Genomic DNA, 144,179 nt, shown 5'->3' with positions numbered 1-144,179 from the left:
CTTTGGTGTAGTCAATAAAGCAGAAGATGTTTTTCTGGAACTCTCTTGCTTTTTCAATGATCCAGTGGATGTTGGCAATCTGATCTCTGGTTCCATCACCTCCACTAGCTTTGTTCGTAGTGATGCTTTCTAAGGCCCACTTGTCTTCACATTCCAGGATGTCTGGCTCTAGGTGAGTGATCACACCATCATGATTTTCTGGGTCGTGAAGATCTTTTTTGTACAGTTCTTCTGTGTATTCCTGCCACCTCTTCTTAATATCTTCTGCTTCTGTTAGGTCCATACCATTTATGTCCTTTATCGAGCCCATCTTTGTATGAAATGTTCCCTTGGTATCTCTAATTTTCTTGAAGAGATCTCTAGTCTCCCATTCTATTGTTTTCCTCTATTTCTTTGCATTGATCACTGAGGAAGCCTTTCTTATCTCCTTGCTATTCTTTGGAACTCTGCATTCAAATGGGTATATCTTTCCTTCTGTCTAATAGTGCCAGTTAGTGAAATGGAAATCAAATGATCACTGAGGAAGCCTTTCTTATCTCCTTGCTATTCTTTGGAACTCTGCATTCAAATGGGTATATCTTTCCTTCTGTCTAATAGTGCTACAGTTAGTGAAATAGAAATCAAAATACAGAGTTTCATTTGAAAACTCTACTGAAGCTCCAAAGTGTTTTCTTCATCTATAAACCACACATTTGCAAAAGTTTTTCCCCTATTTCTATGTAGCTGTGTAAGCCATATCCACTGATTATGTTTATCTTTTTTTGTGAATACAAACCAAAAATGTTGGCATGCTCTGTTAATACTGTAAAAGTTTTCTTTCCTTTTAATTTTTTCCTAAAGTCCACAGCTAAACGTATTGAGCATATGAGAAACCTATGGAAACAGAAGAGGAAATTTAATAAACGGTTTTCAAGGCCTGCACCTGTTCCAGAACCTGGACTCCTAGTAAGTGCGCCATTGAAATTAACAGATCCTTAAATGCAAAACACATCATCATTTTTTTCATTTATATAACACTCTAAATTTTGTTTTTCCCCTTTCCTTTGAGAAATTGGTAACTGTAGTCTGGCTGCAGTTGAGCCTCCATGAGCTTTTTACATGTAGTACCAATTGTATGCCTAATAACCAGTCATAAATCCAATGACTTTCCTTCCACTGGAAAGTCCTTTAGATATTTGAAGAAAACTATTACCTCCCGTCTTAGGCAGATTTTTTAGGGTGAAAACCCCCAAAACTCCTCTAATCAAATTCTCATCTGTTATTTAAGTCTTCTTTGTAGTTGTCTCTTGAAGATAATGTGGTCTAATGGAAAGAGTGTGATCTTTGAAACCTTGATGTTCTGAATTCCTTTGCATGTATTATTAACTGCACAAAGTTATCCACTTAAATCTTCTTGATTATATTATTTGCAGAATAAGTCACAAAATCTCCTGCCAAATAGTTTTTCAATCTAGACTTGAGCACTTGTAACATCAGAAAACTCTACACCAACCACAGCTTATTCCATCTTTCTTCATACCTTTGATATACATTTGAAAGTTCTTCCAGGGACTTATCTGATGGTCCAGTGGTTAAGACATAGCCTTCCAACACAGGGGCTGCAGGTTCAATCCCTGGTCAGGGAGCTGAGATCCCACATGCCTCATGGCCAAAAATCCAGAACATAAACAGTAGAAGGAATATTGTAACAAGTTCAAGAAAGACTTTTAAAATGGTCCACATTTTTTAAAAAATCTTTTAAAAAATGAAAGTTCTTCCATGTAACACTTTATATTGCCTCCATGAGCTTTTTACATGTAGTACCAATTGTCTACCTAATCAGTTCAGTTCAGTCACTCAGTCGTGTCCGACTCTTTGCAACCCCATGAATCGCAGCACGCCAGGCCTCCCTGTCCATCACCAACTCCTGGAGTTCACTCAGACTCACATCCATCGAGTCAGTGATGCCATCCAGCCATCTCATCCTCTGTTGTCCCCTTCTTCTCCTGCTCCCAATCTCTCCCAGCATCAGAATCTTTTACAGTCGTGTCTGACTCTGTGTGACCCCATAGACGGCAGCCCACCAGGCTCCCCAGTCCCTGGGATTCTCCAGGCAAGAACACTGGAGTGGGTTGCCATTTCCTTCTGCAATGCACGAAAGTGAAAAGTGAAAGTGAAGTCGCTCAGTCATGTCCGACTCTTAGCGACCCCATGGATTGCAGCCTACCAGTCTCCTCCGTCTATGGGATTTTCCAGGCAAGAGTACTGGAGTGGGGTGCCATTGCCTTCCTTTCCCTCTTCCCTCTCCTGTCTCAAACTCCTGGCAATCACTGATATTTTTGCTATCTCTATAGTTTTGCCTTTTTCCAGAATGTCATATGGTTGGAATCATAGAGTATGCAGTCTTTCATACTGATTTCTTTTACTTAGTAATAGACACTTAAGTTTCCTTCATATCTTTTCATGATTTGATAAGTCATTTCTCTTTACCCATTGCATGGATCCATTCACCTACTGAAAAACATCGTGGGCACTTGCAGTTTTAGCAATCATCAATAAAATTGCTTTAAACATTCATGGGAAAATTTTTTTTACACATAAAAAATGTGTAAAATTTTTTTACATGAAATACCTAGAAACACAATTGCTGGATCATATGGTAAAACTGTGTTTAGCTTTGAGGGGAAAAAAAAAAAAAAAAAAAACTGGCAAAACTGTCTTCCAAGAGTCGGACACGACTGAGCAACTTCACTTTCACTTTTCACTTTCCTGCATTGGAGAAGGAAATGGCAACCCATTCCAGTGTTCTTGCCTGGAGAATCCCAGGGACTGGGGAGCCTGGTGGGCTGCCGTCTATGGGGTCGCAGAGTCAGACACGAGTGAAGCGACTTAGCAGCAGCAGCAGCAGCAATGAATAACAGTTCTCTGTTGCTCCTCACCGTTGCCCACATTTGATGTCATCAGTGTTTGCGGATTTTAGCCATGTAGATAGTTGTGTAGTGATATTTCATTATTTTAATTTGCAGTTCCATGGTGGGTCAGAATCCACCTGCAATGTGGGATACCTGGATTCAACCCCTGAGTTGGGAAGATCCCTTGGAGGAGGGCATGGCAAACCACTCCAGTATCCTTGTCTGGAGATCCTCCCCATGGACAGAGGAGCCTGGTGGGCTACAGTCCATGGGGTCAAAAAGAGTCAAACATGACTCAGCGACTCAGCATGTTGACAATCATTTTATATGTTTATCTGCCAACTGTATAACTTCTTTGATAAGGTGTCTATTCAGGCATTTTGCCCACTTTTTAATTGTTTATTTTTTATAGTTGTGTTTTGAGCCATTTGTGTATTTTGGATGCCAGCTTTTCATATGTATTTTGCAAATATTTTCTACCAATCTGTCCTTTGTGTTTTCATTTTTTTAGTAGTATTTTCCCAGAGCCGAAGTTTTTAATTTTAATGAACCTTATCAATTATTTCTTTCATGGATCATGCTTTTAGTGTATCTAAAAACTCATTGTGAAATCCAAGGTCTTATAGCATTTCTCCTGTGTTATTTTCTAGAATTTTTATAATTTTATACTTTACATTAGGTCTATGCTACATTTTGAGTTCCTTTCAATGAAAGGTATAAACTGACTTTTTTTTTTTTTTTTTTTTGCATGTGGCTGTCGTTCGGATTTTTACAGCACCATTTCCTGATGAAGCTATCCTATCTATATTGTATTGCCTTTGCTCCTTTGTCAAAGTCCTGTTGGCTATTTGTATCTGTGTGGGTCTATTTCTGGGCTATCTATTCTGTTCCATTAAATAGAGTATTTATCTGTTCTTTTGCCAATTCCACACTCTTGATTACTGTAGCTTTATAGTAAATCCGGGAGTTAGATTAGTAACATCAATAACATAAGTGTCAGCCTTCTAACTTTGTTCTTCTCCTTCAGTGTTGTGTCAGTAATCCTTGGTCTTTTTGTTTATTCATATAAAACTTAGAAACAGTTTATTAAAATCCACAAAGTAACTTGCTGTAATTTTGATTGTATTGTGCTAGATCTGTAGATCTCTTTGGGAAAAACTGACATCTTAATAATATTGAGTCTTTTTATAAATGAGCCTTGTTTATCAGATTTATTTAGGTCATCTTTGATAATTTTTTTTCATCAGAGTTCCTGATCTTAGCTGGAAAACATCTAGTTACTCATCATTAAATATGAGGTTAGCTGTAGGTGTTTTATAAATGTTCTTTCTTAAGTTTGAGACAATCCCTCTCTATTCCTACTTTGCTGGATTTTTTTTTTTTAAATCATAAAGGGGTGTTGGATTTTGTCAAATGCTCATTCTGCATCTAGTGATATGATCACATAATAGAAGATCAGGGAAAAATCTCTTTGCTTCCAGAGTGGAAGGGGGAACTGCCATTTTGAAATACTTAGGGCTCTTTGTTCTCCTAACAGGGCATACTCAAGGGAACTGATTTATCAGGATCTAATTTACCTTGTATCTAATTTAGCTTTTATCAAACTCTAGTTGACCTGGGGAAATGCCCAAATCCAGACCCTTCTACATAAGGTATGGAAAATACCCAACTAAAGTTCTGATCTTCACTCAGTGAACTATGAAGGCTTCCCTAAGAGGGCCTCCCTAAGACTCCCCACCAACCTGAGTTTTTTAACTTTCAAGCTAATCCATACTGAGCCACAGCAACTTGTCCGTTAAAATTTAAGTGTTCCTTCCAGTATGGTGTCAGCAGAGCAGTTCACCCTGGGACCTCAATTCTCTGATGGATCTAAGAAAAGTTGTTGATTTTCAGTGTGTTCAGCATTTTTCTGGTTATGAGAATGTGAGTGATGATTTCCAAACTCTGTACATGTCAGACTGGAAACTCCCACTTATTTTTCCTTGATCAAAACTGGCCACCCTTAGCTGCAAGAAAGTCTAAAGTGGCAAAAAAAGAGAAAAATTGAAGTTGATTTCTTTCTGCTCTAGAGAATTGAGGTTCTATTAGTGGGAAAAAGGACTTCTCAGGTGGCTCAGTGGTAAACAATCTGCTTGCCAATGAAGGAGATGCAGGTTCCATCCCTGTGTCAGGAAGATCCCCGGGAGAAGGCAACCCACTCCAGTATTCTTGCCTGGGAAAGCCATAGACAGAGGAGCTTGGCTTGGCTACAGTCCACAAGGTCGCAGAGTCAGACCAACTGAGCACAATTAGTGTGAAAGAAAATACCTTCATTTCCTTTTCAGGCTGATCCTCCTGAAACTCATCCTCTTCCTAGTTTTTCGAGTAAATGCATATTATGAATATAAATTCAGCCCATTAGCTTTGCTTTCCTTTGTATTTCCATAGTCATGGGAGTTTATGTATTGCCACATGGGATCCCAGGATATGCAACTTTATATAGTAACCCCACTGTCTTAAATATCTACTTAGCTCCTCTCTTGCTGATATACCTGTGTTTGTAATCCCATCTCCGTGGTCATGATCTCTCTGATATGCATTAAAATATGCTTGCACAGCATACCTTTGTTGTTATTCAGTCACTCAGTCGTGTCTCTGTGAGACCCCATGGACTGCAGTATGCCAGTCTTCCCTGTTATTCACTGTCTCCGGAGTTTGCTCAGATTCATGTCCATTGAGTGAGTGATGGCTACCTAACCATCTCATCCTCTGCCTCCCTCTTCTCCTTTGCCATCAGTCTTTCCTAGCATCAAGGTCTTTTCCCAGGAGTCATCTCTTCACATCTGCAGTTATTCCATAGCAAAGTTTAATGATGTGGGATGTGGGGGAGAAGGGAGCAATGATTCCTGAGACCACCTTGCTACAGGGCATGATTTCTGAGCCCTTTAACTCTTGATTCATTTTCATACAATTAGTTTGGTTAACCTTTCCATCCCTTTTCCAGTGCAGATGTCTCGTGCCATTGGTTTCCTCTTTTTGTGACTTGTCCTCAATTCCAAATCATTATGGCTTTCTGTTAAAAAATTCCCTTTTCTTTCTTGAGCTGCCAGATGTGTCTTATAGAAATGTCTGCAGAATGTTCTTTATCAATTATCCTACCAGCCAGAGAGCTTCCAGAGATAACTGATATCTCTCACAAATACAAATATAAAAAATAAAATGCATGATCCATGAAAAGCCTGAGTTCAATCTGGCACTTAGTATTCATTGTCCTTAATACAAAATTTCGGAAATTATCTTCAGAACATCCAGTTATTTTCTTTTGGCGGCAGTAGGCCATTATCAATGTTTCCTTTTTCCGCAAAAAGAACATGAGGGGGCTCAATGTTCCAAAGTATACACTAAAATTTTGTTTGGTTTAATTTCCAAACCACTGTGGACTGATCACTTTGTAACATACAATCAAAATGCTGTAGCAGTCTCCAATTTTTATAAATGAACACAAATGCTTATTCTCAATTTCTCTACTGATATTATTGCAAAATTGTAATGAATGGAAAACTAGCACCAAAACCTGACTGTACAGAATAATACTGCTTTGAAAAGTGAAAGTCACTCAGTCGTGTCCAATTCTTTGCAACCCCATGGATTGTCCATGGGATTCACCAGGCAAGAACACTAGACTGGGTAGCCTTTCCCTTCTCCAGGGGATCTTCCCAACCCAGGGATCAAACCCAGGTCTCCTGCATTGCAGGTGGATTCTTTACCAGCTAAGCCACAAGGGAGGCCCAAGAATCCTGGAGTGGGTAGCCTATCCCTTCTCCAGCAGATCTTCCTCACCCAGGAATTGAACTGGGGTCTCCTGCATTGCAGGTGGATTCTTTACCAACTGAGCATATCATTTTTCACTTTTTCTTCTCCTTTATCTTTTGCAAATTGTTGTCTTATAAGCAGAACCCCTACTAATACCATCTTCTCTTCTCTTTTTCTTTCTACTTAATCTTTGGCCTCAGAAAAAAGTATATCAACAGTATTTGTACAACTTAAATGATTTGAGATGAAAATAAAGGCCTGAGTCCATACATATAAGTGCTTTACGTAAACACGGATTGTGCCCAGTAGAACAGAAGATGCATGATGACACCAGAGGATCCAATTGGAAAATGTTCGAAAAAATTTTTTGTCTTTTTATCTCTGTAACAAAACTTATCTTCTAATTATATCATTAATTATAATATTCATACATATTAAAATTATCCTGAAGTATTAAGATTAAATTCCTGCTGATAATGATATACATAAGCTTTCCATTTCCACTTATTTGTCACTCTTATTCACTTCATTTTGGGACATTTCAAGACTTAAAACACTCAACAGGTAAATTAATATACTTTTTCAGTCAATCACAGACCATAAAACTTGGAAAGAAAAATCCTTGTTTAACATCTCTGTCACATCCATTATATTCAGAAATTCCTCTGCCCTCTCTCTAAATTGTTATTTTTGGTTTTTACAGTTTTTTTCTATTTATAGCATTTGTTGCTTGACTTATAGAAAAAAATGTTTATATCATATTTATCCAGATATGATTTATTTGGGGCTTCCCAGGTGTCACCAGTGATAAAGAACCTGCCTGCCAATGCAGGAGACTTAAGAGATGCAGGTTGGATCCCTGGGTCAGGAAGATCCCCTGGAGGAGGGCATGGCAATGCACTCCAGTGTTCTTGCCTAGAGAATTCCAGGGACAGAGGAGCCTGGTGGGCCACAGTCCATGGGGTCGCACAGAGTCGGGCATGACTGACACGACCTAGCACAGCACACATTGCATGTGATTTATTTGATAATAGTTTGCTATTATCATAACTCATATCTGGCTTCTATGTGACTGTTTTAATTTAGAATATTATTTCTAATTCTTTATACAATTATTTTTTGTAAGAAAGTCTTTTAAGACTTTTCCAAGAGAATTTATAGTTTGTATAAATCTTTGTTTTGTACGTTTTGACTGAATTTATTTTTCTCTGTGTATTTTAATCTCTTCTAGTGGACATAAAGTTGAAGTCTGTGTGGAAGAAATCATGCTGGACCACAGATTTCTAACATCAAGTGGCATTTTGTGATGTGATGTCATTCGAAAAAGTAAAGAGAGTGCTCTTCCAGTTCAGCAAAATAAACACAGTGCAAACATTTAACACCTAAGCTACAGGGTCTAGAATTTTATTAAATACGATATCTTACTACCACTTTGGTAATTTGAGAGTGCTTCTTTTCAACAAATAATAATATGCATATGCTTTTGTAAGTGATGTATTCATACTTACGTTTTTGCAACTGGATTTACAACTTATTTAGAGATTTAGCATTATGCTTTAATAATAGGGGAAAATACATTTCCTCTCCTGTATATTTATAATGACTTGTGTTTAAACAAGATGTTTAAAATCTTTAAATAAGTCCTAGTAGAGAGTTTTGTTTCGGTTTGTTTTTTATTGAAGTATGACGTATTGAAGTGTAGTTGACTAACTATTAGATTCAGGTGCACAATGTAGTGATTCAATATTTTTGAAGCTTATACTTCATTTAAAGATACTATAAAATATTGGCTGTTTTCCATGCGCTGTACATTATAACCCTGTATCTTATTTATTTTATACTTCATAGGTTGTACCTAGGAAAGAGTTTTAATATAACTAATGTCTGTATCATATATTGATATTGCAAATAAGCCATAGTGTAATTAAAATTTTCATTTAAGGTATTAGTAAAATTTGAATACTGAATTTTTACTTTTATGCAAGAAATAAATCATTACCATATCTGTCTGTAAAATGCTTACTTACTTATATAAGTAATTTCTAACATGAAAAAGGAATTATCACAATTATTTTCTGATAAAAGAATAACCAACTATAGAATGAACATGAATATTATATTCAATGACTGATATGTGGTTTCTTAAATAAAATTTAAAGTGAAATACAGGAAATTCTGCTTCTGGGCATAATGGAAGTACCAGAATTATGTTTCCATAGTAAACAACTAAAAAATAAGACAAAATTCTAAAAACAATGGTTTCAGAAAATAGACAAAAGTCAAAAACAGGTTGTGATCCCTAAGAGGAGAGAACCAAATTAACTCCATTTACTGCCTGAGGAGCATTCCAGAGCAGTCCTTTATGCAGGGAAGAGGATCATAAGCAGAACACAGGAGTTTTCCTGATTGAGAAACAGGGATAAGGATTCAGGCAGTCTGGAGTAACTGGAAACTGTAGGGCAGAAATCCAGGAAGTAAGAAACTGCTGAAAGTAATTGGCAGATCTGTATTATGACCTGCATTTAGTCTGTGTTAAATGCTAAGCTGCATGTGTATAGGGTGAACTCAACAAGGTCAGATTGTTTACTCTTTTTGTACCATCCATGTGCGATATCTAGTGTGCAGTCCATTACTAGGCATGCCAAGGAGTGAAAAATTATAAAACATTAAAAAGGAGGGAATCAACTTAATAGAGATGCCAAAATGAAAAAAGGATGGAATCAGAAGACTCAGTTTAATCATATATTATAAATATGTTGACTATGTTCAGCAGTTTAAAGAAAAATGTGAACACAGCAAGGAGAGGAATGGAAGACTAAAAAGATGGAACTTTTAACACTGAAAATATCTGAAATTTTAAAAATTCACTAAATGATATTAACAGTATATTAGATGTAAATAAAAGACATTGAAGATCATGCCAGTATTCTTGCCTGGAGAATCCATTGGACAGAGGAGCCTGATGGGCTATAGTCCTAGGGTTGCAAAGAGTCAGACACTACTGAGAGACTACGTATGAAAGACATTGAAATTGAAGATACAGCAGATAAAGCAACAGAAACAATTCAAACTAAAGCAACGAGAAAAAGACTGGGAAAATGATTAGATGCTCACTGATCTGTGAGACAATATCATGAGGTCTAAGACATGAATAACTAGAGATATGTGAGTGGGGAAGGATGGAAGCAAAAAAAAAAAAAATATGCCCAAAATGTCTCCAAATTTGATGAAAACTAACCCCACAGAGATCCAACCAGTCCATTCTGAAGGAGATCAGCCCTGGGATTTCTTTGGAAGGAATGATGATAAAGCTGAAACTCCAGTACTTTGGCCACCTCATGCGAAGAGTTGACTCATTGGAAAAGACTCTGATGCTGGGAGGGATTGGGGGCAGGAGGAGAAGGGGACGACAGAGGATGAGATGGCTGGATGGCATCACTGACTCGATGGACGTGAGTCTGAGTGAATTCCGGGAGTTGGTGATGGACAGGGAGGCCTGGTGTGCTGCAATTCATGGGGTTGCAAAGAGTCGGACACAACTGAGTGACTGAACTGAACTGAACTGAACCCGACAGATTCAAAAAGTGTAATGGACACCAAGCAAAATGAATTCCAAACCTTACCAAATTATCTCATAATCCAATTGCTGAAAAACATTGAAAAAAGAAAACAACAGGGACATGGAGCATATTAAATGCTGAGAAATAAGCATAACAAAATCACAAAGGTCATTATAAATCATGTAACCAAAATGACATCTTTAAAAAACTGATTTAAAACATTTTTTAAAAATCTTGTCAACCTTATGTGTTATTTGAAGCAAAATACAGTTGTTGTTTTTTTTATTTTTTCCCCAGAAAAGGAAAGCCCCCAAAATATCTATCACTAGCAGACTTGCAGGGCAAATTCTTTAAGTAGAAGAAAAATTGTCAGATTCTTGGACCTTCACAAACTGAATAGCTCTGGAAATGATACACATGAATGAATACAAAATCATTTAAACTTCTTTTAGTTTTTAAAAAATAATTGTTTTAAGAAAAAAATCAAGGTATTGTGGCAATAATAACATGCAGGATTAAAATGTATGACAATAAATAAGTTCCTTCTAGGAGGAAGTTGAATTTCTCCTTTACTTCTGAGTTTCATATCGTCTACCTGGTCAGTTACTCTAATCATAGTCATCTTTTTAAAATGCAAATTTCAGGAAGGTAATTCTTACTGAAAGAAAAAACAAAACAGGAAAAAATAACTTGGAACTTGACTTGTCAGGACAAATACAAATCTTGAGGTTTGTAAGACATTTAAGTGTCTTTTCTATAAATATTAGTAAAAGGATTAGTCATCTAAACAGGTGACCTTGATTTGTTCCATCCACCAGAAATTCAATTTGAATCCAAAGTCTTGTAACTGATGGGTTTTATATTATTGTAACTTATTCACGGCTAAAATTTTAGAGTGCAAACTATGAGGTGTGTGTTTGTGTCTGTGTGTTTGTATTGTAGAGGTGTGGCATTGCCAATATTAATTTGTAAAAGAGCTCTATTTAATTGGCTTAAAGGAAATTAAGCACATATAAATACTCATAAATACAAAGAAACTAATCCACATGAACTTCTGAATCACATGATCTAGAGTTAATAAATTAAATGAACTAGATTCCATTTTAATGGATGAAAAATTTCAGTTTGTCAGTGTAATTAATACAGACATCTCTTTAGGGTCATCAACATTAAGTATGATACTTTTGTTGTACCTAGGTTTACTCAAAATCAAATAAGACCATATTATTCCTGCTACAAAATTTGTCAGCAAGAAAAACAACTTGATATGAAAGTTTTAAATAAATAAAGTAAATGAGATAGTTTAAGTGAACTCTTTAGGAATAATTATGTTCTGAGTATATTTGTCTAAAATCGTTTCTCCAGATTTATTTGTAACTTGAAACTGCTTAGTTAAATTCAATGATGGGAATTCATTGAATATCCAGATCATTTCCAAATAAGAAACTACAACATTACTGAACAAAAGCTTCCTTTTACAGAGAAACTAAAAATATTCAGAATTATTAATAAATATATTTGGTGCCACACTGAGATATTTTCTTTACGGAACACCTGTTTTAGAAATTACAATTGATATTCACAAGTTTGCCTATCTACAAATTGCTAATGTACATGTTCATAATTGCTTACTTAGTTTTCATTAGAAACTAAGGTTTTTAAGGTTAAGAATTACAATTAAAATATCTAATTAAAACTACTAAAAATTAATAAGGAAAACATCTTTGTATGCAGGAAAAAGAAGGTATAAAGAATGGAAACGCATGGGAAAAGAAAGGATTTTTGTCCTAAAGCTGTTTATTTCTAAAAGGAAAAGAAAATAAGGGACAAATTAATATGGATATAGAAAGTTATCTTTAGACAATGCCTTAGAAAGGCATTCTATGTGTTGGTCAGGGCTGATAAAGAGTAGAATAAATTTAACTGAGTAAATGAATTTTAAGTTGAAAGATAAAATGGTACAAAACCTGAATTTGGCTTTCTCTCTATTAAGGAGACAAAGTTTTTGGAAAATATTGATCTTCTTTTGATAACTAATTGTAAAATTTCTTTACCTTCAACCAGTAATCTGTTATGACTTGCAACATTTGCTTCTTGAAATCTTTGTCACTTTGGTTAAGTGAATAAGTATTGTTCCACAGTGACATATGACCCTATAATATTTGATCAAATGTTTTGAAACATTTTTTATATTTTTGACAAACTCTCCAAATTTCAAATTCTAATCAAAGTTCTTTTGACCTCTTTTAACTTTGGGATGCTTCAGAGAGAACACCTGAAAAATCTGATGAAGAGAAATATTAAACAAATTAGGGTTACTTTGTACATGAAATTATATGTAAGCATTATCAAATGAGTCGTGATAAAACTTAGTTTATTTTGTAAGGGTAAATGTTATTAATATAGATATTCTGGAAATTATGGCCCTCCTAAACATCTAATATGTCTAAGTAAAATATTAACAGCCATAATTCTAGTAATCATACTGAATTTTGTAACTCACAGTAGTAACCAATTTTCTTTGTCAACTGCATTGTAATCAGCTCTTCAATCATGTCTTTCAAACTCTTTTGTCATTTATAGACGGTCACTGTTTTACTCTGATGCTCTTGCAATAAGCGCTTCATATTCAAAAGGATTCATAGAAAGGATTTTTTGACAAGTGCAGTTTTCTGATAACTTTTAGACTGGGTAAAAAAATTAAATAGTTTTACTTGGTGACTTCATAAAGCTGTGAACAGAAGATTAACATCAAGAACCCAGTATGCTGGCATCAAGTTTCCAACGATATGTCCATTTGGCTGTGATATTGTTAACCCATCTTAATTCATTAAAGTAGATGCTCAAGTGATTCTTATACCTATTAAATTTGAAAAGCATTCACTCTAAATATTTCTGAATATTTCAAATATTACTGCTACTCTTGGATGGAAAAATGCATCCAACGCACCAAACAATAATGGGCATCTCAACTAATGCTGCATTCAAGCGGCTAAATTCTAAAACATAGTGATAAATTTCATGTTCTGCCCTCTCAACTGGAGTAGTACTGAGAGGCACTTACAGAAATGCGTGCTGACATCAACTTGAAATCTTGGCTTTAAATTCTTGGAAGTCAGAGTCCCTTCTCACAAAAGAGATAACATAAACTATCCCGAGTCATGTCACTCATTTATACAGGGTCAGCCAACTGGAAGCTACAAAGAGTTTTGCAGGCTGTAGCCGAACTTTTCCATCCCTTTTCCGCGTGCTGCCCTCAGCAGGTGTTTCCTGAGTCCAAGGCCTGGTCCTAGCGGAGCCTCTGGAGGTATGGGTGGGGAGTTGCCTCAGGGGGGGCGGGGCTTAGCTGCAGGGGCGGGGTCGAGGCGGGGCCGGAGTGGAGCCCGGCAACAGTGGGGCGGAGCCGAGCCCAGGAGGAATGGTGGGGGTGGGCGGAGCCGCGGGGACGGGGCGTGAATGTGGGCGGTGTCGCGGGGCGGGATGGGGCGTTGCGGGAGAGGGGCGGGGCAGAGAGGAGCGGCGGGGCGGAGCGACCCGGTCACCAAGCCGCCCGGCGGGGGCGGAGCGAGCGCCGCAGACCTGGGACCCGCGTTTGATCGCGCAGTTCTCACGGCCTGGTTTAGGCGGACCGCGGAGCAGACCCCCGGCCGCGATCCCCATGGGGCTGTGTTTTCCCTGTCCCACCGAGGCCGCGCCTCCCTCGCCGGACCTGGTGAGTAAGGCTGCCTGCCCGCTTCCCCGCGTCAGCCCGCCGGCGCCGCGCGCACCTGTTCCCGGAGGGGCGCGCCGGGAGGCCGGAGCTTCGGCCACGAGACGGGCCGTTGGACGCGGCGGCGCGGGCCGGAGAGCCGCCGGTGGGGACCCAGCTAGCAGAGACGGGTGGCTGCGCCCCGAGGGACCTCGACGTCCTGCCTGCGGGATTTGGGGGCTGTCTCCGCGTCCGTCTCTCTCCCTCTGAAGGCGGCTCCGGTGTCTCTTTACCTTTCGCCGCCGGCAAAATCGGGAATTCGTAGGACGCAGGCGCACGCGGACGGTGCGCTGTGGGGACCACTCCTGGAGATGCGGTAGATGAAGTTAATATGTGAAAAGACATCCCTCTTTCTCCGTGAACTGAGGAGTTTCATCTTGTAGGAGATGTGCATTTTTATGTGTCTGTACCAGCTGTTTAAAGAAGGTGCTGAATAAAGTCTTGTCTATTTCTGCGTTTTATTAGATATTGTATTAGTGAATCTCTCTTTAGTATTTATCTACGTTCTATTTTAAAAAGCATTTTATGTAGTAGAGAATATACAATTTATAAGGTTGCCACGTTTAGCGAATAAAAATACAAGGCATCCTGAAATTAGAATTTTCAGTTTAACGAGAAATGCATCTTAAAAATATGTCGATTTGTCCCCATGCAATATTGGGGGCATACTTGTACTAGAAAGTAGTCGTTATTTATCTGGATAATTGCAGATGTATCTAGGTGGTTTGTGGTATAGTACATTTATACTTTTTGTAGCTTTCTATTTTTAACAGCCTTTTTACCTTAATAATCCTTACAGGGAATTGTTAACAGAAAACCTAAATTTTAGGTTTATTAATATTTAGCTAAAAATTCTTTGAAGGAAATGAATTGTTTAGGGAAGTACATTAACTCTTCAGCTATTTGATCTTAAGTGCTAAAAACGACCTGGAAGTTAATATGAGAAAATTCACCTTGTCTTCCTTGCTACTGTTGCTTTTAAATGTTCTTAATTTTCTTTATCTGGCTGTTGATAAAAAAAACTAATGTGCCAGCAGTTGTTAAGCCCTCCCTGTCACCCCCAGAGATAACCACATGGCAGAATACTTGAATGCCACTTTATCTTTGAGGCTTTTCTTCACCACTCTAAATAAAATAGATCCTCCACTCTACCATCAACCCATCCTTCCATTTTGACCATACTCTTTGTATTTCCCAGAAGCACTTCCTTCAGTCTAATAAATGTACATTTATTTGATTATATATGACTGTCCTCATTGGAATGTAAATTCTATGTGGGTGGAAATATTTCTCTGTATTATTTCACTGCTGTGTTCTCAGCACCGGGAATAGTTCCTAGGTATGATTGTTGCTCAGTAAGTATCCAAAGAATGAATAAGTGAATGAATGTTTTGTGGAAAATGAAATTATTAACACAGCTCCCAAGAGAATGCTGTTTACTGTCGTATATATTTAAATAACTTATAACTTGTGATTAATCTAGGTAGAAAAATAATATTCATGGTGTCTCAACATGGAACAGTACATCTCAAATATCCTTCAGTCCTTCTTGTCCTACACAATGAGATTCATTCTCTTCATTCATGAACTTTTTCTGAAAATACCAGGCTGCCTCAAACTCCTTTTTAATTGGCAGTATCAACCATGTATTTCCTTGCTTGTATTGTTCAATGTCATTTGTTTTATTATTGCCCTGACTAGTTTGTTAGCGCTTAAAAAAAAAAGCGCAAATAGATTATTTCACAGGCCAATCTGTGTATGTATGTATGAGATATAAAATGTGTATATATAGATATATGTCTCACCTTGTGCTTACTTAAAGGTACACTGATTGGGAAAATGAAATTCAGAAAGTTGAGTATTTTATAAATGTTATAAGTAATGGCATTCCTAGTGGGACAGTTGAGGCCAGTACTATTTTTATAAGCTATTATATTACTGGTAAGATAAAGTATAAAATATCAAGGATCATGTTTGGTTTTATTTAAAACCATATTTCTTACACATTTTTTCTAGGAAGAAAAAAGAGCAAAGCTTGCAGAGGCTGCGGAGAGAAGACAGAAGGAGGTAACAGTAAAATAAAATTCGACCTTAGATGGTTAAATTTGTGCTTTGTTCTCTGTAAATGTCTATTACTAGTAGTATTCTGTAATGAAAATGATATCTGATATCTTACAAATTTAAAGTAAACATTTTTCAGAATGATTTCTGTGTTTCAGTAAATTCATTTAATGCATTAATGTCATTTGTGTGTGTGCTCAGTCATGTCCACTTTTCTGTGATCCCACGGACTGTAGCCAGCCAGTCTCCTCTGTCCATGAGATTGTCTCCACAAGAATCCTAGAGTGGGTCGCCATGGCCTCCTCCAGGGATTTGTTATTTAATGTATGACAATTACCATACACGTGTCTTCCGTTATGTGAGATGCCCCTTTAATAACATTGTTCCTTGAGATGAACTGACTGAGCCTTGTAAAGCACTGACAGTTGTGAAGTAATTTTAGGGGCGAAATGTGTATGGTTGCAAAATACTCAGTGAAGAAATTGTAGTATGTTTTATGTAAAGCTGTTTTAGAAATAGTCTAATTCTTTGTTGCCAGAAAAATAGACCAACCCCTCCCCTGCCCCCACATCGAAAGAAAAACCTGAAAGGCAAAAAGCAAAAGACACCTTCCAGACACAGAAAACTAATTTTTGTTGTTTTTCTACAATTTTGTTGTTTATCAACAATTTTCCTGAAGGCTGCATCTCGGGGTATTCTGAATGTTCGGTCTGTGGAAGAAAAGAGAAAGAAAAAGGAAAAAATAGAAAAAGAAATGGCTACATCTGGACCCCCACCAGAAGGTGGACTTAGAGTAAGTGTTAAAATTTATTGAAGATTTGATTTACCTGGAATTTTTGAAAACTTGAGTAGTAATCCATTCAATAATTTCCTCCAGAAAATGATTATCAAAGAAATGTGAATTTAAAAGCATGAACAATATAGATTGGAAGAAGTGTCAGTTTATATGAACATTTCAACATTCATTGGAATAGATTTGTTTTCTTTTTCCCAAAATGAAAATAGATTTTTCTTGTTTATCTTAACCCTATATCTTAATACTTCATACGTACGTGTGTGTGTGTATATGTGTGCTCAGTCATGTCCAACTCTTTGCAACCCCACAGACTGTAGCCCACCAGGCTCCTCTGTCAATGGAATATTCCAGGCAAGAACACTGGAGTGGGTTGCCATTTCCTCCTCTAGGGGATCTTGCCAACCCAAGGACTGAACTTGCGTCTCTTGCATTGGCCGGTGGGTTCTTTGCCACCTGGAAAGCCTACTTACATAATTAATGACAATCTTAACTGTGTAGAAAACTTAAGCAATATGGAAGGGTACAAAGAAGAAAGTAAAAATCACCCAAATTCAGTATCATTTTGACATCATTTCTAATCTCATTTTATATGTCAATTTTATAAAATTGGATTGTACTATAACCTGCTTCAAACTCTTAGTTTTTTTCACTAAATGAAACACAAATTTCTGAATGACTTGAAGTCACATATAATGTTACAAAAATGGATATTTTTTTCTATAGTCAGAAGGTACTTCTTTCGCAGCCCACTCCAGTGTTCTTGCCTGGAGAATCCCAGGGACAGGGGAGCCTGGTGGGCTGCTGTCTATGGGGTCACACAGAGTCGGACACGACTGAAGCGACTTAGCAGCAGCAGCAGCAGCAACCTAACAAAGGGCTTCCCTGATAGCTCAGTTGGTAAAGAATCTGCCTGCAATGCAGAAGACCACAATTTGATTCCTGGGTCGGGAAGATCCCCTGGAGAAGGGATAGGGTACCCACTCCAGTACTTTTGGGCTTCCCTTGTGGCTCAGCTGGTAAAGAATCTACCTGCAATGTAGGAGACCTGGGTTCAATCCCTATGTTGAGAAGATCCCCAGAAGAAGGGAAAGGCTACCCACTCCAGTATTCTGACCTGGAGAATTCCATGGACTGTATTGTCCATGGGGTTGCAAAGAGTCAGACACTATGGAGCGACTTGCACTTTCAACCTAACAAATTTTACATCAGCTTTTGAACTCTTTGGGACGACCCAGAGGGATGGTATGGGGAGGGAGGAGGGAGGAGAGTTCAGTATGGGGAACACATGTATACCTGTGGCGGATTCATTTTGATATTTGGCAAAACTAATACAATTTTGTAAAGTTTAAAAATAAAATAAAATTAAAAAAAAATAAAAATAAAAAGCAAAAAAAAAAAAAAGAGAGAGAGAAAGGAGCTTCTGTAATTAAAGCTGAAGTTTTCATGCAATGAAGCCTATAGATTAAAAATAAGTTAGGTCTTAGATTTCTTCTGGTCCCTTCAGAAGTGCGCAAAATGAGAGACATTATCAGTATTAAATTCAGTACCTTTTTTTTCTTCGACCACCTGCATTGCTCATAGCATACAGTGAAGTTCAAAACTTTTGGCGGCTCAGAGCTTCCCTGGTGGCTCAGCTTAACAGCTGCAATCAGAATCAGCCTGCAATGAGGGAGACCTGGGTTCAATCCCTGGGTTGGGAAGGTCCCCTGGAGAAGGGAAAGGCTACCCACTCCACTATTCTGTCCTGGAGAATTCCATGGGTGGTATAGTCTGTGGGATCTCAGAGAGTTGAACACCACTGAGCAACTTTCACTTTCAGGGATAACAGAAGGGAAAATATGAGATAGACAGTAACTTTAATCCTCAAACCCTTTGGCCTGGGGCCATTTAAGGGCCGCTCTCAGATCCCTGGGTTGGGAAGATCCCCTGAAGAAGGAAATGGCAACCGACTTCAGTATTCTTGCGTGGAAAATCCCATGGACAGAGGAGCCTGGTAGGCTACAGTCCCCGGGGTTACAAAGAGTCGGACACAACTGAGCTACTTCTATCCTGTTCTCAGGCCTTGAGTGTCCTGTGGTATAGCCTGATTCTTCCTAACCTGACTCCATAGTATGAGGAAAACAGGACCCTCTCTGTCTTCACACGCTCCACATATTCATCTGCTGACTAACTGCCTCTTACAAGGACAGTTGGCATTGGTAATGCTTACTGTGTTCTGGAAAGGCAGCCTTATTTTATGAAGTCAGTGTGACGATGGCCTCAGGATACAGACTAGCATCAGTTCAGGACATACCAGCAGAGGCGTTCTGGCAGATGCCATTGGCTTATGGGGGACTTTCACAAAAGGCTGGACCTTGGATCTGACCTTGTACCAATCATGATCTCTGAGATGGCGCTTGGCCCTCAGGACTTTTAAACTCCGCAAGGAGTCTGATGTCAAACCAGATTGAGAATCACTGCTCTAGTGTTTGTAATACTAGTCCTAAAGGCTATTTTGTTGAAAATAGAGTGCCATGGTAAAAAACGTTTAAAAATACTGAATGAAGTAAAAGTGAAGAGTTGCTCAGTCGTGTCCAACTCTTTGCGACTCTTTACAGACTCTTTGGACTGTATAAAACATGGACTTTACAGCCTTTCCCTTCTCCAGGGGATCTTCCCAACCCAGGGATTGAACCCAGGTCTCCTACATTGCAGGCAGATTCTTTACCAGCTGAGCCACAAGGGAAGCCCCAAAACACTGAATATTATGTTATATATTGAATACCTTCCTTGGAGATTAAAAAAAGCACAATATTTAAATCCGTAAAAAGTCCTAAAATAAAGGGAAGTAAATTTACTTGAATTCATCTTTAATTTTTAAACTTTATTTAAATAAACATTTTTTAAAAGTATGTTACACCCAATAATGTTTCTTAATATACTTGGAACAGTAGAGACTGGTAAATACGTCTGGTATTATCCCAATGGCTTTTTCAGAACTTACTATTGCAAAATTTAATAAACTGGATTAAGCAGAATACCACGTGTAATAGTTTCTCAAGTTGAGACAGTCAAAGACTTTGTGTGTATTAGTCGCTCAGTTGTGTCCAACTCTTTGCAACCCCATGGACTCCTCTGCCCATAGGATTCTCAAGGCAAGAATACTGGAGTACAGGTTGCCATTTCCTTCTCCAGGCAAAGACTCTGCCAGACCATTATTTAATAATTTCTACCACTTCTTCACTCCCCTGCCTCAAACAAGAATTCCAGTTCCTTTATTTTTACTTTGTAGTTTCATTGTTTTTATTTTGTCTTGTGATGTTTTGTTTGACTGATTATCAGGTATTTGGAACCTAGCTGCTGCCCCTCGTTAACCTGTCCAGATATTTTCTTTCTTTCTCTGTGTACACCCTCTTATATTTTATTTCAGACTTTTGACTATAATATAAAATTTTACTAGTCACTGGCCCTCACAAAGATCATTTTACATTTGTATAGCCCAGATTCCTCTTTTACCTGTTTGTTCACTTTTTAAACAAAATTTACTTTCCTCTATATTTTTATCTTTTCTAGTGGACAGTTTCATAAAGCACAGCATGAATGGAAGAGTCTACTGCCAGTAACTAATATCTACAATCAAGTGGACATCCTCAATTTAATTTCTTCTCTTTGAATAAATGAAGATTCAGACTTTGTAATTTTAGTGCTCTCAAGTGCAGTGCTTTTTCAAAATTGAATACTGAAAATGCTTTTGATTGTGAGAGTTAGAAAATGGCCAGACCTTTCATTAAATTCTTATTTTCCCTGCCTTTGCTCTTCTGTAGATGGTGGGTGATTTGCCACTTTTTAGTAGTTAAAACATGGACCTAAATAGTGAATATATATTTGTATATTGCATGGAAAAATTCTGCATATGTCTCAGATATTTAAAGTTGCACTTGCATTTTCCCTCCTTTATGAAATGATCTAGCTCTTTATAAGTTGCTGCATAACCCTATATCTCATTATTTCATTATATGTGAAGACTTTAGCTTAAACTTGTGGACTTAGTGCCTTTTAAACTGATCATCAGGGAAAATCTTGAAAAATCATTTGAAGGGCTTATATGAAGGAACACTGTAAATTTTTATAACTTACTAAGAAATGAATATTTATTTCTAGAGAACATAAAATATCTCCTAATTTCTATTTCTGTAGCTTATAAAATTAACATACTCTCTTTATAATAAAGTTTTTTTTTTGCTTGCTGAATTTAAAATTATATATTAGTGATGCCATCAGAGGGCAGCGATGTACAATATACAGTATTGGATTCAACTCTATAAAGATTTTTGCAGTAATTGAATGAATTAAATTAAGAATGGATGGGTTATACTTAGTGTGAATGTGTTTGTCCAAATTTTATAGGTGTTTTTATTTTTTATTTATTAAAGAATGCTTATAAGATTTTTACAGATGTGAAATTGCCAAGGCCAGTATGAATGTATGAAAGAAGTATGTAAGTATTGTATTTAAAAAGGTCTACTTTAAACATAAAAATATTGCAGGGTAATTCTGTGTGATGCATTGCCATAAACTTTTTTAGATTTTTGTTCACTGGTAATATTTATTATAACAATTTTAGTTTTTTGAGTTTCTTGATATATAATAAGCTAAAACAGAAGAATTACTATATGTTTTAATTTGGTTGCTCTTTTGGATGACAAGGCCACGGTCTGAGCCCTAAATTACAATTTTCAGGTATTAAATGAAATAAGGATTGTAAATTAAAGAGACCAACTCACCTAACCTACAGAAAGGAAACTGAACTACTATCTCGCTCATCCCTCCCACAAATCTTGTGTTATATTGCAGTATATGATGTATTTTAAAGACTTTGAACTATAATATAGATCTCTTGACTCCTCAATTGGAAAACATCACTTTCTTTGATTATGGAATGAAATATTCTGTGACTGTCCAGGCAAGATATGTAGTTATAGACAGGTTCAATTTTCTTTATCCTTTAGAGAATTGGTGGTATGTTTGTTCAGAAAGGATAGTGAAGTCATTGGATTGTATTTTAGAAATAAAATTCTTGACTCTATGAACATGATTAATTTTTTTCAAGGCAGAAAGGAGAAAAGAACATTAATAGATGAATGGGTATGGAACCAGAATATACCATTCCTAGAATGTGTGCATCCTTCCTTCTGTTTTAATATAGAAAAGACAGTTTTATCAGTGTTAACAGCTTATAGTTGGGGTTAGTGTAGACAAAAGGCTTACATCTTGGGGATAATGCCCTATTTCTAATAGCAGTTTATATCCAAATACCATGCTTATTTACTGTTGAACCAAGAATGCTGTGCTGGCGAATTGCCTTCTAGTAACAGTGGATATGCCCTTCCAGTCAACCATGGCCTGCCTCCTTGGGTGTAATCGACTGTCCCCAGAACCACATGGGTTGCATGGCTTTTAAGGGGTGATACTCATGTTAGGAATAGTGTTAGGAAGGAGAAGGAAAAAGGGGAGACTGGATGCCTGATAGGAAACCAGTAAGTGACTACTTAAAAAAAAATGTACACACGCACACACATTCTCAAGGAATCTTCCTCAAAGTTATAAATCAGTTTCTGATGAAACCTTAGCTTAGAGCCAATTTCCCATAATTGATAATTTAAATAGGAAAGCATTATAATTCTCAATATGTCACCTAAACTCCCCAACCAAATTACTAAAATAAAACTAAACAGTAAAATGCTTATATGTATTGACTATCTATCACATTAAGTGCTTAAACCACTGCTTGTTGATTCTAATCATCAAACTGTTACTATGGCTGATAACAAAAAGTTGTGTATTACCACACAGCCCCTGTGTTGACGTGCTGCATGTTTTTTAAAACATCTGTATGTGATTTTTTTGTTTCACTGATTGTATTTGGAATGTAATTTTCCCACACATGGATTTGTTATCAATGCCGTATTGGCTTACAGGGTACAAATATACATTTTCCTATACAAAAAAACTGGCTTTGGCCATTTCTGTTGAACAAATTTTTTTATTTTTACTACATCTTAAATCATTTATAGGTTGGCATGTTTCTTTTCCTATACTCTAAAAAAGAAATGCTATTATTTGTCTCCTGTTTTTTAGAGAAATACTATAATAAACTTCATAGTGAGTCTGTGTATATACATATATGAATTGTAATCCCGACTTTGCACAGAGTGAAGCAACACCCCTGCAGCGAAGAGGTAGCATGGGTGAGATTTTTGTTCATCATTTTTTAATGCTACTGTCAGGCCATTTCTGCAAGCTATGGATCTATTATCCCACCTAAGCCAGGACAAACAGACTTTAAATTACAGAGGAAGTGATGCTTGGCAACAATATGGGCACAGTATGTTTGTAATGTGAATTCCAATATTTGTTTAGTATTTCCAATAGTATTCTGCTAGCAATATGCAAAGTCTTGTATGCAAAGTCTTGTGGCATTTAGATAAGGAGGAAAAAAGAGTTCCTGTTATATGAATAACTTTAGCATTTATAGAGGATTATGACCAAAAGCAATTTAATAACACCTTAAATGATATCTTATTTCTACATGGAAAGTAGTTATAGAATCTTCATAGAGTTTTATGAGAATAAAATATACTTACTATTTATAAAAGAGAGAAAAATGAGAAAAAAAAAGTTAAAAAAAAAAGCTTTCCTAGTCTTTTATTCTTGAACTTCACTCTGGCATGCAGAGTTTAATGGTTTCTCAGATTATTATTTTGTGATTTTGTTTTTTATTTTGTGTTAAGTAAAGATAGAAGATATATATGGCTGACACATATGTATAAACTTATCAGCAGCATTTTTAATAATGGAATATAGTATTTTCTAAAAAAGAGAGTAAATGTTCTAGCTATCATCTTTGGTACTTCAAAAGACTTGGCCATAAGCTATGAATTTTCCTTTTCTGCTCCAACAATTCAAGTTATTTTCACTGATAAGAATTGTGCTGTGCCCTTAGAAGAAAAGGTAACTTGTGTTGGTTTTAGATTTAAACACTATCTGCATAAACAGATCAGTAAGAGGTAAGTAAACATGCATGCCTATCCGAGTTGATATTTAAGGTGATTCCTTGGACATCTCCAAGCAAGCATCTCAAATTCCCAAGATAAGTGTATTTGCTTTAAGTTGATTGAGTAGTACAGTTTTCTCTGATTTTTTCAAAAGCCACTGACACAATCAATTTGCATTTATAGCAGACTTTGAAACCAATGTGTTTCAGATCAGATCAGATCAGATCAGTCACTCAGTCATGTCCGACTCTTTGCGACCCCATGAATCGCAGCACGCCAGGCCTCCCTGTCCATCACTAACTCCTGAGTTCACTGAGACTCTCATCCATCGAGTCAGTGATGCCATCCAGCCATCTCATCCTCTGTGGTCCCCTTCTTCTCCTGCCCCCAATCCCTCCCAGCATCAGAGTCTTTTCTAATGAGTCAACTCTTCACATGAGGTGGCCAAAGTACTGGAGTTTCAGCTTTAACATCATTCCTTCCAAAGAAATCTCAGGGCTGATCTCCTTCAGAATGGACTGGTTGGATCTCCTTGTTTAGTGGGGTAGCAAAATGCAAATCATTCTATGCTGTGCTGTGCTAAGTCACTTCGGTTGTGTCTGACTTTGCAACCCCATGGACTGTAGCCCACTGGGCTCCTCTGTCCATGGTGATTCTCCAGGCAGGAATACTGGAGTGGGTTGCCATGCCCTCCTCCAGGGGACCTTCCAAACCCAGGTATCGAGCCCAGGCCTCCCGCATTGCAGGCAGATTCTTTACTGTCAGCCACCAGGGAAGCCCAAGAATACTGGAGTGGGTAGCCTATTTCTTCTCCAGGGAATCTTCTTGACCCAGCGGACAAACCCGCATCTCCTACATTGCAGGCAGATTCTTTACCAGCTAAGCTACCAGCAAAGTCCAAATCATTATATAGAAAAAGTCAATTCTGTCTTTATAATACAAGTAATGAATAATCATGAGGCTTCCCAGGTGGCGCTAGTGGTAAAGAACTCGCTGCAATACAGGAATAATGAGAGGATGTTTGATCCCTGGGTAGGGAAGATTCCCCTGGAGGAGGGGCTGGCAAACCACTCCAGTATTCTTGCCTAGAGAATCCCATGGACAGAGGAGCCTGGCAGGCTACGGTCCATAGGGTTGTAAAGAGTCAGACAGGACTGAAGCAACTTAGCACACAAGAACAATGAGCCATCTGAATCTTCAAACACTGTAAATCATACAATATCATCACATAGGATAAAAATACTTAGGAAAAAGAAAACGAAAAGATCTGAAATAGAAAACTACAAACACTGCTGAGATTTTTTTTAAAAAAATATATGAATGGTGAGAGCATTGCATGTTCATGGATTGAATGGCAGTTCTGTCAAGATAGTCTCAAAGTGATCAATAAATGAAACACCCCAGCAAGCTCTTTCAGAGAAATTAATGAATCGATCTAAAACTCATGGAAAATGCAAGATTTAGGATAGTCAAGACAATTTTGATAAAAGGATCTAGTGATTTTCACTAAGAAGTCAATGAGTAAGGGCCATCTACATTTAGTCATTTCCTTCTGAATATAGTCTTATTTCTCCAGATTCTTTTTCAGTGCCATTCAGCTAGCAACTAGACCCCAATGTCAGTTGGGACTGTGTTCTTAGTTCACTTAAAAAGACCATTGTAGATGTGTAGACAGAATAATGCCACTTCCCCAGAAGATGGGACCCACCCTAATTCCTGGAATCTGGGTCTGTGTTACATAACACAGCAAAAGGTATTTTGTAGCTGTGATTCGGTTAACGATACTAAACGGGGAGAGGATACTGGACTATTCAGGTGGACCCAATCTAACCATGTCTGCGTGCTCAGTTGTGTCCAGGTCTCTGTGACCCCATGGACTGTAGCCCACCAGGCTCCTGTGTCTATGGCGTTCTCCAGGCAAGAATACTGTTCCCTTCTCCAGGGGGTCTTCCGGATCCAGGGACAAACCCAGGTCCCCTGCATTGCAAGCAGATTCTTTACAGTCTGTTGTTTTAAAAAGTTTGTGTCTGCTTTGATTAAATCATTCATGTGACAGAACTTCTTCCCTGGCTTTCTGAAGCAAGAAAGGTGGATTCTGTTGTTGCTGAAAAAAATGAAGAAATGACAAATTAACTCTGCCTATTCAGGGCAGCACTCAAAGGACTGTTTATAAAATCTAGACTTTCTGCTAAGAGAACAAACACGACCACCACTCAGCTGCCCAAAGTGAAAAAGTACTAGGTAACCGTAATTAAACGCTTCCTGTAGTTCCCAGGGGAAGTTGCTATTTGCAGATGATCTTTATTTCAGAGTGAAGCATTGATAATAGAGACAGGGGCAATGTTTCAACATTTATCTTTTTAATTCTTGAATCAGTGAGGACAATATCTTGCTGTTTATGAGTACAAAACAGCCCTGTCCTTGGTATACAAGGGTATACATAAGTCTGTAACATCATTAGCTACAGTAAAATTACTAGACAGCACAGCAAAGTAGGGTTAACTAAAGATACATTTTAATAAGAAAATGCTTTGAAATAACATGAAGTCAATGGACATTTGACTGTACAGTTTATTCTGTCAAAATATAAATGTATGTCAGCTTATGTGTGTGAATTACACAGTCAGTTTCAACACAGCCACGTGCCTAGGATTGTGTGAAACAACTCATAAGCCATTCTCTAAGGGGTGTTGTGAAAACTTCCAAAAGTACCCCGGATATTTGGTCAGAGCTAAGGGATAAACTTTAAGGCAATCTTGCAAGTAAATGTAAACTTTTCTAAAGTGGCCTTTCCAGTAAAGGATTACTGTCGTGAATAGTCTTTACTTTATAGTGCTGTTGGATATTTTTAGTAGCATGTCATCACACTAATTGTCACTTTTTAAAAATCAGCTTTAAAATCCTGCAATTATAATTTTTAAAAAAATGTCTGGGGTGCTTTTATTCTGTAGACTTTGGGCAGGCACTTTCTGTTGATTTTACTGTAAATCCTATTTTCTTCTAATTTTTATCTTTAGCTAGAATTGTATTGCTAAGATTGTGTTCTAAATACTGTGTTCATATATTGAGAAATAATAATTTGCCTACAATTTGTCTAATTTAAATCTAAGTTGAAAATTTCTTTTTAGAGGTCATTTTCTACAGAAGCATTCAAAATAAATAGTGCTACTCTTGGAGCATGTTTCAGCATGATGACATTTTTCTGTCTTTTTCCAAAGTAATTTGTAGAGCATGTGAACTAAACTGACTACTGGAGATGTAGATACAGGCCATTATGAGAGTCCCCTTGTAGTGACCACCTAGTTTCACTTAATTTCCTTCTTAGCCTTATAATTGGCAGAGACCACCAGGTAATTGTCTGGATTCATGTCCTTAAGGGTTGGAGATTTGCTCTGGACGGGGGATGTCTTGCCATCCACACGGGATATCTGCAGCATCCGGCAGGGGTCGTGTTTCAACAAATACCCTGCAAAAGTTTCCCATCCTCCTCCCACGCGGACCATAACATGCTTGTTGTGCAGCATCTGGGGAATGAAAAGAGAGCGAATGAGTGAAATTCTGAGAATTCCTGCAGTATCTCAAATCAGCTTCCAGCTCTAGCGTTGTTACTGTTTTCTGTTTTGTTTTTCAAGCCCCCATTGTTCTTCCACTTCTTGTCTGAGTCAGCATAGAGTTTATGAGAGAAGCTTTGTCTTTTCCAGGCAAGTGGATCATGCATGGTTCACATCCCTGGGTTGCAGCTTTGCCCTGCTGTGGGAATCTGTAAGTACAATCCCCTGTTGGTTCAGTGAGTCTAGAGGCTCCTCGCTGACACCTGAGGCTGCATCATAGCCTCCTCATTGTCCCATTTCCTGCTTGCTGCCTCAGATAAGAGCTCCTTTCTCCCCACTTGGTTATTCCCCCCTGAACCAGGACTTTCAAGACCATGGAAATGCCTGCTGTAAAATATATACAATATAGAATTGGAATAAAGAATACAGATATATACATGTGTGTGTGTGTGTGTGAGTCGTGACCGACTCTTTGCAACCCCATGGACTGTAGTTCACCAGGCTGTGCTGTCCATGGGATTCTCCAGGCAAGAATTCTGGAATGAATTGCCATTACCTTCTCCAAGATCTATGCATATATGTATGTATTTATATATGTAAATATATGTGTGTATATTTACAGATCTATATGGATTCCCGGGTGGCTCAGTGGCTCAATTCACCTGCCAGTGGAGGGGATGTAGGAGGCATGGGTTCGATCCCTGGGTCAGGAAGATTCCCTGGAGGAGGAAATGGCTACCCACTCCAGTATTCTTGCCTGGAAAATTCCATAGACAGAGGAGCCTTGTGGGCTACCGTCCATAGGGTCACAAAGAATCAGACACAACTGAGTGACTGAGCACACAGGTATGCACAAATATATATATATATAAATGCAGTACTTGGATGCAATCTCAAAAACAACAGAATGATCTCTGTTCATTTCCAAGGCAAACCATTCAATAACATAGTAATCCAAGTCTATGCCCCAACCAGTAACGCTGAAGAAGCTGAAGTTGAATGGTTCTATGAAGACCTACAAGACCTTTTAGAACTAACACCCAAAAAAGATGTCCTTTTCATTATAGGGGACTGGAATGCAAAAGTAGGAAGTCAAGAAACACATGGAGTAACAGGCAAATTTGGCCTTGGAATAAGGAATGAAGCAGGGCAAAGACTAATAGAGTTTTGCCAAGAAAATGCACTGGTCATAACAAACACCCTCTTCCAACAACACAAGAGAAGACTCTATACATGGACATCACCAGATGGTCAACACCGAAATCAGATTGATTATATTCTTTGCAGCCAAAGATGGAGAAGCAAAAACAAGACCAGGAGCTGACTGTGGCTCAGACCATGAACTCCTTATCGTCAAATTCAGACTTAAATTGCAGAAAGTAGGGAAAACCACTAGACTATTAAGGTATGACCTAAATCAAATCCCTTATGATTATACAGTGGAAGTGAGAAATAGATTTAAGGGCCTAGATCTGATAGAGAGAGTGCCTGATGAACTATGGAATGAGGTTCGTGACATTGTACAGGAGATAGGGATCAAGACCATTCCCATAGAAAAGAAATGCAAAAAAGCAAAATGGCTGTCTGGGGAGGCCTTACAAATAGCTGTGAAAAGAAGAGAAGCGAAAAGCAAAGGAGAAAAGGAAAGATATAAACATCTGAATGCAGAGTTCCAAAAAATAGCAAGAAGAGATAAGAAAACCTTCTTCAGAGATCAATGCAAAGAAATAGAGGAAAACAACAGAATGGGAAAGACTAGGTATCACTTCAAGAAAATCAGAGATACCAAAGGAACATTTCATGCAAAGATGGGCTCGATAAAGGACAGAAATGGTATGGACCTAACAGAAGCAGAAGATATTAAGAAGAGATGGCAAGAATACAAAGAAGAACTGTACAAAAAAGATCTTCACGACCCAGATAATCACGATGGTGTGATCACTGACCTAGAGCCAGACATCCTGGAATGTGAAGTCAAGTGGGCCTTAGAAAGCATCACTACGAACAAAGCTAGTGGAGGTGATGGAATTCCAGTTGAACTATTCCAAACCCTGAAAGATGATGCTGTGAAAGAGCTGCACTCAATATGCCAGCAAATTTGGAAAACTCAGCAGTGGCCACAGGACTGGAAAATGTCAGTTTTCATTCCAATCCCAAAGAAAGGCAATGCCAAAGAATGCTCAAACTACTGCACAATTGCACTCATCTCACACGCTAGCAAAGTAATGCTCAAAATTCTCCAAGCCAGGCTTCAGCAATATGTGAACCATGAGCTTCCCGATGTTCAAGCTGGTTTTAGAAAAGGCAGAGGAACCAGAGATCAAATTGCCAACATCTGCTGGATCATGGAAAAAGCAAGAGAGTTCCAGAAAAACATCTGTTTCTGCTTTATTGACTATGCCAAAGCCTTTGACTGTGTGGATCACAATAAACTGTGGAAAATTCTGAAAGAGATGGGAATACCAGACCACCTGATCTGCCTCTTGAGAAATCTGTATGCAGGTCAGGAAGCAACAGTTAGAACTGGACATGGAACAACAGACTGGTTCCAAATAGGAAAAGGAGTTCGTCAAGGCTGTATATTGTCACCCTGTTTATTTAACTTCTATGCAGAGTACATCATGAGAAACACTGGACTGGAAGAAACACAAGCTGGAATCAAGATTGCCAGGAGAAATATCAATCACCTCAGATATGCAGATGACACCACCCTTATGGCAGAAAGTGAAGAGGAACTGAAAAGTGTCTTGATGAAAGTGAAAGAGGAGAGTGACAAAGTTGGCTTAAAGCTCAACATTCAGAAAATGAAGATCATGGCATCCAGTCCCATCACTTCATGGGAAATAGTTGGGGAAACAGTGGAAACAATGTCAGACTTTATTTTGGGGGGCTCCAAAATCACTGCTGATGGTGACTGCAGCCATGAACTTAAAAGACTCTTACTCCTTGGAAGGAAAGTTATGACCAACCTAGATAGCATATTCAAAAACAGAGACATTACTTTACCAACAAAGGTTCGTCTAGTCAAGGCTATGGTTTTCCCTGTGGTCATGTATGGATGTGAGAGTTGGATTGTGAAGAAGGCTGAGCGCCAAAGAATTGATGCTTTTGAACTGTGGTGTTGGAGAAGACTCTTGAGAGTCCCTTGGACTACAAGGAGATCCAACCAGTCCATTCTGAAGGAGATCAGCCCTGGGTGTTCTTTGGAAGGAATGATGCTAAAGCTGAAACTCCAGTACTTTGGCCACCTCATGCGAAGAGTTGACTCATTGGAAAAGACTCTGATGCTGGGAGGGACTGGGGGCAGGAGGAGAAGGGGATGACAGAGGATGAGATGGCTGGATGGCATCACTGACTCAATGGAGGTGAGTCTCAGTGAACTCTGGGAGTTGGTGATGGACAGGGAGGCCTGGCGTGCTGCGATTCATGGAGTCACAAAGACTCGGACATGACTGAGCGACTGATCTTATCTGATGACTTCTTTGGTGGCTCAGACTGTAAGGAGTCCGCCTGCACTGTTGGAGACCTGGGTTCAAGCCCTGGGTTGGGAAGATCCCCTGGAGAAGGAAATGGCAACCCACTCCAGTATTCTTGCCTGGAAAATCCCATGGACAGAGGAGCCTGGCAGGCCTCAGTCCATGGGATAGCCAAGAGTCAGACACGACTCTGTGACTTGACTTGACTTCTTATATATATATATATATATATATATATATATATATATATATACACACACACACACACATATTATAAATATATATGCATACATTTCATAGTGATTCAATTATACATATATATGTACATACCTGTATTCTTTTTTCCTATTCTATCCCATTATAGTTTATTTTAAGATATTGAACATAGTTCTCTATGCTATATAGTCAATCCTTGTTATCTGCTTTTGGAATATAATGTTAATGATCCCACAAATACTCAATGGAAAATGGAATTGAAGATGCACTCAGAAAAACTGAAATCTTCCCCAGTCACCCACTGTTGAGGCTTTTGAGGAAAGATTTTATGGAGTGGCCAAATAGTTATGTTTGTCTTTTTCTCATTCTTCCTAGTTAGCATAGAATACCTCCTCAAAACAAAAACAAATAAAAACCTTACTTTCAGCTGCATGAACCATTTAGAGCTCCAGATTAACAAGACTACAGATTGAAAAGGTGAAACATGTGGTTATTTAACATATCTGAGTTGTGGAGGATTGGCACAGTGAGCCAAAGATTTGATCTTAGTAAGAATAAGAGGGCGTACCACACGTTCACCAAAGACCCTGCTGACTTGTCTCCTGCCCAGAATATTACAACAATGGCAATATAATCTTGGGAAGGGGGTATAGGTTTGGGAGGGGATTTGGGAAGCAGTTTTCCAGGTCAGGCTTCCCTGGTGGCTCAGACAGTAAAGAATCCTCCTGCAATGCGGGAGACCTGGGTTTGATCCTGGGTTGGGAAGATCCCCTGGAGGAGGGAAAGGCCTCCCACACCACTATTCTTGTCTGGGTAATTCCATGGACAAAGGAGCCTGGCAGGCTACGGTCTATGGGGTCCCAAAGAGTCAGACACGCCTGCGTGACTTTCACTTCACTTACAGTGCCTCCCCAGGTCCCACCAGTCACACCATGTTCCTGTTGTGTAGGATGAAGATAGTGAGACCCGGATCTTTGACTATGATTTCCTGACTCCCAGTCTAGTGCTCTTCCCACAAGGGTTCCTCCTTATAAAATCCATCAGGGCATTTGTAATTTTACTGGCCTATTTTCATTTCACAAGTTCCTGGCTTTGTCTCTACTTCCTGATTTTAAAACTTGGAGTTCCTGAGAGAAAAACAGAAAAGGCCAGTTTCAAAATAGCACTTTGACCCGAGTTGTTCCAACATAGCTGCTTTTGCTTATTGTTGAAGTCCTGGCACCTATCCTTGCAAACTACCTCTAAACATCATTGGCATGAGTGCCCCTGGCAGAATGCCCAAGTTCACTTGACTATCAGCAGTCTGTTTCACCAGAAAGAAACAACCAGTCAGAAGGATTTTTAAACTATCAGTGAATTCTGGAAAATAGAGACAGAAATGCTTTTCAGCCTAGAGTATAAGATTTGGTACAAACTGCTTGCAGATTCTTTCATGAATCCATAGGACCATAGAGAGTGGATCCAACATGAGACAGAGTCATTCTGAATATGAATAACACAGGAATTAAATTTCTGCCCACCTCATCTTCCATACTCTTCCTATAGCTAATCAGCAAACCTACGTTTTGCTAAAGAAAGCCAGTGGTCAAAGTGGGCAAGTTTTAAGCATGGGATGAAAATAACAGAGCTATAGGTGGTTATAGCCTGATTATAGAGATTTGAATCCCATGCCTTTCTTTATAACATGGTCAGTCTCAAGAAATGAATGCCCACCTGGTGTCCATAAACAAATTCATTATTGTTTAACCTAAAAGCAAACAGTGATGATGTAGATATATCTCCCATGTCTGGACTCGCACAGGTGTGAGCTCAGAGTACTCTCACCACTGCAATCATAGAGTTGGCTACTTTTCATGTGTCCTTCCATACTACTCGCCTTGTCTAACATAAGATATCAGTATCAGTATTACTGCCGCTTTACAGTTAGTAAAACCGATGCTCTTAGAAGAACTGATACTCTTATGCAAGATCACAAACAAATCAGTGGCAACACGGGAACAAGAACCCTTTTATCTGTTATACCATATCCACTATCCACTTTCTGTGTGAAGCTTCTAGATTTGGATTTTCAAGCTACTTAGTGACTTCCAAGTCACTAATTTAGCACAAGCAAGGAATTATCAATGCCAGAAATAGTTATAAGTCACTTAAGTGGATTAAATGCTTATGTAATATGATTTATAGTTTTGCTGTAATAAACTCTAAATAAATATTGCATTTAATTTCAGAAAATTAGCCTTTAGTAGTCCTAAGAAATAAATATGTGTCAAGTACAGGTAATAGGATAAAATATATTTATAGATATGTATCTGTTGGCATAAGAAGAACTGGGCTTTGATTCTCTGTTCAATGTACATATTACAGTTCCTTTATTTCTGATGCTTCATACTGTTGAACACTTTTGCATTCCCCATTCCAAAAGATAACTCCTTTTGATTAACAGTGCCAATGCACGTGTGGATTGAATATTCAGTCTAGTTGTCTGTTACTACATTTCTCTTGAGTAAAGAAAAATAGAGCTGCTACAAATATCCTGCAAAACTGCATGTTGCCAAGCAGCTGTTTTTGCACACTAGGCCTATTCTAACGTTGCTGTTTTCTACCATCAGCCTCATTCCTCACTGTGCCCTTGATTCTAACAAAGGTAAGATGATTCATTATCAACTTAGCAACATCTCTCAATGCTGAAGGGAAGAAGAACAAAACAACAAAAATCTTGTCTCCACCTTTTCCCAAAGGCCTTAATCAAGTTTTATAAGCAGAGCTGGGTTATTGTAAAACATTTTAGTTTTTGATGTCTATGAGTGACATACATACCTTGCCCAGGGAAAATAATCAGTGGGCCTCAAAGTTATGTTTTTGTTTTTTAAATATTTTCTTCCAGTAATGAGAAAAAGATCATCTGTTCTTATCAAGGACATCTTGCTTTATGCCTTTGTCCTTGTAAGATGTTTAATTATGTATCATTTTCTTAGGAGGCCTCTTGCCATCTCCCAGCGAAAGGGGAACTTTTTCTTGGATGACACAGAGTCACAGTATTACAGCACCTACTCTGTGCCAGATAATCTACAAATATACCTTCCTGAAATAAGGAGGATAAAAGACATTGAGGTCATTGGCTGCTACTGCTAAGTCACTTCAGTCGTCTCTGACTCTGTGTGACCCCATAGACGGCAGCCCACCAGGCTCCCCCGTCCCTGGGATTCTCCAGGCAAGAACACTGGAGGGGGTTGCCATGTCCTTCTCCAATGCATGAAAGTGAAAAGTGAAAGTGAAGTCGCTCAGTCGTGCCCGACCCTCAGCGACCCCATGGACTGCAGCCTTCCAGGCTCCTCCGTCCATGGGATTTTCCAGCCAAGAGTACTGGAGTGGGGTGCCATTGCCTTCTCCGAGGTCATTGGCAATGGTCTCATTTCACAGATGTACCAACTGGCAGAGTGAGGGTCACACAAGTGGTTCCTGAGAGCCAGGCTAGAAATCACACCTCCTTTACTCCCAATCTATTCTTCCAAAAATTAATATTCTAAAAATGAATCCAATCTTTAAAGGTGGGAGAATCACTTAATATATTGACCCAGCAGTGGTTTATAACACTCTCAGTTAAGTCTTTTGATTTACTGGATTCAGTGCACATCTTGTTAGACTATACTATGTTAACCTACAGCCCACTTTCTAGTACCACCTTTCAATCTTATTTTCCCAACACAGTCAGGTAACAAATTATCCCATAAACAACAACTTCTGTAGCTCATCCAGATACTTAAAGAGAAAAAAAATGGGTTGAAAGGAAGTAGGTTAATTCTCCTATATCAACATACAACATAATAGAAAATTCAAATGTTGTACAAATGATTAATCAAAAGCTTCCTACAAATTTTGAGTTCATGGCAGGGGGTCTAGTGGTCTGGTTCTTATGATGTGTGATAACAGGACTTCAGGAAAATTATTTTTCCTTTCTAATTATTGGAACAACAGACTGGAATCATATAATGTGTAGTATTAAGAACTTAAAGCAAGAAAAAATATGTATATTTCTTTTTTCTTAGGGACATTAATTAGTCATCAAAAACAATTACATCAACTCACTTTTTGATGACAAGGCACAGTTGATATTTATGTATGGATCACAGAAAATCATATGTTTTACTAAATGAAAAAACAATGGCCCGATAAAACAGTCAGAAAATATTGTGGATTTATTGGTAATGTATTTGTGTTAAAGGTGACTGGGCTACATAGAGCTGTTATATTATACAAACAGAAAACAAGAAAAACACCATCAACAAAAAGAACTAATAGAAAATGTCTTTTAGGTAAGCAGAGTTCAAAGTTAAATGACCCAGAGGGACGGTATGGGGAGGGAGGAGGGAGGAGGGTTCAGGGTGGGGAACACATGTATACCGGTGGCGGATTCATTTTGATATTTGGCAAAACTAATACAATTATGTAAAGTTTTAAAAATAAAATAAAATTAAAAAAAAAAAGTTAAATGCTTTCTGTCCTATCTGATAGCTTCATTTCATAAATTCCCCAGCACAGATCTGCTTGTGTGTTCCCCTCTGTCCTAAATCACCATTCCTGTGAAACACTTCAGGTGGCACCACCTCATGGGGAAACACCAACATATCTCTTTCATTCTGATTTGAGTCTTGTGTCCGTGACCTTGAAGACCCAGGGAAGCAGGAGTGTCTGTGTCTGAATGCCAATGTCCTTAGGCCTGAAGGATGTGAAAGCGTTCCAGCACAATGCCCTCACCATCGCTCACACTTCACCAATCCCCCCTCCAGTCTAGGGCCACAGAGAGCTTTGTAAGAGGAAAACCTGGCCAAGCACCTGCCCTGCCAAGGTCCTGGGGTGGTTCTGCACCATCTCCAGTGTTTCTCAGCTATGTTCAGGTCCAGTCCCCCTGAGGAATATGACTCATTCTCATCATCGCAAAAGGCTGTGGGAACAATTCTGGGCAAGCAAGGGTGTGAGTGTACGAGCAGGCCTGAGCGAGTGTGTTTGTGTGTGTAGGGCCGGAACAGAATCTTGCATATCTAGGATGGGCAGAACTACACATAATTTGAGAGACAATTTGTGAATGAGTCTGAGACCTGCCTCCCTTACCTCTGTCCCTCTCCTGCCCCCATGAGAACAACTGGCCTGAGTCACCAAGCACTTTATAGTCCTGCTATTACTTTTTTCCCGCCTTCTTTCTCACTGTGCCTGCACAATCACATACTGTTGTGCCGGTTGCACACTGCACAACTCTGCAGCTATACTGTGGCCCTATTTTTCTGTGTCCATAACCACCCTCCAAATTATTTACCCAGCAAATATTCTGAACGCCTTAGAATACCCTGAAAGGTTCATGCCTTTCTACATGTAGAGGACTGTTCCAGATTCACCAGGAGAATCAAAGTAGGTCTCTTCAGTTGACCATTCAACAAATATTTGTTGAGTGCCAGACAAGTTTATTCCTTGCTAAATTTTATACCCTGAGGACCTAGGACAGGGGAAAATACACAAAGGGCACTCAATAAATGCTTGTTAAGTGGATGAATGAACAATGTTAACACCTGCTAATGCTCCACCCAGGTGTTGCTGCCTTTATGCAATATTTTTGCATTTTCTGACCTTTAGATTATCTTCTTTGGATCTTGAGATTTTCCTGCACAGACCTCAAGCAAAGTACCTAGAATACTTTATTGTCTTATTTCTTAACCTTCTTTCTGACCACCCTAAAGGGTCACATCCTATTTAGCTTTGTGCTCAGTCACTCAGTCGTGTCCAGCTCTTTGCAACCCCATGGACTGTAGCCTGTCAGGCTCCTCTGTTTGTGGAATTCTCCAAGCAAGAATACTGGAGTGGGTTGCCACTTCATTCTCCAGGGGATCTTCCTGACCCAGGGATTGAACTGGGGTCTCCTGCATTGCAGGCGGATTCTTTACAGTCTGAGCCACCAGGGAGGCCCTCAGCTTTGTATATATGGCAACTATTATCATATGTAATATGTAAAAGACATGAGTTATTCATGGAAAGATAAGAAAAGACAAAATGCTTTGTCTTTAACAGAAAGAGTCAAAAAACAGGTTGTGAATGATAATCCACATCAAATATTGCTTAGAGAATTCCTTTGAGAGAGACAGATTTGGGGGTAAGAGTATGAAGCTTTAACAGGGATCATATTTTTTTTTTTTTACATATTCATTAACCCTTTTATTTTTCCCAAATTCTTAGTTGCTATTATTATTTAAACTTTTTATTTTATACTGGAATATAGAGATGGTTGGGCTTCCTAGGTAGTGTTAGTGATAAAGAACCTGTCTGCCAATGCAGGAAACATAAGAGACATGGGTTTGAACCCTGTGTCGGGAAGATCCCTGGAGATCTGGAGAAACCACTCCAGTATTCTTGCCTGGAGAATCCCATGGACAGAGGAGCCTGATGGGCTACTGTCCACTGGGTTGCAGAGAGTTGGACATGACAGAAGAAACTTGAGCATGCACGCATAGAGATGGTTGGTGGCATCACTGACTCAGTGGGCATGAATTTGAGGAAACTCCGGAGACAGTGAAGGACAGGGAAGCTTGGTGTGCTGTAGTCCATGGGGTCGCAAAGAGCTGGACACAACTGAGTGACTGAACAACAATAAATAGATGATTAACCATGCTGTGATAGTTTTGGGTGGACAGCAAAGTGACTCAGCCATACATATTCATGTATCCATTCTCCCCCAAACTTCCCTCCCATCCAGGCTGCCACATAACATTAAGGAGAGCTTCGTATGCTATACACTAGGTCCTGGTTGGTTAACAGGGATCATATTTGAAAAGGGGATATTGTGCTGAGAGTCAATAGAGCAATGAAGAGGACAGAAAGCAGAAAGGGAAAGATGGAGAGAAGAAGGAAGTGTCCTGAATGAATCCAGAAGCATGTGATTCTCTTCATTACCTCCCTTAACAAGTTCTGATAACACTGGAAATGCATATTTTAAAAGTATTTTTCACTACAGTAACAAACTGCTTGATAAAATTTTCACCCCCTCCTCTTTCTCTTTCAATGCTTACTTGCTTGAGGTCACTCTCATTAAGCCCTTCCCTAATCAACTGACCAGAGAGGCTCATATCTCTGCCCAGTCTGTGAACTGCTCTCCATCTGAGCCATCCTTTTAAGAGGCAACCATCTCTGATGCTGACTGAGGAGAGGAGACAATCCTCCTGAATTTAGATCAGTTTGGCTTCCTGGGACGTTATATGCTTCCTAAACGTCCTTGTCAACCCTGTTCATGGTGTGTTTTTACAAGCCATCATAACTTGAGTGAAAATATTGTTTTTAGAATGCAGTCATTTGCTCTCCAGAGAAAGAGTGTTAAATTAATTTATAGGACAACAGACTCTGTCTTCATCTAATATTCTACTGAAATGGCATATGGTGAAAATTGGACAACTGGGAATTCAGTTCTCTGCCTAAGGTACGCTGACACCTGGAGGAGTGAAATGGCAGGTGTGCAATCCCTCATGTGTCATGATGAAAGGTCGAAACCTCCATCTTCAAGATAAGTGATGACGTGACCTAGGAATAGGGCAACAGAGGCTTTCCTAACCTCAGGTGACACATGAAGGCTCCTTTTTGTCAAAGGTGTGGGGTTCATCTCAACCTCTCTGGCTATTTGAAATTAGAAATGGTTAAATACTACCCAATCAACAAGCTTCTGGAATTATCTCTTTATTGTTTACAAAGCATTTGTCATGTTTGTCGTCTCATTTTTATCTACCTAATCGTCCTTTGGTTTATTATGCTGTTTTCTTAGATAACACTTGAGATCTGAACAACAGTCACCAGAGCAGAAGCTCTGTTTCATCTTTACCAGACTGCCTAGGTATGGATACCACTAACTAGCTGTACAACCCTAAGACATTATTTAATCTCTCTGTGCTTCAGTTTCTTATCTGTGAAATGATTATAATTTAGAGTGTTTTGTATAAAGATATTAATATGTGTAAGCATGTAGCCACATTGCCTGGGGCGTGACACTCAATAGCAACCTGCTATTATTATAATTATTATCAAAAGAATAATACTGTAATAGTGATGATGATGATGATAAACTTCTTATGGATTTTATTTCAGTTAGTTCTTGGAGCTACCCTAAGCATCTTGTATTATTATTGATATTTACAAATGAGAAAATGATAGCTCAGAAAAGTCATGTGAATTGCTCAAAGTCACTTAGCTAGAAAGTGACAAAGTTTAGATTTGAACTTGGCTTTCTCTTACCTCAAAGGCAATACTCATTACCACTAAACTATACCCCCTAAAGTTGCTTCACCAGGAGTCATGATTGTCTGGGTTCTTACCTAGACTCTTCTCTTGGACAATACCTCTTTTCTTTAGGAATAGCTGTTGCCATTTTATAATGTCTCCATTCATGATCATATCAAGACCCAGAACAGAATAAGGAACTTAATACATGCTTGGAAGAATGTATTTATAGTTGAACCTGATGTTTAACCCATACAAAAATACTGAAACTTAGGTACACTGTACACTTAGGGCTTTGTTCTGGGCCCCATACTCTGAAAGGAAACTGCAGAGCAGAAACCTCTGACAGCTTGCAAAATACTTTCAATTAAACCATTTCATTTTGTTATCACACCTGCCCCAGTGGTTTGAGAGGTTAATATTACTGTTTCCATTGCACAAATGGAGAAAGGTTCTCCCCTGGTAGCTCAGATGGTAAAAAAATCTCCCTGCAATGCAAGAGACCCAGGTTTGATCCCCGAGTCAGGAAGATCCCCTGGAGATGGGAATGGCAACCCACTCCAGTATTCTTGCCTGGAGAATTCCATGGACAGACTATGGGGTCACAAACAGTCAGACACAACTGAGAGACTAACACTTTCACTTTCAGAGAGGTTAGGTGGGTAGCTCATGGGTACACAGCAAGAACACAGACCTAGTCTTCTGATTCCCAGTTTTGCGATTTTTTTTGTCTTCGGTAATAACATATATCGGGGGAATATAATCCTCAAACCTTTATTTGAAGGGTGAACTGTTGCAGTATCCTAAATGGTAAGAACCAATCATCCAGCATGAACAGGGCCTTGAATCTGAAACCCTCTGGCTCTTAAGGCTGACCAGAAAAAAAATCCCTGGCCTACTTCTGTGATTTCCTTCTGGAGGGGTAAAAAGTTTAATCCTCAGACTCAATATGGACAAATGACTCTCAGTAACTTCTTTCTAGAAGCAAACGTGAGAAGAGCAACTAGCAGATGAGTGTAATGATCGACTGGCAAAAAGTTCCCTCTGCGTCTGTCTGGAAATATGTGTAGGAGCACTGACTGCCAATTGCCTGTCAGGTCTCATCTCCTCATCATGTAAGGTCTCCATTTTCCCACTTCTGCACCGAATGAAATTGAGAATCCTTAGCCACAATCTAATTACCAGTCTGTGGCACCATTTCAGACATGGAAGGCAAAGTTATGATAAATATTTAATAGAACACTCAGCACAGTGAAAGCAACGAGCTGGAAAATGCTGGCGCTGGAAATGCACAGTTGTCTAGAGGGAGGATTTGTGGCTGGGATGTCTCCAACTGAAACTAGACTTCATCCACCCGAAGGATGCAACAGCTATTCAGGAAGGAGACGTGGGCTCCAAGAGGCAATGAAAACCCACCCCTTCCATTAACCAAACGAGGTCATGTGTGACTCAGTCTGAACGCTCATTCTCTCTTCTAAACACCTTTACCAAAAGCCAACAGACTAGAACCAGTGCTGGGAGAGCCAAAGGTTAACATTTGCTGCCAATGATGTACAACACTGGTTTCCAGCCTGGGGTCCTCCAGGTCCTGAAAAGGAACAACAGGGTCTGGAATCGAGACGCTGGAAAAATGACTACTTTACCACTGGTTTTAATGCATCTTTAGCATTTTGGTAGATCCATTAAAACAGAAAACAAAGTATTACTAAATACATTCAGATCTTTTATGTCGACAAAATACTTGAAAACACAAGTCTCCTTTCTCTAAAAGCCCCATTGAAATGAAAGGCAAGGCATAAAAATGTTTTGAAGCCATCAGGGCAAAGGACATTGAGAGGATGTAACAGAAGACAAGAAAGGTCAAAGACAGTTTTAGAAGATGGAAAAAAGGTAAGTGAATCATAACTGACTAAAGGTGGAGAGAGCTGAAACTAAAAACCCGAAATGACAGCTGACAAAAAGAAGCAAGTCAGATCATGCCTTGAAACTATAGCAAACTCAGGGTTTAAAATCATCAGGTACTTCCATCAGGTGAGGAGAGAAATGTAGCTAAAAGAAAGGGGAGAATCGGCTGAAAATCAGTGTAAGGATCATTTAAGAATTGATGCTTTTGAACTGTAGTGTTGGTGAAGACTCCTGAGAGTCCCTTGGACAGCAAGGAGATCCAACCATTCCATCCTAAATGAAATCAGTTCTGAGTATTCATTGGAAAGACTGATGCTGAAGCTGAAACTCCAATACTTTGGCCACCTGATGTGAAGAACTGACTCATTTGAAAAGACCCTGATGCTGGGAAAGATTGAAGGTGGGAGGAGAAGGGGATGACTGAGGATGAGATGGTTGGATGACATCACTGACTCGATGGACATGAGTTTGAGTAAACTCCAGGCATTGTTGATGGACAGGGAGGCCTGGTGTGCTGCCATTCATGGGGTTGCAAAGAGTCAGACATGACTGAAGGATTGAACTGAACTGATCCCAGATTTACTGCATCCCACGCAAGATGTGCTATGCTATGACTATTCCCCTGGTACCAATGACCACATCATCACAGCAGGGGACTGCAGGTTCATTTTTGTAGGAACTGAATCAGAAAGAACTAGGGGATGACTCAGGCACAGGATGGAGAGAGGGACAGATAGACGATAAAGCCAAATCAGCAAAGTGTTCACTGTAGAACCAGATGGTAGTTTGATGGGTATAGACTTCTCGGTATTGCTTCAAATTTTTTTCACAATAAAATGTGAAAGGAAAAATTCATCCTGAATCTGAATCCAATCTGTTTTCAGCATCGCCGCTGCCAAGTCTCCCTCATCCCAAGTCTCCTTCATCTCATCTGGATCTCTGCAATAACCTTCCAACTGCTCTTCCTGCTCCTGTTCCGCCTTGTCGGTACATTCTCAGCAGAGAAATTAGAGGGATCTTATTCAAACAGAAGTCAGCTCAGGCCACACCTCCACTCAGAACCCTGTGCGGCTCTCCATTTCACTGGGAACACACTAGAGAGTCCTTCCAAATGCCTCCCAGTTCCTGCGTGACCTGGACTCCTGTTACTGCTCCGACTTCATGTGCTACCACTGGGCCCTTCACACGCTATGAGGCAGCCATCTGGCCTCCTTGCTATTTCTCAGACACTCCAGGCCTCTCCAGGCACGCTCTTGACTTAGTGTTCCTCCTGTCTAACAGACACTCTCACTGGATGACTGGTGGGCTAGCTCTGCACCTCTATGACCTTGCTAATCTCTCATCTGCTCAATGAGCCTACCCTAATACTCAGTGAAAAGCAATGAAAGTGAAAGTGTTAGTTGCTCAGTCATGTCCAGCTCTTTGCGATCCCACAGACTACCTCACCAGGTTCCTCTGTCCATGGGATTTCTCAGGCAAGAATCCTGGAGTGGGTTGCCATTTCCTTCTCCAGGGGATGTTCCAAAACCAGGGATTGAACCTGGGTCCCCTGCATTGCAGGTAGATTCCTTACCATCTGAGCCAACAGGGAAGCCAATTACTCTTAAGGGAAAGGGAGAATTGGGGAGTTTGGGATGGACATGAACACACTGCTGTATTTAAAATGGATAACCAGTGAGGTCATACTGCATAGCACAGGGAACTCTGCTCAATGGTATGTGGTAGCCTGGAGGGGCGGGGAGTTTGGGGGAGAATGGGTACGTGTATACATATGGCTGAGTCCCTTTGCTATTCACCTTAAATATCACAATATTGTTGGCTATACCTCAATACAAAATGCTTTTGGTGCTGAAGACTGTGCTTTCACTCCAGAGGGATGCAGGTTGGATCCCTGGTCAGGGGACAAAGATCCCACATGGCACAAGGCCAAAGTAAAAAATAAATAAATGAATTGGGCCAAGATACTGAAAAATCAAAAAAGCCCAAATAAAAATAAAAACTCCTGCAGTCTCTACTCTCAGCACTCCCGGCTTGCCTTACCTTGCCCTAGTTTTCCTTTCCTGCCCCAGCAGGACATTTGTCACTTTATAGCAAGCTCTAGAACTCACATGTTTATTGTGTTTATTGGATCCATCTCAACTAGGATTGCTAGAATATAAAAAAAACAGGACACTCAGTTAAATCTGAATTTCAAAAGAGCAACCTCTCAATCTAAGTATGTCCCCTGCAATGTTTAGCACATATTCATACTAAAAGGTATTGTGGTTTATCTGAAATTCAAATGAAACTGAGCATCCTGTAATTGATCTGGTGACTCTACACACACACACACACACACATACACACACACATACACACACATGCACGCACGCACACTCACAGGAATATAAGGTCCTCAAGGAAGCCAGGGATCCTCTGCTTTGTTCTCTGATATATTCTCAAGGCCCAAAACACTGCAGGTTTCAGAGTATATGTTGATTAAATATATGCTGGATGAATGAATGATTACATATTTCTCAGGATGTATGCTTAGAAAACAAGAGAGTAATCCTCAGAAGATGTGTGATGCAGGAAACAGGAACCCAACACCAAAACAAGTTTTTAAAATGTCTCAGATGATGCTGTGAGGCTGACCTGCAGTGGGAGGATATACATGGAGGGGCCAGAAATGAAACCAATAGATGAACTGGTGTGTCTGCCTGTGACATTATCATGGTAATGGGCTTCCCAGTTCTCTCAAGGGATCTGATAGGGGTTTTTAATTATACTTAGGCCAAAAAATAAGACATTATCAACTTCAAGCAAAATAAAAATGGTTAAAAAAAGGAAAAGTAATCGTGACACTACAGTATTTATGTGACAGTTATGAAGCAAATACCGAATACAGTACTGATTTGACCATCAGTGTGGTATCATCTCAGCAAATAGGAGGAAAGTAAGATGTGTGCAGTGGGGTTAAGGGGAGCATAAAATTGCTAAATTGCCATCTTCCCACTCTTGCTACCTTGGTATTTATGGGTAGACCACAGAAAATGTCTAACATTTAAAAACTAAGAAAGAACAGCTTAATTACATAGTTTAGAAATTTGGAGACAAATGAAAAGAAGAAACAGCTTCCAGAGGTGAAGCTAGTTGCCCATAGGGAGAACTCAGGGGAAGAAAAGAGTGGAAAGGCTGAAGAGGGATGGGGCAGTTTTGCTGTTTTCTGTCATAACTCAGCACCCTTTTATTAACTATATATATATATATATATATGTGTGTGTGTGTGTGTGTGTGTGTGTGTGTGTGTTTCTTCAAAAAAATTAAAATTTCATTTAAAACCCTCAGTTCTGCTACTTAGGAAACAAAAACAAAAAGGGAAACATAGAATTTCTAGAACACCAACATAGGAAAAATATCCACACATTATTTTAATGCTATGAAACCTTTATACTCTTGCAAACTCGCTGACAGGCTCATATACTTCACTATAAACAGATGCAGTTTTACCTGAAATTACTGCACATTTAATTGTGATTTTTTTTTCCCTTTTGACATACTTCAGGAGTACTAGGTAATGGAAGACGATTCAGAGTTGAGGTCCAACCTGGCTACCTAATTGCAAATGTTTACTAACATTTCATTAGGACTTTTCCACTTGCAAAATCTTTTGCACCACCATTTCATTTGATTCTCCAATGTTCCATTAAAAATTATTTTCATATTATTCATATTTGGATTTCTCCCAACATTAAACAACATCATAATATCCTCAGATAAGATGGTGACGTGAACTCGGGAAGGAAAAGCTCTGACATTCACATTGTTTCCCTATCGTTTGTTTTATCCTATCCTGTTCCTGCTGACTCTTGAACTATTGTAAGTCTACATGTATAAGCCTTAGCATTTCTCTTCCAGAAGCTTTCTCTCTTCTCTCCATGATCCCTGATCCTTCCTGCTTCTCCCTCCACTCTGATAAGATGCCAATCACTGCCTTGCCTGTGGGCTTCCCTGATAGCTCAGTTGGTAAAGAATCTGCCTACAACACAGGAGACCCCGGTCCAATTCCTGGGTCAGGAAGATCTCCTGGAGAAGGAATAGGCTACCCACTCCAGTATTTTGGGGCTTCCCTGGTGGCTCAGCTGGTAAAGAATCTGCTTGTGATGTGGGAGACCTAGGTTCGATCCCTGGATTGGGAAGATCGCTGGAGAAGCAAAAGGCTACGCACTCCAGTATTCTGGCCTGGAGAATTCCATGGACTGTACAGTCCATTGGGTGGCAAAATAGTTGGACATGACCGTGCAACTTTCACTTTTCCTTGCCTGTGACCCTCACTATCTCCAAAATCTTCTCTGAGGCACAGAGACACAGAGGCATTGCTCTTCCTTTCAGTTTTTCATGCTATTTAAACTATTCAAGAGCAGAGAAGAAAAATACACACTGATCTCATCAATATATAGGGACTTCCCGGGTGACTCAGTGGTAAAGAACCCGCCTCGCAATACAGGAGCTGAAGAGACCCGGGTTCGATCCCTCGATTGGGAAGATCCCCTGGAGAAGGAAATGGCACCCCACTCCAGTATTCTTGCCTGGAGATCCCATGGACAGAGGAGCCTGGTGGGCTCCTTTTTACCTTTCCTTTTCTTTTTTATTGGATTGCAATTGCTTTACAGTGTTGTGTTAGTTTCTGTTGTACAACATCATGAATCAGACATAGGTATGTATGTGTGTGTGTGTATATATATATATGTATGTGTATATATATATATATATATATATATATATATCCCATCCCTCTTGAGCCTCCCATGCACCCCCCTATTCCACCCCTCTAGGTCATCACAAAGCACCAAGCTGAGCTCCCTGTGAATATGGTATTTTAAAAACCCTTCATCTTTCCCTTCCACGCAGTTACACTCCTTGCTACATGTTTTAAATAGACTGTGTTATTCTGAACTCAAAAATCTCTCTTTACTGAATATTCTATTTTCAGCCTTCATTTTCTAATAGGAGGAGGTGAAAGTTAGAGATCACTTCCAAATTATTCAGTCTTCCTATAGACCAAGTGCAGAACAATTATCAATTCATCACTGACTGGGTCTATCCATCCTTGCTTCAGGGACTGGTCACATGTTAACTTATAAATGAGCCTACTGTTCCCTAGGGCCACCCCAAGATCCCCATAGGGAGAATGATGCAAACTCTCTTGATAAAAGTCACACATAACTAATACCCTAGGAAAGGATTACCTGACAGTGCTCAAATTCATCATTTTCAGACAAGAACTTCCAAAGCATGCATATTTTCTTTGCCCTCAAATTCATTTGCCTTCAAGAATTCAGGTATCTCTTTTTCCCTTACAGTTTACATGACATTTTTCACCAGTCCATCTTTCTTTGCACATTTCCATAATTTTATATCTCTCTTCTCTGTTATATAATTTTCTCATGATTTTGAAAAGTCTTTCATACATGCATGTATGTGTATCAGAGATGTGTGTACAGCTGTGTTACAGCAATAAAAGGTAGAACAATGATTTTAACACATTTATCCCATCTGATATGAATATATATACATCCATTACCCTGTCTTTTTTTTCTTCAACTATTGTTAGAAAGACATTGTTTGTCTAACTAGGGCCTGGCTGACACAATGGAATACTTTCCATCTAGTTTAGTCCATCGCTATTAAATAATGTGAATTTTCTCATCACAGAACCCACAGAACAATTCCTCAGCCATGTGGGTTCCTTGGCTACTTCCTTCTCTCTCCTCAACAACCCATGGCCATGTGATGACATGTTCCTGTTGTATTGGGTTGGCCAAAATATTCCTTCAGGTTTTTCTGTATCATCTTATGGAGAAAACCCAAGTAAACTTTTTTGGTCAACCCAATACAAGTATCTTCCCACACCTCAAGAACTTACCTGCACAGCTTTACCTCTCTCTGCATGTCAATAAGGAACCTTGATTTTTCTGATTAAACCCTTTCCTGTGTCCTTTTATTCCAAGTTAAATTATGATGTTGAAGGAGCAGTTATACCTGTTTCTCAGTGACTAGGTTATCCTTCCCAATGCTTTGCTTCAAATTCACCCACACCTCCAGTAACATTATTCAGTTGCTAAGTCTTGTCTGACTCTTTTGCGAATTGTAGCCCACCAAGCTCCTCTGTCCATGGGACTTTCCAGCAAGAACACTGGAGTGGGTTGTCATTTCCTTCTCCAGGAATGTATGTGTTAACATAAGGGCCTCAGATACAGACTCTGTCCTTAACTTGTTAGCAAAAATGTCACCACTGTAGACAGCTTGCAGCCATTCCCTTATCTGCAGTTTAGGTCTAAGGGAGGCAAAGCCAGCGATGATATAACTCGCTGTGATTCTGCTCTGTCTTCTGTCTTAAATGCCCTCTTTGGTTTGTTCTAATATCTTTTAAGGCCACTCAGTGGCCTTCAGAAATGGATGCCTCATATTTTGCCCACTAACTAGTTATTAAAAGCATGACTGTCTGAAGGCCTTAAGACCTCAGCCCTGAGACCTACAAGTTGAGATGGACTTTCTTTGGCAGTGGTCTTTGAAGTGTGACATCTTCACCTAATGCCCTCCTCTACCCTCTTTGCCTAGTTCTCCATTTAGAGAACTCTCCGTGCCCACTATACCTTTACAAGCTCTTTGTACAATTTCATAAAACTCCATTAACCAGCCTCAGCACCTTCACCATCTATTAATTCTTAACTCTCAAACCTACTTCCCTTTCTTACCTGTCTCTCCCATATCCTAAGAGCTGTTCAGGAAGGGAATTTAATCTTGCCTGACCTATCTTTCTTTTCTTTTCATGTTGAATCCATTTGATCTTTTTAATTTAACTTAATTTTAATCATCTCCCACATCCCTTTGTCAGGCTTGTTCTGATAAAGGTTTGCAGAGGATGTTATGAAAGCATATTGGAGATATATACTTTCAGCCTAGTCTTGAGGGGCAAGAGTTCTTGCAAGTATTTGTTGCAGGAAATGATCTGAGTCTTGAAGAAACGTGGAATTTTGCTGGATAAAGAAGGGGCAGAAGAGCATCTCAGGCTAAGGGAAAAGCATGCACAAAGGGAGAGAAACACAAAGCAGCAGAGTCTGAACACGACACTGAGTCGTTCACTGTTGTTAGTCCATAAGTTCTGTCTGACTCTTTGCAACATCATGGACTGTAGCCCACCAGGTTCCTGTCCATCGGATTTCCCTGGCAAGAATCCTGGAGCAGGGTGCCATTTCCTCCTCCAAGGGATCTTACTGACCCAGGGATCAAATCACATCTCTAGCATTCATATACCCAATTCTTTGTGATCCCATGGACTATAAAGTCCAGGGAATTCTCCAGGCCAGAATACTGGAGTGGGTAGCCTTTTTCTTCTCCAGGGGATCTTCCCAACCCAGGGATTGAACCCAGGTCTCCTGTACTGCAGGCAGATTCTTTACCAGCTGAGCCACAAGGGAAGCCCACCCAGCATTGGCAAATGGGTTCTTTATCACTAAATCACCAGGGAAGCCAGTTCACTGTTACCATGGCTAAAATGTGAGAGGGATCAGGGGTAGACTGTTAGGAGATTAAGCTAGTGAGGTAGAGTGACCAAGTGTAACATGACCTTGAATTATATGCACATGGGACAAAGTGGATCACTGATGGGTTTAACACCTGGAGTAATAGGCAAATTTGGCCTTGGAGATGGAATGAAGCAGGGCAAAGACTAATAGAGTTTTGCCAAGAGAACGCACTGGTCATAGCAAACACCCTCTTCCAACAAAACAAGAGAAGACTCTACATATGGACATTACCAGATGGTCAACACCAAAATCAGATTGATTACTTTCTTTGCAGCCAAAGATGGAGAAGCTCTATACAGTCAGCAAAAACAAGACCAGGAGCTGACTGTGGCTCAGATCATGAACTCCTTATTGCCAAATTCAGACTTAAATTGAAGAAAGTAGGGAAAACCACTAGACCATTCAGTATGACCTAAGTCAAATCCCTTATGATTATACAGTGGAAGTGAGAAATAGATTTAAGGGACTAGATCTGATAGATAGAGTGCCTGATGAACTATGGAATGAGGTTCGTGACATTGTACAGGAGACAGGGATCAAGACCATCCCCAAGAAAAAGAAATGCAAAAAAGCAAAATGGCTGTCTGAGGAGGCCTTACAAATAGCTGTGAAAAGAAGAGAAGCAAAAAGCAAAGGAGAAAAGGAAAGATATAAGCATCTGAATGCAGAGTCCCAAAGAATAGCAAGGAGAGATAAGAAAGCCTTCTTCAGCTATCAATGCAAAGAAATAGAGGAAAATAACAGAATGGGAAAGACTAGGGATCTCTTCAAGAAAATTAGAGATGCCAAGGGCACATTTCATGCAAAGATGGGCCCGATAAAGGACATAAATGGTATGGACCTAACAGAAGCAGAAGATATTAAGAAGAGATGGCAAGAATACACAGAAGGACTGTACAAAAAAGATCTTCACGACCCAGATAATCACGATGGTGTGATCACTGACCTAGAGCCAGACATCCTGGAATGTGAAGTCAAGTGGGCCTTAGAAAGCATCACTACGAACAAAGCTAGTAGAGGGGATGGAATTCCAGTTGAGCTATTTCAAATCCTGAAAGATGATGCTGTGAAAGTGCTGTACTCAATATGCCAGCAAATTTGGAAATCTCAGCAGTGGCCACAGGACTGGCAAAAGTCAGTTTTCATTCCAATCCCAAAGAAAGGCAATGCCAAAGAATGCTCAAACTACTGCACAATTGCACTCATCTCACACGCTAGTAAAGTAATGCTCAAAATTCTCCAAGACAGGCTTCAGCAATATGTGAACCGTGAACTTCCTGATGTTCAAGCTGGTTTTAGAAAAGGCAGAGGAACCAGAGATCAAATTGCCAACATCTGCTGGATCATGGAAAAAGCAAGAGAGTTCCAGAAAAACATCTATTTCTGCTTTATTGACTATGCCAAAGCCTTTGACTGTGTGGATCACAATAAACTGTGGACAATTCTGAAAGAGATGGGAATACCAGACCACCTGACCTGCCTCTTGAGAAACCTATATGGAGGTCAGGAAGCAACAGTTAGAACTGGACATGGAACAACAGACTGGTTTCAAATAGGAAAAGGAGTACGTCAAGGCTGTATATTGTCACCCTGCTTATTTAACTTATATGCAGAGTACATCATGAGAAATACTGGACTGGAAGAAGCACAAGCTGGAATCAAGATTGCCAGGAGAAATATCAATCACCTCAGATATGCAGATGATACCACCCTTATGGCAGAAAGTGAAGAGGAACTAAAGAGCCTCTTGATGAAAGTGAAAGAGGAGACTGAAAAAGTTGGCTTAAAGCTCAACATTCAGAAAACAAAGATCATGGCATCTGGTCCCATCACTTCATGGCAAATAGATGAGGAAACAGTGTCAGACTTTATTTTTGGGGGCTCCAAAATCACTGCAGATGGTGATTGCAGCCATGAAATTAAAAGATGCTTACTCCTTGGAAGCAAAGTTATGACAAACCTAGATAGCATATTCAAAAGCAGAGACATTACTTTGCCAACAAACGTCATCTAGTCAAGGCTATGGTTTTTCCAGTGGTCATGTATGGATGTGAGAGTTGGACTATGAAGAAAGCTGAGGGCTGAAGAATTGATGCTTTTGAACTGTGGTGTTGGAGAAGACTCTTGAGAGTCCCTTGGACTGCAAGGAGATCCAACCAGTCCATTCTGAAGGAGATCAGTCCTGGGTGTTCATTGGAAGGACTGATGCTGAAGCTGAAACTCCAATACTTTGGCCACCTCATGCGAAAAGTTGACTCATTGGAAAAGACCCTGATGCTGGGAGGGATTGGGGGCAGGAGGATAAGGGGACGACAGAGGATGAGATGGCTGGATGGCATCACTGACTCCATGGACATGAGTTTGAGTAAACTCTGGGAGTTAATGATGGACAGGGAGTCCTGACATGCTGCGATTCATGAGTTTGCAAAGAGTCGGACACAACTAAGCGACTGAATTGACTGACTGACTGATGGGTCTAAAGCAAGCTACTGGCATGACAAAATTTCTCTCACCTGAAGACTTCCAGCAGATCCACAGAACAGTAAAGTCTTGGAGTAAAAGAAATTGGGTAAGAGATTTTTACAGTATTTAGGAAGGAGCTGAAATGACTGAGGCTTGGACTGAGCTGAAGAGAAAGGGAGGATTTTTACAAACTCTGAGTTGGGGGTGGGATAATATGTTCTCATTTTTTACAAGCTCACTGTAGCTGCCCTGTGATGACTACATAGAAAGGAGGACAGAGTAGATGAAGTAGGCCAGTTTGGAAGCTATTGCATGGTCCAAGTTGAAGCTGGTTGCCTGGGCTGGAGGGGTGCACCTGCTAGAAAAGTTATCTTCATGTCCCAGTTACCTCATTCTCAACTTGCCTCCCCCCTACACCCCTCCCCGCCAGGACTCATGTTATCCTTTTCCAGAATACACCACAGATGCACAGATGCGAATCGTCTTCCTCTCTGATATGATGCAAGCCAGGCGAAATGCGGATGCTATACATTCCCCATTGACAGAGGAAAAAAGTGAGAGACAGGAGGCAAACTGCCTTGCCAAATATTTCACTCCTTTAGAGCAACTTCCAGGAGAAGTTCTGTGGTCCGTGCTTTTATATCATGCCAAGTTAGAAAAACACTTCGTCATAAGTAACGTGTTATAATCAACCTTCACTCTAAACTGTCGCTTAGTTTATAACTCAGTATGCAATTGGGTGTAATGGGTTGGCCAAAAAGTTCATTCAGGATTTTCCATGACAGCATGCAGAAAAACCCAAATGAGCTTTTTGGCCAACCCAGTATAGAGTGGGATAATTTTCTAGTCTAGGGGGTGATCATATGGCCTCAGGAAATAGGGTTTTTCTCTACTGCAGCTGACTGATTATTGACTAGCAGTCGATTTTCTAAAAACATCTGTCATATTAGCGTCATTCCTGATAACATGACACCTAATAGGTTCACGTTCCTCTTCTTCATCTATCACAATTGTAGTCAAAATAGTTATGTAAAGCTTTATTTAACTTCTTTCTCCATCACAACTTTAATCTATTTTGGAAAAACAGGTCAACTAGCATTACCTCTCTAGTGACTGGCATGATCCCCAGCACAGAGCACTAACTAAAAACATCTATTAAACAATAACATATAATTATTGAGTACTTACTAATTAGCAGACACTGTGCTAAGGAATTTAAATGTGACATCTCATTTATTTTCATACTAATTTCTTGAAGTAGGTATAGCTACTCTCTTCAGTTTACAGTAGAAGAAAATTAAACCTAGAGATGTTAAGTTATTTAATCACAAAATTTAGAAAGTAGCAGAACTGGGATTCAAATTCAGACCACTTATTAATATATGATACTGTCTCTCTTGAATATATGAGTGAATGAAAAAAATCAATGAATAGATGGAATGAATTGACAATTCACCAGGCACCATATAATCTGTCTTCAACTAGTGCAAACACTAGACTTAATGAAATTGGGTCATTTGTAGAGATATGGATGAACCTGGAGTTTGTCAGAGTGGAGTCAGAAAGAGCAAATACTGTACATTAAGGCATACATGTCAACTCTAGAAAAATGGTATAGATGAGCCTATTGCCAAGACGTGAGTAGAGACACAGACGTAGAGAATGGACATGTGTGTGGGGCAGTGGGGGGTGGGGGAGCGACAAATTGGGAGATTGGGATTGACATATATAAGTTATCATAAAATAGATAGCTAGTGGGAACCCACTTTAAAGCACAGGAAGCTCAGTTCAGTGCTCTGTGATGACCTTGACGGGTGGGATGGAGGGGGTGGAAAAGAAGTCCAAGAAGGAGGGGATAATGTGTGTGTGTGTGATTCATTTTATTGTATAACAGAAACTAGCATAGCATTGTAAAGCAGTTGTACTCCAGTTTAAAAAATATTTTAAAAACTAAGAAGCATAAAAATCACCTATTTGTAAGTAATTACCATAATATGGTTTCGCATTTGTTTCTTAACCCAGGGACATTTGGTAATTTCTGGAGACATTTTTGGTTTTCTCCACTAGGAGGGGGAGTTGCACTGGCATCTAGGGGGCAGAGGCCACAGACGCTTCTAAACCTCCTCCTACAGACGTGACTTGGCAGCAGCAGCACAGGACAGCCCCCCACAATAAGGAACTGTCTGGTCCACTATGTCAGTTGTGTCAAATTTGAGACCTTGCTCTCTATCATATGGCTCTTCATATGAAGCCAAATCATATTGAAACCACTCCTGTTTAAGAAAAAAAAAATCCTCATCAGATCACACAACATGCAAAACTCACTAAATAACACTTTCCTACAGAAATAACTGCATATGAATTTGAGCAAACCCTGGGAGACAGTGTGCAGAGGAGCCTGGCATGCTACAGTCCACGGGGTCGCAAAGAGTTGGACACAACTTAGTGCCTGAACAACAACATAGAAACAATAAGAGTGGTAACAGAGGACAAGTGGTGACAACATTCCTTCTTCCTGTAGATCAGCAATGCTTTGCTAAAATGCAAAACTGATGAGGAAATAGTCACCGTTTCGTGTTGTAGATATGCCCTGACACCTTAACGACAGACAAGTCACCTGCCCAGTAAGGAGCCAGTAACCCATTCTGCTTGGGTTGGCAGGTATTCACTATTACATACTTGAAAAGGGAAGGGAAACAAATTCCTACAGATACACGTCAATGTTATTTAACATCTGTTTCAAAATGATTAACAAGGTACCAAGCCGGTTTCCAACCCTGAATACCAGACAACGAAAGGAAGGCATAGCAAGACTGCAGTTGTTAGATCTAGACTCTAGGTGGCAGCAGCACATAAGCGTGTGGCTTCACCCCTGAAGAAATATTTAGTGCTGCATTGTTTAAATTCTCTTGGAACAAAAGAAGTAAACATGATTTCCCCCAACAATTCTCACCAATGCCTTGTGTTTCTTTTACTGGACTGAAAATTATTAAGCTGCCTTTGTTTTCTGAACAGTGTAGCCTGCCAGTCTCCTCTGTCCATGGAATTCTCCAGGCAAGAAGACTGGAGTGGGTTGCCATTTCCTTCTCTGGGGAATCTTTCTAACCCAGGCATCAAACCTGGGTCTCCTGCATTGCAGGCAGATTCCTTACATCTGAGCCACAGGGAAGCCCCCTGTTTTCTGAATAAATCTTTTGTATTCTTGAATAGTTGTTTCCCTATATAACAAATATTAAGTGTACACATGAGTATGCATACATATAATTATATATATGAACATAAATTGCATATATTATATGTAATTATATAAAATTATACATCTGCCATTTATAATAGTGATGTTGAACATAATCCAATAATATGTGTCACTCTTTGTTGAGCATTTTCTCACTTAATACTTTTAATCATCTTATGTGGAATGTATTAGCTTTTTCCTTTTGTAGTTTAATTTCCAAGGATGAAAAAGATCAAAGAGCCTGGCCAGGGTCAGACAGCATAATGAGCACCAGAAGTGAGATTCATATTATACATTTCAGAGAGCCCAAAGTCTGTGAGCTTTTTGAGGTTAGGGATTTTATCTTAATTTCTATTCTTCCTCACCAAACATAGATAAGTGCTACAAATGTATTGCATCAGTTGCAAAAACAGTTTGTGCCCATTTCCTGGTGTTAGGGAAAAATAAATTCATATGGGAAAATGAAGGCAAATACTAGGATGCATGTTAAAAAGATTACCAGGCCCCACCCCAGACTAATTAAATCAAGCATTTCTCATGAAGGCGAGTTTTCTTAAAGGTCTCCAGGTTATTCTAACATGCAGCAAGTGTTGAGAATCTATAGGGTAGTGACTATGAGAGTCAAACTTTCAGTAGTTTGAGATGCCTTTTCTCAGTTTTTGATATGTTCTCAAAGACAGAACTGAAAATGCCAAATAGCTGTGGAAAAGGTTATGAAGGTGATGTTTGCCACTGAAGGAGACACAAGTTTGCAGCCCACTAAAGCCATTAACACCCCATCCAATCTGTGGTCTATTCCTTTTGTGATTTTGTGACTTCAGTGACAGAGGCAGCAACCTATTTTTGTCTATTTCCATAAACAGCATATCCATGCAAGGGTGACATTCATAGAAGTTTGGTGCGGTGGTAAAGTATCTGCCTGCCAATACAGGAGACACAAGATACATGGGCTCAAATAAATCCTGGAAAGGGTGTGGAGAAAAGGGAACCCTCTTACACTGTTGGTGGGATTGCAAACTAGAACAGCCACTATGGAGAACAGAGTGGAGATTCCTTAAAAACTGGAAATAGAACTGCCATATGACACAGCAGTCCCACTGCTGGGCATACACACCGAGGAAACCAGAATTGAAAGAGACACGTGTACCCCAATGTTCATCGCAGCACTGTTTACAATAGCCAGGACATGGAAACAACCTAGATGTCCATCAGCAGATGAATGGATAAGAAAGCTGTGGTACATATACACAATGGAGTATTATTCAGCCATTAAAAAGAATACATTTGAATCAGTTCTAATGAGGTGGATGAAACTGGAGCCTATTATACAGAGTGAAGTAAGTCAGAAAGAAAAATACCAATACAATATATTAACACATATTCATGGAACTTAGAAAGATGGTAAAGACGACCCTATATTCAAGACAGCAAAAGAGACACAGATGTAAATAACATACTTTTGGACTCTGTGGGAGAAGGCAAGGGTGGGATGATTTGAGAGAATAGCTTTGAAACATGTATATTACCATATGTGAAACAGATCACCAGTCCAAGTCTGATGCATGAAACCGGGCACTCAAAGCCGGTGCACTGGGACGACGCAGAGGGATGGGATGGGGAGGGAAGTGGGAGAGGGGTTCAGGATGCGGGACACATGTACACCCATGGCTGATTCATGTCAATATATGGCAGAAACCACCACAATACTGCAAAGTAATTAGCCTCCAATTAAAATTAATTAATTAATTTTAACATATAAAAAGATATACAGGTTCAATCCCTAGGTCAGGAAGATCCTCTGGAGTAGAAAATGGCAGTTCAGTCCAGTATTCTTGCCTAGAAAATTCCATGGAGAGAGGAGCCTCACTGGTTACAGTTCTGTGCTATGCTTAGTTGCTCAGTCATGTTTGACTCTTTGCAACCCCATGGACTATAGCCCGCCAGGCTCCTCTGTGCATGGGGATTCTCCAGGCAAAAATACCGGACGGGTTACCACGGCCCTCTCCAGAGGATGTTCCCAACCCAGGGATGGAACCCAGGTCTCCTGCATTGCAGGTGGATTCTTTACCAGCTGAGCCACCAGGAAAGCCAGGGGTCGCAAAGAGTTGGATATAACTGAGCGCACATACATGCAGAGTGGTAGACACAGTTAGAATCATTTCTGCCCTACATCACTGATTATATTCTAGGACCTCAGCAAGAAGTCCAAGGTACATCTTTAGATATGATTAATTATTAATACTAACTCCAAATTACTATTATTGAACACAGATCCTCACAAATAATGAATAAGCAATAACCTTTTGGAGAATGAGTAAGAGGACGAATGGACTTAGAGTGACTTATTGAGTGAAGAAATCCCTGACTGGTCTTTTAGTTAATCTTCAAAAACCCACCTCAAGACTATTTAGTTATCTCTACCAATATTTCTATCTAACCAGTTGTTTAAAAATAAAGATTGATTTGACAGCTCAGATAAACTTCTCCGTTCCCCATTTTTTTTTTTAAACGCCACTGATGTAAATGTAGAACTGAACTCAGAAATAAAGGTCTGAGAAGCTTTGTGATTGTTTTAACATAACTATGAGATATAATGAAGAACATTCCAAGCTCTTCTGAGGTGGCTCAACAAAGGTGGCTTGCCTCTGGGAAGATGAGAGAATGGGTTTTTTTTTTGTTCATTTGTTTGCTTTGGTTTGCCTTGGCCAAACTATGAAAAACTATGTCATTCTGCAGGCCTTATTTAAGAAGACTGACTCCTATGTATTGTGCTCATTATGTTAAGAATCTATTCTGAACTACATATAACTAACTCATAGTCAATGTCAGCATGACAGCAATTTCTAGACTTGTTAACATGTTGACATCTTCCAGAATTATAATGCCAATTCCCACATAAAAGTAAAACCATCCATGTTAATTGTTTCTTTGTTTTGTCATTTATATTCCTGTAGACTCCTCATCCTGAATGAGGATGTTAACCTCAGGAAGCTAACAGTTCTTCCAATGAACGTGGCATAACATCCAGTACTTTGAATGGCAGAGAGCTCAGGGCGAAAACTGCAAGAGCTGCCCCAGAGTAACGAAACTAAAGGTGGAGACACCCTTAGCAGAGTCCCCAAAGAATCTGGTAATCCATACAATGTATCAAGGCACAGCTGTGGAGGTGACGGGGGCATTCCCCAATTCCCAAGACATCAGCAAAGGCCTTTACTCAGCACGTATATTATTCTGCAAGACATCGGCAAAATCCTTTACTCAGCCCGTATATTATTCTGTTCTGTATGTAATACTGTTCTTAAATATTAAGCAGGTGGTGATTCAGTACCTTCTGGCAGGCCCTGTTATGAATAGCTCTGATACAGCAGGAATGTGTCAGGAGTAAGGAAAAGCAGTTTCCAATGAGGATACTATGTCAGAGTGAATCAGGGAGACTGAGTGAGTGTGTGAGAGGGGACGGAGTACCCTCCCACCCAGAAGGTGGATAAAGAAGAGTGAGAGGGCACTAGATACCTTGTGCCACTGATCGTCTTTATCCACGCAGCCTGCAAGGATGTATTTTCTGAGTGTGTGGGTTGTTTGACTTCTGCTTTTTTCTGTCAGCAGCAAAGATATTGTGAAGTGCGAGTCTGTGATACACAGAGCAGGTTGGACTGAGATGACAAAGCAGCCACAACTCACGCAGGCCAAACAAGCTGTCCTTGGCATTCAGAATCCTGAAGATGAAGCATTCACGGCATAACAGGAGGATTTTGGAGTTTTAAATATCCCTCCACCTTTTCGTTCTCCAAGAGTAAGGCTGTTCTGGCAATTTAACCCCAGGCTTTTGCCTGTCTCAGGTTTACTGGAGCCTTCCGTGGCCAGGCCAGGAGATGAAATATGGTCTGCAAACGACTCTAAGCCGTGATTTCAGAGGCAACAACTAATTGAGAAAGAGTGTCAAGAGAGATGCCCCAGTAATGAAGGTTACACGCCCTTAAAGGAGGGTGAAGATGGGAGAGAGAGGAGGAAAAGACCCATTGTGAGAACATGTGTGCAGGACTAGGCTTGATCCCCAGGCCTAGTGGAGGAAGGACAGCGCCAGCTTCTAGAGCACCCAGAGGGCATGGCCAGGATGGCGAAGAACCTAGCAAACTGTGGTTGTGAGAAGGGCGGAGTGGACTCCATAGAGTGGTCAGCTGCCACTTACAGTTTGTGTGTGTGTTAGTCATTCAGTCGTGTCCAACTCTGCAACTCCAAAGACTGTAGCCCGCCAGGCTCCTCTGTCCATAGGATTCTCAAGGCAAGAATCCTGGAGTGGGTTGCCATTTCCTTCTCCAGGGGATCTTCCCAAACCAGAGATTGAACCTGTGTCTCCTTCATTGCAGATGGATTCTTTACCATCTGAGCCAGCAGGGAAGCCACTTACAGTTTAAGCAAGTTCTGCTATATGCCAGGCTCTTAAGGTGCAACAGTCCAGAAGGCAGATATGTCTATATCCATTTTGTAGACAAGGCAACTTAGGCTCACTGAAGAGCAGGAACTTGCAAGACAGACTCTCTGTGTAAGGCAGAGAGCTGGGAAGGAGAAGTCTTGGTTGGGTGGTGAGGAAAGTAAACTACCTAAGCTGCAAAGTACCTTACAGATCAGTATCCCATGCTTTCTTTTACACAGATGCTGACAAGAAGGGTTTAACAATACCAGGACTTGCTCAAGATGGTTTTGCCCAGATCACCTGAGTCTCATCTTTGTTGAGTCTTCAAACAGTGCTACCCAATTGGTTTTCAACTAAGGAACTGTTTTACTTAATTTTTCTTTTAAACCCTCATGTTTTGGTGGAATAAGACAATTTTGATGATGATGGTGGTGATGATAAATAACTATTCTTTATTAAGTGACTACTAGTACCCACCACTAGGCTAACAGCCCCCTCTACCTCTCACAACGAATCTGTCATAAATATCATTAATCCCCTGTGTACAGAGGAGAAAATTCATTCTCACAATAGTTGCATGCCTTAAAGTGACAAAACAGGACCAGGGCTCCATCTTATATTTTATTCTAAAATCTGCATACGTTTCCCATATCGTGCTAAAAAGAATTTATCTGCAAAACTTATTCATTAAGAAATAACTTAGTCCCCATTTTAACTAAGCAGAAACAAACAAAAGTCCTATTTAGAATATCCATTGACTGGTATAAAGAAACCTAAATTACAAAGAAAGGCAATGCCAAAGAATATTCAAACTACCGCACAATTGCACGCATCTCACACGCTAGTGAAGTAATGCTCAAAATTCTCCAAGCCAGGCTTCAGCAATACATGAACCAAGAACTTCCAGATGTTCAAGCTGGATTTAGAAAAGGTAGAGGAACCAGAGATCAAACTGCCAACATCTGTTGGATCATTGAAAATGCAAAAGAGTTCCAGAAAAACATCTACTTCTGATTTATTGACTATGCCAAAGCCTTTGACTGTGTGGATCACAATAAACTGTGGAAAATTCTTCAGGAGATGTGAATACCAGACCACCTGACTTGCCTCCTGAGAAATTTGTATGCAGGTCAAGAAGCAACACTTTGAACAGGACGTGGAACAACTGACTGGTTCCAAATTGGGAAAGGACTGTGTCAAGGCTGTATATTATCACCCCGCTTATTTAACTTATATGCAGAGTACATCATGAGAAATGCTGGGTTGGAGGAAGCACAAGTTGGTATCAAGATTTCCAGAAGAAATATCAATAATAACCTCACATATGCAGAGGACACCACGCTTACGGCAGAAAGCGAAGAGGAATTGCTGAGCCTCTTGACAAAAGTGAAAGACGAGAGTGAAAAAGTTGGCTTAAAACTCAACATCCAAAAAACGAAGATCATGGCATCCAGTCCCATCACTTCATGGCAAATAGATGGGAAAACAATGGAAGCAGTGAGAGACTTTATTTTTGGAGGGCTCCAAAATCACTGCAGATGGTGACTGCAGCCATGAAATTAAAAGACGCTTGCACCTTGGAAGAAAAGCTGTGACAAATCTAGACAGCATATTAAAAAGCAGAGATATTACTTTGCCTACAAAGATCTGTCTAGTCAAAGCTATGGTTTTTCCAGTAGTCACATATGGATGTGAGAGTCAGACCTTAAAGAAAGCTGAACACTGAAGAATTGATGCTTTTGAACTGTGGTGTTGGAGAAGACTATTGAGAGTTCCTTGGACTGCAAGGAGATCCAACCAGTCCATCCTAAGGGAAATCAGTCCTGAATATTCATTGGAAGGACTGATGTTGAAGCTGAAGCTCCAATACTTTGGCCACCTGATCCAAAGAATCAACTCACTAGAAAAGACCCTGATGCTAGGAAAGATTGAATTCAGGAGGAGAAGGGTATGACAGAGGATGAGGTGGTTGGATGGCATCACTGACTCGATGGACATGAGCTTGAGCAAGCCCTGGGATTTAGTGATGGAGAGGGAAGCCTGGTGTGCTGCACTCCATGGGGTCACAGAGTTGGACATGACTAAGTGACTCAGCTGAACTAAACTGAAATTACAGTTAATTTAGGTCAAATTATTATTTGTATAATAATTTTTTTATATATTTTTATGTAAATAATATTTATATAATAATTATTCTTCCCATTCTGGCTCAGAGGGTAAAGTGTCTGGCTACAATGCAGGAGACCTGGGTTCAATCCCTAGGTCAGGAAGATCCCCTGGATAAGGAAATGACAACCCACTCCAGTACTCTTGCCTGGAAAATCCCATGGACTGAGAAGCCTGGTAGGCTACAGTCCATGGGGTCGCAAAGAGTCAGACAAGACTGAGCGACTTCACTTTTATATAATTATTAGATTATTATAATAATTTGACCTAACGTCTATGTTTTGGTGAGCTTATGTACCCTTGACATTGGTGAAAGTACAAGTTCCATCTGCTTTTTGAGATACTGAATTTAGCCTATGAACTCCCATTTCTGAAAGCACAAGACATGAGAAATCATGATAACTCAAGGTGAGAACTACTTCATTATATATTATTGAAAATAATTCTTGCTGATTTTATATTCTCGGACTTTACATCACACTGAATTAAATTATAAACCTCAAGGAGTTTATTCACACATTTTTAGCTGAAAGCACAGACCAGCATTTGTGATTTGCTTTCCATTAAGGTTCCCAATAAAAATCTCTGAGATGCTGAAGGCTTACGAATTTCTTTCTATAGAAACAAAGGCTCTATAAATCCTCAAGAGCTTTAGTCTCTTAGAGAAAAAAAAAAATTACAAAAGAGGAATGATAGATGAGCCTTGCTAGAAATTTTAATTAAAGCTCTGTGACTGAAAAATTGTGAATCAGGCCAGTGGCAGCTGCACTCAGACATGACCTGCTACCACAGCAGAGGCGGGGACACGTGTCAGGAAACAGACATCCCGAGAGAACAGTCACAGTGCCCTTGAGTTTCATTTCACCTGGCTCTCCATAAGGTCCAGCTTTGAAGGGCCTTGAGGGAGACCTCCCTAGCTCACAGAACAAGTCAGAATACAAAGAAATCGGCTCTTGGTTGCTTAGTGACAGGAGAGTATGGACCACAGCGTGTCTTTAGTGTGTGTGTGCTGGTCCTTGTTTGTCAGAAGACAGGATGCCCTGTCACTCTGCACTGCTCACTGCAGTAATTAAGTAATTAAAAGCCCTGACCATGGAAGTTTCCATCTGAAACTTCTCAAAGAACTAGGATTAAAAAATACAGGCTATCCACATAAATATTATAATAAATGCTCCTCTTCTACGGCAGGCTTTACCAACAAGGCATTTAGGAGATGCATGCTTTCTTATCCATACTTCCACATGTTCACTCCCAGGTTTTGACATGCTCTGGGGGACAGGAGGAAGAACTTGGACTTGATATGACATGAACATGGTTCCATCTTGACTCCATCACTTATTAGCTGTCTGACTCTAGTCTGTTAATCTCTTCATCTAGCTAGCCTTGGGGATTGTTTGTGATAAGGTCAAACTGCCCTTAATTCAAAGTGCTTGGTAAATAGCCAAGCATTAAATAAATATAAAGTGCTGTAAGTAATTTTTCCTTTATTTCTAAACCACACTTGCTCTCCTTTACCATATGTACTGAAAGTTAAATACTTTTATATGGCTGATTGAATTTAATCTGGCTCTAAATTAGAATTAAAGTGCTTGCAAGTCAATACATTTCATGAAAAAGCATGCTATACTTTATTGCAACCATCTTTGTTATGAGAGTCTCCTGTATGGATCCCACTAAAATAGCATAACAAAAATAAAAACCATACTCAGAAGAACAGATCATTTTAGTATCAGTATGAAGTAACTCTTGTGCCTTTAATTTTCACAACAAATTACTGAATCAAAGCCTTAATTTCAAGGCCAAGTTAATGCTTGATGACATGCTAGGTGGTCATTCAGATATGCCCGATCTCTGTGTTGTGTATCCCAATTTCCTGGGAAAGACATGGTGGATCCCTCGACACTCTTATTTTCCTCTGTGTGTTAGTCACTTGTCGTGTCCGACTCTTTGCAAACCTACTGACCATAGCCCACCAGGCTCCTCTGTCCGTGGAATGCTTCAGGCAACAATACTGGAGTGGGTTGCCATGCCCTTCTCCTACTTTCCTCTAAGGCAGTAGAAATCTAAATTGGACACACCACTGCCTGGAATAAAGACTAATTTCTCAGTTTCTCGGGCAGGTAGATATGACTACATATCTAAGTTACAGCCAATGAGATGTAAGCAGAAGACTCAAGTGAGTCAGGGATTTTCTGTAAATGTCCCTTCTTCATCCTCCCCTCCATGATTCTGCTGGAAACACAGAGCTACCTGGGACCATATACCTGAGACCCACCAGTAGCGACAGCGGCGTTGAGCTGGAAAAACTGGGTCCCTGAGAACTTGGAGGAGCAGAGTCATCAAACTAGGGCTGGATTCTTATGATGGAGAAATAAACTATCTTTAAGTCATTGATGTTTTGCTTGTTTCTGTTACAGCCAATTTACAAAAATTACTTTTCCACAGATTCATTTTCAGAGTCCCTCAACTTTCAAAAAATCTGCATTATGCCTTAATGATTATCTGTTTATTTTAGTGCAATACATTTGATAACTATCGATTAGGCAACTTTGATATGCAAGAATAAGTATAGGAGAGTATGTTGCATTGAGGAACCAGTGAGCAGCTCCAACACACGTCACACCTAAGATGCTTAATAGTGAAAGAAGGGGACGTTCCAGCGTGCTTAACAGAAAAACTTAATCTATCCGGGCCCAGTGTGGGGAGGAAGGAAGGTTTGTTGGGGGATGAGACATTAGCAATAACAACTAAAAAATGAGATGTTAAGCGATGGACAGAGAGAGCAGGTGCATTTCAGAAAGTGGAACCATATTTCCAAAGGCCTTTGAGCAGGAAACAGCAGAGAATGTTGAAAAAAGGGAAGTCAGTTTAGTTAGAACAGAATGGCAACACCGATGAAAAGAGAGTCAAGGTCAAAAACTTCTCATTCTATTCCTCGTTGTCTCTCCATCACCTTCTAAGCTACAAGGATGGGCCCCAAAATGAGAAAAATGACTAGACTTCATAAAGAAGAAAATTCTAGGTCCTGCTTTTCACAATTTTCTTGTGGGTGAGGAGACAGAATTTAAACCCACACCATAGAATCAAAGTATTCCCTGATTTTAGTTTTTTGTTTTTTTCTTTTCCCCCCAAAAAAGGATAAGCACTGAAGTAAGAAAAGATAACACTTAATGGGATCATTGTTTTGCCCTGGTTTATATAAGAATGAACAGACCCAACTAAAATATGCAAGTCATCCCTCTCAACAGAACTCTGCTTGTTCCCCTCCGCTTCCAGTCCTTCTCATTTACAAAGATAAATAAATAAACGAAACTCTCTTCTTTGACAGAATCTGGCTTCTCAGAATTTTTGGTTTCCTACTTCAGAAAATATTAATGCATTTCACTGAGCCAGTGTGGGCCGACATACATTTACCATCTTTCACAGTACTGAGAATAGAGAAAGCTTATTAAAATGATTAAATAATCCACAGAGGACACTAGAGGGCGGGTGTCTCATTTGAATTTGCCGTGATGTCTGCCCATAGACTAACAGCCAACCAGGACCACAGTAAGTAGGCACATCCAGGGTGTTCCCATTTCCCAGAACTGTTCAAACATAAGGTAAAAAAAAAAAAAAAAATTGCTATCCTGCTTCTCAAATAAGCCAAGCTTTGTATTTGCTTTTCCTTTCACCTCTAAACAGCTTTCCCTGTTATTTCTCAAGTCTGGCTCCTCCTTAATGTTTAAGTCTCACTCCCAGTATCATCTCCTAGGAGAGGTCATCCCTTAGAGCTTTTCCTAAAAGAAGCTCTCCTGAATCCCATTGCTTTATGTTACATCAAGTGATTCCTTCTACATTCATTAAACCCCAAATTATCTTGTTATATGTGCTTACTTGGGCTTCCCAGGTGGTGCTAGTGGCAAAGAATCTACCTACAATGCAGGAGACCCAGGTTCAACCCCTGGGTCGGGAAGATCCCTTGGAGTAGGAAACGGCAACTCACTCCAGTACACTAGCCTGGAAAATTCCATGGGCAGAAGAGCCCGATGGGCTACAGCCCATGGGGCCACAAATAGTTGGACATGACTAAGCATACAATTGATTGTTGACCAGGGGATTTTTGCAGAAACTAATACTTGTGGCAAAAAGTGAAGAGGAACTAAAAAGCCTCTTGATGAAAGTGAAAGAGGAGAGTGAAAAGTTGGCTTAAAGCTCAACATTCAGAAAACGAAGATCATGGCATCCGGTCCCATCACTTCATGGCAAATAGATGGGGAAACAGTGTCAGACTTTATTTTTCTGGGCTCCAGCATCACTGCAGATGGTGACTGCAGCCATGAAATTAAAAGACGTTTACTCCTTGGAAGGAAAGTTATGACCAACCTAGATAGCATCTTCAAAAGCAGAGGCATTACTTTGCCAACAAAGGTCCATCCATTCAAGGCTATGGTTTTTCCAGTGGTCTTGTATGGGTGTGAGAGTTGGACTGTGAAGAAAGCTGAGTACCGAAGAATTGATGCTTTTGAACTGTGGTGTTGGAGAAGACTCTTGAGAGTCCCTTAGACTGCAAGGAGATCCAACCAGTCCATCCTAAAGGAGACCAGTCCTGGATGTTCACTGGAAGGACTGATGCTAAGGCTGAAACTCCCATACTTTGGCCACCTCATGCGAAGAGTTGACTTATTGGAAAAGACCTTGATGCTGGGAGGGATTGGGGGCAGGAGAAGAAGGGGACGACAGAGGATGGGATGGCTGGATGGCATCACTGACTCGATGGACAAGAGTTTGGGTGAACTTCGGGAGTTGGTGATGGACAGGGAGGCCTAGTGTGCTGTGATTCATGAGGTTGCAAAGAGTCAGACATGACTGAGCGACTGAACTGAACTGAACTGAATACTTGTGGCTGGCAATTTTTATTTTGGCTGGCCCAAAATTAATTCTGCTATTTCACTAACACTTCGCAGGTTATTACATTCGATAGTTACACCTGACACACCTATATAGTCCTCTAATTTTCATGAAATGTGGTTTTCAATCCACTCTTCTCTATAAGCAAAAGATGGAGCATTCTCTAGCACCAGGACTTTCATTTTCACTTTTCATATCAGAATCAAGCACTAAGATTTTTCATGTCTCTTTGTTGGTCTAATATTCACACTGTCTGAATCAAACTATATTCTGAAGAACTATCATCTTCTGAGAAACTAGTATATATGTTGCTCAGATAATCAGAGAAAACACCTGCATAAAATTCAAAGAAAAATTACTCTTCACTTAAAATTTTGCCAAGTGTCATTTTTGAAAATATTATGTTTACAATATAATCAAGTACAATACAATATAATAGAACCTAGTGGAGCAAAATGTGAATGATTACAATCATAAGTTGTATAATGAAGCCCTGATCAATTCTAAGCTCTAACAACATAACGTGGTGATGTTAATTGTGTTGTGTTGTGTTGTTGTGTGTGTGTGCTCAGTTCTGTTTGACTCTTTGCCACCCTATGAGCTGTAGCCTACCAGGTTCCTCTCTCCATGGAATTTTCCAGGCAAGAATACTGGAGTGGGTTGCCATTTCCTACTCCAGGTGAATCTTCCCGACCCAGGGATCAAATCTGCCTCTCTTACGTCTCCTACATTAGCAGGCAAATTAGAAAGATTCTTTACCACAAGCATTACCTGGTTTAAAAATGTATTGATACATCTCTGGTCAATAATGTAAAATGTATCTGTCTCTTCTAGAAAGTATACTCCTTAAAGGCAGTGACCTTGTCTTACTACTCAAGTCAGGAGCTAAAAAAGAATTTGTGGAGTATCTGGTGAATGAATGGAAGAGTGGTCAGTTCTTTAAAATGGGTATGATCATAATTTATATTACAGATGACTCACAGAGATTTTATCAAATAACTTGATCAAGGTTTTACAGCCAGTTGATGGAAGAATCACTTGACCTCAGAAAATCTTTTAAGCTATATATGTTTCTTCTTTTAATTTTTGTGTGTGTGTGGGGGGGGGAAGTAATGTATATTAAGAAAATCATCATTTTCAAAATTCTAGTTTCTTCTTTGACTCTTCCCTCTGTTCTGTCAACATCCAATCAAGTCCACTCTTAAACTGCTATCTATACTGTCCATCCTTTTTCTTTCGATTCTCTCTGCACCATTTTTATTACTGGTCACATTCTGGGAACTATTGGAATAGCCTCCTACTTAGTTTCATTGCCTTTCGTTGCCTCCCTACTTAGTTTCATTCATTCTGCTCCAATCTCTACCTCTACATATGTCTCTCCCAGATTAACTGCCTTAAACTTTGATTTCATCATGCTATTGAGTCATATCTCCAGTTCCTATCTGTTGCTATTAGCTTAAGTTGCACATTTTTTGGCTTTTACATTCAAGGCCCTCCCTAGCTGTCCCCAGCCTTTCTCACGTTATTCTCTCCTTAAACTCTCTACATGATCTCCAGTTAGATAGCCCCACTCACTATTCAAACATCTCTCGAGTTCTTCCTATTCTTCAACCATTCTTACCCTATTATTCTCCAAAAACATGCCTTTCCACATTCAAATTGCATTCATGTATCAAATCACTGGAGAATTTCCACCTTCTTTTAGAATGTTATCCAGATAACTCCAGTGTACATGGGTCCACCTGTCTCCAAGTTCATTAGTACCTAGAACAGTGCCAAGCTCATTGTGGGTGCTTAGAAAATTTTTGTCCAGTGAATTACTGAACACGTAGCAGAAACCATGCTCTGTCTTATGGTACCTTTTATTGTGTCTTATTTTATCTATGCTATTAACTCTTGGGTCCCTTTCCAACTGGATCTTTGAGGTCTGAGATCATAGACTCCTATCCAGATCCTCATACACAGGAAGCAATGCCTCTTATCTGACAGATTACCCGTCATGCTTTAACCAAGTGAGCCTAATGTCACACTGTATTATTGATAAACTTACACTCTCTGATGTGCTTTATGGCTCAGGATTTAACAACTACTACACACATAACAACTGACCCTACAGAGAGGAGACACTGGAGATTCAAAGTATATCCCTCCTTTTTCTTCTGTAAATATTTCACCATCATTAATATACTGTGAAAACAAATTACCAATCTGAGCTATTTCTTCTTCAAATTCTAGCTGCAATTTTTTCTAACTTTTGTGATCCTCATGAAATAATCCCCTAATAGTTATGGTGTGCCAATAATGTAAAGACAACAAGCTAGCCATAGAAACTAGTATATAATAGGGTCCATACACTTCAGGGCAGCACATACAAAAGACATACCAACCGATGTCATTTCTTCTCAATACTATGTGAGTATTATCAGTTAATAAACGTCATGGAAATTCAGAGGAAGTATAAATTAATGAAGGCTGGTGCATTACAGGAAGATACCTGCAACTCTCTTCAACAACAGTGTAATAATTATTGAGTCTGCTGCTGCTGCTAAGTCACGTCAGTCGTGTCTGACTCTGTGTGACCCCATAGACGGAAGCCCACCAGGCTCCTCTGTCCTTGGGATTCTCCAGGCAAGAACACTGAAGTGGGTTGCCATTTCCGTCTCCAATGCATGAAAGTGAAAAGTGAAAGTGAAGTCACTCAGTCGTGTCCGACTCTTAGCGGTCCCATGGACTGGAGCCTACCAGGCTCCTCCATCCATGGGATTTTCCAGCCAAGAGTACTGGAGTAGGGTGCCATCGCCTTCTCCGATTATTGAGTCTATGTACATGTAAATCTGGTCTATATGGTCCCTACCTGCTATAAATATGTAATCTGTGATTTAACTTTAATAGCTTTACCTATGCTTTTAAGAGAAAGATAAATAGATGATATTGACAATTTTCTCTTTAATCACTTGGACATTGATTTAACCCAATCACAAAGAGGCCTTCCCAACTCCTGTCACCAAAACGGCAACACACAGTACCTCTCTCCCACATTACAGTGTTCTGTCTCATTTCTTACTAGTCCATGAGAATAGTTAAATTTATTTATTGACCTATGTCAAGAGTCACCAAAATACAACAAATATGAACCTCATTCTACTTTTATAAAGTTTTATTGGAACGCCATCATGTTCACTCATTACATATTGGCTAAGGCTGCTTTTGTGCTAACACAACAGAGCTGAGTAGCTGTGACAGAAACCGTATGGCCCCCAAAGCCTAAATTATTGATATCTAGCTTTTTACGATCTTACCCTTGGCTTATAAGTTTCTTGTTCATTTCCTCACTCTCAGAACATGAAAAGAGAGTTTTTGTTTACTGCTTTAACTGTGACATTTGTACCTGGGACCTAATAGGTGGTTCATTGCTGTTGCTGACCATTCTTGGGGTCTTAATAGGAGGAGGGTAAATAGTGTTAACATAGATCCATGTGAATTCAGCTGTGCATCTGGAATCACTGCTTTCTGGGTATGCATGTAATAAACTCATATAAAGAAATGTGTAAATGGCCAAAGAATACTCTAGGGAGGATTCTTGGCCCAAAGAACAGTTTTCATAGAAAATACCTTGGTCTCACTGCTGGGCTTACTGGGGGCAGGGTATTTTTTATAGCACTGCTATGCTAAATGAAACATGCACTAAACCACCAGGCAGGCCTGGAACTGAGAATCTGGGTAACATCTGGAGAGTAAGAGTTTAGGGTAACAAATTCCTAAACAAACTTGTTGATAAGAACACCAGCCTGTACCTTTTTATTAATTTATTGTATTCTTGTCAATTGATATTACCCAGAGGTTTTAAAGAAAAAAAAAACCACAACAGTTATGAAAACACCAATTTCCCAAGAGTCTCTTTTAGTTTCTAGATATAGCTTAGAATTTTATTCTACGTAAACTTCTCACCAAAGAAACTTTATTAACAAGTGGGAATTCTGACCTACTGAAACACAGCCAATGCCTCTACGCTAGGCAGACGTGTCAGAATAAACCAATGTCAACATGTCAATTTTCCAATATTCTGTTTGAGGTACAAAGATGAACTTAATAGTGTCTCAGTGTTAAATAACTACATACCTAGATAGAGAGCTTTGTCTGGGAGGTCATAATATGTATTATTTCTGGAAGTTTTATCAGACGGTCTCCAGGTTGAGCTGACATTGTCATGACCCATACATTCCCCAAGCCAATATGGTTGGATGTATTCCACTAATTTTATATCATTTCAGTTCATTCTCCACACTATAGCCTAAGCGATTTAAAATATAATCTAGTCCTATCTCTTCCTTTCTAAAAATTCCCCAGAATCTCTACATTTCCTTCAGGAGAAAGCCAAAGCCTTCATAATACATGTAGTCTGAGATGGCTCTGTGTGTCTGCTCACATGTCTCGCCTTGCCACAAGCCTCTCATCTCTCCCTCCTCCCCTTGTCCTCCTCTGAAGGCCGAATGTCTAAGAATTTTGGTAATGTCTTATTCTCTCTAGCACCCCCTTCATCACTTTCTATTTCCTCCCTATCTCTTTTCTCTGGTGCTTCTGAGCCCCTGTGCATGCTGTTTCCTTTCTGATTCTGATTGAAACACTTTCCCTTCCCTTTTTTGGCTAACCTTTGCTTATTATTTGAGTCTCATCTCAGACTTTCCTTTCTCCTTATAGCTTTTCTGGATTTCTGAAGTCCAGATTAGATAGAAAAACCCTGTGGTAAATAACGTACTATTGGGAACACCATCCCCATATCTAACTCCCTAAAATGTATCACATGAAAGACGCATGAAACGTAGAGCTCTAACTTAACTGTGATGTCTTCCCCAACGTAATCTAAATTCTTCAAATCAATAGATTAAGTACAGATTTAAGTATTCTCCCAAGTCTCCCAAGCAATTATTTGTCTCTTAGATAAATCTATAATTGTGTCACTATCAAAAAAAATTACAGGAATTGTTCTTTTAAAATATGGCAAAACTGCTCTGTTTAAAATGACACACTATAGAGACTTCCCTGGCAGTCCAGTGGTTAAAGCTGCACCTTCCAATGCAGGGACTGTGGGTTTGATCCCTGGTCAAGGAGTGAAGAACCCACATACCCAAAACCAAAACATAAAACAGAAATGATATTGCAACAAATTCAATGAAAAAAACTTTAAAAATGATCAACATAAAAAAAAATTTTTAATAAAAAAAATGGCACACTAAATGTATCTTAATTAAAGACATAAGATTTGTTTTGAAAGCCCTTCACCTTAAGGAAATCAAAGAGGATGAAGGCAAGCCACTTGTAATAAATAGCTCCAATGCCTAGGAATACGAGAAAACACCTGTTTTTCTGGAGATATACTTGTACTAGAGTAAATAGGATTGGAGATAACAATAAGAAGTTGCATTAAAATAAAAATGGAGCATTCATGTGTTTAGCTAGAAATGTCTGGGCAGCAAACACTGGGTGGAGGCATGTTAAGCACATCAGCCCATCCCTCACTAGCTCTGGTTATCCAGATGTTGCTAAAATTTAAGTGCCATAACCTAAAATGATGCTTGCCACATATTTTGTAATCTGCTATGGGTAGAGGGTCAAAAACATGGTATCTTGGGAGTAAAGAAAATCAATCTAAAAAGTGCCAATAATAGGAGGCAGGAAAGGTGATTTTGCTTCAGAGAGGACAATAATTTACACCAAACAAGTCCCAAAGTTGGTGCCTAACGCCAGGCCTGTACATACCCAGCAAGATCTGAAGGTGGCGTAGATATCTGAGACTGAGATCAAGGTATGGCATTAGGTATAAAGAGCAAAGATGACTAGAGCGTAAGTCCCACCTGTGGAAAGGGGTCAGAATGAGGCAAAGAGAACTGAAAACTGGGAAAAGAATCAGATGATGAGACTCAGAAATGAAAATAGTTTGGCAAGCCTCCCTAGCAAGAGTTGGAAGGGCGACAGGGCTGAGATTCTGCAGGGAATAGTGTGAGAGCAAAATGGGACCTCAAGCAGTGACTGCAGCACCCAGGAGGAAGAACTAGGAGCCTGGCATCTGTTGGGCTCCCGGTATTTCAGCCCTGGGGTCCAAGCTTTCTAAACTGTGCTTGTCACAGCCTAGCAAGCTCTTCCTGTTTTCTCAGAACTGCCTGTGTTCAAGGGTGAAAGAACAGATAACTCCCAAGAGGGTCTGTACCCACCAAATGTAAAGCTCAGCTCCAAACATTTGCTTTGGGCACTAGAGGGTCTCTTGAGAAACCTATATGCAGGTCAGGAAGCAACAGTTAGAACTGGACATGGGACAACAGACTGGTTCCAAATAGGAAAAGGAGTATGTCAAGGCTGTATATTGTCACTCTGTGTATTTAACTTCTATGCAGAGTACATCATGAGAAAAGCTGGGCTGGAAGAAGCACAAGCTGGAATCAAGATTGCCAGGATAAATATCAATAACCTCAGATATGCAGATGACACCACCCTTAAGGCAGAAAGTGAAGGGGAACTAGAAAGCCTCTTGATGAAAGTGAAAGAAGAGAGTGAAAAAGTTGGCTTAAAGCACAACATTCATAAAATGAAGATCATGGCATCTGGTCCCATCACTACATGGGAAATAGATGGGGAAACAGTGGAAACAGTGGCTGACTGTTTTTTGGGGCTCCAAAATCACTGCAGATGGTGACTGCAGCCATGAAATTAAAATACGCTTACTCCTTGGAAGCAAAGTTATGACAAACCTAGATAGCATATTCAAAAGCAGAGACATTACTTTGCCAACAAAGGTCCATCTGGTCAAGGCTATGGTTTTTCCAGGGGTCATGTATGGATGTGAGTGTTGGACTGTGAAGAAAGCTGAGCGCTGAAGAATTGATGCTTTTGAACTGTGGTGTTGGAGAAGACTCTTGAGAGTCCCTTGGACTGCAAGGAGATCCAACCAGTCCATCCTAAAGGAGATCAGTCCTGGGTGTTCATTGGAAGGACTGATGCTGAAGATGAAACTCCAATACTTTGGCCACCTCATGCGAAGAGTTGACTCATTGGAAAAGACTCTGATGCTGGGAGGGATTGGGGGCAGGAGGAGAAGGGGACGACAGAGGATGAGATGGCTGGATGGCATCACCAACTCGAGGAGCTGTTGATGGACAGGGAGGCCTGGCGTGCTGTGATTCATGGGGTCACAAAGAGTCGGACAAGACAGAGGGACTGAACTGAACTGAACTGGGTCTCTGAGGAATGACTCCAGGAAGCGTCTTGATCTTGATTACAGTGCATTTCACTTCGATTAAGAAAATGTCAGTGTTGTCATCCTATGTTTGTATTTAGATTGCAAGAAAAATGAGAGACCAAGATGAGGACTCACTTCCAAAATTTGACAAAATCTGCTTTCTTCCCCTACTCCTCTTCCCAAGGGAAAATGGGAAGGTAAAGAAAAGAAAAGAGAATTCTGTACTGCTCTAACACCCCCAAAAAGAGATGTAAACTGCCTCCCAAAGAACTAACCTGTGAGCTCCTTTACAAACCTCCTATAAAATAGACACTGCCTATTGAAATCATACCAACTTGAAATATTTTCTATAGAGATGCACCCTAAAATAGGAAGCACCGTGATGAAGGTTATCAGATAACTACATTCATGATGTACTCATGCCTTTTTAAAAAACACTTATGAAAAGTTTTTGCTTTGTTTTTTTTTTTGAGAGAGAAGCAGAGAGAGGTGTGGCAATTTAAGTCATGAAAAGAACAAAGAACACAGAGAAAACTTGTCAGGAACATCTTCTTCTTCAAGACATCTAAAGAATGAAAAGGGAAATTTAACATCCAGCAAGCAAGAGTGGTTCAATTGATTATGGTGATAGATGGCAGTCAAGGCTATCATAGCCAGGTCAGAGCAGTGGATTTAGGTTTCATATTCAGTACTAACTTGCTTCACAAGTCATTATACAACGACTTTCAACAGGTCCAAGGAAAGTTATGGCTGCTGTTTTTCTACCACCCAACATGATCATGCACCCTAATATTCTAGAATATTTTCAGGTTCATTGAAGAGATTTTAGAAGTGATCTAAGGAAATTCATTTCCTTCTCCTTCTTGCCAGTTATTAATGTGGATAACCAATTAAGTTATATGTCATTGATAGAATTATCACTAATGTGTGACCAATTACTTATATAGTTAAGCATGATCTTTACAAAGAAACACAGCTTACAAACAATATCCTTGAGATTTCTAAAAGTTCTCTGCATATGCAACATACTCATGTATTTGATGAATGAGTGCAGAAATAAATTACAAATCAATAAATGCATTTAACAATACATTTTTGAGATCTAATCTAGTTCTCATAATGTAGTTTCAAGATATACCCATCCTGTTTAAAGAAAAATTGACAAAATGGGACTTTTCTAACCGTTATTTATGTGAAATTGATAAGATTTACTCAAGTAAGCTATTATTTGTGGATCATAATTATTAATATTTAAAAACTAAAAATGAGCCAATATTTATACCTACACTGATAGCCTCAGGGCTTCAAATTTGAGACTTACTCCATTTCTATCTCTGTCATTTTTCTTATAATAAACTAATAAATCACATGTATTAGTTAAAACCCTGCTGATAGATCTGGAGGTTGGATATGGTGTCAGGAACCAAAATTTGGCAAAGATCCATGGGGTTCATGAGTTAAGTCACAAAAGGCAATTTGTACAATGGGAATATAATGGAAATATTCTGAAATCACATGGCATTTCATTTTTATTCCACAAGTATATTATTTTAAATATTTTCAGGCAAAGGCTAAAATGACATTGCATACAGAAACTAAACACAGGTTTACACTTTCAAATAATTTTGATATCAAGCTCAGTAAAGGAACACACTGGAGCAAGGAAATTGCACTAAGAAAAGACAAAAATTACTAGGTTACTGATGGCACCCCACTCCAGTACTCTTGCCTGGAAAATCCCATGGATGGAGGAGCCTGGTGGGCCGCAGTCCATGGGGTCGCTAAGAGTCGGACAAGACTGAGTGACTTCACTTTCACTTTTCACTTTCATGCATTGGAGAAGGCAATGGCAAACCACTCCAGTGTTCTTGCCTGGAGAATCCCAGGGATGCGGGAGCCTCGTGGGCTGCCATCTATGGGGTCACACAGAGTCGGACACGACTGAAGCGACTAAGCAGCAGCAGCAGTAGCCTGCCACCCACCCACCATAAGCCCTAGGTTGCCATTTTTATAAACTGTTATGGGAATACCAAAGGAGAAGCAGCATTTTAAAACTCTCACTGAAAAAGGAAAAAACAACAGGTACAAAATTCACGTTTGGATGCTCAACTTCCCTCACTTGATGGGAGGCCAAGAGTCCACCGCGAAAGCAATGTGGAGAAGTTTTCCCCTAAGTTTTTAAATTACTAAATCATTACTTAAACTATCTAAGTGATTACCTTCAACGTCTGCTTTGCTTTGGCTATGGAGACATAGGCACAACCATGAAGACCCTACTGAAACAAGAAGATATGAAGTTCATAAAATGCTCTCTGTCTCAACAGCAGAAAGGCGCATGAATGTTACCTGAAAATGCAAACTGTCATCTTTTTTGACAAGATTAAAGAAAATCTTTACTTTCAAGTTATAATGACTATTCTTACATTTCTTCATATCCTAGAGTCAAAGGAAATTTTAATGCCTAATAATCCACATTAAGTGATAACTAAGGCATACACAATCTGAGAATTGGTAGACACTTTAAAACATAAATGTTTAGAACTATCCATTTTTTGGGGTCCTTCGGTCTCCTGTTCCTTGCTGAATTCTTACTTTAACAACAAGAGATACACATAAGGAAATAATTTTTCCCCAAAACAGACATCAAGTCTGTGTCTCGATTCCACAACTGAAATATACCAGGCTCTAGAGAAGGTTTCATGAAACTGTAGAGAAAATTGTTATGTAAATGCAGTCTTTCTTTTCTCTATGAAATTTCCTATTTTAGGTGTATATCCTGCCATCTTGTTCTGACTTCCCTACTTACTTGACCTCTTGCACTTATTCAAGGTTTCACCATTATATTTCCACTCAAAAAATTGTGTGACATGTGAGTATATTAATACTTCCTTCTGTTGAAATTTAAAATGTACGTAGGTAGTGTATTTATGCAGATTAGAAATCTCACAATGGTCACATATTCACCAGGAGATGCCCAGTTTATCTGAAAGGTGATTGGTTGAAAGCCCTTCAGTTATAATTGAAGGACACGTCCCAGATTCTTTGCCTAAGCATCAGGGTTTCAAAGTAAAGTTATCCTTGGGAAACATTAATTTCCCTTCCATGATTAGATGTTATTATGGCTGTAACTTACTATTCAAGGTTATCTTCCGTTTTGTCCTTAGAATATTTCATCTCTACCATATATGTGTGTGTGTGTGTGTGTGTGTGTGTGTGTGTGTGTGTGTTATCCATCAGATCTATGGATGTTATACATGAAGAAAGATCCCACTCAATCCTTGCTGCCAGCTCATTGTGGGATTTCTTTTTGTTATAAGATGTTGAATAAATACAGGAGATAGATGAGCTGCCCAAGACTGGATAAGAGCTCATTCCTCTCTTGGCGTCTGAGAACACTTTCGGCTCCTTTTCATGTTGGTTGCAGGTTGATAGGGAAATTAGAAGAAGGTAGAAAGATACTTTGTAAATATCACCATGGGAACAGGATTTTGTGATATTTTCATTGTGGTCCAAAGTGCCTCTGTGCAAGGCTGAAGCCTACTTTAGCTGTAGGTGGACAGGCCAATAACACTCCTAAAGCTCTGTGTGCCATATGTTTTCATAATTTCTCTATTAATCGAGGACTTCAAAAGACCATGATTATCAAAAGAAGAGTACCAGATGGGTAACATTATCATTGGCTTACACATTGGTGGATGATGACAAATTACTGCGTTACTATTTATCTGGATGTTGCAATTTAGAATGGAGTCCTTAGGGACATTATGCCTAATGCCAAAGTTAGAAGAGAATTTGAAATCCCAGGTCTGCCCTTTACCTGCCTTCAAATGAGGCCTTGGAGGTACTATCCAATTATCTCTGCCCCACATACTTTATGGGGCTGGGTTTCAAGAAAAATATGAACAAATGACCATGTTTAGAGTGAAAGTTAGAGACTTAACTCAGGTGTCAGTTTCTGTGAAAATGAAAAAAAAAATTGTAGAGCTAGTTAAAAAAGAGAAGGCATGAGAAAGTCCTTTACATGGTGATATTTCAAATAATTATAATTTTTCCATGGAGTTTATAGCCCCCTAAAATGTGATGTCTGTAATACAAGCTAGATTATAAAACCTCTGGGCAAGAGAGAAGGCACTTCTCCATAACAGCCAAGAGTGCTGGAAGGACAAGGTGTGAGAACCGTGAAGGAAGATTAGAAGTTGGCAAGAGAAGCTGGTATATAAAAGGAAATGAAAGTGAGAGAAAGCTACAGCTAGGAGAAAAGTCATATAATGTAGTGATTTCTTGCTGGTGTTCTTTTAGGGAAATGGGGTAAATATCTCTAAATAACTCACTGTGATTTATTTATTTTTTTGGTAACATTAGGACTTTCATTAGAGTAAAACAAATCGAGTACATATCCTAATGTTAATATTAAACCCAAATTCTTATATCTTGTTCCTCCCCAAATCTACATAAGGAATCTCCTCAAGGTCTTAGTATGCCTCTAACAAGATGGCAGGAAATGACAGAATATATCCTAAACAACATACAACCAAGCTTCAAATGAAAATGTTACTACTACTATAAGTGGAACACACCATTCTAGTGAATAAAAATTTGAAATGAATCAGTAAGGTTTCTTCACTAAAAGTCTTGACAGTTAGATGATGAAGGTACCTTCTGGGTCCAGAACCAAGCAAGATTCCATGATTTACTGAGGAACTGAAATGCAAAATGTCAACTATTAGAAGGGAAAGACAAGGCAAGGTCTATCATGACTGAGACTGCAGAAACTTAACTCACTGACTTTATGAAAAAGATACCACAAAATAAATGAGTCCTAATTTATTATAGTCAATGTTGTAATGGTAAAATTGCTACCATGCTATGTTCGGTGCAAACTCAAGATAGCTAAGTTATAAAGTATGTTTCTTAATGAATCTGGCTGCATCCTGTTTATGCAACTTGGCCCTTGGAAGGATGATACACAATTTATAATGACAGATATTTCATAGGTTTGTTCTTTGTCTCCTAGAAGACTCATCAATAATTTAACAACATGACACCCTTTCTGTAAAATTGTTTCATATACTTTCACTTAGAAAAACTCATTTTAAAAATTATTCATATTTATATCAGCATAGAACATGTAAACCAACCAAGAAATGTTCTTGTTGGGAAGACTAAAAAAGAAAGAAAGAAAACTCATAAACTTTACAATTTCACATTATTATGTAATGCAAGGGAAATGATTCTTAAATCAAAAACAGAAGAAAAAACAAAGGGTTTCATTTATTCCAAAAATTTACTACTTCAAAGGGGAATTTTACTGTGTGATATTTTCAGTTCAGTTAAATTCAGTCACTCACTTGTGTTCGACTCTTTGTGACCCCACGGACTGTAGTACGCCAGGCTTCCCTGTCCATCACCCACTCCCAGAGCTTACTCAAACTCCGGTCCATTGATTCAGTGATGCCATCCAACCATCTCATCCTCTGTCATCCTCTTCTCCTCCCACCTTCAATCTTTACCAGCATCAGGGTCTTTTCCAATGAATCGGTTCTTCGCATCAGGTGGCCAAAGTATTGGAGTTTCAGCTTCAGCATCAGTCCTTCCAATGAACACCCAGGACTGATCTCCTTTAGGATGGACTGGTTGGATCTCCTTGCAGTCCAAGGGACTCTCAAGAGTCTTCTTCAACACCACAGTTCAAAAGCATCAATTCTTCAGCACTCTGCTGTCTTTATAGTCCAACTCTCACATCCATATATGACAACTGGAAAAACCAAAGCTTTGACTAGATGGACCTTTGTTGGTAAAGTAATGTCTCTGCTTTTTAATATACTGTCTAGGTTGGTCATAGATTTTCTTCCAAGGAGCAAGCATCATTTAGTTTCATGGCTTGCAGAAACCATCTACAGTGATTTTGGAGTGCCCCCGCCAAAATAAAGTCTCTCACTGTTTCCATTGTTTCCCCATCTATTTGCCATGAGGTGATGGGACCAAATGCCATGATCGGTTTTCTGAATGTTGAGTTTTAAGCCAATTTTTCACTCTCCTATTTCTCTTTCATCAAGAGGTTCTTGAGTTCACTTTCTGCCATCAGGGTGGTGTCGTCTGCATATCTTTAGGTTATTGATATTTCTTCCACCAATCTTGATACCAGCTTGTGCTTCATCTAGCCCAGCATTTCACATGATGTACTCTGCATATGAGTTAAATAAGCAGGGTGACTACATACAGCCTTGACATACTCCTTTCCCAATTTGGAATCAGACTGTTGTTCCATATCCGGTTCTAACTGTTGCCTCTTGACCTGCATACAGATTTCTTAGGAGGCAGGTCAGGTGGTCTGGTATTCCCATCTCTTTAAGAATTGTCCACAGTTTGTTGGTGATTCACACAGTCAAAGGCTTTGGCGTAGTCAATAACAAAGAAGTAGATGTTTTTCTGGAACTCTCTTGCTTTTTCGATGATTCGGCAGAGGTTGGCAATTTGATCTCTGGTTCCTCTGACTTTTCTAAATCCAGCTTGAACATCTGGAAGTTCTTGGTTCATGTACTGTTGAAGCCTGGCTTGGAGAATTTTGAGCTTTACTTTGCTAGCATGTGAGATGAGTACAATTGTGTGGTAGTTTGAATATTCTTTGGCATTGCCTTTCTTTGGGACTGGAATGAAAGCTGACCTTTTCCCGTCCTGTGGCCACTGCTGAGTTTTCCAAATGTGCTGGCATATTGAGTGCATCTCTTTCATAGCATCATCTTTTAGGATTTGAAATAGCTCAACTGGAATTCCATCACCTCCACTAGCTTTGTTCGTAGTCATGCTTTCTAAGGCTCACTTGACTTTGCATTCCAGGATTTCTGGTTCTAGGTGAGTGATCACACTATCATGGTTATCTGGGTCATGAAGATCTTTTTTGTATAGTTCTCCTGTGTATTCTTGCCACTTCTTCATATCTTCTGCTTCTGTTAGGTCCAAACCATTTCTGTCCTTTACTGTGCTCATCTTTGGATGAAAAGTCTCCTTGGTATCTCTAATTTTCTTGAAGCAATCTCTAGTCTTTCCCATTCTATTGTTTTCTTCTATTTCTTTGCACTGATAGCTGAAGAAGGCTTTCTTATCTCTCCTTGCTATTCTTTGGAAATGTAAATCAATTGGGTATATCTTTCCTTTTCTCCTTTGCCTTTCACTTCTCTTCTTTTCTCAGCTATTTTTAAGGCCTCATCAGACAACCATTTTGCCTTTTTACATTTCTTTTTCTTGGGGATGGTCTTGATCACTGCCTCCTGTACAATGTCACAAACCTCTGTCCATAGGTCTTCAGGGACTCTGTCTATCAGATCTAATCCCTTGAATCTATTTGTCATTTCCACTGTATAATCATAAGGGATTTCATTCAGGTCATCCCTGAATGGTCTAGTGGTTTTCCCTACTTTCTTCAGTCTGAAATTGGCAACAAGGCATTCATGATCTGAGCCACAGTCAGCTCCTGGTCTTGTTTTTGCTGACTGTATACAGCTTCTCCATCTTTGGCTGCAAAGAATATAATCAATCTGATTCTGGTGTTGACCATCTGGTGATGTCCATGTGTAGAGTCTTCTCTTGTGTTGTTGGAAGAGGGTGCTTGCTATGACCAGTTGGTTCTCTTGGCAAAACTCTGTTAGCCTTTGACCTGCTTTGTTTTGTATCCCAAGGCCAAATTTGGTTGTTACTCCATGTATCTCTTGACTTCCTACTTTTGCATTCCCGTCCCCTATAATGAAGAGAATATCTTTTTTTGTGTGTTAGTTCTAGACAGTCTTGTAGGTCTTTATAGAGCCGTTCAACTTCAGCTTCTTCAGCATTACTGGTTGGGGCACAGACTTGGATTACTGTGATACTGAATGGTTTGCCTTGGAAACGAACAGAGATCATTCTGTCATTTTTGAAATTTTGAGATTTGTCTATTGGCCAAGCATTCTGACAAAACGTGGTCTACTGGAGAAGGGAATGGCAAACCACTTCAGTATTCTTGCCTTGAGAATCCCATGAACAGTATGAAAAGGCAAAGAGGTATGACATGAAAGATAAACTTCCCAGGTCAGGAGGTGCCCAATATGCTACTGGAGAAGAGTGGAGAAATAGCTCCAGAAAGAATGAAGAGGTGAAGCCAAACCAAAAACAACACCCAGCTGTGGATATGACTGGTGATGGAAGTAAAGTCTGATCCTGTAAAGAGCAATTTTGCATAGGAACCTGGAATGTTAGGTCCATGAATCAAGGCAAATTGGAAGTAGTCACATAGGAGATGGTAAGAGTGAACGTCGACATTTTAGGAATCAGTGAACTAAAACAGACTGGGATGCGTGAATTTAACTCAGATGACCATTATATTTACTACTGAGTGCAGAAATCCCTTAGAAGAAATGGAGTAGCCATCATAGTCAAGAAAATAGTCCAAAATGCAGTGATGTTTTAAATGTATGGTATTTAATATTTAAAGAAATATAATTTAATCCTGGATCAGCCACTTACTAGCTGATGGGAAAATTGTTAAATATCTGTTATCTGTAGCTTCATCATCAAGAAAATGTATAAATTAACAATCACACTGATTTTTTCAAAAAGTATTAATGAAAAATATGTGTGCCAAGTTGCTTCAGTTGTGTGTCTGACCCTTTGGACCCCATGGACTGTAGCCTGCCAGGCTCCTCCATCCATTAGGTTCTCTAGGCAAGAATACTGGAATGGATTCCCATGCCTTCCTCCAGGGGATCTTTGCAAGCCAGGGACTGAACCTGGGTCTCCTGCATTGCAGGCAGGTTCTTTACCATTCTTTGAGCCAGCAGAGAAGCCCCAGTGAAAATATGACATAATGTATAAGTAAGTGCAATTTGGCTTTCCAAGTGGCACTAGTGGTAAAGAATGCCAGTGCAGGAGACATAGGAGACAGTGGTTGGATCCCTGGGTTGGTAAGATCCCCTGGAGGAAGGCACAGCAACCCACTCCAGTATTCCTGCCTGGAGAATACCATGGACAGAGGAGCCTGGTGTGCTATGGTCCACAGGGTCACAAAGAGTCAGACACAACTGAAGTGTCTTAGCATAGCACACACGGCACAAGTATACCTTACAAACCATACAAAAGAAACACTCTACCCTCCATCAAGTAACACAATTAGGAAAACGTATTATACAAAATTACTCAGAACTTATGTTTAGGGAAAATGATTTCAAAAGGATTAACTGCTATGCCAAAAGTTTTCAGATTGTACTTTGTCACAATCTGTACATAAAAAGCACTTTGTACTTTTTAATAAAGGGTCTAATTTAGACCCTTTATTAAAAATACTAAAAGGTAGAAAAGGCAATTTCATCTCTCCAACCCACCATATCATGGTCAGAAAATCCTTTCATATATAACAAAATTAATGGGATTTAATATTGATAACATAAAAGCAAACTGGAAATGGAAATACATAACTGTAGTAATATGAGAATATCCCTTTGTTCACTCACCAAATAAATCATTTTTTGGGAAATATCTTTCAAATCTGGTCAATATATTGGGGAAAAAATCAATAACTATGTTGAACAATGTGAAAACCATCCTGGTTTTTCTGATTTTGCGTGTGTGTGTGTTGGGGTGTTATTGTTTTCTAAGATTGTTTCTTGGGTAATCTCTTCTAACAGGCATTGGCTATTAAATTCCATGCTTTACCAAACCACAGCAGCAAAGGAATAAGCAAATTAGGAACTACCATTAAGAACAGGTCAATTATCAGTGGATGTTGAAAGCTGAGCAGAATACTCACAGCACGACATGCCAAAGACTAGATAGTCTGAAACAGAATGAAAGCGTATAGTTAAAAACATAGGCTCTGAAATCAGATATGCTGAATTCAAAGAAAGATTTCAACTCCTATAGCTGTGTGACATTTGGGGAGTAATTAACTTCCTAATACTTGGTTTCCTTATTGTCTATATATATACAAAAGAATCCATGATAAATTTGGTACAATGAATTTATCTCAATGGCAGGAAGGTACAGCAATGCAGAAAGTGGGAATAAAAATCATAGGTCCTATGTATTTCCTCAATTGAAGCTGCTTACTTTTCCAGTGTTTTTGTAAGTTTAAATAATTTTATTTGTGGCTAGTAAAAAATATTATCCATTTATTCTAGATGTAGTGGAATGGCAAAAGAAAATGATTCAAGGTGAAATAGAGTCATGCATGTATTGTACAACTTAAAGGCATGGTAAACTTTGCTGATCCAGTTGGATATAAGTAAAAATGCTTATCAGTTCAGTTAAAAGGTAGACATAATATTTTTTTTTTAATCTACTCACTGCTAAGTGGCAAATATTGGCAAATTCTCAAGGAAAAGAGTTTTTGGTTTTGAGCTCTTATTTATTTATTGTTCTTCACACTTGATATACTTCTCTAACTTAAATAGGAATATAGAGAATGGCCCAGATATATTACTCTTTCAATTCTTTTAAGGGATATCAAGTTGTATTTTTTTTATTGTTTTCCAATTTAGTGTCAAATGTAGTATTGGGTGCAATCATGGACAAAGTCTATGATTAGAACATAGTTTTTCTATGTTTAAAGGTTTTCATTCTCAAGGAATAAATCTCAGAAAGGTTAACATCCATTCAGCTGATTTTTTTAATAGCTGTGGTCAATCACTATTTATTTTGCATTCATCTAAGATATATACTTTTCTCTGAAAGAAGAGGTTAAGAAGACATTAACATTTGCAAAGTCCTTTGAGAGATGTGTTACCGAAGTGTAAATTATATCCTATTGGGCCAGCCTCATTGAACATGAATAAATTACAAAGAAATGAGAGTGTCTTTAATGGAGCAAGGACATTATTAAGAAGAAATCTTAAAGTGTTTGAATACATTTTAAATGTTCTTGCTTGCTTTACCTGAATTAGTGTTCAGTTTTGAGGCAGTTGGGCAAAGAAAGGTACTCAGTCTGGAAATATTCATGCCCTAATAGCAGCCATGTTTCTCTCATCATGGATCAGAACATTATAAATGCTTTGAGATTTTATACGTGTATCAGAGGCAAACCTGACCATTTTTTCCCTAAAACTAATATAACCCATTAGACAGTTTTGAAATCATAATCGTGCTCCCATAAATTGCTAAATTATATGAAATATTTATATCCTAGCTATTCAAGAAAATGAATTTTCAACATTCAGCTACTGAGGAAGGGCTGTTTATGCAATGTTTCCACTAAGATAAATGAAAGTTTTACTCCTTGCTACTTGTTTAAAACTCCTTGTCATTTTTACACAAGAACCCATTTTTCATTACCAGGAAAGGTATGCAATTTGAACCATGTTACTTTTTATTCACAGTAAATCAATATATGTCATAAGAGCAGAAAAGAAAGTCACATTACTCCCTATCACTGGACCTTCCCTTAGAGCAAGTCCCAGAAGACAGTGCCAAGTTGGGTTGCTATAGCAACAGAGCTCTGGTACCTCTTTTGCTGGGCTTCTTATAGTGAGTTGTTTTCTACACAGAGGTATAACCCTGAAGATTTTTTATAGTAAAGAAGAAAATACAAAGAATCAATAATAATGTGTGTGGCTTTTCCATTGATTTGTGATGACTTAATTCAAAACTAGTATAATGAAGGTGACTGCATAACATTTCAAATCCCTTTGCTGAGTTCCAATGAAATTATTCATTGCCTTTTCTTTAGGCTTCCTAAGTAGTCAGATTTCTTAAAATATGAAGAAAAAAATATTCAGACTCTTCAGAGTGTTAGAATGAAAACTGATATGGTTTACCCAATTATAAAAATCTGCTATTAAAATGTCTTAAAATTTTCATTTTGATATTTGGCAAAACTAATACAATTATGTAAAGTTTAAAAATAAAATAAAATTAAAATAATAATAATAATATTAATCCACTTAAAATATCAATAATTAGTAAAAAGATAAGAAAACTATATTAGCAATGTAAAAATTTATCTTTTGACTTCCTCTAAAAAGATATAAGATATAATGATGTTTTCTTCCAAATATCAACATGAATCATCCATAGGTATGAACATGGGAATCCATAGGTCCCTTCCCTCTTGAACCTCCCTCCCATCAAAAATTCTGTAAAGCAATTATACTTCAATTAAAATAAATAAATAAATAAGATATAATGGTGGAAAGTAAGATATCCTACTGTCTTATATAGGCCATATAAACCATTTTGAATAGTGTCTGACATACAGGTAAACACCTAATAATTATTATAATTTTTATTACTACCACAATACAGTCAGGCAAACAAATTAAATCCTTTGCCTTACACTGCATAGTACTATTGATTGTGCAATTGTAATACCTTTTGTATCTAAATATTTGTAAAGTAAAAATGATACAGGGACTACACTACTATATAGTTGAGCCTTAAACTTATTGGAAAAAGTGTGCAATATATGTCAATATATGTCATAAGAGCAGAAAAGAAAGTCACATTACTCCCTATCACTGGACCTTCCCTTAGAGCAAGTCCCAGAAGACAGTGCCAAGTTGGGTTGCTATAGCAACCTTTTTACAGGACTAATCTTGTGAATAAAAATCTGCATCTAATGGACATGTCATAGGCAGGTAGCTTAGAATGGAGTATGTTATGGATGTGGGAGTCAAAACTTAGATTTTGTGCATCATACTATTTACTTAAGACCCTAACCATAATTAAGTCTTTGTCTTTTCATGTATAACAAAAGGATAAAAACATTTTCCCAGCTCAGTGGTAGAGAAGTCAGTGAGATGATGTACATAAAGCACCTGTTATAATGCCTGGTGCAAATGATGTTTATTCAATTTTAGCTGCCTTTCCTTTAAAGTTTTCCAGGCATTTCCTTGAATCATAATTTCCAAATGGAATTTATATATAAAACAGTATAACTTCAACATTTCTTAGAAATACTTTGATATGTGTATGCATGTGTACTCAGTCTTGTCCAACTTTTTGCAACTCCATGGGCTGTATAGCCCGCCAGGCTCCTCTGTCCATGGGACGTTTCCAGGCAAGAATACTGGAGTGAGCTGCCATTTCCTACTCCAGGGGATCTTCCCAACCTAAAGATCAAACTCATGTCTCCTACTTCTGCATTGGCAGACATATTCTTTACCACTATGCCACCTGGGAAGCCACACTTTGATATAAATAGATTTTAACTGTGGCAAACTGCAGAAAACTTTCATATAATTTTATGTTACACATTATTTTTTAATTGATTTGATTGATAATGTCTTTCCCAAAGTATGTTTTCATGACCTCCTAGCCTAGGATAATGCTCTGGGGAAAACAGGTGGCATAGGGACCATTTCCATGTTCAGATACATTCAGAAAATGGTACATAATACATCTCATTCTCATGATTAATATATCACATTAATATGTTCAGCCCTCCAGGAAATCTCAGATAATCCCAGATAAATAAATCAGTATTATTTAGTGTTACTACTACTACTAAGTCGCTTCAGTCGTGCCCGACTCTGTGCAACCCCATAGATGCCAGCCCACCAGGCTCTGCCATCCCTGGGATTCTCCAGGCAAGAACACTGGAGTGGGTTGCCATTTCCTTCTCCAATGCATGAAAGTGAAAAGTGAAAGTGAAGCCGCTCAGTTGTGTCCGACTCTTAGCGACCTCATGGACTGCACCCTACCAGGCTCCTCCGTCCATGGAATTTGCTAGGCAAGAGTACTGGAGTGGGGTGCCATTGCCTTCTCTGTTATTTCGTGCTAAAGAGTATAAATTCAGGAGTTGGACCTTTGAATCTTACTTTCATCACTTCAGCTCAGTTGCTCAGTCGTGTCCAACTCTTTGTGACCCCATGTACCGCAGCACACCAGGCCTCCCTGTCCATCACCAACTCCCAGAGCTTACTCAAACTCATGTCCTTTGAGTTGGTGAAGCCATCCAACCATCTCATCCTCTGTCGTCCGTTTCTCCTCCTGCCTTCAATCTTTCCCAGCACCAGGGCCTTTTCAAATGAGTCAGTTCTTCACATCAGGTGGTCAAAGCTCTGGTGTTTCAGCTTCAGCATCAGTCCTTCTAAGGAATACTCAGGACTGATTTCCTTCAAGAGATCCAACCAGGCCATCCTAAAGTCCAAGGGACTCTCAAGAGTCTTCTCCAACACCACAGTTCAAAAGAATCAATTTTTTGGCACTCAGCTTTGTTTGTAGTCCAACTCTCACATCCATATATGACTACTGGATAACCATAGCTTTGACTAGATGAAACTTTGTTGGTAAAGTAATGTCTCTGCTTTTTAATATACTGTCTAGGTTGGTCATAGATTTTCTTCCAAGGAGCAAGTGTCTTTTAATTTCATGGCTACAGTCACTATCTGCAGTGACTTTGTAGCCCAAGAAAATAAAGTCTCTCACTGTTTCCCCATCTATTTCCCATGAAGTGATGGGACGGATGCCATGATTGGTTTTCTGAATGTTGAGTTTTAAGCCAATTTTTCACTCTTCTCTTTCACTTTCATCAAGAAGCTTTTTAGTTCTTCTTCACTTTCTGCCCATAAGTGGTGTCATCTGCATATCTGAGGTTATTGATATTTCTCCCGGCAGTCTTGATTCCAGCTTGTGCTTCACCCAGCCCAGCATTTCTCATGATGTACGCTGCATATAAGTTAGATAAGCAGGGTGACAATATACAGCCTTGACGTACTCCTTTCCCAATTTGGAACCTGTCTGTTGTTCCATGGCCAGTTCTAACTGTTGCTTCTTGACCTGCATACAGATTTCTCAGAAGAGAGGTCAGGTGGTCTGGTATTTCCATCTCTTTAAGAATTATTCACAGTTTATTGTGATAAACACAAAGGATTTGGCATAGTGAATAAAGCAGAAGTAGATGTTTTTCTGGAACTCTCTTGCTTTTTCGAAGATCCAACATATGTTGGCAATTTGATCTCTGGTTCCTCTGCCTTTTCTAAATCCAGCTTGAATATCTGAAAGTTCACAGTTCACATACTGTTGAAGCCTGGCTTGGAGAATTTTGAGCATTACTTTGCTAGCTTGTGAGATGAGTGCAATTGTGTGGTAGTTTGAATATTCTTTGGCATTGCCTATCTTTGGAACTAGAATGAAAGCTGACCTTTTCCAGTCCTCTGGCCACTGCTGAGTTTTCCAAATGTGCTGGCATATTGAGTGCAGCTCTTTCACAGCATCATCTTTTCAGCTTTGAAATAGCTCAACTGGAATTCCATCACCTCCACTAGTTTTGTTCACAGTGATGCTTCCTAAGGCCCACTTGACTTTGCATTCCAGGATTTCTGGTTCTAGGTGAGTGATCACACCACCGTGTTTATCTGGGTCATGAAGATTTTTTTCGTATAGTTCTGTGTATTCTTGCCACCTCTTCTTAATATCTTCTGTTTCTGTTAGGTTCATACCATTTCTGTCCTTTATTGTGCCCATATTTGCATGAAAAGTTCCCTTGGTATCTCTAATTTTCTTGAAGAGATCTCTAGTCTTTCCCATTCTATTATTTTCCTCTATATCTTTGCACTGATCACTGAGGAAGGCTTTCTTATCTCTCCTTGCTATTCTTTGGAACTCTGCATTCAAATGGGTTATCTTTCCTTTCTTCCTTTGCCTTTTGCTTCTCTTCTTTTCACAACTATTTTTAAGGCCTCGTCAGACAACCATTTTGCCTTTTCCATTTATTTTTCTTGGGGATGGTCTTGATCACTGCCTCCTGTACAATATCACAAACCTCTGTCCATAGTTCTTTAGGCACCCCATCTATCAGATCTAATCGCTTGAATCTATTTGTCACTCCCACTGTATAATTGTAAGGGATTTTATTTAGGTCATACATGAATAATCTCTTGGTTTTCCCTACTTTCATCACTTATGGGGTCGCAAAGAGTCAGACATGACTGAGTGATAGAACTGAACTGAGCTTCATCACCTATTTGCTTATAATCTGGGAAGTTACTCAACCTCTGTGTTTCTCAGCTGTACAATGAGAATGGCAACATTGCACTGAGAAGTTAAAGTGAGATATATCACAGGTGCTAAGATAGAGGCTAATAGAGTCAATTATCAGTAATAAGAGTTATTAAAAAAATCTGTTTAAACCCATGGTCATACCCTTCTTCTTTATGAATAATATTTTTTAACATCTTCTAGAACTATAAATCCTTGAAACACATTTTGAACAACTCTAAATTTAGGGTAGTGGTAAACTGTAATTAAACAAAAAAATTATTCATTGTATTAGTGCCCAAAGCACGAAAAAAGTCAGCTATTTCACCACATGTTAGCCCACTGGCTTGCCCTCATGCTCCACTATCAGAACACGAGAACAACTGTGTTAAGTGTAAAGATCTTACGCCCCATGGAAGTTCTATTCACTGGAGTCATTTACATCCAATTCATGCATTAGCACAGGTCAGTTTATTGTATTAGATTATTTGCATGTCATTAAAAACTGAGCCTGGAAGGAAAGGGATATCAAATGATAAAAACCTTAATGACTATAAAGTTTTTAGTCATTAAAACTTCAGCAGGGAGAAAACTGAGCATATGGCTCACTGATGGGGTCTGAAAAGAGAAGGGCATTTATATTAATATGTTTATACATTTCCTAGGGCTAACTGCAAACAATTTGTGTGAGTTTTCACAATGGAAAAATAAAATAGTAAAGAACAATAAGGAAAGATGAGAGCTTCATCCAAGGAAAAATATGCTACAAGTTCACAACAAAATGCAAAGCCCTCCCTGGTCTAAACAACACCATGGTGCCAATAAACCTCTCTACTCTTGTTCAGAAGATAAAAAGCTTAGATAAAAGATCAGAAAAATGAGCACTGAGCTAATTAATCTGATACATTTTAGAAGTCCATTTATTTATTCTCACATTTGCAACTGTATCAGGTTGCTGACTTCTCTTCTTTTAAAGAATCCTTATTTTTAATATCATCAGAAATAAATGTAGAACAGAAAAAAATTATTCACTCATAACTTAATGCCTTCTGAAAATTAAAAAAATATTTTCAATTATTCCTATTCCCTTTAAGTCTTAATCATATTGGATTTATACACAGATATTTTTATATGTAAATACAATTTCAAAGTCTGTTTTCCCACTTAACATTGTTTCTTCAGTTTTTTCTCATGATACAGAGAAGTCTTTAAAATAATCATTCCTAGTACCTCAATGGTTATATACTTCCATGATCAGATATGCAAGTGATTTCTAATTATACTGTTAAAAACCAGATCTTTTCATTCATACAGTTAGTTCTCTCTTTTAGATTAGTGGTTTCAAACTTTAGGATGCATCAGAATCATCTAGAAGGCTTGTTAAAGCACAGGTGTCTGGGCCCCATCCTCAGAGCTTCTGATTCAATAGTCCAGAGACAGGCTCAAGAATTTGCATTTCTAACCATTTCCCAGATGATACTGTTGCATATCTGAGGACCAGTTTTTAAAATTATTGTTAGATTGTTTACATGGAATAGCATCGTTAAAATATTTACATGGAGTTGCATTGAGGTTGACAAATCAAATAGTATAGACATTTTCATGGCATCTAAGACATATTTCTGAAAATCTTCCTACAAGCTTATACAGCTTTATATTGCCAAGTGATTTTTCAGTACTTGAGACCTGGGTAGTTACCAACTAAGTGAATAAACAAAGAACAAAGGAAAATTCTTACCTCTCTCCTCCACAAGGTCATGACATTAGGCTGAAAGCCACCTGTTTACATTTCAAAGATACACAGCATGGCTAAATAGAAATACCTAAATCTCTGTTATTACAGAAGTCAACAAGGAGGTTTCATCATCACTCCAAAGACAGTGAAAAATAATTGATATATTTAAACCTTGGAAGAAAGCAAATTGGTTTCTGTACCATAGACAGAAATTGACTGCATTTAACTTTGTTGGTCTATTCGGTTCAGTTCAGTCAGTTAGTCGTGTCCGACTCTTTGCGACCCTGTGAATTGCAGCACGCCAGGCCTCCCTGTCCATCACCAACTCCTGGAGTTTACCCAAACTTATGTCCATTGAGTTGGTGATACCATCCAGCCATCTCATCCTCTGTCATCCCCTTCTCCTCCTGCCCCCAATCCCTCCTAGCATCAGGGTTATTAGATAGTTCAAAAACAGTGCTGCTCATTGGAAGGTACAATGCCAAATCTGGGGCTTTGAGAAATTGTTTTTGATAAACTAGAAACAAGAGAATTCCCACTGTCAGGGCATTATTAGCATATTTGCCTAAAAGTGACAGTTAAAAACCTTGGAGATATCCCCTTGTACTAAAGAATCCTTTATATTGGGTAGAGATTTCTCCCTCACCTTTAGAGACTTGTGCATATATATCAACATATCTACATAAGCATATAGATGCATTTACATAAGTAAACATTAGATAGCCATGTATGCAAAGTATCCAATCATACATTGGTTTCTACAAATCATTCATTGGCACCGGCCCCCTATTTCTTTATTCTAACCCAGAAAACTAGTAAGATAATGGCAGTCATCATTTAATCACTCTATTGTAATGAGTTTTGACTTTCCTCACCCTGGTTCATAACCCAAACTTTTTCAAAAGTCATATTCAAATAATTTGAAAGTTATCAGGACCTATGGATTGATCATTTCCCAAACTTAAGATATGGAAAACCAGGGCAGAATAGTGTTTCTTATTACCCATTGAAGCAGATTTAGTTCCTTTGAAACTAAATGCCTAGACCAAAAAGGAATTTGTTTTCTCTTCTTTTCCTCATTCAATTTGATTCTATGATCTGTTTGGTGTATATGTAAAAAGATAAAGTTGTATTTATTTAGCCCTCAGCAGTAATTATGTATGATAATAAAAATTTCCATATCTTATGTTCAAACCCAATTGTAAGCACCACCTGGGAAATTCCTGCTTAGTTACTGGTCATATTTTCCCTGTAACCCCCAACTCAAGTTATGTACATGCTCAGGAGAGCAAGCTGTCAAGTGAAAAGTGAAAATTTACCCTAATAAAAAGGATCTTCTCTCCGACGCGGTATCTTCCTTGAGAAAGCCTCTCCACGCAGAACTTGCTTGGGCATTTGCAAGGAGGATCTTCAGAAATCCGCTTCACCTGAAATAGAAGAGCTGGCAAGTTCATTCTGCTTAATCAGATCCATTTAGATTAATTTGTTTCACGGGTTCAAAGGCCCCTAAACCATTAACGCGTTTGAATGTGTTCTCTATCAGCCTATGGACATGATGTGAGCACAGAAATATATTAAACCTTAACTATGTAAAGGTCAGGCCCTGAAGGCACTTTGTGCAGGCCAGTAACTGCACTAAGGCCTAAGCGAGCTGATGGCAATGATAATACTGGAGGATAATCGGGAGCAAATCAACTGGCAGTGTAGGGATGATGCGCTGGGGTCTCATATTTAGTGAATTAAGAAGATTGTGTACATTGTGTTGCCAAGAAAGTCTACTGATGGCTAGAACAGCATCTGTATTAACAGTGCATATGCTTCCCTATCATAATTTTAATATTAATTCTACCCATTTTCAAAATAAATGAGAGTTTAAATTTTATTATTATTTTAAAATGAGACTATTGCTTCACCCTATTTTGAACTCTCCTTGTCATCTTTAATTCATCCAGACTAATCTGGCAATTCACTCCTCAGTAATTCCCATCTTCCAAGACCTATTCTCATAGCAGTATCTTACAGCTTACATGTATTTTATAGAATCCATGTCTGACTACCAAATTTTCTGTTTTATCTCCATGTGCATGCATGCTAAGTCACTTCAGTCATGTCTGATTCTTTGTGACCCTATAGATTGTAGGGCTTCTCTGTCCATGGGGTTCTCCCTACTCTTTAAAAAATACAAATACTAAATGATAAATGCAAAATGCTTATAAATAGTTGTGACTACTAAAGACAATATATAGTCCATGGTCTTAGGAATGAGGTTTATTTATGTTTTCCTTTGTTGGGAACCTGCCATGTTGAGTCTCATACCTGTCCTCTCTTAAAGTAACCAACCAACCAGACAATAGAGGGTTCCCTGATAGCTCAGTTGGTAAAGAATCTGCCTGCAATGCAGGAGACCCCAGTTTGATTCCTGGGTCAGGAAGATCTTCTGGAAAAGGGATAGGCTACCCACTCCAGTATTCTTGGGCTTCCCTGGCGGCTCAGCTGGTAAAGAATCCACCTGCAATGCAGGAGACCTGGGTTTGATCCATGGGTTGGGAAGATCCCCTGGAGAAGGGAAAGGCTACCCACTCCAGTATTCTGTCCTGGAGAATTCCATGGACTGCATCGCCCATGGGGTCGCAAAGAGTCGGACACGACTGAGCGACTTTCACTTTCGCAACCAGACAATGCAAAATAATACCTTGTGTATTGAGTCAAAGTTTCCATAGATGGCAGATCTAAATCATGCTCAACCTACATTTGAGAAGCTGCATAGAATAAATTTAGATTCTGAAGGAATTGGCTTGGATACCCCTCATCCAAATCCTTACTTCCACAAAGACATGATTCCTAGAATTTTGTCATCAAAGAAATTCAATCATTTCTTCAAATAGTTTGATGTCTGACTTCAATCAGCACTCCACTAAGCAAAAACTGTGGGAAGGATAACACAGGAACTCACTTGCATGCTGGAATAAAGAACTTACACCACTTGCTTTCCCTATAGTAAGTGAGGCTCCAGAAAGTATGAAAGCATAAGACATTAGAGGGGAAAGCTAGAAAAAGTGGGGGAATCCTGAAGCAAAATTTATCTTAAGAGCTATACAATTATGGGGTCTTTGCTGGTGGTCCAGTGGCTAAAAACTCTGCACTCCCAAGGTAAGGAATGAGGGTTCGATCCCTGGTCAGAGAGCTAAGATCCCACATGCCTCAAGGGCCAAAAAAACCAAAACACAAAACAGAAGCAATACTGTAACAAATTTAGTAAAGACTTTAAAAATGGTCCACATTAAAAAAAAAAATCTTAAAAAAAGGAACTATACAATTATGTCTCATGGATGCCTAGAAAGGAGAACCAACACTACTGCTGGGAAAAAGAGAACCAATTTCAGGATATATATTTTCATCAGCTCCTTCTAGACTCCTAATTCTGTCAACATATAAACCTACAATTCTTGTTCCTTATTTGTGTTACAGCACATTGCATCTCAGTGGCTGGTTCACCTTCATGTCTCTTTGCCAGATTGTGAGTTACTTGAGGATTGAGAGAGTACTTCATTATAGTTTTAAGTCCTTGAAATAAAACACAATACCTTAATGGCATATAATGTGTGTTCAATAAATACACATTGCATAAATAAGCACAGGGACTTAGACAGGACACAAGAGTGAATTAGTGTGACAGATCAACTGGATTCAAAGAATTTTAGAGATGGCCTTCATGGAAAAAGTGACATACCTAATTATGTTAGTGATTAGGCCCATGTCTTTTGAGTTCTGAGTTTTTCCTACCACATGATACTTGGGCAATAGATACATCTACCCACTCCCCCAGTATTAATAGTATTCTATCCCTAGGAATTTTTTTTAAGAGATATTCTTGAACAAGATGGTGATAACAGAACAAAAAGTACGACATTCCCTTCTATGATGCAGAACCATAGTCTGGGGTGGAGGTGAGGTTACAGGACCAATGAATGTGTACTGTTTTAGACATTTTAAGTATTCCAATATGTGTATCTCTTTTTCTATGTATTTATAAACATGTTTTAAAACTATAAATAAATATGTAAATAAATTGGGTTTATTGAAAACAATTGCTAGAAGTAGTACAGCTTTTCTTAGCACCACAATAATTCCATGAGAAAAGAAGGAAAGGAGGGGGAGGAGAAGAGAAGGACTTTGGCCACCTCCCCCCAAAAATATCCAACAATCAGCATCATAAAAGCACATGGCCCAAAGTTTAAGAAACTCATATTTGGCATAGCTTTTCTGCAGCTTAGTAATTGAGCAGACATTAAATTGCTATTCAAGTGGTTCCTCTGCTAAGAAATGACAGTCACAAGTGTGTATGGAAAGTATTTCCATCTTGAAGTGTTTTTAGACAAAATACAGAAACTGTTGGTATCAAATGAAATAAAATACAAGAAACATTTTCTCAAGTGGTCTGTCCTTCTCTAATGTCTTCCTAAGCTTTGAAAATACACTTGCTTTTTTTTAAATCAAGGGCTTTTGTGTAGTTGTGTGAGAGCTGGAGGCAGAAATGGAAGAGACAAGGCCAGACTGTGGGTAATGGAAACATATTGTTAAGTAAACAGTGACTAATGACACCTGTGCTTCTTACATTACCTTGGGATAAGTCAGTCTGGCAGGTGTTCTGTTTTTGGCCAGGAACCCAGCCAGTATTCTGCTGAAATGGGATTTCAAGAGGAGCCTGATTACTCAGAATCATACTATCTCTCATCCCCAGACTGAGGAAGTTGATGGAGAAGAGGAAGAAAGTAAGACTAGTTTCTTAGAACTGTATTCAACTCATTGTGTGGGAACAGGCTCAACACAAGGGAACTAAACCTGACCCCATCATTTTATCACAGCTGAGTCACTTTATCAGGACATCTGGGGAATAAATTAATCTGAATGACTCCACTGTGTTCTGTTCCTCTTAGGATGTCTTGCTTGATTAAAGAAGGTGGGATGTATTACCCACATTAAGGGTCACCTATTTTTTCCCCCAATTTTCCACAAATCTCCTAAGTCAAACAAGGAAATGTGAAGATGCATTGAAAGTTTCTAAACTGGCAGTTATTGTTGGAACTAGTCACTGGAATATGACGTTTTAACACGGGTCTGTCTCTTTTTTTTTTCCTCCTTTCTTTACTCTTTTCTCCATCTTTTTCTTTTTCTTCTTCACTATTCTTCTTTATTCTTCTTTCCCTCTTTTTTGATATAAATAATATCTCTAGAGTATAAATATTCAATATTATTAAATAAACACAGGAACTTTGCAAGCAATATTTTTATACCCCCATTCTAAAGCACATGTTGGAGTATGTGAATTGCAACTCCCCAATGGCTATCTATGCCTCATATGCAGGGAAGCAGTTGCCATATGAACTATTTCCTTTTCATATTTGACATATGAAGCTCTGATTTAAACCATTAGTGAGACCCAAATGGTTTTTCTCTCTGTTCTACTGTCCCTGAAATAAAACACTTTGGTGAAAAACTCTCACTTAAACAGAATGCAAATATTTCAGTGCAGTTTCCCCAGTGTAGTATGAAGGAGACTTTAAGAGGCTTCTGTGGCCAAAGAAGCATGGAAAATTCCAGGTTAAACAAGATCTTATTATAGAACTCATTAGTGCCTTTCATATGCCAGAATGCATTGCCAAACTCTAGGTAGGGACTATAGTAAGCTGTGTTTCTTAAACTAACCTATCCATGGAATTATTCATGCCATGGGCCATCTGGTGGTGTGAGTGTTTGATTAAACATTCTTTGAGAAATGCTGGTTTGAGGACTGCACACACAGCTTTCTAGCTGGCAACAATAGATAAGAATCCACTTAGCACATTTCCTACATTCGATGAAAACCCCTAACTATACAGACGGTTAAGTTCCCAAACCCTGAAAAACTGTCAAGGGATTTAAAGCTTCTCGAAAGCCCCTTCCTTGTTTCCAGCTGCAAGAACAGAATCTGGCATAGCGAGAGCAACCACAGAATGAGTCTTGCCATTTTGAAGACAGTCTCTAACTCATGTATGTGCTCTGAACTGGATTATTGGTAAAACTTTTCCAAAATCCCTTTCGTAGTTGTTTCACCACCTTCTTCCCCTGTCCTTCTCCCCTTCTCAAGGATGAGGGGTGGCCACATGGGAGACAAGCTGGTGAAGAAAGGGAACCATTCTAGCTACTTTGCCCAGGCTCAGGTAAACAGCCCAAGGGGCAACATCTCCTCCTCCTTCTGCTAAGTTACAGCAGAGCTGAGAAATGCACATTTTCTCCAGAGCACAGGGCCATTCCAGACAAACAGAAAAAGGGAGAATCTTTTTCAAGCTTTGATTACTCACATTAACAATGTATCCAATTAGCATGGCACTAGATATAGCTGAATAAAATATGGTCCTCGTCTTTGAGAACAAAGACAGTACCTAGAGAAGAACAGGTATTTATGCCCAACATGATAAACACTTCACTAAATGTATAAAAACACTTGAGGAACCAAGGACACATTCGTCAATTTTACCGGGAATGAGAGATGCCAAGAAAACTTTCTATAGAAGACCGTGCAACTTGAGCTTTAGAAGATGAAAGGGTGTCTAAAAGTAGAAACCAAAAATGAGCAGGGTGAGGAAAGCAAATGAGGAAAAATACAGGGCATAAAATAATCCTTGGGCATTTGGGCTTAGAGGACAGGTTTACAATAGATCCATTACTATGCAAGAATGAACCCAGAGTGTAAAAAGGGCTGGGAAAGACAAAATGGGCCACAACATGGAGGCCTTATGTGACACATACATGAGTGTGGGCTTTACCCTGGACATTATAGAGCTCCCATAAAAATTTAATCAATTCTGAATTCCCTTTAGGTTGATCTTTCTGGTAGCAATAATACTTGTGGAGAATTACGAGAACAGAGTGGTCAACAGGGTCAGATACACCGGAAAGTGGTCTCATAATTTGAGGACTAAAATATTCATTTGATTCACTAATTCATTCATAAGGAGGTTAAGGGTGATGCTGGCCAGACCTCTGACTATAATGCATTAAAGAAAGTGAACACATATATACCTGTGGCGGATTCATTTTGATATTTGGCAAAACTAATACAATTATGTAAAGTTTAAAAATAAAATAAAATTAAAAAAAAAAAAGAAAAGAAAGTGAATGAAGGTAACAGCTTAGAGGAAAAGGACTAAGATCAGAGTAGCCACAGAAAAACACTTTTATAAGAGAAAGACTAAAAGGAAGATCTTACTCTAAATGAAGTCTAATCAAAAAAGTATAATTGAGAAAAAAGAAAAGTTGTTCTTACCAATATATAATGTGCCATTACATACTATTAATACCAAGTTACTCAACTACCTTACAAAATAAAAATGGAATAGTAGGATGCAAGGCATGTGACTGATCTTTAAAAACATTCCTGTGATTTTAACATCCTTTTAGGTGCATTATCGGAGAAGGCAATGGCACCCCACTCCAGTACTCTTGCCTGGAAAATCCCATGGACGGAGGACCCTGGTGGGCTGCAGTCCATGGGGTCGCTAAGAGTTGGACACGACTGAGCGACTCCACTTTCACTTTCATGCATTGGAGAAGGAAATGGCAACCCACTCCAGTGTTCTTGCCTGGAGAATCCCAGGGACGGGGGAGCCTGGTGGGCGGGCTGCCGTCTATGGGGTCGCACAGAGTCAGACACGACTGAATTATATTGAAATGCCCTGCCTATCCTTTCATTTCTGAGTGGACTGAACATAGGAAAACTAAATTAAACTGGTATCGGATAAGATAACTTGATGGGCTAAGTGTATAATGTGCTGCCCTTAGCAGAAATGGGAATTCTCAATCTGTCAGACAAATTGTTATATTTCTGTTCATCTAAATATGCAATATAGGTTATAGTGTCACACAAAAGAGAATAAAAGGTGGGGGAATCTTTCTATATCCAACAGCACCAATCAGTCATTTCCCCAGATCTTTTTGGTTCAGGCCCGAGGGAAAGAAACTCTCAGCCAAGAGCCAGCTGTCCTTTTCAGTTCTGCCTACTCCTCAGAACGGGCATCATGGTTGGTGCTAGCTTCTAAGAACTCTCCCCGTGTATGTGAGACATACTGTACATATTGTACCAAAGGATCTTATCTGTGTATGTGAGACATACTTCAGTCTAACATCCCCAAGGTTTACATTTTTCACAAAACCCAGAGGCAGGTCTGACATTCACACTCCAAACATATGTGCTGAGAAGTAAGTGCATACATGTAATCAGACACACCACTAAAGACCAAGAACGACTTAAGAGACAACGGAAGTAGCCAGGGAATTTTACTTCATCCTGTTTACTGTTACACCCAGAATCTGTTTTCTGGATGAGGAGGTAATGAAAATATTTCCTAATCTGCCAACAACGGTGACTCAAGAACTCTGTTAAGTAGAGGGAGGGTGACCTCAGAGTTAGACAAAATTGGGCTGCAATCTAAGCTTCTCTCTTCCTCTCAGCAGGTCACTCAACTTCACACCTCAGGTTTCTCAATAAGAAACCTGCCTAACAAGATCACCTGAAGAACTGTGGCAGACCACCTCCTACCCTGGTGCAGAGTCAGTAAAGGACAGTTGTCTTCTCCATTGCATTTTGCCTTTCCTTCTTTAACAGTCCTTAAGATCCCATGCCTTCAGACTTCTTATCAATGAATAAGGGAGCAGGAACCAATAGTATCAAGGCTTAAGTGTTTTCAAAGACAATTTTCAGGAGCTGGACTTACTATCCTAAAATTTAAGGTACTACTCAGCAGAATTAAGTGATGCTGTACTTTAAATAAGATAAGTGGCTCAGTTTTGAGTCTTGAATTGCAGGATAAACTTTCTCATAGGACTCTAAAAGAAATTGCAGTAACATTGGAATAGGTAGAGGTGAGACAAAGAGGAGACTGAATAGAATGAGTTCTGAAGTTCAAAAAGGAGCAAGTACTGGTAAGAAACCCAATGAATTTTACTTACTGCATCATCCAATAAGTTTCCTGTACTCTTTTTTCCAGAAGACTTTGATGAAGGAGAAGGTGAAGGAGAAGGGGCAGAGAGTGTTTCTTCTTGTTCTATCTCTTTTTCCAATTTTATCAAACCAGGAGGCTCTACACCATACCTTTTTAAAAGACACCAGACAAGTAAACATGCATAACTTATAATAATGATGCACTTGACATACATTCAATTATGAACACCACAAGACCAAACTGCTAACTTTTCAAAATAACACTAATTTTTTTCTGGCTTTCTGGTAGGTACTTAAATTGTCACCCTTTTAAGCAGGAAGAAAATTTTTATATATATACATACATACATACACACATACATAAATATACATGCATATATATACACACACACATATGTTTACATGTTTACAGGTATATGTGCTCAGTGTCCTCAGTTGCTTGGTTGTGTCTCTTTTGTGACCCGTGGACTGTAGCCTGCCTGGCTCCTCTGTCCATGGAGTTTCCCAGGCAAGAATACTGGAGTGGGTAGCCATTTCCTCCTCTAGGGGATCTTCCTAACCCAGGGCTCGAACCCATATCTCTTGCAGTTCCTGCACTGCAGGCAGATTCTTCAGCACCGCACCATCTTGGAAGCACTCCTGGTTCATAGACTGTGTCTTTTCGCTGTTACCTCGTGTGGCAGAAAGGGTAAGGGGTCTCTGTGGGGTCTCTTTTATAAGAGCACTAATCCCATTCATGAGAACTCCATCCTCATCCCCAAAGCCCTGCTTCCTCATATCATCATAGTAGGCATTAGGTTTCAACAAACTATTTGGGGGGACACAAACATTAAGCCCAGTGTAAAGTCCTAACTTCTAGTACCTCAGAATGTGACTGTATTTGGAAATAGAATCTTTACAAGGAGGTAATTAACATAAAATGAGGTCTTTAGGGTGGGGCCTATTCCAATATGTCTGGTATCTTTATAAGAAGAGGAAATTTGGACACAGACAAATACAGAGAGATGTCCATGTGAAGATACAGGGACATGACCATCTACCAGCCAAAAGAGACACCTCAGAAGAAACCAACCCTGCTGACACCTTGACCTCAGAACTGTAAGAAAAGAAACTTCTGTTTAAGCCATAAAATCTGTGGTACTTTGTTAAGGCACCCTAGCAAACTACTGCAGTCAACAATTTGCCAAAGTTTCATTAGTCACTGGTATACTGCTATAATTTTTAGAGGAAACCTATACTCCAGAAAACCAAAAGTGTTAAATTTTAAGTCAAAATATCTGTTGAGCAGATTTTTAATTCTCAATACATCATTTTATAATGAAATGTCATTAACATTTTAACATAATTTTATTGCAACACTGAATAATTCTCTGGAATTTATCTTCTATACTTTTTCTTTTCTAATAAGGTTAAAATCTGTTAATAGTAAAAGGAGATTTATACTTTATAATATAGTATACAGCATATAAATAAAATCTTAAACATATTTAATAGTTAATTATATCTCAAAATTTAGTACTTAATGAATTCGTTTCTATATAGTGCTTTCAATCACTTTCTGTTAATTGCTTCCAAAACTTGCAAAGGTGTCAAAGAGGTTGAGGATATCCAAGTAGAGGCTGATAGCAGCTAATACATACTCTTCAGGTGATAGCCTATGCATCAGTAAGTGTGTGTCACAGATGATGAATCTGCAGAAAAGAAGGGCTCCTACAGTAGCCAAGGGGCTTCCCAGGTGGCACAATGATAAACAATCTGCCTGCCAATGCAGGAGATGCAGGAGTACATGGGCTTCAGTCCCTGGGTTAGGAAGGTCCCCTGGAGAAGGAAATGGCAAACCACTCCAGTATTCTTGCCTGGAGAAGCCCATGAACAGAGGACCCTGGCAGGCTACAGTCCCTGGGGTTGCAAAGAGCTGGACACAACTGAGCTCTGAGCACACACACAGTTGAATCAGGAAATACAGCATGGGTCAGTATAAAATCTTGCAGGACAATATGTACATCAGAGAAAATCACAATGAAGGCCACAATCACAGCTTCCAACAGTATAAATACAAAAAGCAGGTATGGGTTAAGGGGATGCTTATGTCTGTTTAAAGTCATGGCTAAAATCAGACCAAAAGATCCAAGAGAAAACACCAAAATTAAGGCCAGACTTTCATGTACAAAGGTCCATTTGGTATTAAAAAAAATGCAGATGTCATTGTAGTTAAGTTAGTTACAGCTATATAGGAAAATATGTATGAACAGACTCCTAAGAACCTACAAAAATAAATTAAAAGACTCCATGTAGTACATTGATGAGTCAATAACATGAATTACCATGTTAATTTTGTCTTCAAATTTCAGATTTATTAGCTTTAATGATATTAGTGCTGTAACCGAACTCCTATTTTGAATACAAATGTTTTAATGATGGAAATAAAGTCAGAGTCAAGTTGAAAACAGCAAACTTTCCAAATAAAAGTTCTTAAATGAATTTATAGAGAAGAAATTCACTGTTAATTGTATATCTTTATGGACTCAGAATAATGTAGAATGGGTTACACAGCATCATTGATTATTCTCTTAGGAACAACATAACGAAAGCATTTATAGTGTTAGCAAGAAAGAAAATGAATACAGACAAAAATTAAAATGACAATATGGTAAAATTATATGCTGTAAATTATAAATGTCACAGCAGTTTAAAGACAGAGATATAGTTGTTAATAGCATTCACCTCTCTCCTAATCATATTTTCCTTAGAGTAAATGTGAAATTGATTTGATTTCCTCAATACATATCAGTTGTATATTATAATGCCTAGGTGGGGGAGACCAAAGATAATTCTAGAGGATCTTTGAGTTCATGTAGTTATATCCTTTCAGTTTTATAGAATAAATAAAACAGACCCAGAGAAAATACAGAACTAGCTAGGAAAAGGACAAAGACACGATACAGGTTTTTGACTTCAGGTTTTCTCCGATATTTTAATCAGGTGATCACATGTTAAAAAGAAGAGGAAAAAGTCACTTGGCAATTAAAAAAAATAGGCTATGGATTGTCTACAAAGTAAATAATCTATATAGAGAGAATAAATATGTTGGCAATATGTCCAGTACCTTAGAGTGACTGAATAGTATATTAAAAAAACATTGTTAAATGTAAAAGTTTAGATTATCACTCTCCCGTTCTAATGGTTTGTTCATTTAACTTACATTACACACGCATCAAGTGCTCTTTGAGAGCTGGAAAACATATCAGAATTTGGTATAAAACAGTTTAAACTGGCACAACTCAAATAATAATTGCTGTTTTGATAACTGCTTCTAGTGAACAGAGTAATTTTTAGCTACATAAATCATTAGCGAAAAGACTTTAGGCGCTATCACATTTCAAACCTTTTAAACAGATTAGCCAGTTAATAGGACGTTTGTAGAAACATGCAATGGACTGCAGATTCTGTAACAGTAGAGACCACTGTGATTCACAGCCACCTCAGCAGGTCGTACGAATCCTGGCTCACAACAGGTACTTAACAGCTACTGTCTGAATGGGGAAAAAACTCTGGATTCTCCTATAACAATGTGTTCAGGTTCCAGAAATGAATCAGAGTTCATTGTTTTGGATCTTTAAATGTGTATCACTTTAATAAAACATATCAACATTAAATGTAAATAGGTACCTTACCCCTAAAAAGTGTTCTTCTAGAAGACGTTAAACCTTATTCAAAACTAAAATACATTTTTAACTTTCAAGAGCTCACTAATTACACTTTACTCAACCCAGTGTCTCATACTGTTGACAAGTACCAACAATATTCACTTAGAGATCTGGGTATCATTCTTCCCTGAGGCAGACTTGAGATAACTGTGCCATTAACCTACTCTTTACATTTAGCAAATCACCTTAAGATGTAGCAGAAGAGGGGGAGAGAGGGGGGAGGCGGGAAGGAGGGAGGAAGACGAAAGTTAAAAGAATAACTATAAATTGAACATCTTCCATGTGTCTGGACCATTGCGGAATCTTGATATACGTCATTGCTGAGTCTCTGTTTTATTTCACTAAAAAGTGAAAATTCTAATTCCTGTGTTTCAATACAGTTAGAAGGAATAAAAACAGTATCCATTACATACCCAGTACAGTGTCTGACACAGGGCACCACCTCTGAAATGGCTATTGAAAACTGATGTATCAAAGCTTGCACAACCAGTAAACTGCAACATTGGGGTCCTTTTGCCAAAGTTTTAATTTTTTAAAATATATTATGCCATCCAATGATATAATGAAACAGTCTCATAATGAAGATGTAGTTGTATTTATTATGAGAAATGGGATACTCCTGCTGTATCAGTAAACATGGATGTCACAATCATCAGCAATTCCAGTCCTTTAATATGAGCTCCTGAGCCCTAACGGCACTCAGGAAGGAAAGGATTACCTGTGAGCCAACATCCATTAGACTGCAACCCTAAGGAAGTTCAGGACGTGAAAAACAGGATACTGAACCCAGATAGCTGCGATGCATGTGAAAGGAATCATTTCAGTGAGCCCAGACTTTTGCATCTTCCCATAAAAAAAGAAAAACACTAAATTCCTTAACCTGAGATATCTGGCTTCCTTTAATTAAAAATAATCTTTTGATGTTCAGACTGTGCATGTGTGCTAAGTCGCTTCAGTCATGTCAGATTCTTTGCGACCCTATGGGCAGTAACTCGTCAGACTCCTCTCTCCATGGGATTCTCAACACAAGAATCCTGGAGTAGGTTGCCATGCCCTCCTCCTGAACCAGGGATTGAACCCGTGTCTCCTACATCTCCTGAATTGGCAGACTGGATCTTTACCATGGGCCACGGTAAGCCCATGATGTTCAGACTACTTGCCCTTTGGGGTAAAACTTATATATAACCTGGCTCCTCCCCATGCCTCCTTGGAGCAGTTCTCTCAGAGTCACTTGAGATGCTGTCTCCCAGCCATGAAATCCTAAAATTCCCATCACATAAAACATAACTCTCAGCTTTTAGATTGTGAATACTTTTTAAATTTACAATATTGTTATGTTACTATTGTTTGTATCCTTTACCAAAAACTCACATCAGTTCAGTTCAGTCACTCAGTCGTGTCTGACTCTTTATGACCCCATGGACTGCAGCACACCAGGCCTCCCTATCCATCACCAACTCCCAGAGTCCACCCAAACCCATGTTCATTGAGTCGGTGATGCCATCCAACCATCTTATCCCCTGTCGTCCCCTTCTCCTCCTGCATTCAATCTTTCCCAGCATCAGGGTCTTTTCAAATGAGTCAGCTCTTAGCATCAGGTGGCCAAAGTACTGAAGTTTCAGCTTCAACATCAGTTCTTCCAATGAACACCCAGGACTGATTTCCTTTAGGATGGACCGGTTGAAACTCCTTGCAGTCCAAGGGACTCTCAAGAGTCTTCTCCAACACCACAGTTGAAAAACTCACATAGGCTTCCTTTAAATTAATTTTCTCAGAATTGTGGGATAGCAGGAATATCTCAGTGCTGAAGCATAGCAGAAGTTATAAATTAATTTTTGCTACTAACTCACTGGATGAACTTCAACAGGCAATCCTTTTTAATCCCTCTAGACTTATTTAAATTCTTAGTTCCAGCAAGGTATAACATTTTATTATATTTAATGTTCTTAAGAGAATAACATAAACTGGGCAGTGATGCTAGAGGAATTTAACACACTAGAATTCACAGCCAATTAAAAGTCAATCATAAGTGAAAACATCATATTGGAAAATATAAATTAGGTCAATTGGAAAATACGATTTCATTTGTAATTGTAGGTGGATTCATGCCGCCTTTTAGAAACAGGTTGGTTGGGTTGAACAATTTTTTTTTCCTTTTAATATTTTTTTTTAATTTTATTTTATTTTTAAACCTGAAACACTGTATTAGTTTTGCCAAACATCAAAACTAATCATAAAATGAAATAATATGAAAAATGTTATTAAAGTACCAACAGGTTCCACTCCATGTCCAAAACAAAACAAAGTTTCAATGAAGTAGAAAACAACACCACACATGGAAAACTGTGCCCTGGAGATTTTTCTTTATCTGGGGATGCTGAAAATTAGCTATGCCACTGAACATAGAAAATCAGCACTAAGCCCCAAATCTCTGCTTATACTGGCTTTTGAATACTTCAAGCTGCATAAGGTACAGTCAGCCAATCCTGAAATATACACTTAAGTACGACTCATTGGCTTCCTGTCTGTCTGGAGATGTCAACAGGCTGTAAATCATGAAATTCCCCTTGGGTTGGGGCCCTGCACCTGAAGCCAACTTAGTCACTAAAAGGTCTTTTTTTGGCTCTCCAAAAAGTTGTTTCATTCTGGTTTCCATGATTAACCCTATCCCATGCTACATTTTGATTTTGTCTAAACGGTTTTCAAAAATGTATACTGTTGTCTATTCTCATTCAACTACAAGATCTCAAAGCTTTGTAGGAGAAGGAGCAACTGTTGCTTTCAAACTGAATAAGGGTCAACTACTGTTGTCTAGGGTTTCCCTTGTGGCTCAGCTGGTAAAGAGTCTGCCTGCAATGAGGGAGACCTGGGTTCGATCCCTGATTTAGGAAGCTCCCATGAAGAAGGGAAAGGTTACCCACGTGGGTATTCTGGTCTGGAGAATTCCATGTACTGTATAGTCAGTCCTTGGGGTCGCAAAGAGTCAGACAAGACAGAGTGTCTTCCACTCTCACTTTCACTGTTGTCTATTCTTGCCCAACTACAAGATTTCAAAACTTAACTGTTGCTTTCAAACTGAATAAGGGTCAACAAAAGACAGCAAGAAGGTTGGATCTGCTAAAAGCAAATCTTTGTATATCCCAGTGACATGAAAGTAGGGAGAATATTGAAAGGGCAGTGTCATATTATCATTTTTGGTCTCATTAAAAAAGTTCTAGGGAAAGGGTCTTGTGGTTAATAACTTCATGATGACATCTTAGAAATAGACTTTACATTTTTCTGACATAGGATATACCTTTTAAGATTGGTCTAGATGAAATAATTGAGCCCCCAAACTAAGCCCTGAACTAGAAAATTTACTTAAACTATTTACTAGATGATAATTTTCAAAGAAAAAACATCTGGGGTCTATTTTATTAGACCTGGCTTGCTGCTGCTGGTAAGTCGCTTCAGTCGTGTCTGCGACTATGCAGACACGTGTCTATGCGACCCCACAGACAGCAGTCCACCAGGCTCCTCCGTCCCTGGGATTCTCCAGGCAAGAATACTGGAGTAGGTTGCCATTTCCTTCTCCAACGCATGCATGCATGCTAAGTCGCTTCAGTCGTGTCCGATTCCATGTGGCCCCATGGACAGCAGCCCACCAGGCTCCTCTGTCCACAGGATTCTCCAGGCAAGAATACTGGAGTGGGTTGCCATTTCCTTTTCCGATTAGACCTGGAGGGATAAAGTTTAGACATTCCCCTTTCTTAAGGCATATAACAGATCACTTAAAGATTCTTGCAAGATAGTTTTTGCCCCATCTTTATTCTGCTTTAAAGTCTGGATGGAAGTTTCACTCAAATGAAAATAAATTTTATTCTTAGCAGTAAGAATCAAGATCTTTAAATAGGATGAGTTAACTAATAACTCCGGTGTAAGAATATTTTAAGTAACATTTCATTATGTCACAAATTAAAATAGGAGGAAATATTCACAAAGTATATTTCTTTTAAACAGTCATAAATTTTGTTCAAAATGAAGCACTCAAAAATAAAAATAAAAAGCTTCCCTCTGATGTTGACTATTTATCATAGCCCCAAACAAAATTAACAAATGTTCTTTTTTACTTTTATCATAAAGCTAATCTTAATTTTTCAGTCTTAAAAAAAGGCTGAATTCATAGTAACTGTTTTAAAATAATGAATATCAAAACACTCTCATTAAACAGATTTTTGAGGTTTCACTGACCTGTTTTTGCTGAGTGTTTTACTTTGCAGAAGGCAAACATGCATATTTTAGACACAGAAACTGACATGGTTTCTGAAATATTAATGGAGGGATTTCACAGTGATGATACCTCTTTGTAGTTGAAAAATAAAGGGAAGTTTTACCCATCAGAGCAAAAATAAGTGGTCTCATTCTCCCATTCCAGAACTCAGAGAAGCCCACAGCTCTCAAGAGAGCTTCACAGAGGGTTCCCAGGCAAGGAATATGGCAGAGAATTAGAAACTTTTAGTTAATCATTTCTGAAGTGATGTTGATGCTTTTAAAATGACATTTATGTAATCCTGAGAAATAAATATTTAGAATCAAACATAAAAAAGCATTATCTATCAGTAGAAAAAACACAAAATTCACAACATTGTGTTGGGATTTTGTCAGGGTCAAACAGCATCTGTTATGTGTACAAATTAATGTTGTGATTCTTGAGAGCTCTCCAAACATCACTTCTAGTTTTGGTTAATGCTATCTTAATTCAATAATGCTGCCCTAATTCAACATCATGGAAAAGTAAAAGGGGAAGGAAGCACCATACAATAATCTAGATAAAGGTTTACTATATCAAAACAAAAATTTTGGCATAAGATGAGAATGATGAATTTTCCTTTTTTTTTTTTCCTTCAACTATTATGCTTCAACACAGGACTAAGCTAGTGTTGTTTGGGTGTACTGGGTGACTATTTTTAAAGTACAATTGAACTTCCACTAAAATTTTAATAAAATCTTCAAATGTGTCCAAAGAGAAGCTTACACAGACATTTATACTTAAATGTTTGTTCTATCCATTTGGGTATTCAGCTGTTTAACTTTATGCTGCAAACAAAATAACAACCTGAATAATCTCTCAGCCTATTTTCTCTTTTTCATGGTATATGTACAATATTTCATAGCACTCAGGTAGGTAAGGAAGATAAACAAAATTTACAAATTGAACACTGTAATGTGTTGTCTTAATCCTTCGATCGCTGCTTTGTGAAATTAGTAAAATTTTTATAATGCGAATAATCTCTGCTTTTACTGGTACACATGGTCATTAGTGTGGTTAGAAATGTAGCCACCCATTCTTGTCAATAATAATGATAATGAACATAATAATAATAAAGGCAGAGGAAACTTTTGGAGGTGAAACTACATTTATGGCATAGATTATGATGATAGTTTCATAGATGTATACTTATAACCAAACTCATCAAGTTGTTTACTTTAAATATGTGCAGCTTTTTGTATGTTAATCATATACCGATAACATGGCTTTAAAAAATAAATGGAGCAACCCAAAATCTCAATTTTAAAATATTTGAGGAAAAACATACACAAAACACTTCACCTTCAAATTGACGAGGCCATTATGATTCCCTTTCCTTAACCAAGATGTTGTTTTAAATACTATGGCGAGGAATTTTTCACGCCAGACTCAGAGCTAGAGGAAAAGTGATTTCTAACGGGATTTTGTCATTGGGTGGCAAACTTTTCCTTTGGTGACTCGATCATACTACAAATGTTTAGTTCAGCAGGATTCCTAACAGAGTATTCAGTTAATAGCATAATTCAAAAAGTGAATCCAGAAAATAAGTAAATGATGTACACTAAACAGCAGGAAAATGAAAACTCCCAGCTAATTCTGCAGAAAGCGGTCCTCCTTCTTTTTACCTCTATCAGTTCAGTTGCTCAGTCATGTCCAACTCTTTGCAGCCCCATGAACTGCAGGACATCAGGCTTCCCTATCCATCACCAACTACTGGACCTTGCTCCAACCCATGTCCATCAAGGCAAGTGATGCCATCCAACCATCTCATTGTCTGTCATCCCCTTATCCTCCTGCCTTCAACCTTTCCCAGCATGAGGGTCTTTTCCAAGGAGTCAGTTCTTTGCATCAGGTGGCCGAAGTATTGGAGTTTCAGCTTCAGCATCAGTCCTTCAAATGAATATTCAGGGCTGATTTCCTGTAGGATGGACTGACTGGTTTGATTGCAGTCCAATGGACTCTCAAGAGTCTTCTCCAACACCACAGTTCAAAAGCATCAATTCTTTGGTGCTCAGCTTTCTTTATAGTCCAACTCATTCATACACGACTACTGGAAAAGCCATAGCTTTGACTAGACAGACCTTTGTCTGCAAAGTAATGTCTCCTGTGGCGGATTCATTTTGATGTTTGGCAAAACTAATACAGTGTTTCAGGTTTAAAAATAAAATAAAATTAAAAAAATAAAAATAAAAAAAGTAAAATGCTGTCTAGGTTGGTCATAGATCTTTTTTCAAGGAGCAAGCATCTTTTAATTTCATGGCTGCAGTTATCATCTGCAGTGATTTTTGAGCCCCCCCCCCCATACCAAATAAAATCTGTCACTGTTTCCATTGTTTCCTCATCTATTTACCATAGAGTGATGGGATGGGATGCCATGATCTTAGTTTTTTGAATGCTGAATTTTAAGCCAGCTTTTCACTTTCATTAAGAGGCTCTTTAGTTCATCTTCCTTTTCTGCCATAGGGTGGTGTCACCTGCATATCTGAGGTTATTGATATTTCTCCTGGCAATCTTGATTCCAGTTTGTGCTTCATCCAGTTCAGCATTTTGCATGATGTATTCTGCATGTAAGTTAAATAAGCAGGGTGACAATATACAGCCTTGACGTATATGACACTATACTCCTTTCCCAATTTGGAACCAGTCTGCTGTTCCATACCCGGTTCTAACTGTTGCTTTTTGACCTGAGTACAGATTTCTCAGGAGGCAGGTAAGGTGGTCTGGTAGTCCCATCTCTTGAAGAATTGTCCACAGTTTGCTGTGATCTGCACAGTCAAAGGCTTTGGTATAGTCAAGAAAGCAGAAGTAAGTGTTTTTCTGGAATTCTCTTGCTTTTTCAATGATCCAAAGGATGTTGGCAATTTGATCTCTGGTTCCTCTGCCTTTTCTAAATCCAGCTTGAACATCTGGAAGTTCACAGGTCACGTACTGTTGAAGACTGGCTTGGAGAATTTTGGGCATTACTTTGCTAGCATGAGATGAGTACAATTGTGCGGTACTTTGAACATTTATTGGCATTGCCCTTCTTTGGTATTGGAATGAAAACTGCCCTTTTCCAGTCCTGTGGCCATTGCTGAGTTTTTCAAATGTGCTGGCACATTGAGTGCAGCTCTTTCACAGCATCACCTTTTAGGATTTGAAATAGCTCAACTGGAATTCCATTACCTCCACTAGCTTTGTTTGTAGTGATGCTTCCTAAGACTCGCTTGACTTCCCACTGCAGGATGTCTGGCTCTAAGTGAGTGAGCACACCATCGTGATTATCTGGGTCATGAATATCTTTTTTGTATAGTTTTTCCGTGTATTCTTGCCACCTTTTCTTAATATCTTCTGCTTCTATTAGGTCCATGCCATTTTTCTCCTTCATTTTGCCCATCTTTGCATGAAATGTTCCCTTGGTATCTCTAATTTTCTTGAAGAGATCTCTAGTCTTTCCCATTCTATGATTTTCCTCTATTTCTTTGCATTGATCACTGAGGAAGGCTTTCTTATCTCTCTTTGCTATTCTTTGGAACTCTGCATTCAAATGGGTATATCTTTCCTTTTCTCCTTTGCCTGTAGCCTCTCTTCTTTTCTCAGCTATTTGTAAGCTATTTCTCAGCTATTTGTTTTACCCCTATAACAACTTTCAGAGTCAGGCCTATTTGACCCACATATTTAGGTTATCAAAGTAACAAAATGGAATATGTTATTTCAGAATATTCTGATATAATTAAAATAAACAAGTACACAAAAAAGTTTTCTGCCTAATCTAATACATAGGAACTCTAGACAACCTCTCTTTTCCTCTCACATTTCAGGGCTAGCAGCTCATTTACTGAGATTCTACTTTGTGTGTCTTCCTCCCTCTTATATTTTTTGAACTTGTTATTGGAGTATAGTTGATTTACAATGTTGCATTAGTTTCAGGCATGCAGAAAAGTGAATCAGTTTTATATATATATATATATATATATATATATATAACTCCATTCTTTTTAGATTTTTTTTTTTCCCATATAGGCCATTACAGAGTATTGAGTAGAGTTCCCTGTGCCGTACAGTAGGTTCTTACTAGCTGCTGCTGCTGCTAAGTCGCTTCAGTCGTGTCCGACTCTGTGCAACCCCACAGACGGCAGCCCACCAGGCTCCCCCGTCCCTGGGATTCTCCAGGCAAGAACACTGGAGTGGGTTGCCATTTCCTTCTCCAATGCATGAAAGTGAAAAGTGAAAGTGAAGTCGCTCAGTCGTGTCCGACTCCTAGTGACACCATGGACTGCAGCCTACCAGGCTCCTCCATCCATGGGATTTTCCAGGCAAGAGTACTGGAGTGGGGTACCAGTGCCGTCTCCGTCTTATTAGATAACTATTTTACATATAGTAGAGTATATATGGGGCTTCCCTGGTGGCTCAGATGGTAAAGCACCTGTCTACAATGCGGGAGACCCGGGTTCGATCCCTGGGTCGGGAAGATCCCCTGGAGAAGGAAATGGCAATCCACTCCAGTACTATTGCCTGGAAAATCCCATGGACAGAGGAGCCTAGTAGGCTACAGTCCATGGGGTCGCAAAGAGTCGGACAGGACTGAGGGACTTCACTTTCACTTTCACTTTTCAGAGTATATATGTCAGTCCTAATCTCCCAATTTATCCCTCCCACCTTATTCCCTGGTAACTATAAATTTTTCTACATCTGTGACTCTACTTCTATTTCGTAAGATCACCTTTCTCAGGGATATCTGCTGAACCCAAAGACTCAAGGCTGAGCCCTCTGACTGAAAGCTCTTTGTCCTGCAGGACAGCAGGATTAAGCATGGTGGAGGAGTGGTTTAGCAGAGTCTTAGAAGCAACAGGTACCTTTGTCTTGCTCCCTCTCAGAACCCAAGATGGTGACAGAAGGAGAGTGGGGTCCTAAGGACTGTCAGACACTATGAACTAAGCCTGAGTAGTAGAGGCTTGAGTGGATAGAAGACTAGAGGACCCTCTCTAGAGGCTGTCACACAACAAAGCTGGGAAACTTATAGCAGGGAACAGGGACATCCCTAAGTATCTCAAATTGATTTTTTCACTTCTTATTGAGTGGAGCCTCATTTCTATTTAATTAGAATTGCTTTTAAATAAAAACAATCCTTCTCTCATCCAATTACTATGGCAAAGTACAATCCATACCTTATGAACAATTTGTTAAGATTATGTTGACTATGATGTTTTAAAGAACATGGGATTACTTCTGATTACAGTTGATCTGTTGGATAAAAAAAAAAAAGGAGGCTATTCATTGACAGCAAGTTTTCTGCCCATTGCTGTAATTTCCTGATGTACACACCTTGTATTTTATTTTCCGTGATTTTCTTTATAGCTTTCCCTTTGAGAATTAACACAGAGAGCAAGCTCTTACTTTATCTTATTAATTCATCTTATCTTAACACTACAAATATATCCTGGACTGGATGAGAAAACATCACCTAATTAATTCTGAAGTTTTATCTTGCATCAAGATTTATTCAAATATTTATATCTTCTTTTATAATTCTTTGGGCTCTGTAAAACTGTCAGAAGCCTTGTCTGATGAAAGGAAACCAAATCAAGTCAGCTGGGCTAATAAAGTCCCTTCCTCTGATTATTTAGCTATGGTTATGATTTCTACAAGTACTTTTGGTTTTTTTTTCTAGAAGAAAAATATTCCAAAGATGTCTCTACATATGCAGGATTATATTCTATGCCTTTTTCCAATCAAAATATGGAGATAACTATAAACCTATTAATTGATGCTTTTGAACTGTGGTGTTGGAGAAGACTCTTGAGAGTCCCTTGGACTGCAAGGAGATCCAACCAGTCCATTCTGAAGGAGATCAGCCCTGGGATTTCTTTAGAAGGAATGATGCTAAAACTGAAACTCCAGTACTTTGGCCACCTCATGCAAAGAGTTAACTCATTGGAAGAGACTCTGATGCTGGGAGGGATTGGAGGCAGGAGGAGAAGGGGACGACAGAGGATGAGATGGCTTGATGGCATCACTGACTCAATGGACATGAGTCTGAGTGAACTCCGGGAGCTGGTGATGGACAGGGAGGCCTGGCATGCTGCGATTCATGGGGTCGCAAAGAGTCAGGACACGACTGGGCGACTGAACTGAACTGAACTGATAAACCTATTCATCCACTCAGGAGTAGAGACTAAAAAGAACTGAGGGATCAGCTGCTAAATGGGGAAAGTGAGGAAAAAGGAACAAAAGAGGAGTCTGACAATTATTAAAGACTAAACAGCAAGAAAGCAGTGAAGGAGTTGGGAGACAGAGAGAGAATAATGGGAATCAACTTTCCACTAAGGGAAGTGTATTGTCACATACGACTTCACGTACAATATCCTCTCCAATTTCCCAAAAAAGAGTTGCAGGGAAAATATACTCATTTAAAAGATATTTAGAAAATGTTTAGACATAGTGAGTTGGACAATAAGATCACAAAGTGAAGAATATTGGTAGTCCATTTTTAGTTTGAATAGTTGTTCTCGAGATGTTCATACTGATCATCTTTGAAGAAGTTGCTCCTCAACACCTAAGTTAAATATCAGCAATGAAAAACCAGTAAGCTTCTGAGTTGCTTGGATACTGAGAGGGTCCACATCTTACATAGCAGCAGTAGTATGACCTACCTGGCTGCAATCCGGCCAAGCTCTAGCAAACAGAGACACACTTCTCTGGGTTGCTTGTGGAGGACTGAAAAAGAAGACGAAGGCGGACACTTTTACAATAGAAGGGATTGGACAGCAGCTCAATGGGGAACACACTTGACCCCCCTCACCCCTCAGGGTCCCAGTAAGGGAGCTAGTCTTCATTCTGATATTCACAGAAACCATCCTGTCCCACAGTACACTTAGATCTACTGAAGTCCTAAAGCAGTTTTCAAAACTCTTTGCCCAGCTTCCCTACCAAAAATCATGAGCCTCAGGAATCTCACTCTGAAAATATTTTCTTCAATTAGTCAATATTTGTATGTGAATATTGAAAACATATGTAGTTATAATTCTGATATAAATAGTTGATGAATACTTAAAAACAGCAAACAGAAGACTATGAAGCAAAGATTGTTTAAAATTCCTAACTCTATCTTCACCAGTGATATTAGCAGAAATAATGCAATGAATAAGGATTAAAAATTACATATCACAGCCCTTTGTTATCCTCCAAACAATAATGTAAGGTGAGCACTCTGAATCTTGATGTCTTCTCCTATTTTGATTATATTTTAAAAGGAAACACTTTCAACTGACTGAATTTTGTAAATATGTACAAATATATATCGTCAGTCACTTTGGGCCATAAAATGAGCAAATAAGAAGATGGTTCTTTGCAATACTATTTATTTTCTAATATAATCTGATTACTTAATAAATTTGTTTTACCAGTTTCTTTGGACACATTCAGTAATGCTGACAAGTCATACTTGCATTTGTTGAGGCTACCGGAGGAGTATGTGTTGCTCATACATTTTTTTTTCTTTTTAAACTCAGACTAGAAAAATTTTTTAATGTTATTATATACAATACCTAATAAAGACAAAGATATTAGGGGGAAAAGATTGTATTGAGAATGCTCTTTATATAGACACAATATCCTGATAAAAGAAAATATGAGTTTATTGATAAACTTTAAGAAAAATAGCAATATTGCTTCATCTTTTTTTGTGGGTTGGGGGGAGCCTTCCCTGGTGGCTTGGATGGTAAAGAGTCTGCCTGCAGTGCAGGAGAACCAGGTTCAATCTCTGGGTTGGGAAGATCCCCTGGAGAAGGGAATGGCTACCCACTCCAGGATTCTTGCCTGGAGAATTCAACGGGCAGAAGAGCCTGATGGGCTACAGTCCATTGGGTCCCAATATACTGATAAAAGAAAATAGTAGCTCATTGACAAACTTTAGTATAAATAGCAATATTATTTCAATTCTTTTATTTATTTATTTATTTGGGCAGTGCTGGATCTTCATTGCTGGGCAGGCTTTTCTCTAGTTGTGGCAAGTGGCGGCTACTCTCCAGTTGCATTGCGTGGGCTTCCCATTGCAGTGGCTTCTCTTGTTGCAAAGCATGGGCTTTAAGCAAGCGCACGGATTTCAGTATTTGTGGCCTTTGGACCCAGTAGTTGTGGCTCCTGAGATCTAGAGCACAGGCTCAACAGCTTCAGCACACAGGCTTAGTTGCTTGACAGCACGTGGGATCTTCCCAGATCAGGGATCAAATTCATGTCTCCTGCATTGGTAGGTGGATTCTTCACCACCGAGCCACCAGGGAAGCCCTGCTTCAATTCTTAAATACACAATTTTATAATAATTTAATTTCCCAGCATTATTTCTATTCCTCCCCAACTTAAATATCTAATTTCTTCTCTCCACAGGCTATGGCAATGGCAATATTTGCCACTGACACCAGAATGGAATTTGTTGGGGCTGTGTGATGAATAGAAAAACATATTTACTTAGATTGTGAAAGTATATGATTTTACTTGGCTTTAAACAAGCAAAAATTATTATCTTGCTATAAAATGTAATTTTTAAAGGCTTTTAAAATATGTTCTAATATAATCGGCAATACTCATTGAAAAGAACTGATTATGGGAAATCTGAATTACAGAGTAATTCCATTCTTGATAATATAAATTTGAGCTTCGGCTAACATTTGGTGAATTGTCATAAAACCCAGGTTGGGGAAGTCTAATATTACTTCTAACTAAAGGGGCTTTTAAAAAAGATATTTAGTACCTCTAATTTAAGTGCACCATTAGATGACTCTGGCTGAATGATACAACTTTTGATATATTAAATCAACTTCAGTGCAATGAAACATATGGACTATAATACCACATGGAAATCAATTTCAAACAGAGAACAATAACAAACATCACAAAACAAAAGCAAATAAATGAAAATCAATCTTCCTGTCTAGTTCATCAGTTTCTTCTGATTTGGACTTTTTATCCTGTCAGTGGGCTTCCCTTGTAGCTCAGTTGGTAAAGAATCTGCCTGCAATGCAGAAGACTTGGGTTCGATTCCTGGGTCAGGAAGATTCCCTGGGGAAGGAAATGACAACCCACTCCAGTATTCTTGCCTGGAGAATCCCATGAACAGAGGACCCTGGCAGGCTACAGTCCATGGGGTTGCAAGAGTCGTACACAACTTAGTGAGTAAACCACCGCCACCGCCACCGCCACCCTGTCAGTGGTACAAAATAACAAATAGGAAAAGGGAGTACATGAAAGTTGAGGAGAGGAAGATGTTTAAGGCCCTGCTAACACACTCATCTTCAGTGAGAAATGTGTGAAGCAAGTAGTTAAAGTTTCAGGAGACTTGGATATAATCTCGTGCATTTTGCGATGGTAACAGTGACAAAATATGAAAATTATTAGTGAATGGACCAAACTGTGCCCATGAGCAGTCAATACCAATCACATAAAGCAACATCTGACCCAACGATCATGATTCTTTAACCAAATTACTGTGCTTAATTGGAGGACTCTATAAGCATTGGAAATAAACAGACATATTCTATGGAAAATACAATTAATTCTGAAGAAAAAAATCAAGTGGGTAATATGACAATGTGGTATGTAGCATGCATTGCTATTGCATATCCAGCTATCCATGTAAAACAGCTTTTGCATGCCAACACTCAAATATCAGTTCTACCATGGACTCATTAGAAAATCAATTTGGAAAACTGAAAAGTAATGGCATGATTCTCCTTTTTATATCCTTAATATAACCAGCTTATAAAACTTAGAACAAATGTCTCACTCAGCACCATATCTTAGGGAAATGATAATAGAAAGATTATGTTTTACTTCCCAGTTTTCTTGGAAATGTTATCTTTAATAAAGCAGTTGCTTCAAAACATACCCATAATATTGTCTTATCATGCCTTGGTTCATCATGGCCACAAATACTAATATCATGTTTGATAAATAGTAAGCAATGAATGAGTTAAATCTGCAGAGGGGCTAACCTAGCACAATAACAAGAACAGAGTAGTTAGTTACTCAGTAAACACTATGTCCCAAAATATCAAGGATGGTAACCCTTATGGATCATGAGCGTATCATGTGGTTATAATAGCGGTTGTGACAGTTAAGCTGAATAAAGGCTAAAATCTTGCCTAGCATCTTTAGAAAATGCAAGAATTTATATTATGTTAATGTTTATTCAATTGTAAAAGCAAACACGCTGACCTTACTCTATAAAATTAAATTCAAAAGTCTGTAAGTATCATCTGTGCAATGTGCTGTGTGCTAAGGCACTTCAGTTGTGTCCGATTCTTTGCAACCCTATGGACTGTGGCCCACCAGGCTCCTCTGTCCGTGGGATTCTCCAGGCAAGAATACTGGCGTGGGTTGCCATTCCCTTCTCCAGGGCATCTTGCCAACCCAGGGATCGAACCCAGGTCTCCTGTTCTACATTATACCAAAGAAGAGATTATGTTTGGTTTTTGCACTGTAGACCAAAATTAACAGGTAGAAAGAGTATAGTGGCCATAGGATTTGAGCCACAGAAATCTGGTTCTGTCTTTGAGCTCTAAAATTTACTAGTTCCTAATTTGGGGAGATCATAAAATGTCAGTTTTCTGAGGGAAAATAATGGTGTGTATCTTGCAAAATTTTTGTGTGAGTTAAACAAAATATTATTCATTGTTATTCTTAGCCAGTGCTTGGCAGATAGGAAAGACTTCCCAAAGTTAGTTTTCTTTCTTCATTATTATTACTTTTTGTTGTATATTATTAGCTTAAAGATTATCTTTATTTGGCTTAGTTAATATTAATGTTAATAACTAATAACATTTTTTCCTGTAAGCATTTTTTTCTGTGCACCCATCATGTGAAAGCCAGCTTACTAAGCAGTAGAAGAAACCTCAGAATTTAAAAAAAAAAAAAAAAAAACTACTTTTGATCATTTAAGCTATATAATTTAAAAGTTATTATAATGAGTATATTTTGAATATTCTGTCATGTTGTATCATAAATAGCTAATTCTAAGTTTAATCAAATCTAAGGTTAAGTAGGTCAACTTGGCTGGCATATATAGACAGACAAACAAGCATATATCCTATTATTATTCTGGATTTTTGCTAGGTATAAAACTTAAGTAAAAATTATATTAGAACATGTCATTTTATGAAACACTAAACATCTTACCATCAATTTTCCTCCATTTCTGGGAATAAAATAATTTAGATAAGCCCATTTTCAATAAATTACCTAAGCTGATTATATATATTATATATATATGGATGCATATCTTTATCTGGATGATTAGAAAGAAAACTTTTAGTATATTGCATTTGAACTAAAGACTTTATGTTGTCCCATGTACTACTCATTTTTGATACTTTATTGATTTGTCTTTTCAAAAATACAAGCAAATTTCTAGTTATACTGAGGCTTATGGTAAAAAATATTTTTTTTCATTCTATTGCCACATCAATAATATAGCCTTTTGTTTTGAGCTCTGAGTAGAAGGGTTCTTCCCTGGTGGCTCAGCAGTAAAGAATCTGCCTGCAATGCAGGAGCCACAGGAGACGTGAGTTTGATCACTGGGTTGGGAAAATTCCCCTGGTAACCGACTCCAGAGGGAACTCACTCCAGTATTCTTGACTGGAGAATCACATGGATAGAGGAGCCTGGTGGGCTACAGTCCATGAGGTCGCAAAGGGCTGGACATGACTGAAGCGATGCACCCATGCATTCATGAGAAGAGAGGATCACTATTGCCTTCTCTCCTCTGAACAAATTTTCTTTAAAATAAATAAAAGCTGTCTTAGTCACTGGTGATTTTTATGCAAAAGGTTTTTATCACTGGTGGCTTCTTTTAAAATAATCAAAACCATTTTGAAAAAATGTATAAGGCAGAACCCCTCTGGGAAAAGTAACATAAATCTCTATTCAAAAATATGTGGCAAGAGACTCAATCTTATAACCTAGATTCTATAAAAATCTCATGGGCATCAAATGTCAAATGGAATGCTGCTAGCTCCAGGAATAGAAAATGAGACCTTCTGCTAAAGCAAGGGGTAGAGTTTCAATGTCACAGAATCTGCAAGGATAAAATGCATTAAACCATGAATGTATAGTTTAGCTATATAGCTATTTGGTTTTAACAGATGGACAAAAAATGAAAATATCATTATCTATTTGGTTTAATATATATTAGAAGCAATAATATTCATGCTGGTTTTGAAGGAAATCTATATTTCAGATTTATGTTTAAGATGAAATTTGAAAAGATTATATTTTTGAGTGAATATTAAATTGTGAAAATATCATAAATTAATAGCTTCCCACTGTCCTAGAGAAGAGAACAGGTTCTTATACTTAGAAAGAATGACATAGTAGAAGACACAGTAAACTAGATATCAGAAGAATTGGGTTCTAATCCAGGCTACATAATCTCATCTCTAAAACTTGCCTTCTACTTACTCTTTCTTATGAGGTAATTTTATGGGTAAGCACATTTGGTATATGGCAAGCACTCAACAAATTTTACACCTTTGTACTTAAGTGATGATCTGCAGACCAGTAGCACTGGCATCAGCTGGGAGCTTGCTAAAAATGCAAATTTTTGGGTCCCATCCCTGACTTATTGAGCAAAATTTAAATTTAAACAGGCTCTCCAGGTGATGAATATGTGCATTAAAGTTTGATAATCATTACACTAATCAATGTTATGATTATTACCATATATGTCAGTTATAATTCTATATCTATTCTGGTTAAAAATATTCAAATGTGATTTGATTCATGGAACATGCTCTAGAAATGTTTAGGATAACGGTGATGACAGTGATGATGATGATGAATGGAGAAAAAAATAATCTGTGCACTGGATTAGCCCTTAATGGGTTTTATGGCATTTATCATCTTCCAGGATCTATAAGGTAGAAAAGATGCCTGCCAAGAAAGTGAAGGGCTGGCTCTCTTAAGTCGTGTTACTCCCTGTAACTCACACACAGAGACCTTTGCATTTAAATGTGGGAAGCAGCTAGCAACATAGGCGACTTAAAACCTGATCTGAGAGAGGCTAAAGAGAAGAAAAGTCAACAAAGCATAAACCCCACAAACTCATGAATGCTGAGTGTGTATGTATCCAGATTTCTCAGAATCACTGTTCACAGTGAAAACAGGATACAGCATCCATATAATTCATATAAAAGGGAGAATTCATTCATGATCTCATCAGTAATGGAAGATGTATAGAATAAAATGTAGTTAATTGCCTCTGCCACCAAGTCAAAAAAATGTCCCAGAGCAAGGAGTGCCCTTTCTGTCTCAACACCCAGACTTGATGTGAAATTAACGGGTTAAGTCACTATCACTCAGAGCAGCAAGTAAGAGTCTCTTCTAATTTTCCTTTCATTTATACTTTATTTTTCCTTTTACTTTAAATCATCATATGAACTTCTAAAATTATCTCATACAAAACATAACTTTCTGTAATACTGGAGGGACATGATCTTCAGAGGAAAATGAAGCTGAATTTCAATCCTAGCTGTGTCACTGAGAAGCAGTATAATACTGGGCAACTTATTTAATTCTCTTGGTCCTAAACTAGCATTTCCATTTATAAAATTAGTGGTTGTTGGGAGATTAGAGATGGTAGCACATATCCACTGCTTGATTATCATTACTGAACATATAGCTATTATTATTGAATACTGCACAGTGAAAATTTGATTCTGGAAAAGCTAGAAGGCTGTCACTTTCCTGATTCAACCCTGACTCCATCAAATCCTTGCTATACCTATTACTCCTGGGAGATATTTTAGTTTTCTCACTCAGATACCATACTACATTTGTGCTGACATAGGGGCAAATGGCTAAATTTGGAAAAAGTTTCTGAGCTCAAATTCAGAATTGAGATGCTGATAAAGTACTTTATAAGGATAGGTGTTACAAAACCCAAAGTCTAAAATAAATTGTTCCTGGGAAGAAACAATGTGAATATAAATAACCCAGAGTTGATCTGGTATCCTGAAATTGTTATCCTACATTAATATTAATAAAAGTAGGTTTCTTTCTACAGAAATATTCTTCCAGTCCTCAATACAGACAACAACAACGACTACCACATGGGATGACTTATCAAACACTTGCAGGCAGGCATAAATTCTTTTTCTGATGCACTAGGTACAAAATGGAAAATGTTAATGTTTAAATATTCACACACAATCCTTTTTACTTTTGTGTAGTGGGATCAAACCCAATACTGTAGGTAGGTCAGTGCTTGACCAATGTTCAATAGGACAAAGAACTGTATAAAACCTATTCTTCAGAGTCATGCATCAAAAAAAGACAGTGCTACACAGCAAACACCAATACAGAAGATAAAAATGAAAAATCACACACATTTGCATGCTAGCACAGCAGATAGCAAACCCTTTTCCTGCTGAGTAGATTCTTTCTCAGAGAAATAGATGAAGCATAGTCATTGGCCTCCAGATCCTATAATTATCCAATAACATAGTGATATAGACACAATTACAGCAAGCAGAATTTGTGCATTTTTCAAATATTCCCTCCCCCATCCTTTTATTTTTCTCAACTTTCCAGTTCAACCAGAATGTACATAAGTAAAGAAAAATAAACAGATCTGGGGGAAAAATTAAGGTAACTTAGCAATTTCTAATCAGTGGGCTCAAGTAAATTACAAATAACAAATCCTCCATGCAAGAATATCATTCATTTAAAGAAATAGTTTCTACTTAAAATATCTTAGAAAAAAATCATACAAGAGCATCAATTTTAGGACCCATAACAATTTTTTTTAATTGAAAATAAGTCATATATGTCTGGTCCTAATGTACAACAGCCCTTATAATACACTGATGTAGAAAATTCACTGATGTCAATAAATAATTCTCTATGCAATTTTATTGCAATTAAGATTGCAATTGTCTTAATATGAGTAAAATTGTTTATGTTTCATACTACAAGCCATACCTGTTTACTGCCTAAAGTGTGTTAATAGAGAACTGAAGAAGAAAATATTACTTACAATTCAATTACTATTTGTCTTACTTTCAAATTCTGAATATAGCATTTTATTGTTATTTACTAGATGTAAATGCTGAGACCTCATGTTTATATTATATCATAATTTTCCCATATTATTAGTCTCAAAATATTATGAATATTATTTTTCTTGGTATCTATGAATGACTACAGTCTGTTTAAGCTACCACCAAATATCTTCAGTTCATTCATTTTTTTTAACTCATAAACAAAGTTTCCATAGACATTACCTATCTCTACTTCCCTTAAATAAACTTTTAGAAGTAGAACAACTTGATGAAAGAACATGAGCACTTCTGAAGTCTTTAATACATAATGTCAAATTGCCCAAGAAGACAAAAAAGGGCAAAAATTTTCCAATTATTTTTCAGCAATATATAGAAGATCACACTTTCCTCAATGTTTGATACCTTAGTAATAAGTCAAATGCAAATTCAATCTGTGAAAAATTAGCGAGGATTAAGAATTGAATATTTAGTGTTGACTTTCCTCTATACTCAACATTAAATATACAATTCTTAATCGTCACTAATTTATCATAGTTTTTATTTGCATTTGACTTATCACTAAGGTATCAAACATTTTTATCTCTCTTTTGGGCTTTTATAAGTCTTTTATGAAAAAGTTTTTATGACATGTATCCATTTTGCTATTGACTCATTTCTGAAATACTATTCTGGGATATTAGTTAACTCATAATCTAAGAACTGACATTTGACAGAGGAAAAGCTCTCTCTCAAGAATGTCTTAGAAGATAAACGGCAGGTTATGCTCTGTATATGATTGTATCATGTGGCGTAGAGAGTTATCTGCCAAGAATCAAAACAACAAGCATGAGAGAAGCATATGGAATCAGATGCTGTCTATACTCCCCAGTTCATCCCTGGCATCTTTCCCCACCCACTGAGATTTCTTGTCATTAGCTGTCGTGGAAAGAGAACAGACAGAGTGAGTCATGAATTAAGATCCTCTCACAAATAATCGTACCAAAAAAAAAAGCACTGCCACAGAGGGTAACGTATCAGTTGCCACAAAGATAAGAATGCTTTATGCAGGCAAAGACCTTTGAACAGCTAAAGACAGAAGCCTCTTGGTACACACTCAGTACAGTGATCTACCTTATCATTCATTCAAACAGATTTTTCCCCTTTAATCAGGGCATCTTTTCATTTTATTTGCTGGTCAAAACACTAGGACACAAAGGCTGCTCTTCATCTTGTGTGCTACTGAAATGAAATCTTGAGGTAGGGAAAAAAGAAGAAACCCTTGTCCTAAATTCCCTTTCAAAAAGTGAAGTGTGAAAAGACATCAAGCAGAGTACACAGTGTTACTGTTGCAAGAAAGTCAGTTCTGCTGCAGCATCCAAGGCCATCAGCCGTGGCTCAATCACTTCCTCACCCACAGTGAATAATAAGAAAAATCCAAGGAGAATGGATTCTACTTGCGGAAATGGATTTTCTCATTGTCCTTCCTCGTGATTATCATGAACATCTATGGACACAGCTGTTTCCTTTCTCTAAATAATCCTAAAGTCAATACTATCGTATTGGCTCCTTTCTTCCATCTCCACAAGACCTATAATACATCACCTCATGTCCTATTCTAAGCAGCAGAAATTTCAAATTTACCTTTTCATTAAGGAACAAACTAGAAAGCTGAATTATCTGATCTAGTTTGGTACTGAGAGGATTCAAAATTATTTTAAAATTTTTATAGCCTTGAAAAGTTGGTTTTATTAAACTTTCTTGACTATATAAATACATTTTAATTGCAAGGTATAAGCAAAGCTATACTATAGACTTTACTATACTATACTATAAGCAGAATCAAAGATATTTTAACAAAATACTTAACAGTTATTGCATGTAAATTACCATGGGTTTTCTTTTTTATGAAGTCAAATAGGGTGAAGAACTCGACCATTTAAAAACTCTTCTTGACATAATTTTATATGCTACACAGTGTGTATTTATGTACGAGGACAATTATCATATAAACTCAATTATGCTTTATTGTTTCAAGATAAAATGTACTATTTATTACCCAAGTGGGGTTTTTAAAAGTCATCCAAGCTTCTTGGAGTCCAGTTGAAAATTTTACTAGTTCAAGTAACAAAAAAAACTTATGGATAGTAAGAAAATTGAGACAAGACCATATTTATATTCATAGTTTCTAGTAGTCCATTTGGCCTACAGAAGTCACTGAAAAATTCTTTCTTGAATGCAAACCCGTGCAATGAACAAAGGAACAGACAATAAATCAGTTTCCCCATGTGGCAATGTAGGAGGACTCCAGGATTTTAAATCATGATGTTATTTGTTCACACCTGAAAAGTGTACTTCTTTTACACTTCAGTTCAGTTCAGTTCAGAAGCTCAGTCGTGTCCGACTCTTTGTGACCCCATGAATCGCAGCACACCAGGCCTCCCTGTCCATCACCAACTTCCAGAGTTCACTCAAACTCACGTCCATCGAGTCGGTGATGCCATTCAGCCACCTCATCCTCTGTCATCCCCTTTTCCTCCTGCCCCCAATCCCTCCCAGGATCAGAGTCTTTTCCATGTTTAAAAATACTAAGTGTATTTTAAATACACAAAACTAACTGATTTTTTAAAAATTTATGGGTATATGTGTGTGTGTATACCCACAGACATTTAATAGCTCTTTCATGGGTTTTTCCCAAAAATAACTTTGCCTCACTCCCTTCCTATAATCCTCCACTCACATAAACCTATAAACCTGAAGGTTAAAATCTATTTGTAAAATTACCAAAGCCCTGAAAAAGAACTATATCTATATATATCTTCCACCAAGTTTTTTCTTTTTTTACTTTGATGTGAGGAAATGGTAAGAACATTCAAAGTCCATTCATACAACAGGCATTCACTTAGCACACTGTTGTATAGGGGACGCTACTGTGCAATTATTCTGGTTTATTTTTTCTTTCAGGTATAAAATGTTCTCCTAGTCTAAGTTCATGTTCTTCTTTTCTCTGCTGAGAGACTTCTCAGAAATTTGATGACAGTCTTTTCGGTACCACATTAACTCCTCTTTATACAAATACAAATTTCCTTAAGTACATAAAATGAGTAAGACTTTAGCTGCCATACCATCCGTTTCCTAGGTTCAGCAGAGGAAGGAATTCTGTTTTGTGAGGCTTCAAGGCAAAGAATATTCTCAATGCTAGGAAGGTAATTTGTATACTTGTTCTCTCTGAAGGATGCTCAGCTTACTTTGATGTTAACATTTGGTATTATGTGGTTTTGTCAATTGATTTTGTTTGTTTTGTTTTTTTTAATTTATTTATTTTAATTGGAGGTTAATTACAATGTAAATTGATTTTTAAAGCCTCAGGCAAAAGAACCAAAGCATTTTCCCCACCCCCTAAATGTCTCCTTTCTTCACTTAGTTCCACCTTACTAAAACTGGTCTTTAATTCCAATATTTTCCATTATAGAGTACCACTGGGGTAGATCTTATATAAAAGATTTGAACATTTAAGGGTACCAAGAAATGTCAAAATACTAAATGGTCCAATGTATGTTTTCTCCCAGGGAAATACAATACCAGGCTCTGTGGTCTGGAAGTGCATTTGCCAAAATTCAATCATAAAACAAAACAAAAACCCCAGAATTATCTGGGTAAGCCTAAGTACTAAGGTATGTGCTAAGACTCTGTGAGCCTGACTCTTTGAGACCCCACCTGTCTTTTCAATTTAATTCCATCATTTTCAATTTGCCCTAATCTCTTGCTTGTTTGCCTAATTTTTAACTAGCAAAAAACAAATTTCACTAACTACAAATAAGCTTAACTAAAATATGTTTCAACAAAGTGCTTATAAGTGATAGTGTTTGCATAATTTTTTAGAGGTAAAAAGACAAAAGTGCTCATGATCGATGGCAGGAACACATGTAGCTATTCTTCTAGCCCAGGTAAGAGCCTGATGGTAAAATTTAACCCTACATTTTCCAAGAATCCCCCCATTTTGTATTGTATATGCTTATTTTTAGCCAGGAAAGAATTCTGCTACTTATGTTCCTGTTATTTTATGCACAAGGTGACCAAGCGTAAGAGGGTGAATTTTTCTACCTTCAAAAACACAAGTTTACAAAAACTCTACAAGTTTACAACAAACTACATTTTTTTTAAGTTAACAAACTGTGAAATGAATCATACAAAGAAGTTAATTTTGAGAGTTATACTAACAAACAATAATTTTAATATCATATCAACTAAAATTCTAAAAGAAATATACATACCCAAACCTTCCGATTCAAATAGACATGTTTCATCTACTCCTAAATCTCGGCACCAGGATAAGAAATTTGCTGTATTGTCTCTGGCAAAAAAGGAGCCTGAGGGTGCACTGGCTTTGCATGGAATCTTCTTCAAGGGTAGATTCTGAAAAACAAAGAAATCTCACTCTGGCGGAATATCTGGCAGTCATCACAGTGACACATTTATGTTTTCAATAAAATGCTTTGGTATGACCTCACAGCAGTAAATAGATTTGTGAATAGCTATAGGAAAGGATATGAAACACAAATGAAACTCAGTTGGTAATCAAGAGAGTATGAAAACCTATGCCTGTAAACATAAACTTGCCTTTTTAATATCTAGAAGTAAATATACATAAATCCTTTCCCTGGTTCAGACTGCCACTCTCTTTCTCTTCTACTGTTTTTCATGGCGGGGGCAAGGGTGGGGGAGGGACTTATCTTTCATCTGTGTATTCTCAGTACTTCTCATAAAGTATGTATAATTGTATTTATCATTTGTGAAAGAAGAATGAAACACAAAAATGAATATGAACATATATAAAATGTAACATACACAGCTCCATTCTTGTGTGCATACATAGACACACAATAAGAATTACACAAGAATTATAAAGTCAAAAGAGAGCAACAGAATTATCTAACCTCCAGAAGACTCTATCACCAATACCAAGAAAAGGAAATATTAAAAATTTTTATCTTTCAACAATAACATTCTACCTTCATTCTTTCAGACTATTTCCTTTTAAATCACAGATCATTGCCGTATTATGTAATACAAAAAAAATTCTGGTTGGATTTCTGCTATCTGAACTTGAAAACATATTTACATTCTGCATCATTTCTCTTCCAGGATAAGAAAACGCTTAAGATAAGGGAGCGTGTGAACCTGGACAGATTTTTCTATTATTAACCTCAAAAATTTTAGCCCTAGAAAGCTCCCTTACCACACCAAATGTTATAAAGAATTGCGTGAGGTATTTTTTGTTCCTTTAATAGAATATAACCAGTTTTCGTGGCATTCCATGAAGTCAGAGTTTGATTCTACATGATGTGAAAGCCTGAGCCAAGTATTTGATGATATGGGCTAGACAGAGCTTTGCCTTTGAAAGCAAAAAAGATCAAGGGAGAAGCATTTTATGATTTAAATTTGTATATAGGATTATTCCTTCTATTCTCTGTGAACAAGAAAATATAAACAAAATGTTGTTGACTGTTGAGGTCATTTACAAAGATGGTTATAAAAAATGAAATGTGGTCTTTGTGTATTGGTGAAGCCTGCAAATATCAAAATATTACTAGGTTTTTCCTGTCCAATGATATTATAGTTACATAACTAATATATTCAGTTACTAAGTCACTCAAAGAGTGTGTCTGTCTAATATCCAAGATCCATCTCTTTGTTGCTAAGTTTGTTTTAGGCTTAGACATAAAAAAATTTTTGCATGAATATACATATATTGAGGAGAAGGGGACGACAGAGGATGAGATGGCTGGATGGCATCACTGACTCGATGGACGTGAGTCTGAGTGAACTCTGGGAGTTGGTGATGGACAGGGAGACCTGGCATGCTACGATTCATGGGGTCGCAAAGAGTCAGACACGACTGAGCGACTGAACTGAACTGAACTGATACAGATACATATAACCATGTGCATGCATGCTCAATTGCTCAGTTGTGTCTGACTCTCTGCAACCCCATGGACTGTAGCCCTCCAGGCTCCTCTGTCCATGGGATTTCCCAGGCAAGAATACTGGAGCCTACTTCAGGAAATGACTTCTCGACCCAGGGATTGAACCCACCTCTCTTGTATCTCCTACATTGGCAAGCAGATTCTTTACTACTAAGCTCCCTGGGAAGCCCACATATAATAATACCGCTTAACCAATTTGGTTAAGTAGTGGCTTTCAAAGAAATGTTTTCCCACATGAATTGTAAAAGCAATAAAAAATAGCATAGTATAATATCACCTTTATAAAATATTCATGAACATCAATTAGTCAATATTTATTAAAACTAAAATACATACATCCTTAAATCTAGCAATTTACTCGTAAGACTATATCTTACAAATATAATAGTATTTTATATTTTGTACTATATCTTGAAAATATAATAGTGTTTAAAAATATATGAACAAGTATATTTGTTGCAATGCTGACTGAATAGAAAAAATAGACATGAATGTGTCAAGAAAGCGATGGTTGAATAGTACATAATACAACACATAATACAATACAATGGACCTCTGTGCAATAATTTTTTAAAAATAAGATAAATGTATATCTGTTGAACCATAAGACGTTCAGTACATACTCTTAGGTAGATAATATACAAACACATATGTACACCACAATTTCATTTTATGATGTGTGTGTATATGCACACATACACAGTATAGATGGCCATATATGCAGTTAAATTGCATATAAATATGTTGGATTATAAATATGAACATTGTGTTTATTTATATAACATTAATTTATGGAAAATTCAAGTAGGATATCCATAAATTAATAGTTATTACCTTTGAGGAAGGTGATTGATGCATAGATGCATTTACATCTTACATAATTCCAAAATATGTAGTAAGATTTTGAGTGACTTTTACATTTTATCAATATTTTCTGATTAAATTCACTTCTAAAGTCTTTCAATTTAATCCATTAGGAGATCCAACCAGTCCATTCTGAAGGAGATCAGCCCTGGGATTTCTTTGGAAGGAATGATGCTAAAGCTGAAACTCCAGTCCCTTGGCCACCTCATGCGAAGAGTTGACTCATTGGAAAAGACTCTGATGCTGGGAGGGATTGGGGGCAGGAGAAGAAGCGGACAGCAGAGGATGAGATGGCTGGATGGCATCACTGACTCGATGGAGGTGAGTCTGAGTGAACTCCGGGAGTTGGTGATGGACAGGGAGGCCTGGCGTGCTACGATTCATGGCGTCACAGAGTCAGACACAACTGAGTGATTGATCTGATCTGATCTGATTACCTCTTAAGTGAATCACCTTCTAGGGATTGGGAGTCCAATTACCTGAGTTCAAACCCAGTTGTATCACTTTCTTGCTACAATAGTTTTTGAAAGATTACTTAATGTTTCTGTTCCTCAGTCTCCTCTTCTATTCAACATGTATAGGGGAAAAAAGTGCATCTCATTGACTATGTGTGTGTGAGTGCAAATTAAATAATATAATTCAAGTGAAGGAATGAGTTAAGCAAGGCTGTGGTCTGTGTGGTGCTGGAGAAGACTCTTGCGAGTCCCTTGGACTGCAAGGAGTTCCAACCAGTCCATCCTAAAAGAGACCAGTCCTGGGTGTTCATTGGAAGGACTGATGCTGAGGCTGAAACTCCATACTTTGGCCACCTCATGCAAAGAGTTGACTCACTGGAAAAGACCCTGATGCTGGGAGGCATTGGGGGCAGGAGGAGAAGGGAACGACAGAGGATGAGATGGCTGGATGGCATCACCGACTCGATACACATGAGTTTGGGTGAACTCCAGGAGTTGGTGATGGACAGGGAGGCCTGGCGTGCTGCGATTCATGGAGTCGCAGAGAGTCGGACACGACTGAGCGACTGAACTGAACTGAACTGAATTGAAGGAATAAGTGTTCAATAAAGGTTATTATCACTGCCATCAATGCATGGAAAAATATATTGAATTGCCTATGACTTCCTTCTCTTGTATTTTCTTACAAGCATTTGATTTTTTTCTACTATAGGTATAAGAACTCAGGAAAAGATTGGTAAACAATTTATTTGTATCATTCCCCTAAACTTGAATTTCATCTTTTAAATAGTTTTCCAGTAGAACTGTCTGTGATAATATTGGTAGAAATGTTCTATACCTGTGCTACCCATTGTAATTACTAGTGGCATGTGGCCACTGAGCACTTGAGCTGTGCTGATTGTGACTACTTTCTAAATTTTATTTCTTTTTAATCAATTTACACTTAAATAGCCACATGTGACTTGTGGCTATCATATTAGGGAATTCATAATATGGAAAATAAATGCATTATTTGGAGGCTTAGAAAGTCCAATATTTGACCACTTGACTACTTTCCCTCTAACTAATATTGTCCCCATTTCTTTCAAGTCCCCTCAAATCCAGCAGTTCCCCTGGATACAGTTACTGAGATACACAACTATGTTTCTCATTTGGAAAGAGTGGACTTAGGTGCTACAGAGTACAATATGTGCCTGCCCTAGTTACCACACTGTGGGTGTTACAGCTTCAGAAGGACAATAGTAATTAACTATATTTAGAATACTTATAATTTACACCTACAGAACCAGGATATTTTTCATCATTTTACTGCCACAGAGCCAAATACAGTGCTTCACACATAAGCAATCCTGACTGTTGTTTTCTGAAACACGTGGTAGGTGGGGAAGGAACAAATTAGCATTGTGAGTGCCTCCATGCTCCAGGCACACAAAACCTATACTTTCATACAGATTATGAAATTCTTATAATGTAATGAGAATTACATTATGAGAATGTAATTTCTCATAATGTAATCCTTTTTAATTCTCAAAAAGTAATGCCATGAATTAGGTATATAATAGTATCTCCATTTTCTAAGATGGAAAAACTGAGCTCATACATAGTTGAAATCAAATCATTCAGCCTCTTATACCCATACACTTCTAACTGTTCCATGAAAGCTCACTATTGCCTGGAATTTAATATATTTCAGCACTTGATTTATTTCCCAAGGTTTTAGCCAGGTAGCATTAAAATAAAGAATTGTGTATTTTCTTTCACCTATTAAACCTAGAAAAAATGGAGAGAATGGTATCTGTAGTTCTCCATAGGCAGTGAACTGAAAATTTAATACTAGTAGTTTATTTTTTTAACTTTACTAGTAGTTTAAATAATCCATTTTTCACAAAAGTTTGAGACAAAATATTCCCCTTGATTACATCAAGTAGACATTTTAGATATAAAACAGAAGAGATATATAAAAAAAGAAATGGAAATTGCCAAGAACTAATATCTTTCCTTTTCCAAAGGGTATAGAATGTACTTTCAAATATGTAGGCAATAAAGTCACTCTTTCCATGATGGAATCAAAGTTTCCACTGTATCCCCTTGCTCCTTTTAGTTTTACCATATATTTTATTGAAAAAAAAACAAACTCTCAATAAAATTATTTCATTGAACATTCACAGTACCAAGGTATATGAACATAACTACCCAGTGGCTTTAGAAAGGATGAAAATATGTTCTTCAAGACCAAATTACTGAAATTAAAAATGGGAAAAATTATTTCTAGTACTGTCAACTTCGTCTGGGGACTCCGCAATAGACTTCATGCCTCAGACAGAGTGAGCTATGATTTAGGACAATAGCAACTGAACTTACTGGCATTGAATTCAAAATCAATCTTTCCTATCCTTTCTCTCTCCAAGATACATTTCACTCTAGAGAATAGGTCCCACAGCAAAATTTGGTATAAATTTCGTGCTGTAACAATATAGGAATATTTACATAAATTAAAAAATATAATTAAACAAGGTTTCTCAGTAAAATTCTGGTGAAAGTGAAACTGTTAGTCACTCAATCATTTCTAGCTCTTTGCGACCCCATGGACTGTAGCCCACCAGGCTCCTCTGTCTATGGGATTCTCCAGGCAAGAATACTGGAGTGGGTTGCCATTCCCTTCTCCAGGGGATCTTCCCAGACTAGAGACTGAGCCCAGATCTCCTGCATTGCAAGTGGATTTGTTACCATCTGAGCCAGCTGGTACACCCTGTAAAGTACCCCTGATACACCCTGTAAAATCATAAAGAAATTATTTAAATTAAAAGCTAGAAAAAGATGTTAAGTATCTTGAATTATTTGAAAGTATTGCTGGTATAAAATAAAATGATACTGGAAATGAAGGTCTAGTGCTCAAAATTCAGGTTTAAAAGATGAGATGGACAATAAAATGTTAAGATGTTAATTAATTGAAAACTTCTGTCCACACTATAACCTGCACACATATATTTACAGCAGCTTTATTTATAATTGCCAAAACTTGGAAGCAATCAAGATATCCTCAGTAGGTGGAGAAAAAAATTGCTACATATGTAGAAAATGGAATAATATTCAGTGCTTAAAAAAAAAAAAGATCTATGAAAAGACACAGTAGAACCTTAAATGTATATTACTAAGTAAAAGAAGCCAATCTAAAAAGATTTCATATTGTATAATTCCAACTATATGACATTCTGAAAAAGGTAAAACTATAGAGACAGTTTTATCTTTGTTACCATCGGGTTTCCCTGATAGCTCAGTTTGTAAAGAATCCTCCTGCAATGCAGGAGACCCTGGTTTGATTCCTGGGTTAGGAAGATCCGCTGGAGAAGGGATAGGTTACTCACTCCAGTATTCTGGCCTAGAGAATTCCATGGGTTGTATAGTCCATGAGGTTGCAAAGAGTCAGGCAAGATTGAGAGACTTTCACTATAGAGACCTAAAATAATTAGGGGTTTAAGAGGAGGGAGGTAGGATCAAGTGATTCCTCGTGAGATTCATCACACTGGGTTTTTAGGGCCGTGAAACTATTATGAATGAGACTATAATGGCATGTATATGTCATTATACATTTGTCAGACCCCATAGAATGTACAATACCAAGAGTGAACCCTAAATGGGTTCACAGTGGACTTTGGATGACAATGACACATCAGTGTGGATTCACTGATTATAACAAATGTACCGTTCCTCTATACTTTTTGCTCAATTTTGCTATGAACCTAAAACTATTCCCAAAATTAAATTCTATGAAAAATTTATTATTAATTGACAGTTATTTAAGAAGCACCAGATGCTTTACAGTGGAGAAAATATAGGAAATTCAACAAGAAATGGATTCTTTCCATTTTTATTTGCATTGTGCCTAATTTTACATATACATCCACGTGGGAATCATTATCTAAATGTCATGTTACTATAAAAAGCTTCTGTTCTCCCAACTAATGGCTTACATATGACTAGACAGAGATTAGCTTAAAAATTCCTGAAATCTAGTCCTACACTTGGAAATTCGGTTAATTGGTGAGGCTCTCTAAAAATTTTAAATAGCAAAACTAATACAATTATGTAAAGTTTAAAAATAAAATAAAATTAAAAAAAAAAAAAGAAATTTAATCTGATTCAATTCAACCAATCATTATTAAATCACAACTCTACTCCAGTTCTAACATTAGGTACTGGAGGCAGACAAGGCCAAGGTTCATTTCTGGAGACTCTCAGGTTCTTTGAGAACGGACTCAAAACCACAGTATTATATGGTAAGAAATACAATAGAAGTTTAAGTATTTGAACAGAAGCTTAAATTTAGTTCTTTGGAAAATGTTAGGATGTGTCTTTAACTTTGGGGAGAGGTTAATCAGACATCATTATAAAAAAGCCTCACAAAGAAGCAACATTTTACAAAATTGAAGGATTTAAGTTCTCACCAAACCTAAAAAATGAAGAGCAATACATTCCATAAAGTGAAAATCTGACAGAGACATGGGTGTTATGATGAGTATAGAATGCATGTGGAGGAGAAAATGAGACCAGAAAAGTAAATTAGCCCAGGATCACAAGGGTATTTTATGTCTAACAAGAATTGCTAATATTGTAATCTCAGTTCAGTTCAGTTCAGTTCAGTCACTCAGTCGTGTCCGACTCTTTACAACCCCATGAATCACAGCACGCCAGGCCTCCGTGTCCATCACCAACTCCCGGAGTTCACCCAGACTCATGTCCATCGAGTCAGTGATGCCATCCAGCCATCTCATCCTCTGTCGTCCCCTTCTCCTCCTGCCCCCAACCTCTCCCAGCATGAGGGTCTTTTCCAATGACTCAACTTCTCGCATGAGGGGGCCAAAGTACTGGAGTTTCAGCTTTAGCATCATTCCTTCCAACGAACACCCAGGGACTGATCTCCTTTATAATGGACTGGTTGGATCTCCTTGCAGTCCAAGGGACTCTCAAGAGTCTTCTCCAACATCACAGTTCAAAAGCATCAATTCTTCGGCACTCAGCCTTCTTCACAGTCCAACTCTCACATCCATACATGACCACTGGAAAAACCATAGCCTTGACTAGACGGACCTTGTTGGCAAAGTAATGTCTCTGCTTTTCAATATGCTATTTAGGGTGGTCATAACTTTCCTTCCAAGGAGTAAGTGTCTTTTAATTTCATGGCTGCAATCACCATCTTCAGTGATTTTGGAGCCCAAAAAAATAAAGTCTGACACTGTTTCCACTGTTTCCCCACCTATTTCCCATGAAATGATGGGACCAGATGCCATGATCTTAGTTTTCTGAATGTTGAGCTTTAAGCCAATTTTTTCACTCTCAACTGCAAGTTATAAACTCAAATACCCAGAAGTCAGGCAGATTAAATAACAGAATGAAGTGACTAGCTCTAAGAGACTATAGGAAGTGGTGGAGACTGTGGAAAACTGAAGAAAGAGCTCATGCTATGTCCAGGAGGAGCAGGCATATTTATTTAGTTCTAAGTCATTGCTTCCACAAAGAAATGCAGTCACAATTTCTTGTTAGATCTTCCAATTTTTTCAGAATAATTTGGAAATCTGGATAGTTTAATATGAAAATACTCCAGATTTAAACAATCAGATCTATAGGCAAATATATGTGGTTTCCAGTTTAAAATCTCCATGTTCATAGTGGGGAATAATTTAAAAATAAAGAAATAAATAACATTTTAAATTAAGAAGTACTAAATCAATTATATGCACACTTTGGAAAATTAATTAGGTCTTTTGTTGTCAAAGTGGAAGGAAGGAATAAAAAAAGGTTTTTTAGACAATTCTACAGAAGTCTGGGCTTCCCTGATGGCTCAGACCATAACAGATCTGCCTGCAATGCAGGAGACTTGGGTTCTATCTCTGGGTCAGGATGATCCCCCAGGGAAGGGAATGGATACCCACTCCAGTATTTTTATCTGGAGAATTCTATGGACAGAGGAGCCCAGTGGGTTATAGTCCATGGAGTCGCAAAGAGTCAGACACAACTGAGCGACCAACACTTTGACTTTTTTTTTCCACAGAAGTAAAAAACAGTCACTTTTCTTTTGCCACTTCCATCTTGGAACACCTCTAAATCACAGCTATAGTATTCAGACTCAAAGAGTAAGGTCTGAATGGAAGGAAGAGAAACATTCTGTGAATATGAAAGATTTCTTAAAGAGAGGAGTGTTAGACTATCAGGTGTGATAGTCCCTCAGAGTCTCAACAAAATTAACAGTAGTTGTTAAGTATTACTTATAGAAACTCAAACAAATTGATGATACTTCAGAAAATGTTTTTGAGAGTGTATGTCAGTTTTCTGTGTCCTTTCTACAATCAAGAAATTACCTTAAGGAAATAGACAGGAAAACTCTTTCCAAATGTATCTTAAATTTTAACTTTCCAACAACATTTTGTACATTCTAAGGTATGATAATTTATGACTATTGGCAGCAGATTTGAAGTTCACAGGGTTCTAATATTTTGGTGAAAACTGCTTTTTAGTACTCATCCATATGATATCCAATAAAGAAAAGCATTTTCAAAAGTCCAAAGATTGCCTTATAGATGGATTCCAGGAAATTCTTTATTTTAGTGCTGATTTCTAAACATTTTTTGAGCAGACTTTTTAAAAATAATTTATGGGACTGCAGAGTTGGGGCATTGTAAATGCCCATAATGGTATCTCCATAGATGCTCAGTAAATTTGGAACACTGGGATTTAAATTTTAGTAATTCAAAGAGGAAAGTTTTAAGGCTGCAAATCATCAGCAATAAGATGGTGATCAAGAATGCTTGTTTAATCTATTTAACCTTTGGAACTTCAAGTTCATCATTTGTAATTTCTTATGAGAATTAAACAAGATATTTTGGAAAATGCCTAATACCAATCCTAGACCATAGTTTATCTCCAATTAACGTTATTTTTTTTCAAATACATGTCTACTTTTAGTCTATTTACACGAAATACCCTGATGAGAGTTGAAAAACAGTTACATCACCACATCTGTAATTAATAAAATAAGCCCACAAATACATAGGAAAAGTTTGAGATTTTACATTCATGAAGAGAAGTGTTAGTCGCTTAGTCATTTTGGACTTTTTGTGATCCTATGGACTGCAGCCGCAAGGCTCCTCTCTCCATGGAATTCTCCAGGCAAGAATACTGGAATGGGTTGCCATTTCCTTCTCCAGGGGATCTTCCCAATCCAGGGACTGAACCCAGGTCTCCTGCATTGCAGGCAGATTCTTTACTGTCTGAGCCACCAAGGAAGCCCACTTATAAAGACAGAGAGCTGCTTATAATATGGCTTCCATGGTTTGTATTAGCTTGGCTTCCACCTACTGACCTTAGGACCGTGGTCCTTTACTCTTCCATAGCCACACTATAGAAAAGTGGCTTCCACAGCCTTCCTTAGGCTTCCACTTCCATAGTGGCTTCCATGGTACATAGTGGCTTCCATGGTCCTTCAGTCTTCCACAGCCACACTAGCTTCTGTTCCCACCTTCCCATCCTCCCCATTCTCCCTCCAACCACACAGCCCTTACACAGAACTGTTCTCTGGCCTTTCTACATCTCTGTCCAATTACCTCCGAATCCCCGATGATGGATCACTTACTCCAAAACACCACCCCTCAATTCCGCTTTATAATTTCTTAAAATCCACAATGTTCAAGTGCTCTTGCTGCCCTGTCCCCATGTGAGATTAACTGATAAGCAACTGTCTCCCCCCAGATGGTTTAGTCCAGGAGGAAGGGAACAGTGTATGGTTTTGTTCACCATCTTATCCTCAGCATCTCTCAAATGGTGCTTATGGAAAATTTGTTGGATAAATACCAGTCTGAGTGTAGCCAAAGCATTTGCCCAGCAAAAGGCAACAGAATGGAATGGTTACAAGCACAAACTTTGGAGCTAGGCTGCCTGGATTTGAATCTGAAATCTTGATTTACTACTTATGTAACTTCAAATATGCAAACCAACTTCACTTTATGTTAAATGGCATTAATAATAGTGTCTACATCATAGGGTTGCTATGATGGATGTATGAGTTTATATGAAAAGTTCTTGAAATGCCTGACATGTAGTAAGGTATAAATATATGCTTGTCAGAAAACTGAAACAAAGGGAACCTTTTTAAAAAATGATATAAAATTCAGCCTGTGGCTTCAGTGAACTGTTGGGGGTTTTAATGATCACTAAAACATATAGACATGGTCTCAAAAATATTCCTCATTTCCACTTATATATCTTGCCATCCAAGATAACTATCAAATTATTATATTTCTCTCCCAAACAGAACTTAATTCTGTTAGTTTTGTCCCCACATCATCATAGTTTTTCAAACCTCAAAAAGCATAGTTTTGCTTTGAGTCATCCCTCATCCCTTCTTACTGTGGCCAATAAGTAATCAATCCAACTCACTGCTATTTTCTAATAAATATGTATTCAAATATCCTGCTCTGTGCAATATAGTATTGACATTCTTACTCTAAACACTCTAATATTTTATGTATGAACAAAGGCAGAAACTTCACAAAATATTCTTCCTATCTTTAACCCCAATCCTTCTAACAAAATCTGAACATCATCGTCATATAAACTTTTCTAAATGTAATGCTTTCAGTCTCCAGACTGTCTGCAAATGATTCAAATGCTTAAGCCTTGTAGCTTTGAGGTTTATCAGCTTAATCAGTCCATGTGCCAAATTCTCTCCATGAACTCTTCACATCAATCAAGTGTTCACTACTCCTAGAATATGCTTATATCTTTCCAACTTCAATATTTGGTTCATTAACCACAAAGTTACTTTGTATTTGCCTTTTCTCTCCATCCATCTGTTAACACCAGGTCTGGGAGATTCAAATTTCATTGCTTCCACAGAAACTTCCTGAGCACACTGACAAATTGACTTGTTACCTGAACCCCTATAGAATCTCCTATCTGTATCAGTAGATGATGGTGAACAATGATGTGTTTCAATTTAAGGGTTAAGTCTACAGATGTTTGTGATTTAAAAACAAACAAACAAACAAACAAAAAAACTACTGATCTAATGGTTTATAACTGAATATCTTTTAAGGACTATGGCAATTAAGGCATATTCAAGGTTAATGCTAGAGTCCCCCTCTTACTCATTTGCTTATATTCTTCTTGAGCAGAAATTAAAGGATTGGTATGGCAGAGAGCCCACAGCACTTCCTGGGTACCAATGGGGGCATATTGCACAGTATGTAGAAACCCATGATCTTCCCTCAACACAACTCTTCCCCAGCCTTTTCAATTGTAAAATAAAACACTGTCATCCATTTCTTTATTTATGAAATCCTGAACCAGTCTCCCTTATCTAGTCTATCTAATTCATCACCAAATCCTGCCAAGCCCACCAAGAGTATAGCTCAAAACCATCTACTTCTTTCCAGTATCTCTGCTACCATCCTAGGCTAAACGGACAATAGCTTTCTAAGTGGGTCCTCAGTCCCATTTTCACCTCTTCTAATCCATTCTTCACACTCTAATGTTATCTTTTTAAATACGTGATCATGTTCCTATAGTTTTGTTCTTAAAATAGAGGACAACATCCAACAAAACTTAGCTCTGGTCTCATCTCTTGATGCTCTACTATTAAGTTATAGTATCCATATAGTCATTTACCTTTAGTTCCTCAAAGTTATTCTTTGATATTCAAGGGCTTTCATAAGTGCTATTTTCTTTACTTGAAACATTCACTATTCCCTCTCTGCCTAATGCCCATTCCTATTACAGAATAAGAGAAAAATATTTCTACAAGACTAAGTTAGGTCTTCTTACTTGCTCATATAACTTGGACTTTCCCATACTTGGATGTAACAAAGCTATCATTTACTGCTGGCTTAATTATTAGCTTAAAGTTATTCTCCCTTCCCTGCCACTCCACAAGTTACCTTGTCCAGCATATTTTAGGTGTTCAATAGATGTTTATTGAGCAATTGATAAAGTTTCACCAATGCAATATATGTTATGGTGAAACAAAGTTTGAAAACCATTGACACATGCCATTTATTGAGTGCTTACCACTGATACCTGTATTTTTATACATTCCTATTTTATTTTCATAACTAGATGGTAACCCTTTGAGAGGTGACAGTAATGCTTTACTGTTTTCCTCTTTAGTTATGAACATCTTGAACACAGTTACCGTTCAATAACTATTTGTTGAAAAGTCTAGAAGCTCAACCTTAAGGTACTTTATATAGAGTGGTTAGGTGTCAGCCAAGAGATGACATCTGAACAGAGATGTGAAGGGAGTGAGGGGCAAGTCACACACACGTGTGAAGGAGGACAACCCTAAGGAGACAGAAAAGGAAGTGCAAAGGCCCTGTGGAGGGTGGAACCTGCTTAGTGGGTTCAGAGAACATCAAGGAAGCTCGCACGCCTGCAGCAAAGTTGGGTGAGGGGGAAGTCACAGGGAATCATACCAGATAGGGAGCTGGGAAAGAGAGCGCATAGTGCCTTACTGACTGTTAGCAATATTTCAGCTTTTACTCCACGTATGTCAGTGTGCCATTGGAGAATTTTGAGCGACGAGTTGAAATGATGTAACTTAAGTTTTAAACTATCTGATGATTTAATCCATGTAAAAAGCTTATTTGGCCCAGAGTAAGAATTTAACAAATGCTTGCTTCATTATCCTATCACAGGGAATTCATTTAATCTGAGGGAAAAAGGCCAGACATTTACTTTTAAGTCTTTATAAACAATAAAGCAAATATGACGACATGGGACAAAATGCAGTATTGTTCCTCTCTTATAATTGATAATATAGTTTATATGTATATAATTATACATATATAAATATATACACAAATTGCTACTTATTTCTTATATGGAGCAGTGGTGCTAGCAAGCTATTCATTGGACAAGCAGCCTATGCTGGTGTGAAATTAGACATGACTGGCAAAGTTATATAAACACTGAATACATACTGGACAGCTTCATGCATGATATGTAATGCATTTTCAAACTACTAAGTGAAACAACAGAAGGCATTCATGTAGTCAGCCGCTAAAAGCTTAAGATACATTTGAAAAACCCTATATACTGTAAACTCAGTTACCTCATCTAAAAAACATTATGCCATTAGCCTGTAATGTACCGGTACCACCTCTCTTGGACCACACACACGTCAATATGGTGAGTACTTATATTTTAAATCACCTAGCAATCTCCAGACATGTTTAAATTAAAAAGAAACCCTTTTCCCCTGATTTTCAGCCACTTAAAAATGTTCTTATTATAAAATCTGGGTATGTTCTCCATTAATAAATGGCATGCATAATCATTACTGATTTGTTAAATGACCTGAATTTCTCCAAAGCATTTAGTAACAGCTCATTTTAAATTAATTAATTTTCTACTTTCCATATGGTGAGAGTGACTTTTCTTGACACAATATTCTATATCCACAGTGCTTTGAAACACAGCAGTGACCACAATGAGTGCTATCAAATATCATGAAAATAGTTCCCCAATTACACTATTTTTTACAATTTTGTCTTGCCCATGTGCCTGAATGCGGTTAAAATGCAGGATGTGAGCACGTAAGTGGAAGAGATGATATCATCATGGAAAATTTTGATCAGGTTTGCTTTTATGCTCAGGGGGGCAACATTCTGTTGGTGTTCTGATGCAGATGAAAAAATGTGTATGTCTATGCTTGTGTGTGTGTGTGTGTGTATGAGCTTCCTTCTAATCCAGGATTTGTTTTAATTTTTTTTTTGCGTTTTCCGGAATTTCAATTCAACATGCTTTATTTTTTGTCTTATGCTTCACATATCTTTAATGCAACCCTCATTCACACTACTAAATAGTATCTTACACTTGGAACTTTTGAAATAGTTTTCCAAAAAGATTTGAAGGAGAGGCCTTTATCAGCAGATCCACATAAACTTGTAACCTCTGAAACTTGGCAAATTTACCTGGCCTTTCTTCTCCCCCTCATTTTGGATTGTGGGAATTCTGTCGAGTTTTACAATGGGGCTAAAAACATCCTCTCTAACGTCTCTTAGCACAAAAAGCTCATCAGACGTAAACTCCAATGTAAAAGGAACATTAGAACTTGGGGGGGAATGACTTGTTTTTGCTCATACAAAAAGGTCAGCACCTACTGGTCTAGGTAAGTAAGAAAGAAGGTAAACATAACAATAATAAATTATATTTTACTTGATCTGAAAATCTATCTACTACCACATACATATATTCTCCCTGCATGCAGGCTAGGTCGCTTCAGTAGTGTCTTGACTCTTTGCGGCACCATGGACTGCAGCCTGCCAGGTTCCTCTGTCCATGGGATTTCCCGGGCAAGGATATAGGAGTGGGTTGCCATACCCTCCCCCAGGGGATCTTCCAGACCCAGGGATCAAACCCGTCTCTTTACGTTTCCTGCATTTGCAGGCAGGTTGTTTATCACTAGTGCCCCCTGGGAAGCCCTTTATATTCTCCCTAACAGAGAGTAAATTCCTGGAGTAGACTATATTCCTTGAGAGTAAATTCCCTGGGTCTATCTTTATGCCATACTCTTTCTCACCAACAACACATATATACATAAATATCCAAATGAATAATATTATCTCCTGTTCCTAACATAAACTCACCAATTATCTATCAAATTTTAAAATGACATACATAAGTAGGACTCAATTATTATGAAATATTTACAGTTTATAATATTCTATATTATTAAAGGCTGATAATATGTGAACTTGCTACCCTTTATGACCATTTTTATCTTTCTTTTTGAGTTATCTATTGTAAATAAAATAACACAATTTTGGAAAGCCAATAGCAATATTTAATGCTTGTTATTCCTGAGCAATGAAATTCTCTGATTCCCTCTTACAGTTTTACAGAAACTTTACTTTTACCTTGGTTGTTAAATAGTGTTTTGGTAGATAGCTAATTAAGGGCTGAGATGAAACAATAGTTCTTATAGTGCCATTTCGCTCACCAACTGTTTTATTGGACTAGAGGGGCAGTTATTGAGAAAAAGATGCAAAGAAAAATAAGAAACAAACATGGCAATTTCATCTTTATGGCTTCTTCTGTGATTGAAAAACACAATCCTTAATTGCTATAACAATACTTCATTTCAGGTCAAAACTATCTCTTGAGAACCTACTACATGAAAGGCCCTACAATTATTCTTCTTCTTAATACTCAATGGTGAACAAACTCATAAAACTATTGGTTATCACTCATCTCATCTTTATTTTATTTTTCAGGAACTATGGCAAACATTATAAACAGGCATTGAAATAAAATCCTCAAAGTGAATAAAACATTTGGATATTAATATGTTCTTTGTATCATCATTTTTAGTTGTAGCTAACACTCTGAACTCAAATAATAAATGTGACATGTGAATATAAAATAACACCTACAATTGACTAAAGAACCAACCTCCTCCACCATTCCCTTACTAACTAGTCTAGACCTCCGTGGTCTATTGCTCAGGCCATCACTCGTGAGTACTTTTAATGTCCTTAGACCCTTGTTCTTCCACTGCACCACCCTAAAATTCTCCAATCTCCTGCTTTGTCCATTCCTTAGAAAGTCAATTTTGTTCCATATGATTTTGTATTAATAGGTCAAAGACTTTTGAGCCAAGCAAAAGCAGCAGAGGAAGGAATTCCCAACTTGATAAGAATTAAGTCTTAAGGATTAAAAAATCATCTCATAATAACATCTGGATCTACAAGTAAATGTCTGCATTAGTCCATTGATTCACTCATTCACTTATTTATTCATCCAAAACATGTCAACTGAGCACCTATATGCCAGTTATTATAATGGACCCATATATGAATGAAACACAAACCATGTTTTCAAGGATCTTAGAGTGGAATAAAGGAATAAATAAAGAACAAAACAAGACAATAGCTAAATATCATAATATGGTGCAGGTGCTCTAACAGACTAGAGCCAATTT

General features: G+C 38.4%; 2 protein-coding genes across 2 annotated transcripts; one reads left to right on the top strand and one right to left on the bottom strand.

Annotated features, from left to right (window-relative positions):
* The first annotated feature begins 13,740 nt into the window (after positions 1 to 13,740).
* Positions 13,741 to 22,540, top strand: LOC129641178 (small VCP/p97-interacting protein). The gene is made up of 4 exons (XM_055565962.1): positions 13,741 to 13,955; positions 16,008 to 16,058; positions 16,732 to 16,845; positions 20,401 to 22,540. The coding sequence occupies exons 1-4, from the start codon at positions 13,902 to 13,904 to the stop codon at positions 20,413 to 20,415; spliced, it is 234 nt and encodes a 77-aa protein (XP_055421937.1). The 5' UTR covers positions 13,741 to 13,901; the 3' UTR covers positions 20,416 to 22,540.
* A 3,837-nt stretch (positions 22,541 to 26,377) lies between these two features.
* On the bottom strand, positions 26,378 to 142,284 carry LOC129641177 (growth arrest-specific protein 2-like; the record flags this gene model as incomplete). The annotated part of the gene is made up of 9 exons (XM_055565961.1): positions 26,378 to 27,406; positions 75,464 to 75,517; positions 77,901 to 77,945; positions 92,238 to 92,345; positions 99,907 to 100,048; positions 114,526 to 114,589; positions 127,176 to 127,317; positions 132,935 to 132,979; positions 142,171 to 142,284. Coding segments are annotated over 9 exons (933 nt in total), but the record flags the coding sequence as incomplete, so codon positions are not given.
* Positions 142,285 to 144,179: the final 1,895 nt, after the last annotated feature.

Source organism: Bubalus kerabau, unplaced genomic scaffold (genome assembly GCF_029407905.1).
Source record: "Bubalus kerabau isolate K-KA32 ecotype Philippines breed swamp buffalo unplaced genomic scaffold, PCC_UOA_SB_1v2 scaffold_101, whole genome shotgun sequence".
Lineage (NCBI taxonomy): Eukaryota > Metazoa > Chordata > Mammalia > Artiodactyla > Bovidae > Bubalus > Bubalus kerabau.
This window is presented reverse-complemented; position numbering and strand designations above follow the sequence as displayed.

What these genes read in the sequence shown, in the direction of transcription:
- LOC129641178 (XM_055565962.1), top strand. Translation starts at nt 13,902, where the DNA reads ATGGGGCTGTGTTTTCCCTGTCCCACCGAGGCCGCGCCTCCCTCGCCG. An exon ending in CGCCTCCCTCGCCGGACCTG is followed by an intron (nt 13,956 to 16,007) that starts GTGAGTAAGGCT and finishes CATTTTTTCTAG; the next exon opens with GAAGAAAAAAGAGCAAAGCT. An exon ending in CGGAGAGAAGACAGAAGGAG is followed by an intron (nt 16,059 to 16,731) that starts GTAACAGTAAAA and finishes ATTTTCCTGAAG; the next exon opens with GCTGCATCTCGGGGTATTCT.